The sequence below is a fragment of the Streptopelia decaocto genome, assembly GCF_964273445.1.
Source record: "Streptopelia decaocto genome assembly, chromosome: 5".
In the NCBI taxonomy this organism is placed as follows: Eukaryota; Metazoa; Chordata; class Aves; order Columbiformes; family Columbidae; genus Streptopelia; species Streptopelia decaocto.
The window spans coordinates 7,083,619-7,224,985 of NC_138659.1; the positions used below are offsets into that span (position 1 = coordinate 7,083,619).

The following is a 141,367-nucleotide window of genomic DNA, read 5'->3' on the forward strand; positions in this document are numbered from 1 at the left end:
GACAGCCCATCGTGACTACCCTGTCTCCTCCTGGTCCCTCTGCCACACCATCCCCAGCTCCGTGGCTTGTCCATAACCTAATCTGCTTGGCCACTTAAGCTCTTAATGCTTCTATAGCTGTATTCAAGTGCTCAGCACTTAAATATTAATGCGCTAATTAATAATGAAAACCATAATTGTAGTTGGGTTTAAAACTTTAATTTGGTGAGGAGTTAGCAGAGATGGAGTCCCTAACAATGAAACCGAGCTATTAATATATATATTTAAGTATCTTTCCCTCTAGCAATAACATTGCACAAGAAAAGGATCCTGTGTCTGGATGTCTGTGAAGATGTTCGCTTGCGACACTGGGGAGCTTGGAGCAGGAAGTCATAAAGTACTAGGTGGTAGGATTTATTTTAAAAGGGATTTTAAAACAAGCACCATTAAAAAAAGGTTTTCATTCCTAGGCTTAAAAATGGAGGAGGGGAGGGGAAAATTCCTGGAAAGAAATATATTTATTTTCCACTTCACACAGGCCAGCCTGCAAATGCAGTATTTGTCGCAGTCTTAAAGTATCCAAAGGTGTTGCATTCAACCATGTTTTAAAAAGTTACAGCGAGCCAATGATAATAAAAACAGTGCTGCTAGGATGCAAAGTACCAAAAAAATCCAGGATGATCTTCATGGGAAGGTTAGATCCTTGTGCAAGATGAAAAATGCCCCACCAAATTATCTCCATGAGAAATTGCTTTCCAGCACCGCAGAATGAAACTTTTTTGGCTTAGGAGAGAGCTGGAATGGGACATAACTACAGTGTTTCTCAACAATCTCCCCTCTTTCCTGACAGCCCTTCCCACCGTGCCTGATGGTGAACTGCTTCCCGTGCAGCACACAGGAGAGCTGAGGGACAGAGCTGCCGCTTCCTCTGCCACAACCTCCTGGGGTGGAATCTTGTGCTGCTTCTCATTGCCCTGGTAACTGAGATCGGGTGCTCACCATTTCTGACTTGGCCATCAGACCAACTTCATCCGCATCACACACCCAAGGGTAGGGAGGGTTTTATGTGGGAGGCCATCTTCCAAGTCTGTGTGCAATGGACTTCTCCCTTTCCCCCACCCAAATAAAGAAATAATGATATTTAGTCTTGAGCAACACTTGGTGCAATAAAAAGCAAGATGCAGCTGAGGGAGAACTGGATGGTGAAGAACTACAGGCAGTGCCCTCAGGAGGCCTGAAGAAAGGGATGGAGTCATCTTCCATGGTTTGGTGGACTCGCTCCAGGAGTAAGTGGAAGCAGGGTGGGCAAAAGGGACCAAAAATATTATCAGAAAGAGCAAGTGGAGCAGGAACAATGGAGAAAGTGTTCTGGATAGAGTGGAGCCATGGAGGAATGGAGTGTGTAGCCTGTACTTAAGGAGCACACATGGTGACTTCCCAATCTACTGCTCTGCCGTGTTTCTCACTGTTGTATTTTTCCGATAAGATTTCTGTGCTGTTCAGTGGTGACTCCTGCTGAGACAGGCTGGCATTGCACCAGCTGCGCCTTCCCTGCCAAACTTCCAGTAATGCCTGCTCAATTAAATCAATGCTGGAGCATTATTTTTAATTAGGAATGTGTAAGCATAGAGGCAAACAAATTAATATATGCAACAGCATTTACATAGATAAACAAATTCTATTAATGATATAGGTAAATTTTAAAAGGAGTTATATTATTTAGGACTATAATATAGTCCTAATACATAGTATAAGACTATATAGTATAATAATACTGTATAATATAGGGCTTTTCTTCTAAATTCACAGAAGCCAGATACCCCAAATGTTGTTGTGTGCTGTTGCAGACATTCTGTTCACACCGTATTTTAATATATTTATTAACGTTTCCCTGGATTTCACCCTAAGCTCTTGGATCTCTGTCCCGGAGCGCCAGTCCCGGAGCTGCCCCGCGGAGCCGGGCCGGAGGGGGTTAATCCACGCTCGCAGCCCATTGGCCGCCCGGAGGTGGCTCTCCTTCCGCCACTCCCATTGGAGGCGGTGGCCCGAAGGCGCTAGGAGTCGTCCAATGGAAAGGCGCGCCGCGTCCCCCTGGCGAGGGGCGGGCGGGCGGTGAGTGGAACGGGGCAGGTGGAGCGCCCGCCCATTGGCTGCGGGGCGGGGCCGGGAGCCGGGCGGCACCATGTTGGGGAGCTGGCGGGGGCTGGCGGCGGCGGCGGCGCCGGCCGGGGCCATGGAGCCGGGCAGCGGGCGGGGTGAGTGCGGCGCGGCGCGGCGCGGGGGACGGGCCGGTGAGGGCCGCGGGCTGCTCCGCGGGGTGGCGGAGGCCGCTCCTGCACCTGCCTGCGTGGCGGGGCGGTGGCACCTGAGGGGCGGGCACGCCCCTGCCGCCTCGCCCTGCCCGGGGCGCCGGCCTGAAGCCGGGATCGGGGGGACGGTGGTGAGGCACCCCGTCGCCTCCCTCCGGGGCCGGGTGGCCGGCGGGGGCCGGGCATCTGCCACATGGGTCGGGTCCCGGCTGAGGAGCCCCGCGGAGAGAGGGAGGAGCCGTTAGAACCGTTACGGCCGTTGGCCGGCGCGCGCAGGTGCGCAGCCGCTCGGCCGGGCCTTGCGGGAGCGGCGGCCGCGGCCTCCCGCCCAGCTGCCCCGCGGGAGGAGCCGGCGGGCCGGGCTGCGCCCCGCGGCGGGCCCCGGCCGGGCCTCTCCGCCCTGCTCTGCGCGGGTCCCCGCGGCGGGCGCTGAGCTCCGCACGGCTGGGTCCTCCGGCGCGTAGGGCGCGTTCGGTCTGGCCAGGTCAGCCTCGCTGGAAATGCCTCTGCGGTTTCCGTGTGGGGGGAGAGCAGGTCCCCGAAACACCTCCCCGTTTCATCCGTGGTCAGTTGAGGACTTCACAGACATCGCTGTGGCAGATGTGTGTGTTTATCTGCTCTCTTGCATTTCCTTCCTCTCCTGGATCCTTGCTTTGGGATGGGAGAACAGCCCCGCGCAGCTGGGAAGCCTTTCTAACCATGCACTGGGCTTGTGAATAGACTTGCTCCCAGGGCATCGATTGCAGCCCAGCTCAGGTCATCGTCCAGTTGGGAAAAATAAGATGTGTATTGTTTAGCAGAAATGCTGAGTCTAGTTGTCAAAGCCGTGGGTTTAACCATTTTTAAAGGACATCTGTGTTTAGCTCCTTTCTGGATGCAGATGTGTATAAGCATTGCAGCTGTTTTGGTTCATGCTGGCTGAGGCCCTAGTGCTACAATATACATATGTGCCTTAGGGTCTGAGCAAACAGAGAAAACTGTAAAACGTAGGTTGTAGTCTTGTAGTGAATTCAATATGAATAGATTCCACCTGGTGCTTATTATGGAATAGAGCATTAATACTGCAGTCTTATTTTAATTTGAAAATGATTCCATGCACCTCTTATGTCCTGAAGTCTGACCTACTTAGTTGCAGCAAGATTTGTCTCTATTTGCAATACAAAACCTCAGGAGGGTGAGGTGGATTTTGTTGTCTTGCACGTTAATGAAGTTGGCAGCTCAGTTCCGATACCAAAGTCTTTTGTTCTCTGGTTTGTTGTCTGCTACCTCTCTTCTTAAGAGTTAGGGAAATTGATTGGTGTTGTCTTATAGCAGAGATGGGCTTGTTGATATTGAATGTCAAGTGGGTGTAGAGACCCAGGTTGAGTTTTTGGTGCCTATCTTAGGTATGAATTGAATAAACGTAAGAGCATCAAGTTAAGAAGGAAAGCTACAGGATTTTCTTAACTGTTCTGGCTTCACTTCCAAGTTGGAAAAGTCTCCCTGAAACATTTCCAGCTCGCTTTGTTGACCACAGCGGTCAAGTAGAACCATCAGTAACTGGGATGGGGATGAGGGGAATTATATCCTTTGTAGTGAAACTGTGTTTTCTGACCAGGTCCCGATGCCCTCCACTTTTGTACCCTCAATTCCTGGCTGTGTCCCTTACCATTCCACTTTGCAATACTTTTAGTTCTTTCCTTCTTGTACAGCATTTCCAGCTCCTCTGTGTACCAGCTGTGTGCATGCTGGTTGCCCAGATGGCTGAGGCGAACAGACAACTGTTGAGCTGCTGCTGCAGCCTTTCCCCTTGTGCTCCCCAGCTGCCAATTTCCAATAAACGCATAAACTCTGTCTTCAAAACATCTACTGTTTTCTCAGATGTGTTTGAAATTAGCCAATGGATCCAAAAGCTTACTGCTGAAAAGCGTGATTATATAAACTTTGTTTCCATAGGAAACCCTGCTTGAAGGAAAGTTGTTCTGTGAGGAGAATTGAGGAAGCCTGGTTTCCTGGGCATTTGTTTGCCACATCCTACCATGGTAACTCCTGCCTGTCTCCTACAACCTCAGGCCTCTGGTAGCCTCCTTCCCCCCAGGACTGCACCCAGGTGCCACCTGTGTCCCCATCAGCCCCGTCTCCATGGGCGCTGCCAGCTGTGTCAGATGTCCCTGTGGCTGAGTGGCCAGCCAGCTGTGGGGAGAGGTTGACAGAGAAACTGAGTTGTCCTTGGCTTCTTGAGGCTCCTGTCCTCTGTCTGGCCAGTTGGTTTTGCAAAGCTTGCGGATGTATACACCTCTGACAAATTTGGCTGAAACGTGGGTGATGGATTCTAAAGGCAAGGTGGACAGACAGATGAATAGTTATTTTCTCTCAGAAGCGGTGTGAGAATCTATCAGGCTGTCACTGACTTTTACAGTCGAAGGCATACATAATGCAGTGGTTAAAATGCTTGTGGTCTTTTATATTTTATCTATACTCTGGCTTTCAACCAGGGATGCAGTTGTGCACGTGGACTGAGTTGAGCATAGAGTGTCTCAAAGATTTTGCCTATAGATCGCAGGGCTTTTGGCAGAAAGAGAGATGGAGAAATAGCAGGCAAGTAAATATGTATGAAGCCTTCTGCGCCAGACTGCCAAACTCGTACACAAACCAGCATACAGAGAGTGGAAGTGACAGCATGAGTCTGAAATATCTAAGCAAAGGTCTATGGGAGCCTGCCTGTGAAAACTGAAATAACAAGGCTTAGGCAGAGAGGGAAAGCATGAGCCTACCCAAGGAGTTGGCCAGAGAGGGGAGGATAGGAAGAAAGATCAATCTGGTGAGACTGATGAATGGTTTAGAAAGAGGAGAATGTCACTATTTTATACACTGTTTCATCAAGACATTTTCTAGGATATACTGGAGAACTTTTAAAAACCTTTTTATAGGAGATCCTAGAAGGCATAGTGTATTTGGGAAGAGAAAATGTGCATTTAGACAGGAATTAGAGCATACTTAACTGTGTTTCAGTTGGGCATCTGTTTGAGCTATGATTTTTTTGTGTACTTGTGTTGACAGACCAAACCTTTGCCTGCCCTCAGACCTGATTTGTTATTCAGAGCATAACAAAATCTTAGCAAATTGCATACAAGTATTTTTGAGATAATAGTTTTCTAGCTCTGTGATATAAAAATAAGATGATGATATGTGGCATAGTGTTGACCTTGTGACTAATAAAAACCTTTTTTCGGGATGTGCTGCTCTGCTAACTTTGAAGACTGCTTATGGTAGCTGTGATTTTGCTGCTTTGTGAACTAGGACTACAGTGTTATGCTGTTGGTATTTAATGCCAGTGGGCATGCTTTAGGTCAGGCATTTGTGTGCACAGTGACCCCTCTGTGATATTTAGAAGATGCTGTTATTTGAATATTGAGTTGGAAGACTCGTTACTTGCTGAGAATACAGACCTGGCTGTAATGAGAGACAAAATCGATCAGGAAATAACCTGAAGACATAGTGAAAAACAAGAAGCATTTCTGAAGCAAACTTGCCAGTCAACTACTCTATTAAAAAGCTAGTATGGTTATTTCTGACTGTTTTATTTTCCTCGTTGATCAGGGATATGATAAAAAGGCAGTAGGTTTTTCTCTGCTTCTATGACATAGAGATGGAGTTTGGGTGGTAAAGCAACAACTCTGTCTTCTGTTAAGTAATGGTAGTGGGAGATAATGCTAAGCAGAGGCTTAGGGAAGAAAAAACCAAAACACCCCCCCAAAAAAAAAACCAACCAAACCTTTTAGAGTTACTTGACCTTGGTAAGATATAAGCAACTGCAGGAGGGAACTTATGTTGTTCTGGGACTGTAGGTACTCGGGGATTATTCTGTCATTGTATTGTGTTAGTGCTGGTTGGAGGTTTAAAATGTGTTTGACTTCTGAAAACTTCATTTGTGTTTTTCCTTCTCTGATAGCTTCTGGTTCAAAGAGCATGTAGTATCATTTAGTGCATCCCATATTCCCACAACTTTTACACAGAAGTGGCTACTCTGTCTGTCTGCCCCTTTTTGTCAAACAAGAAAACCTTTGAAAATCCTCTCACCCATCCTAGTTTCTGGAACAATCTCCTTTTTGGGTATCCTCTGAGATGATTTCTGGGTCCTAGACCCTTTTGCCTTTTGTTCCAGAGTTGTGCTGACAGCTCACCCTATTTTTCCCTTTTTAAGATTTTGAGGATTTGTTACGATTCCATTTGTTTCTGTGACCACCTCTCTGATCTCTGTCCTCATTCCAGAACCAGCTTCACCTTCTTGAGCTTTCAAAATTCTATTTTCAAGTGACTTGTCCTTTTCTTCAAATTACTTTCTTGTAAAATTGTTTAAATATTTTCTTACAACACCTTGACGCTGTCACTCATGTCATCTTCAATTTAAAACCATAAAGTCTAAGTTCTCACTTTCCATGGTAAAATTATTCGTGAAGGGATTAATTTTTGCTGGCTTGTACAACCAGGAGCATAATGTTGGCACCTGAGGACTAATGTGCTGATTGCATAGCAACCTCAGGGATGGTTTGTTATTTGCTGGAGAAAAGCAGCTGATAATCGTTTCAGCAGATGTCATTAAAAAGTCAGAGCTGACTCACCTGCTTAAAGCTACAGAGAGCAGAATCAGGGAGTAATTGTATAACTTGAAGAGGAATGTTTGAGGATTGGATGTTCACTTAAGGGAATTACTGAAATGTCTTGTAGCAATTTTTTTTTTTTTTTTTTTGGTAAATTCTATCTACATTGTTGGAGGTTTTCAGGCAAAATTAGTTTTGAAGCTGTCACAAAAGATAAGTAAATGACTTCTAATTGCAGTGGTAGCTCTAGTTATATTCTCCTCTCTATCCCCCTAAAAGAATACTCCTAGAAATAATCAGCATTCCCAAAAATCAGTCTAGGAAAGCGTGTGCCCAGCTTGAGCTCTAAAGATATGAAACATTTCTGTCCAGTGCTTTAGTTGGAATTACAATGAAAGGGTGTGGTGATAGCCTGATCTGCATTGTTTGCTTTCTTAGGTTGAAGAATAATGTTATTATTTAGGGCTCTCTGAGTGACTCTTTCTGTATTTACAAGAACTGGGGCTCTCAGCTCAGGTGTATCTTTCTTATCTGTGCTTCTCACTCTGGTGCTTGCAGTGTGTAATATGCAGATTGACATGCTGTTTGGAGAAATGCCTGCTGTGTGAACAGAACTGAGAGGAACAATAATTAGTTTTAATTTCCATATAAACATGTAACTTGTTTTATGTCACTATTAGCACAAGCACTTATTTTCCAATAGATTAAATTGAGTATTACATAATTGACAGGGGACCATAGTGCTAGTTTGAAGCATCCCTGAGACTTGGTAGCTGCCTTTCACTCTACGTTCCACCCTTCATGGGGTTTTCATGTTGCTGTTAACATTTGACCACCAGTTCACATTTCAGTTTTAATTCACTGTCATTAGGAGACTTTCACTTTCATTCTTGCCTTTCTGCACACAGGTTTTATAGGAAGTATTCAACAAGCAAAATGCGTGACTGGGGAAGGGCTAAGCTGAACTGAGCTGTAATCTGTGGCAGGACAATGATGGCAAAAAAAAAATCAGCTGGTAACCTGGGCTCAAAGCCGTGCTTCTGCGTGGTCAGAGCGTGTCGGCTGTAAGTTGAGCGGGGCCCAGCTTGGTGGCTGTGCCGAAAAAAGTGATTTTGAAAATGGGAATTTCTGACAGTTTGTTACGGAATTTCCTCGTCCCTCTCGGTGGGTCTTTATGACTGTTCCTAAGTGGTTTGGCTGCTTATCCTTTGTTGGGCTGGCCTGGGCCATAGGTTTACCTGCACGTATAGTGCAGGTGCTGCTGCCAGGAGAAACACTTGTTCTTGGCCTCATGGTGTGCCCTCCTTAGATGTTTATATAACTACGTTGGAAGCCAGATATGGTGAAGGAGGACTGAAGCTAAAAATGAATAAATGAACATGTTCAAGCTTTAGCATTGCTCAGATCTTTCATGGAGTGCAGTGCATGAAGGTGGGAGATACATGGAGGGCAGGACCATTCTTTAGGTGACAGTGCTGACATAATTTGGGGTACCCCACTGTAGATCGGTGGGCTTCATAGGCACTTGATGGGCCATCTCTCACTGTTGGAGCTGCTGGGCCCCCTCCCTTGTCTCTCTGATGTGCACTAGTTGTGGTGTTTTGTAGGAAGATGATAAACTGTGCATTGGCTCAAGAACTAACAGCAGAAGGTAGTTTACACACAAACCAAAGAAGGTGGTTTATGTTTGGGTGGGTTGGCAACACTGAACGTTGAACCACCTTGCAGCTGCATTCTGTGAACGCTGACACTGCTACGTGGGAAGGTGGGAGGTAGGGTGGGTCTGCTGTAGACCTGATGTAAATTTATTTAAGGTTATTTGTGGGCTTGCACTTGCTTTTATACTAGTGCTCTTATACTGTGCCAAACCTGATTCTGCACTGATGGCCTGCTCAAAGGGTGCACCATACTGTCGTCTGCTCTTTGCCATGGCCTTAATCTTCAATGGAGGCCACATGGATGCTGAAGATGGCTGTGATCAGTGTTTGGCTCATAAACCATGATCTGGCTGTCCTTGGGTTGCTGCTGGTAAATTAACTTAGCCCGTGCAGCCTGTTTTTCCAGTGACATGATTAATAATGACTGGCTTATACGCTTATTGTTAAATCGCATGAGAAGGCTTTTGTGGATTAGTCCTGCCACTGCTCAGGGTGCCATTTGTGGTTTTTGTGGTTACCGTTGCTTGTGCAGAGAAATCTTTGGGTCCGAGGGTTCCTCAGAGATGTGTCTTAGTATCCATTTCCAGTTGGTTTTTGACTATGTTCAACTAGTATTATGAAGATAATTTCTGTCCTCATAACTGAAACAAAGTTGATTAACTGAGTCTTTTGTGGTCCTTATATGCTAACACTGTACTGGCAAAAGCTTGTTGAGGGGTAAGACATGTCTTGCAGAGCCCATTGTGAATACAGAAACACCGATGTGGCAGTAAGTGTGTTGTAAGAGATGTTTCTGAGAAGAGGCAGTATTGGTGTTTGGGGTTTTTTTTTCCTTGGTAATTTGGTGTTGAGATTACAGATAATTTGCATATTTTTTGTGGTTATTGGTTTTACAGTTGACTGCAGAAGATAAAGATAGGTAGTAAACCGCAAGGAAGTGAAGATGTCCCTTTTTTTTTTGTAGAATGGAAAAAATATGCATAAATTGTAGTGGCAGCAAATGAGAGGCAATAAACAAATTAAGTCTATTCTGTCCTTATGTCTCACACCTCCAGGAAACTAAGCTGTGCAGCTTTTCTCACCAGTTGTCAGATGTCAGAAAATCTACCCGGGAGCTTTCTCTTGAGGGACAGATCTTCAGAAAACCAGAGGTTATGGGTTTTCTTAGTAATGGCAAAGTTTTTGTGAAATTGGAGATCAGCTTAAAAGGCAATTCTCTGCAAAGTCTTGCCCACGGTAGTTGCTGTAATTATGATTTCAGCTGTGTAGGAATGCTATCAGGCGATTTCCCATTTTGTGGAGATCGCTGAAAGGCGACAAGCGGACAGCAAACCCCATGTGTTTTAACAGAAATGTTTGGGCTTTAGGATACAAGTGTACGTAAACGCAGACTTACATTCCAAGAATAAACTTGATTTTGAGTTTGTTGGGATCTGCAGGAGTGTAAATTTCTGGTTTGTTCATTTTTAGGGGTACCAGAAGATGCTTCAGTGGTGATACCTCTTTCACAATGCAAGTTATGAATGAAATGAATTCACTAATATCCCCTTCCTCACCCTGATCTCCGATAGACTTCCTGTAGCGCTTGGAAGAAAGGGTCAGGGGAGAAGGGTTGAAGGTCACCATGAAGCTAAAGCAGCGAGTTGTGCTGTTGGCCATCCTCCTTGTCATCTTCATTTTCACAAAAGTTTTCCTGATTGACAACCTGGACACCTCAGCTGCCAACCGGGAGGACCAGCGCGCCTTTCACCGGATGATGGCGAGCCTCCATGTCGAGCTGGACCCCCGCCTCGACCACACGTTGCAGTCCCCTTGGGAGATTGCAGCCCAATGGGTGGTACCCCGGGAGGTGTATCCCGAGGAGACGCCCGAGCTCGGGGCTGTTATGCACGCCATGACAACCAAGAAAATAATAAAAGCTGATGTGGGATACAAAGGGACCCAACTGAAAGCTTTGCTAATACTTGAAGGAGGACAGAAGGTTGTCTTCAAACCCAAGAGGTAAATATTTCCTTCAGTGATTGAATGAATAACTGCTTTATGTTTTGTTTTGGTTTTTTTTAATCTCCACGTTGCTGCATTGATGCTTAAATTACAAATTTACACATAAATGGAAAGGCCATTCTAATATTTGCGAGACAGACAGCACGGAGCCTTGCTGGTCCTCTAGCAACACTAGGTTGCTGTGCCAACTGTCTCTCAGGCTGTATAGCTTTGATGCTCGAAACAGCCTGTCTTCAGGTTAAAAGAATAATCACTGTGTTCAGTCCTGAGGGAATGTTGTTAAACCTGAAGTTTTCTGAGCAGTACCTTCCCCTGATTGTGGAAATGCAGGTTGTGGCAGTGTAGAGACAAGTCTTGCCTACCGTTTCTGAGTTAGGGTCATGTCAAACTGCCACAAGAGAATGCTGTTCAAGAACAGGGAGTGAAAGTTGGCAGTGGTCTTAAAAGTAGATCTGAGTGTCTGGCATGAAGACTCTCAAAATCACTTGGTAGGTGAGAGTGAAAGCCCCTGAGTTGCCTGTGTACTAATAGTGGGTACTGGAGGAGGAATGTAAGAATGGGCAGGTAGTGATACTTCCTTGGCATGGCCTCTGTTTACGGTGATCCACAGGGAAATTTGCCACGATTGAACATTTATGAAGAGTCTGTGCATGTCTGTGAAGGTTCTTGAACTGTTTGCCTTTGGGGAAAAAGAGAAGAAAGAAAAATGTAAGGAAGAAAGGCAGGTGTGTTTTATGGGACTGCACTGCAAATCTAAGGTGTTGTCATCACAGAATGAGTACATCTCCAAAGGATATTGGATTGAGCAAGCGTGAAATTTTTCTGTCGTGTTAATGAATGATTAGAGAATGAGAATAAAATCTGCCCTCCACTTCTTGAATTCACAGTCCTGTTTCTGTGTGGTCAGTTAACTGGTCTGGCTGGAGCTTCACTGTGGGGCTGGGCTGTGTTTAAATGGCGTGAACCTTTCACACAGAAGTCTTGGTGATATGATAGGCAGCTCATCCAATAAATGCCGTAACAAAACATGGCATTTCTGTAGTGCTTTTTTGTATAAGTGAGTCCTATAAAGCATTTCACTGAGCATTAAATTACATTCCCATAATGGAATGTCTGTGCAGGCGGACACAGTCACTATGCTCCATCAAGGACATGCAGCTGGGAATGTTTATGGGAGTGCTAGACAGTATGGCCTTAGCCATACTGGTAGAGCCGTGTTCTGTTTGTGACTGCTAAATAGATAGGCTTGTAGGTAGAGTCTTGTTCTGTCATTGCAAGGTAGTCTCTTTAACCAGCTTTTGTCCTGAAACATGTTAAGTTACTACTAAAAACCGTTTTGAGAAGACTTACTGGTTAGGGAAGAATGAATTCTCTCGATTTGCCACCATTGCTCTAGACAAGACTAGATGCCTGCTGGGCATGGAAGCAAGAATTTGTTCTGTTTCACCAATAAGTTTTAGCTCTGCAGCTTTAAAAATGAGACCATGTTTTCAAAAGCCCGCTCTAAAAACATAAAAAGACCTGACATTGGGGACATGTTTGAGGGTTAGCCGTCTCATTTCAAAAATAGTTGAAATCCAGCCTAAGTTACTAATGATTAATAGTTTCTCCCACCATGTGCCAGTGGTATGTGTGAAGTAAGATGCTTGTTTGGTGTAAGTTCCAATTTGGAAGGAATTGTCCAATCCTCCCAAAAACTCCATGCCATCCTGTGCTGGTTGATTCACTTTTGAGCTGCCTTGCAGAGAAACTGAAGCGTTTGCTCAGATTGATAAAATGGACTGTTGTGTTGCCCAAGAGATCTTCCCTGGGCAGGATTAAAGCACCGCAGCTTCTCTTACACTGTTGCTGCTACTACTTGAGTGCCAAGTCTGTTAGAAACAATCCAGTTTACACAATTTGATACATAGGTGGAAATGAAAAAATAGGCAATCTAATTTGGCCTTACTTTGTTTGAAAAGGTATTGCATTTCACCCATTTGCACGGCATTGATTGTGGAATTTTATGCTCATCTGAAGCACGCTTCTTAGCAGTAGCTAGACCTGATTCAAATGTCATGAATCTCAGAAATTTGTTTGCCTTGACTATTTAAATAACATCTATTTTAAAAGCAGAAAAAAAAAAGGAAAAAGCCCATCACTTCACCAAAATATGCCATTGTTGTTGTAATGAGTGTCTGATTTCCATTTCTTACTGTTCATTATGTCTTTTTTCCGACAGAATAAAGGGTCTTTTCATATCCAATATTGTCCTCAGGTTCACGCTTGCTGATCTTCTAGCTACTAAAGATTGCATTTGGCATTTCTTCCACAATATCAGATTGTATTTTCATGTTAATCTACAATCCATTCTAATCCCAAAATCATTTGTGGAGTTTTTCTTTCCAGTATAAATAGTCCCCTGTTCTGTAGCTGGGTCTGTGTTCTTTGTTCTTGGATGAGGCTTGGCATACGGTTGAATTAAAACTCATTAGTCTGAATGAGCACCGCTTCCCAAGCTCTTGAGACCACTGCATGTCACTGACCTTTCCTCCTTATTTACTACTTCAGCAGGCTGTACACTATTTAGTCTCATTAATATTTTTTTTCCTCTCCTATTGCCAATCACTTTGAAAGTGACCCAGGGTCTGTTTCACATGGCAGTGTTATTGCATTTGTTACTCTGAATAGCAAAATTGATGGAAATCCTGTATTAATCACTTCGTCTTATTTCATTTACAGATACGCCAGGGATTATGTAGTGGAAGGAGAACCATACGCTGGCTATGACAGACACAATGCAGAAGTGGCGGCGTTTCACTTGGATAGGTACGGAACTATTGGGTTACCTGGTTTTATTGTCTCTGGTAAGTGCTTTGTCAGAGTTGGGGAAATAGGAGTTCCTTGAAGAATACATCTCAGACGTGAGCTACTTCTAACCTGCCAACATACCACATTGAAACCAAAAATGAAAATCAGCTTTTTTGTGAAACTTCATTTCAGAGATCTATGCAAGATTCTAACATTTAAGATTTTTGTTGAGAATTTGAAAAGGAGAATGAGCAGTGAAACCACTGATGCTTCATATTGTATGGAAGAAAGAGCTTAGCCAAATCATGTGGAAGCATCTGAAATGCTGAATTTATGTGATAAATTAATGTCTAGTACACTAAAAGGTCCAGTGTCTAGACTAACAATGTAGACTAAATGTGAATCAGTGCATCCTAGAGGAAAAAACAGCTATTCTTAAATTAATTGTATTCAGGGGTACCCAGGTGGTTTTGTGGACCTGAGCTGGAGCTGCAATTACTAGAAGAAAAAGTTACAGGACATACAAAGAATGGGTCAGAAAATACCAAACACTGAATGTCAGTAGTTATAAAATACAAGCTAGAGGTGCATTTTCATCTAGAAGAAATGAGCGCAGTCTTGGTCTCCTTATTGTAAGAGGACTATGTTGGCACTTTGGAGAAGATTTCCAAAGATAATTCAAGATGTGAAAGGTTCTTACATGAAGAGACTTAAAATCTTGGGAAATGGAACAAGGAGGCACAAATATAATAAAGAGCAGAATGGTTGAACTTAAAGTGAGGTTTCTCACTACATAAATAAGAGGCTTATCACTGTGACTGAAATCATAGACGGTAAAGTTATGTTTGTTAGTCATAGTTCATCTTTGGAACTTTGTATGGAAATCAGTAATTCTAGGAAAGTTTTGTGATAATTAGTTGTGTAATACACATTACTACTGTTGCAGTCTTGAAGTGGTGGGCTAAAATCAGGGTATGTTAAGATCAAAAAAGTTATGTAGCCAGACATCTGTTGTCCATTTGTGCTTTCAAGAAAAATATAGGCTTCAGTTTCCCTAAAAAAGCAGCTATCACACATTGTAAAGCAAGAATTCAAAGCCTCTTTCCAGTCTCCAAACCCCTCTTTCTTAGCTCTTCCTTGCTGCTTGGTTGTGTTGTGCTTATTTCTCGGGCCTTTCTCCTCTCTTTGCAGGTACGCATCTCTATATTCTTCAAGAATACCTAGCAGGAGGTACCTGCCCACATAACATTAGCACATACCTTTGTTTAGAATGGTGTCAGTTACATATTTTGTCTGAGGATGCCCTTGTTTCAAGAAGGATCTTGTATGTTTACCACTAACGGCGGGGCTGTGTTATCCCGGATACTGGACTTTCAGCTGTGGGTCTGAAAATACAGGATCGGGTTTTCTAGATCGAAGCTCTGTGCTTATTTACTTAGAACACCTGCATTTGCTCAAGCTGTACATAACTCTCTGTATCAGCTATGACTTTTGTCTTTATGCATACAATATTTGCTCAGGCAGACATTTGGCGTTGGCCTTTTTAGAGGTATTTATACTTATGGAAGGGACTTCCTCATTGAATAGCTAAAAAGAATACTTTACAGCTGTTGAAATAACTCTCCTAGTATTTCTGTAAAATGTAGATTGTCCCTTTTTGGGAAGGAACAGTCTGTTTTCAGTCTCTTTTTCTGAGATGCAAAGACTACCAAAAGGGTATAAAAAGTAGATTAAGAGAGTTGGGGTAGTTTGTACACCTCCTTGAAGCGCTTTTAAAATTCCATTACAAATACCCGAGTCATTTGTGGTCACAGAGCAAAGGCTGTGGCAGACGTGGGAGTGGAACCTGGATCTTGTGACTGCAAGTTTTATGATTATTTTTCTCACCTCTTCTTTTCCAGACACTTCTCAGTTATTCAGTTTTGTTACACCATTCTCTCTTCCGTTCTCCCTCCTCATGCCAAACAAAATAACTCTAGATTGTTTACTTTCAAATATAATTGAAATGGGCTTAAACCTAACATTTTAATAGATAGTAATTCCCACAGATTATAAATGATGTTTCCAGGTGACCAGCCCAAAGACCACATGGTTACTGCTTTAACTTGCGCATAAGACAGATGATGGGTATTTCTGGTATGAGGTCTGAGTTCTGAGAGCTGGAGCATGATGCATCCTGTGTTGCTCTGCTGCAAATGCTCTAATAAAGGAATGTCACTGATGGCCTATAAAGCAAATTTAGCATCCAGACACTTAGGAAAAAGGAGTTTCCTTACTTTGCCTTGGAGAACAGAAGAGGTTGCTGCAGGGTTCCAACTTTATTCTTTGCTTTCAGCCATCTCAATTTCAGACAATGGCACAGAGACTGTGGGTTTGTTTTAATTTAGTAATGCTGCCCACGTTGCAAATTGTCATGTCATGTTTTTTTTCACCCCAAATTAGAATTCTGGGTTTCCGACGAGCTCCACTGGTGGTTGGCAGGTTTGTGAATCTACGGACAGAGATCAAACCAGTAGCCACAGAGCAGCTCCTGGGTACCTTCATGACTGTGGGTAAGTGGATTCCGTGGGTTGTGCAGCCCAGTAAAGAAAGAACATGTTTAATGAGAAAAAGAGCCATGGGAATCTGACAGTTATAGAACAGTTAACTATGATACAGGAAACTAGTAAGTCTCTTTCTGTGCCAAGAGGGATCATAACTTGTATAACCCCATTTGGTGGGGGAGGCAAACTTGATTTCCTCCAAGTTGTTTTTCCTCTGTAGCTTCTCTGTGTTCCCTCATGCTGCTGTTATAGATGGGATTTTTTTTCGACTAAGAATGTTTTCTCTGCTGTCAGAGGTGGTAAGAAAAGTCTATGATTAGACCTGAAAGGAAAAAATTGGAATTGTATTTAACGCAAACACAGTGGTGATTTGGGATAATTTATAGAGCTGTTGTGTCAGTTGGTATTAGATGTTGTTTGTGCTATATCAGACTCTGCTGAGCATTCATAATTAAATGTGTCAGAACTTCTGTATGTTGTTTACAGTAATAATGCTGTGAAGGACACTTAATGGGAATTATTAATGTGAACTCCTACCAAGTGGTCATTAAGCACCAAGAAATGAATTATGCTGCAGCCTGAACTCCTTCAGGCTTTCATAAAATATCCAATTATTACTCTTCTTTTTTTTTTTTTTCAAATAAGACTCTAGAGGTGATTGTTCATTACAGCTGATAAATATGTGTGCCTGTGTGTGTTTCTATTACAAGCACTGCTGGTAGTCTCACCTACTAAGTTTGCCTAACACTTTCAGTTATAGGGTTTAACTTTCAGATGAGAGTAGCGCTTCCTTGCCAAACTCTTTTTGCATTCACATTGGGTGTCTGCCTCAGGCAGACTTGACTTTTTCTAATTTCAGCCAAGATAACTAATCAGTTTTCTAGCAGAAGTGCTGACTTCAAAAGTGCAGCTCCAGAAGTTTTCATTGCTGTTCTGCAGAGCATGAACCGAAGAAATAGGTGGATAGGGAGAAGGTTGTGATTCCTTGTCAACCCAAATTTGACCAAGTTTCTGAGATTTTGAAGGAAAGATAATTCATGCATACTCAGTGCAGATTTGCTAGAGCTGCAGCTAGAATCTCAAAGAATTCTGTCTCTTGCTGAACCTGCTGCAGGCCATGGATAGGAAGAGAGACTTGCAGGGTTTTCATAAAAATAAGAGAACTAGTCTGCTGCAAGCTCTGTGTTGTAAGTGATCATCTCTGCGATGTTCTCAGGTTGTCTGATTTGCGGAGTGGGAGCACAAGAGCTGGATCTGGATGGAGGACAGCAAAGGAGTGCTGGCTGTTCAAGGAATTATGAGCTGGGGAGGATGTTGGTTGTAGAGCCAAAGAAGAAAGGACAGGGAATAAGTGGAATCACAAGTGAGACATAGTTGAAGAGTATTTTGGTAGAATATCTGTGAATACAGAGCTGGAATTGACTTGGCAAGAGTCAAGTGAAGGCAGGTTAGAAGAGTGAAACAGAAGAGGTTAAGCTAAAAATGTTAATCTAGGCTACGTAGTTTACTGTATGCTAAAGGCTGCGTAGGCCTTAATAGACTACAGACTGCAGGGTTTCATTGTTCTGTCCTGTCAGAAGACACAGATGAAACTTCTGACATTTGCGTTCCTGGGTCACACGGCAGCTCGTTTGTGTTTCTTCCGCTGAGTCAGCTCAAGTGATTGAGCCGTGTGGCGGATCTCGGGTCTCCAAACCCATCTGAGTTCTGCTTAGTCTTTTTTCGCTCATCTCTTTTTCATCAGCTTTTTCAAAAAAGTGAGAAACCTGCCACCTTAAGGGTGAAGTTTAAAAAACAAGGAGGGCTAAGGTTGCAAAGTCAAGGTCCTAAGTACTAGGAAGAGATCACAAAAACTTGTTGATAGTGCAGTGTTGTATTAACTCTCAGTGTGATAAAACCATGAGAAAATACAATTGCTTTCTCCTTTGAATATTGGTCTTCAGTGTTGCTTTGAATGAATAGGTGTCTGTTTAATCTCTTGAGCCTCTCCTTCTCACAAGTGGGAAGCATCAGGTCAAGTGCAGTGAAATCCTATTGCAGGGAAGGTTCTGCTGCAACAATATGCCACTAAATTTCAGTTGGCATCCCTTGGATTATGTTCTGTTCTTTTGATACCTTTTGGGGTTTTTTTTAGGTAATAACACTTGCTTCTATGGGAAGTGCTACTATTGTCGGGAAACAGAACCAGCTTGTGCAGATGGGGACATCATGGAGGGGTCAGTGACCCTGTGGCTACCAGATGTCTGGCCTCTTCAGAAACATCGGCACCCGTGGGGCAGGACATACCGTGAAGGCAAACTTGCCAGGTATGAGAACATGATAGGCTTATTCTTTATACATGATAACTGGTTCAGCTTACATAGGTAGGCACCGACAAGTTCTTATTTGCTTTGAATACTATCAGTATTTGGTGACCATGCTCAGCATCTAAAGGATGTTGGCAGAGAAGGAAAAACATGGGAGACAGCAGTTTGGTACAGTAGATGGAACATGTCCAACTGTTTGGGTTGGAGATGTTTTTGCCATGACTAGAGCAGATGGTTTTGAACTTCATAAATTTTTCCAAGTCTGTGTCCTGGACAAGTGGTTTGAAAGATATTTTTTTAGTCCTCGATCTAAAATATCCAGTGATGTGATTGTTCTCAGAAAGAATCTCATCCAAAGGCTTCATTGAATTGTTTTAGCATATTAAAAATACAGTTTGATTTTTTGAGCAGCAGATGTTGTCTCCTTTTCAACAGGTCAAAATCAGCTGTAAATTGCAGTAATGAATTGACTGAATTTCTTGGAGGTGTTTCTTTTTTGAGAGACTGTTTTTCATCATAAACTGCCTGGTTATACAGGAGCTTACCCTGATACCTATGCTGATGTGATATTTGCTATATTTTAAACTTACCTTTTCCTTGTTCAGGTGGGATTGCATGGTTCTGTTGTCTTGCACCTTGTCACATTGCGCTTTTCACTTTGAGAGGATCAGGAGAATAAAACATTCTAGATGTCGTGCTCTCCTTTTTCTCTGTCTGGTAATTATGGAAAAATAACTCTGTAGGAATTTCTTTCCTGATCTAGCTGCTTCTACTCTGTCCTGAGTTGACCCTTGAATATAATTTCTATAGTCACATTAGTGTACATAATTTTTAATGGACATGTAATAGGTAAAATCCCTGACCTTCAAAGTCCTATGCTAATATAATATGAATGATCAGAAATAAATGCTGGAGAAGGTTCTATCTTGAAAGAGTAAATGAAAAATGAGAAGAGACTGCATAATATAGCTGAAAAAATGTTCAAGGAGATTAAATACTAATCTATAGTAAAAATAAGAGAAAGAGAAACAGTTGAGGGAGAGAGAGGGGTGTAGCATAAAAGAAATGTATCCAGTACAAAGAGGAGTACATTACGAGACAGGAATGTGTGTGACATGTTAACAAAAACATCGAGAAGATAAAATTTTGGCCACTCCGATTTGGGTAACTGGAAGAAAGATGGGATATTGGGAGCTCAGGCTTTCAGAGCTCTAGAAGATGAAGTGGGGTATGTGGCAGTTCTCATAGTTAAATTCTGATCTCCCTGCTTTTCTGACTGCGATTTTGAGCATGTCAGTGAGTTTCTCCAGCTTGTTCCCTCCATTTCTGTTCACAGATGGTTTCAGGCATTTCCAACTTAACTGCTGTTTTGTGAAGGATTGTTTCAGTCCTTACATGGAAGATTTTGTACATATACTTGTTATTTAGGTTGACAGATGGACAGCATACACACCAAAGATTTGGCTGCTTTGGTGGTGGTGTTGAATAGCTTTGAAAACTAAAGAAGAAAATGAGAAAATTTTAAATCCTAGCTTTGGAGAATTGAGACGTGACATCCATGTTACAAGACCACAAGTACGTGCCTAGGTTATCTGTAGAAGGGAAGGAAAGAAAAAAGGAAGCTTGAAATCTTGCCATTGGTGAAGAAGGTGAGAGGATCTGAAAGGACAGTGGGGAGGAAAGAGACAGCTGAGTGATGGAGAATGAACACACGAGGCCCTTCTTCTTGGAACAGAGGAGGTCATAAGTAACCATGACGAGGTTATTTGTATTAGAAAGAACAAATTAAGATGATCACTGGAAAGCAAGACTGATATAGGAGCAGATTGAGGCAATAGAAACAGCTACAGTACTTGAAGTCCTTAGTTAGGAGATTTAAGAGAAGCAAGTCGTGATGGCAGTCGTGCTGTGCGGCAGCCTGACCACCGCTGAATTCTGAGCAAACTCTGGCCTTGTTTTCTGTAGGAAGATGATGTGTAACCTTGCACTGAAACTATAGCTTGCTCCACACACTAGGGTGTTAATATAGGATTTACTTTTTTAATAAAACACTTTTGTCCAGCTCTTCTTTTATATAGCCTTTCCTGCTGAACTCACCTTCTCTTTATGCACTTGTGAGTATAGGGGCAATTATAAACACCGTTGGTGTGCTGTGATGGAGTGTTCCTTGAAGATTTGATTTGTTTTCTCTCAACGGCCCACAGGTGGGAGTATGATGAAAGCTATTGTGATGCTGTGAAGAAGACTTCACCCTACGACTCGGGCCCGCGTCTCCTTGATATCATTGACACCGCCATCTTCGACTATTTGATTGGAAATGCTGACCGGCATCACTATGAGAGCTTCCAGGATGATGAAGGAGCCAGTATGCTTATCCTCTTGGATAATGCCAAAAGGTAAGAGAAGTCCTGGTGGCCAGGCAGTGCTGAGCACAAGGACACACATTTATCTGCTCTGTATCTCACTGTTTTCTCCCACTATTTTGTTCATTAATACCTTTTGTGCTAAAATTTCAAATCTTTCCTACTTATCAGAAATTACTCACCAAATATTGGGGTCCTTCAAAGGCTGTGATGCTTATTCTGTACTCTAAATACTATGGCTGCTTTGGGCAAAGTCTTACCCAAACTACAGAAACGCCCAGATTAGCACAGTATGGCCTTTTTTCCCCAAGCAGCTTCCGAAGTTTGCTTGTTTCACTCCTCCTATTCACAGAAAAGCCCCTCCCTTTTATAATTGAATTAATAGAAGGTTAAAATCTTATGATTTATTATTTAACAGCGAGTATTACTGAGTGCCATAGTAAAAGTAGATGTTTTCAAAACATATCTGAATAATTTGGCATTCCTTGCCTTCTGGATCAGTCTGCTCTGGGTTTAAAAGGTTTAAAATGGAGATAGAACTGATACTGAGAGCAAAATATTATGATGTCATGAGTGTAGATATTAACTGTTATAGAAACAAAAATGAAGCATTTGGTAACTGAGAGGAACTGATGAGAAGTCCTTCTTGAGGACAGACTTTACTATTAAGCATATGTGGTTAAAATTTGAGTTGTTCTGTCTTTGCTATAGATTTTATGTGTCAGCTGGCATAGCTTAAGTTTAAATCATTACAATTTGCTTAATTTTTCTTAAAAACATGATTTAGTCCAGAGGCTCCTGAGTAGTTTTTATTCAGATGGGCACTGCCATCTGCAGCAGCACTGAGTTTCCCCTTCTGCAGATGCACCAACATCTGCTGGTTGGCTCTGGCAGGTCCTGCGCCAGGCTCTGCTCTGCAGGGCTTCATGTACCACTTGTACCAAGTGTACATAGCGTTTGAGACTTCTGATCTGGACAGATTTTTGGAAAGCTCGGAGTTACCGTTTCTTTCCCTAATTGCCTTTCGTATAGTAGATTCCTTCCTTACTTTGTTTCTAATTCGTCTGGAGTGGCAGAGTGTTTTGTCTTTATGCACTAGCCTGTTCAGTAACATGCCTTCAGTTATGTCAGCAGGATGCATTTCACCTTGGGATTGCTTTAATTATTGCTGCTTTCAGGCTGCTTTAGGTGATTTTGGCAAAAAATGTCTTTCTGTAATGCTCTGGCAATGTGCTAGGAGGAAGTTAATGTATTAGTCACTGGAAATTAATATGGTAGTTCAAGGTCATGTCAGACCTTTCATTATTGTACATGTGTATAACATTATGAAAAACATTTCCGGTGGGGCTTTGTAGGCCCAGGATTAAATTGTTTTCTTCAGAGTTTAAGTAATGTTCTTTCAGCTCCTTTGAGATAAGTGATAGGGGGACAGTTTTTCCATAGAATCATAGAATATCTCAACTTGGAAGGGACCTGTAAGGATCATTGAGTCCAAATCCCTGCTCCTCTCCGGAGTACCTAAAACTAAATCATACGACTAAGAGCCTCATCCAGAGCATTATCCAGATGCTCCTTGGTGCTGTGACCACTTCCCTAGGGAGCTTATTCCAGTTCTAAAGCTACTAATAACAGAATTATTTGAGCAGACTAATACCAGACTCCTAGATTAAGTTATCTTTATTGAAGGGAAAGTTCTTTGTTGAAAACAGTGTTATGAAGGGGGTGAAACTAAAATGGAAAAAAGCTCGTGTTTAGGTGAAACCTGAAATACTATGAAATCCTTTTGGCAGGCTTACCTTAGAAAGTGTGATCATGAAATGATGCAGTTGATCAGCTTGTTTGTTGAACTGTTGGTCTAAGCCTGGCCATCTAAACCAACACGTGGCTGCTATTTCCTTCATCCCCTGTCCAGCGGTGTCAGACAGGCAAAGCTTCTGCTCTCGGTGTCCAGAATACCAATGACTCCTTTCCTTTGCTTTGCAAGATGAGCTCAATTTCTAAACTCCTCTGAATTTTGTTTCTAAGGTGGCTTGGTCTGATAAAGAACTAGGTATGCTAGTGTTGCTTCCGTTTACCTGGTACATTAGCTGATGCTGTTGAGAGTGATATCTGTAACTGGTCATGCCCTGATTATATTTTAATTTAAATTATTTGAGCTGTTGGAGCATGAAATTGCCTAGTATTGATTTTTTTGAATTCTTTACAAATCTGTTCATGTTGAGAACAACATTAGGAGTTCAACTGGTTCACTTAGTTTTAATTTTGCTTTTCAGCTTTGGAAACCCTGCCCTGGATGAAAGAAGCATCTTGGCTCCTCTTTATCAGTGCTGCATGTAAGTGAAATGCAGGGATGCTGTTCATTTCATTTATGTAAATGCTGTCCCTAGGGTTGCAATATAATTAAGTTTGAAGCCTTCTGGCAACCTGAAAACGTTCACTTGGGTACATAATGCTTTACTTTTTTGAGGTACTACCTTTGATGCATTTTCTCTGCTCAAGAAGCTGAGAAATACATTTATATTAAGGTAGTAAATCAGACGGTAGACTGTAGGAAGTAGTCTCGCCTCCAGGTCACTGGTTCAAATCTATCCTTAGTCAGTATGACAGGTACTTTGCATCTGCAGCTGCTTCATCCAGCTCCTGCCGAACAAAAGTTCACATCACAGTTTGAGCTCTCTCTGACAGAAGCTAAGGACTCGACGTGTCTGGCAACTTAACTACCTTCATTTCCCAGTGTTCTTTCTAAACAAGGCTGCAGCACTGCTCGGGGTCCTCCTTTCAAAGTGAAGTTTTGAGGTTTCTTGCAGGATTTTTTTTACGCTTTGGCCTTGTGAATTGTTTGTTCATTTCATTTTTAGAGGCTGTGACTTATTGATTTTTGTTTTCTGTCACCTCTCTCTCACCAGGCTATCACTGCTTCTCATTAATAGATGAAAGTATCAGAAAGAAAAATACTGGTATATCCATTTACTGTCTGTTGCTTCAAGATAACATTAACTCCTTTAAGCCTTCCAAATGAAACATTTAGTTGAGAGTTCCCTGAGCCTGTCTTGGAGGGTTCTGTCTCCCAAATTGCTCAGGGCCCATGAAGCCTGGGTGCTCTGCAGAAAGCCTGAGCTCTCAGCCCCTGCTTATGCTAAGGCTTTATGCGCGCTGCATGCTGCAGTACACCTGGCCTGCCTTCTGCAAGGTTCTTCAATTAAAGTAAATGATTTTCAAATTCTTTAGTTGTCCTACATTAATTTTAAATACCTTTTTCACTTCCTGCTTTATGAGGGTCTTTTGAAGTCTTTCTCATCTGGATTCTCCCAAATACAACTAGGACAGAAGCTGATCTATATAAGAGACACTGCAGTTTTCTGCTTTTCAGATATCCTTTCTTTCTGATACCAACCAAATGCCATTTAAGAATTCATATGCATAGTTGTTTTAACTATAGATTTGTTACAACGCTTACTCACACTGCTGTTTTCTTTAGAGGCCATGAAAAGCTGAGAGTTTAGACTGGTGATGCTAAAACACACACATTTGAGGGAGAATCCCAAGAGACTTCACAGAACAAGACAGTTTAGATGAGCTGATGTGAACAAGTTCAGTGGCCAATGAAGCAGAAGGATCACTGCTGAGTTCACCTTCTGTGGAAATTCAGTTGACTGACTTTGGTCCTTTGTGATTAGTTGTTGGTCAGTGATGCTCTTCCTGAGGTGACATGAGTTTTGTTTTTGAATTAACAGCTGCACTGTTAATTTTCTTTCCTTTTCAAACTGTATCTGGGAGGCCTCAGGACTGAAGAACTTCCTTGCTAGCAATTGAACATAGTAACACAAGAATTACATCACATTAGATTCTTCTTCACATTCAGTCTTCTAGTTTCACTTACATATTGCATGTAATGCAGTTATACCTGGACCCTTCCATCTCAAAAATTGCTTTTTTAGTAAGACTCTGTTCTATTTAGACAAAATCATGATATAACAGGCTTCCTTGAGAGGTTGGCTTTGATATTACTGATGGAACTTGAGCTGGACAGGGCCACAATGACATGTTTGTTTCTTTCTTTTTCAGCATCCGGGTTTCTACCTGGAACAGACTCAATTATCTGAAGAACGGAGTACTGAAGTCTGCCTTAAAAACTGCTATGTCGCATGACCCCATCTCACCGGTGCTTTCTGACCCTCATCTGGATGCCCTAGACCAGCGGCTTCTCAGCATTCTGGCTACAGTGAAGCAGTGCACAGACCAGTTTGGGCCAGATATTGTGCTGGTGGAAGACAGGATGACACTGTCTCATTTGTAATTGTAGTGGAACACAGATGAAACTCCTTTTTCTAAAAAACAAACAAGAAAGCGATAGGAAAACAGCACAATCAGTTGGGAAAGGCTGTGGCCAAGGTGAACTGAAATAACCAGGAGAGCTTCTGAGCCAGAGAAACAGAGGTGACACTGGCTTTTACCTTCGGCTGACAGCGGTGAGAGGTGGGAAATTGGAGCCTTGGATGGCTCAGTACCCGTAAGGGCATCTTGGCCATTGTGGTGTGTCCATTGCCGGCAGTGGATGTTGCACTGGATAAAAATGGCTCTTGATGTTGGTGGAAGTGTGTGAAATACAGACACTAGTTTGTGGACTCAATCTAGAGGAGATGAACAGTATGATCCTCTCCCCTTCTCTTCCCCACATACACTTTTGCGAGTTTTTGTCTGATTCAGGGTTGTATATAATCAGCTGTGAGCTGGTTAGGCATTTTACTGCTTCTTTAGAGAATGAGGAAGTGGTGAATAAAATAATTATTAGACCGAAGAGTTGTGCCATCCCCCCGGGGGTGGGATGTTCTTCTGAATGCCATTGGGGTGGGAGAGGGGACCTCTGCTGCTCAATTGTCTTTTCCTCGATAAAAGACTAGGAATGGGCTTTGCCTTGTGTTAATGCTTCAGTGTTTTTGCTGAAGTCCTATCAAAGATTTATCCACAGGGTTGGAGATTTAAGGGAGGACAGGGTGGTTATACAGCACTTGGTAATTAAGAGGTTAAGGTAAGTTTCCATGTGTCCTGTCATTGTTTTCCATTTATAAGGAATATGGCAAGGTCTGAGTAAATATCCTTGCAGTCCTGTGTCCATATTAACCAAATTTTCATTGTATTGTAGCTGAGGAGGAGGATAGAATCTGTCCTTGGAAGCAGGTTCTGTTTAGTGAGGACGTGCTGCTTACTCTGTGTCCTATTTGATATGGGGAGTCGGGGCACGTTGTGCTGGCAAAGGAGAGGTGTATTGCTGGACTTCCTCAGTAACCACCAGCTGTGGGCAAGGCCACGAAGAGTGGAGAAAAACCTGAACTGTGCTCGCTCTTCTTCAGCATCTCATACAGAGGGAGCTTCCTGCTACTTGATGTTGTAATCACAGCTCAGTGCTGCTGCTTTGTGGACACCAGCTGTTTTTCAGTCGCACCATCTACCTGGTCTGGCTTGTGGCTGAGCTGAGAAGCTGTGAGCACTTGCAGTTACATTTTCTGCCTTCCCCAGCTGCTTCCTGCAACCCTCTCTGGGATGTTCTGACTGGGCTGGTCATCCTGGGCTCCTCACTCCTAATGGTTTTGCTCTAGAGAAAGGAGAGTTGGTCTGAGTTGGCTTTTCAGGGTAGACTTGTAGCACTTGTCTTGTGTTAGTCCTGTCATCCTTCAGCACCGCATCAGCCTGTACTGTGGATGAGCTTGTGGCCATAAAACTTGTCATGCTTGCTGAGTCTGTGTCTCCAGAAGGGAAGCAGCTTCATCGTTATGTTTCCAAATTTAGCAGCTTTGCATCTATTTTCAGTTCAGACAGTATGGTCCTTAGAAGTAAGGAAAGAGTTCACTTCCCAAAGTGATTATGTATTATTGGACTTGTGAGCAAGGGCAGCCAAATGACGGTTTAAGACCTTTTCCCTGTCTGTCAAAATTTCCCTAGCTCTACGGTCGTGTGCTGGGCAGATCAAGAGCTGTTTCCTGTTCTTGCACCTGCGGCCGTACCTGATCAAAGAGGTGTTAGTGGAAGAGTTTATTTTTAATATTAAGTTTTATTTTGCTGAAATCTTTGTTGTTTTTCATTGCCTGAGTGCAGTACCTTGATAGTAGAGTGCAACTGTTCACCTGAAATTGAATTTTACGTTCTTCTAGATCTCTTCTGGACTTGGCCACATCACAGACCCATCCCACAGTTAGGATGGGATGTGAAGTTACTCATTGGTGTTACCAGTCAGGTCTGTACCGCACAGCCTGCTTTTAGGACACTGGTGTTGAGCTAGTGCCTGATTATCACTGTACTTGATGAAGTAAGATGTGTTTAGAAGCCATGGTCCCTTTGGTGAGTTGAAACCACTGTCGCAGAGGTGCCTTGTGGGTTCTCTAAGGGATTGCGCTGCTCCCTCCCCGGCTGGGCTGGCCGGTTGCTTGGCTGGCTCACATTTTGGTGGTTGAGCGAGACAGCGTTGGCAAGTACTGCAGACAACAGTTAGGTGGTTAGTGAATGCTTTTATTCTGAAGCAGAACAGATCCATACTGAGGCATTTCGGCATGAACTGTTTCCCAGGGAACTGAAGATGATTTACACGAAGGGGAGACAGTGATGCACATGGTAGTGGCTTATAGCATTTTTAAAAGCACGTTCTTTGAGCTTAATCATAAGCACTTAATATTTTGGGAAGGATCTACCAAAATTTGAAGTTCTGATTTCTGTATGATCATTCTTGATCATTTACATTTGATTTATTAAGGGATTCCAGAAAACCCTCTTTCTATCTTTATGAAATCAAATTAGTTTTCAGGGCTTATGTATTGCTTGTTTATGGGGCTCTGAGCTGAAGCTTTTGCCACCACATGGAACTTGGGGGATCAGTTTTCCCCAGTATGAATGTCAAAGACATAAAGCACTGTATTAGTTTACTTGTAAACAATGGGCATGAAGTCCGGCATCATCAGTAGGAGGAAGCAAGAAACAATTGCTTTTTCCTTTTTTCTGTTGTTCATGTGGATGCTTCTGGTCACTGTAAACACCACAAGAGCTTGGTGTTCTGCAGCAGGAAAGAAGAATAAATTCCTCTCTTACCCAAAAAATCAGGAATATCTGATTTGGCCTCATGACAATCTCTGGCTTTTTGGCAATGATCATTGTCTTGCTTAAATACAAAACCCTGAGTAGTTTTAGAATCAGTTGTAACTATTGCAAAGGGAATCAGAAGCAGCACCCGCATGCAAACAGGATCTGCTTGAATCTCTGAAAACCAGCGTCATTTGTGAGGCAGGTGCTGTGCTCTGTTGATGAGGTTTTCTTGACACCTTCTAATTCTTGTTCGCTGTGCACACTGTCACTTGCTGGCTCCAGATGTTACAAAATGGTTGTGTTGTGGATATTAGTAATATCAGAGCGCTTGAAGCGCAGAAATCCAGAACTAATTAAAGAGAGAGCTTCATCACCCATCTGCTATTTATCTCCTCCTTCCTAAGTCAGCCATCGGGCTGGAGGAGGCTCTGAAGTTGGCTCCTCTTCCAGCAGCTGATGAACTGGAGTATGTCTTGCCAAACAAACTTCAACTGAAAAATACTAATTTATTAAGAAGCTAATTTATTTACTGTGGCAGCTGGAGCAAGATGCTTGAAGCAGAAACCCCTCGTGGAGCTGTGAGGATTGCCTCTGGGAGCAGCTGCACAAACGGAGGTTGCTAATAAGAAAACAGAACACAGTCGTGACTTTCTACTTGTATCCCCCAGGATCAGATTCCGCATAAAGCAACGTTGTGTGAATAAAGATTTTAATAAAGCAACATTGATAGATTGTTTAAGTCTCTCTCTTTCTCTACCCTGTCTCTCTTATTCTAACATGGTGAGCTGAATGTTTAAAGTGTTTTTCTTCTGACATATCATGGTTATTCCTTCACTAATCGTTATCAATTACATTTATTCCAGTCATGTATTTCCAAGAATGGAGTCAAATGTGCAGGTTGCTTGCAAGAGCATTGTTGGTAAGGAAAGATGTGTTTAAGAAGTGTCCCAAAGTGAGACAAAAGTTGAATACAGCTTTAAGTGGTCTTTGGAGAACGAATATTTTTTGCTGTTGAAAGTGCACCACACGGCCCCACATCTGCCAAGCCAGCGAGGCTGATTTCTTGGTTCTGTCCCGATAAGCCGGTGTTGTTTTATGGAGCAAGGGATGTATATTGAGTTGGCAAGAGATGCATATGGAGTTGGCACGTGTTCATGGTTGGCTTCTCTAAGCTTTTATCGAAGCCCTTTTACAAGACGGGTCAAGTAGACGGTCATCAAAATCTGTTCCACGGAATGCTAGGACTTAATCTGCCTGTGTCAGCGCTTTTTGTCTTCTTAACCCACTGCGGTGAGTTTTTCAGAGGCAGGAGGTGATGCTCACAGCTCTGAGTGTTGGGTGTCTGGAAGCCAAGGAAGCCACCGAGAGCTGCTGTGAACTTCTGAGGATGGTCTGAGCTGCTGGGGACAGGACTCGGCAGCCCCACGGTGGCACTGTGCCTCTCCTGGGAACCGGCTGTGACCTGGCCTGGGCCATCAGTGTGATGGTGGGAAGCAACCAAAAGCACCGGCTTTTTTTAAAGCTTAAGTTTCTCAGCTGAAACTTTGGATTTGCTGGTTTTTGGGTTCTATTTTGGGGGTTCTGGGGAGGAGGATGTTCTAGGGTTTTTTTTGTCTCCTAGCATTGTGTGGTGACAATCATTTTTCATATCCTCCATCTCTATTTTTGAGGTGCCAATTTACTCAGGGAGCACGACAGGATTCTGGCTTGTGTATAATCAGTTCAACAACTTGCAGAGACTACAGATGCTTTAAAGTTTTGCAAGGCTGAAATAGCTAGTTTTGAGAGCTGTTTTTACAAGCACTTTGTTGTATTGCTGCTAAGTAATTTTGGAGTGGTTTGCCGTAGTAACAGGGTGAGAATTCATATAACTGGAAGATTTTAAAGTGTTTCTGATTATGTAATGAACATAAGTTTACAGAAGAATGGACAGAAACAACTTTGAACCAATGAAGAACCAAAGGCTTTTGAAAATTAGCACTTCCCCTGAATTTCTTTTGATTTCTTTCCCTACAAATTGTTATTGATTATAAAAATTAGAAATGAAAATGAGTTCTTATTTCATATATCCCAAGTGTGGGACTGGTGCTCTGTTGTTTTTTTCTCTATGGAGTCTCAATATTTTAAGAGACTGGGAATAGGATTTTGTGGGGAAAAAAATAAAGGAAAGAGGGGAGAGGACTCCCCTTATATCCTTTATTCCACATCTTCCTTTTATTTAGGGTTCTAATCCATAGCGGTGTTATACTGAGCTCTGGAGGGAGACTCCACTCCTCCTGCCTTCTGTCAGAGTTCATTTAGGGATGTGCAGAAGGAATAGCTGCCTGGAAACTGGAAAAAACCAGAAAAGGGGGGATGTGTGGCATTTCTCTGTTGGGCAGATACAGCGTGTATGACAAAATCCTGGGTTGCGAGCTTCCCTCTGAGAGTTGGCTTGTACTGAGTGGTGTTGGTGGGGCTGAATGAGCCAGGCATAACTGCATTTTCGTGGTGCTGTTTCTTGTTTCTTTTTAGATGATTCCTGTGCTGTGAGACCTGACTGGACCTGAGATCATGGATTTTTAATCAGGTGGCCGCTGCTCACCAGAACTGCTTTGGAATAACCAGCCGTGAGGTGAAAAGCTGTGCAGCTCATCTCTGGGGTCTTGCAGATCTCTGCAGCTGCCTCTTCTAGCAAAACTGTCAGCTGCAGATTACCAAATACTGCAGTGAGTGAGAGAGATTCAGCACAGGAAGCAAAAAACAAATTGGGGATATAATCCCTGCAAGCTGTACTGGGGCACTTGCTGCTGTGCCTCTGAGCCCCGTCCTTCCCAAAGTCAGGTAGGACCGAGTTCTCCTCGCTGTTGGGCACTAGGATCTCTTCCAGTCTCCTGCAGATCCACTTCTAATCCTTGGGGATAATTTCCTCCCTGAGGCCCTGCAGAGGGAAAGGAATTATTCATGGGGTGGAGTTTTTATTTTTAATTTATTTTTAGTCACACCCCCCGCTACTTTTCCCCTCTAGCTTTTACAGTGTGCCATGTTCGAGTGAAGCTGACATCCCAGGAATGACGCTGTGGTACCCTGGAGCTGGTGTGGTATTGGACAGTCAGTTGTCTTTCAAAATTTGCTTTTTCAGACTTTTTTTCCTTTGGATCATGAGAACATCTATTTTTGTTATTCAGTCTGTCCCTTTTGATAAGCTCTCTTCAGCCAAAGCACTTATCACTGGGAGGGTAGAGTTTGAATGTTATTACAGCTATGAATTTTTTTATAAATGTGTATATTTTATAAATGTTTCAATACTTCCACTAATTTTCAGAAAGACTGATAGCAGTTTGATTTTCTATAGCTACAGTGAGTTCGATTTTAAACTTTTCTAACGTGCACTGGTTGTAGTTGTGGTTAAGTTATTGCAACTGGTGTTAAGCTTTTAGCCTCACTGACAATTTTTGAAGCTGGAGGGGGTGATTCTGTTAATACCAGTGTCTTTAATGCTGATGTGCAGTTTGTGTAGCCACCTGTAGATGGTGATAATGCTCCGCTCCATGGCTTCTGGTTCTGGATCCTGCTGCTCATCCACCTGAACCCGTGAATTGCCAGGCTGGAGGAATTGCATTTAGTGTCCTTCTTATTTTTATTTTTCTGAGCATGTGGGATAACCTTGAAATTCTTTCCATGTGTAAAACATCTTGGTGTTGTCTTGGTTAGGATGCGTCGTGAGTGGACTTGTCCTGATGCTCAGTAACCTGTAGAGGTGTTAGTCTCTTACAGTAAGCAAGCAGTGGGTACAGGTTAAGGGAAAATTCAAGCTCCATGGAGCTTATCCAGTTTTCATCTCCCTCCCACAGCTGGGTTTGTGTGTGTGCCTGTTTCCAAAATCAAAGCCAGGCTTTGCGTGGGATCCTAGAATCTCTTGCTAAAGCACAAGCAGTTCATGTGTATCTCTGCACAGGGGTTTTTACAGCTTGGTTGTTAGTGGTGAGCTCGGTGCTGGTAATGAGTTGTGCCTCAGTTCTCATATGTGATTTCACGGTGATTCTGTGCTGGTCTGGATTTTGTTTTTCCTTCCTGGCTGCTTGAGTGGAGCCCACCCTACCTGTGGTAACATTTGGATGTACCCATGCACAAAGATGCACTGATATCAGAGTAAGCAGCAACACTTCTTGGGGTAGATGAAGAATGACACACACGCAGTGTGGCACAGCAAGCCCAGCCCAGAGCAGCAACAAAACTGCTCTGCGAGAGCTCTGCTCTCCTTGCTCCACTGAACCCCAAGCGCTGCCAGCAGCAGATGCACCATGCACAGCACATCGCGGCTCCCTGTGCTCCTGCTCTGACTCATCCACCGTCTCCTGCTCCCTTGTTTGTGCCTGTTATTTTTGTGTCCCCTCGGAAATGATCCTGACGAACAACAACTTCCATTGTGGGGGGAAGGCTACTTAGAAAACAGATTATTTGCCTTCCCTGGGCATTTGTCACTGGTGCTGCAGCTTTTCCCGCTGTGGTGGCCAGAGCCGGAGGGCTGCGGTGGTGGAGCTCGGCATGAGCGGGCTGGTCGTGGTGTCAGGGACAGCTCTGCAGCCCAGCTGGAAGATGAGCCTCTCGCCTCCCCTCCCTGTGCGGCTTGGCAGGACCTGGGGAGAGGACAGGGTCCAAGTTTTGTGCAGAACAAGAGACCAGAGGGTGCTTGCTGCCTCCTTTCAGGAACAAGGCCAGATTTGGCAGAACGGCTCTGGCCGGATCTGGGTCAAGCCCAGCACTTGGGTGCAGGAGAGGTCGGCGCTGTCTGCCCGTGGGACAGGGGACAGACACGAGGCCGTGGCGGTGACGCCACCGCACAGCTTCCCGCCCATGACTCCAATTGCCGGCAGCCAGGAAGTGAGATCACAGCTCGGGAGGTTTAAGGGAGGCCAGGAGCCTGCGGACATCCAACAGAGCCGGGACCGGCTCCGCTCCCACCCTGCCGGGGATCCCTGACCCAGCGCCATGGGCCGGGTCAGGCTCCCGGCGCCCCTGGGGCTGGTCTGCTGCCTGCTGCTACTGCTGGGGGGCTCGGGCGGCCGGGGGACACCGCAGGGGCCTTGGGAAGAGGAGCAGGGCCCCGGGGCAGAGGGGGGACTGTGGGGCAGGGCAAAGTATGAAGCTGTGAAGAAGCATTTGGGAGCTGTGGGTGCTCTCTCCAAGCAGTATTGGCAGTACGTGGCGTGCAAGGTGTGGCATGAGGGCTGCCAAGAGGAGGAGGAAGAAGAGAAAGAGTCCAGTGCTGGCCCAGGTAAGCACCTTCCTCCTTTTTCTCCCTCTCCCAGGACCCAGTGGGTCCAAACATCCCACGTCCCCCAGTCCCTGGGGATGCTGCCCTTCCCTTCCCAAGGGTCACTGCTCCGGGCATCTCCCTCCTCACTCTGTGTACCCCAAATATGGGGTCTCTGTGCCCACCTGAGTGAGCTGCTGCCCATTGTGCCCTGATTCCCCTCCCCACAGCAGCTGATCCCCTGCACCTGGGAGGAGGGCTGCTGTTGACGGGGCTCAGCTGAGCATCCATACAAAATACAAAGGAAGGACACTTGCTGGCACATTTCTGCTCAGACTGCTGCCTTTTCCAGGCTGGAGCTTGCCTCTGGTGGGTCAGGATTACCTGGAAATCCTTTCTACGTGGTACTGCGCCTTCGGCAAGTGCTGTGAGACAGGAGACTGCAGGATAGTCAACAATATCACAGGTAGGTGCTGTGCTTGGGAGACTCCAAGGAGTGCTTGTCCCTGCTGCCTCTCCCTACTGTCTCTTCTTTTGTTTGTGTTTTTTTTTTTCTTTTGAAGAAAAGTGTATTTTAGCAAGTGATAGAAGTAAAAGGCACCTCTGAGCAGGTTACTGAGCTGGTAGGAGGGTGAGGGGCTGAGCTGAGTCCCATTTCCCGTAAGGCATTTGCAGTTCTGAGACACAAGAGAGTTTGCTCCTCGCTGTGCAGTGTGTGTGCTCCCTTTTGCCACTAGCCCTGCCTTCACACAGTAGTTCCCAGGTAGGTGCAGTGGGACCCAAACTGGCCCAATGTCCAGCCCCAGGTTGGGAGGGCACACTGAGACCTTCATCTAAGCCCTGTGTGGGTGCCTTTGCGTTTTGTTGTCCCTGAGATTTCTATTATCCGTAACCCTCTGCCAGGAGCTCATGGGGGCCCATGGGCTTCAGCGCTCTCCAGTCACCAAATACCTGCTCCTCTTCCCAAAGGAAAAAAGGAGCCAGTGGAAAATCTGTGTCTCTTTGCTGTCAGGGGCTGATGCAAGCAGCACAGGCAGCCTGTTGCATTAACCCTGTGGCTTTAAGGCCACTTCAGACCCCTCTCAGCCAGGCAGCCCCCCAGCAGGGCTGCATGAGCTTAGTGCCTGCCAGGTTATCTCTTCTTCCCCCCTGCAGCAGCAGCTGGGCTTGCAAGTTAAAGCTGAGCTCTTGTCTCCCTTTCCCCCAGGGCTGGAAGCAGACCTCAACGGGCAGCTCCACGGGCAGCACTTGGCCAAAGAAGTCGTTGTCCAGGCAGTACGAGGGTTCCTGCAGAGCCCACAGCCGCAGAAGGCTCTGGTCCTCTCCTTCCACGGCTGGTCCGGCACAGGCAAGAACTTCGTGGCCCGGATGTTGGCCAGTCACCTATACCGGGATGGGCTGAAGAGCGAGTGTGTCAGGCTGTTCATCTCACTCTTCCATTTCCCCCACCACACATACGTGGACTCGTACAAGGTGAGAGCTGACAACGTGGTGTTGCTGTGGGGACGGTCCAGTGTATGGGTCTGGCTGGGGTGGAGTTCATTTCCTTCGCAGCAGCTGTAAGGTTCTGTATTTTGGATTTGTGAGCAGAACATAGTTGCTAACACAGCCTCGCAGTTGCTTGCGCAGCCTCGAGGCTCTCTCCTTCTCCCACTCCATCTTGCAGTCAGTAGGGTGGGGGTACACACACCAGACAGCTGAGCCCAACTGACCAAAAGGGTATTCCATGTTGATTTACTGTTGTGCTCAGCAATAAAAACTGAGGGGAAGGGGGGGTTCTGGATTAGGAAGCCATTACTTAGAGACTGGATGGCTGTCAGTGGCAGGAATTAATGGTTGCCTTTGCATCACTTGCTTTGCTTGCTTGCTTTCTTGTTCTGCTTTCCTTCACCTATTAAACCATCTTTAGCTTGATTTACTCATTTTCTTGCTTTTGCTCTAGATATCATCTGCCCTGTCATACTGGGTGGGAGGGAAGGAGCCAGTGGCTGTGTGGTGCGTAGCTGTTTGCCAGGGTTAACCCATGCAGGCTCAGCCCCTGCATGGTGATCTGGTGGCAGCAACAGCTGCTGGGCTGCTCACAGCCCTCCCTGCTGCTCTGCAGGCTCAGCTGAAGAAGCAGATAAGTGAGACTGTGCAGCTCTGCAAGCAGTCCCTGTTCATCTTCGATGAGGCAGAGAAACTTCACTTCAGCCTCCTGGATGCCATCAAGCCCTTCATGGCTCGGTATGACAACAAGGACCAGCTGGATTACCGGAGGTCCATCTTCCTCTTCCTCAGGTGATTTCTGGGCCCCCAAGGATGTGGGGAGGAACAAAGTGGTGATGGGTGTTATCCTGAGATGTGCAATGAGGGGCTCAGGCTGCAGAGGAGGGGAAAGAGATGCTGGCTCCTCCAAGAGGTGTTTGCCTCCATGGTCAGTTTTGCTTATTGATGCTGAGCATCCTCCCTGGGTTCAAGGCATTTGTAGGAGGAGCTGAGGCCAGCTTAGCTGGGACACCTGGGCCAGTGTCCTGGCTTTGAGACAAGGAACTGGTGAGTTAGAGCTAGCGTGGTGTTCCCTGCACAGCTGAGCAGGGAGATCTCGCTGTTGGTTGCGAATACTGTCCCTGACTCTGGTCTAGGGGGGATGCATCTAGGTGGAGAAGTGGGACATCTCAATATTGATGTGAAGTAAACACGTCTGAAGCAGCTAGTGAGAAATGCTAAGAAGATATTAGTATCTTGGACCCCCTTCAATTTAGGAGTTAGACCCTTTGGCTTGGCTCTGCCCGGTGCTTGAGGAGCTGACCACGTTTCAGTCCTACCTGCGTGGGTCTCCGGCAGGAGCCGTGGTCAAGGGTGCAGATTGTCCCTTGTTGCTCAGGGCAGGGTGGACGTGCTGCCAGCTGTGCGGAGCTGACCTTGTGTCCTACCTGCCAAAGCCATGCAGGGGCCAGGGGTGGCTGACAGTGGGGCACTGGGCCAGTGTCCTGTGTGCCAGCCCCTTCGTGCCACCAAGCAGAGGGGAGCAGGGTGCCTTGAACTGCAGTAGTGTGTAATCATGGAGGGGTTTCATCATACGTGGTGGCAGTGTGACACAGACCTGTTGTGGGGAGGGTTGACTCTGCCCCAGGGCTTTTTGGGACACTGGTCTGGCCCTGCAGCTTTGGCCAGGTTTGAGGGATGGGATGGGACTGGCTGGCTGTCCTCAGGCAGAAGGGGCTGTTCCTCGTGTGCTCTGGGTGGGAGCAGCATCAGCATGAGCTGAGGGACAATAGGGGTGGCTTTGTAATTTTTTCCCTTCCATTTGGGGAACGGGTTCAGAGCCTCTGACACAAGAGGAAAGATGGGTGCAAGATCTGTGTCCCCCAGCGCCTCTCTGTGTCCCCTCCCTGCAGCCAGCTGGTTCCCAGTATTGCCAGCTCACTGGTGGTGGGGCACTTGGGGGGCTGTTGGCTGAGGCTGCTGCAAACCCCACACCAGCACTCAGGGACTGTATGGCCTTGAACTGCTTTCTGAGGTGAGGGGCTGCCCAGGAGCCTTAATGGCTATCGGGACCCATGTCCCCCACCACAGAGCTGCCCCCAAAGTGGGTGTCCAGCAGAGTCCTCACGTGGGACCTGCGCTGCTTTGTCCCTCCTGCAGCAGGTGCTTTGCCAAGTGCTGGGCTGGCACTCGAGTCCCTGCTCCGGACCTTTACTTCTAGTGGGACTCCTGCCCAGTGCTCTGCCCTCCAGCTTGGACTTTCAGGAATGCTGAGAGTTTGGTGTGGAGCCAAGTGTCACCTGCAGGGTCGATGACATCCAGCCAGGAGAGAGGACTGATGGAGGATTCTGATGGGTCCTGGTCCCAGCCTGGGGGAGAAGGCAGCTGCCCCAGGGACTGGGCTGGCGAGATGGGTGATAGCTGTGTGGGAAGGGGATCTTTGGGAAGGAAGCTGGTTTCTCCCTGTGCCAGTATTTCAGATGCTGATCCTACACTGCAAATCCTTTGTTGTCAATAGGATTGCAGAGGCCTGCTGGCAGCTCTCAGCAGTTCATCTTTGATGGCATGGTTCAATAACTTTCCTTCTGTGTCTGCAGCAATCTCGGCGGCAATGCCATCAATGAGGTGGCCCTGGACTTCTGGCGAGCTGGCCGGGCACGGGAGGAAATCTCCATGGAGTTCCTGGAGCAACGGCTGCGGCTGGAGCTGCTGGAGCCTGCAGGTGAGCTGGGCTTACGCAGTCCCACCCACCCTGCGCTGCGCGGGTGTGTGTGCTGCAGAAGGAGCCTTTATTCCAGCCCTGCCCTGGGGTTATTCGCGATGGGAGTCCCTTCATCCTCATTAGCACAGCCCCATGAGCAGTGAGGCACAGGAGGAGGGAGCTGTGGCTCCTTGTCCCCTTCACCCCTGAAAATGGCCAGGGTGCAAGAGGGAGCCCAACACCATAAGGAAGTACCAAGGGCTTTTCTGGGGACTCAGGCTTCTCTTGGCCCAAGATGGCCAAGCTGTAGTGATGTTCTGTGTGCAGACCAAGTGCTGGCCAGCTCTTTGAGTGGGTGTCTCCCACCACATATGGGTGGGCAAGCCAAGACAGCCCCTTCAGAGACAAGCCTTGCCTTGCAGAGACCTGCCAGCTCTCGGATGAAGTTTCTGAAGTTTTTTGTCTCGTGTTTTGCTGCAGAGAACGGTTACGCCCGCAGCCACCTCCTGGAAGAGAACCTCATTGATTTCCTCGTGCCGTTCCTGCCCCTGGAGCACCACCACGTGAAGCTCTGCGCGCGGGATGCTTTCCTGGCCCGTGGGCTTCCATACACTGAGACAGCCCTTGATGAGGTGGCCAGGATGATGGTGTTCGTCCCCAAAGAGGAGAAACTTTTCTCTGCACAGGGCTGCAAATCTGTATCCCAGCGCATCAGTTACTTCCTTCCTTGAACACCAGGTGGGACTGCGCTGGTGGTGAAGGTGGTTCTGTGGTGGTGAAGGTGGTTCTGTCCCCTCACACAAGGTCAGGGAAGCAGGTTACCCAGCCCTGGGCTGGCACAGGGACAGAGACTTAACCCCTTGTGTCCCCGAGGGCTCTTTGTGGGGAAGGAGGTGCACCCAGCCCAGCCTTACTTCTGGGATATGGGGACAGCCTGTGCTTGGCTGCCTTTGAAGTTTGTCCAGTGTTTAAGTCTCTTCTTCTAGCAGGTAGTAGCCTGAAGCAGAGATCTGGTTGTGCTGACAGATGCTTTGACATGATCAGGGATGTCCAAGGCCTTGGTTCGTTACCATGTAATGAAGGCCTTCGATAGACTGGTCCTGTTGAGACAGTCCAGCAGAAGCCACGTCCTCATCCCTGTCCCCGTGTGTCTCTGCCACTTTACAAAATTGCACAGAACTGTTATGCTGGAGCTGAGTGTTTTTTCTCTCCTGCACTCATGCGGTGTCTGCTGCTCGGGGACGCCTGTGCCAGGATTGTGCTTTGTGCACGGAGGTCCCTGTGTAAAGAAAATGACTGAATAATCTCCTCTGGAGATGTCAAATCCAAAGCTGCTCGCTTTGGAGTGTCCCTTTCTCATTGGAGTCTTTCATTGTATGGAAGCAGCTGTGGGCATGAGGTGAACTTCAGCTGAAATTCATCTTCTAAGGTGAAGAGCCTGTTTACTTCACCACAAAATGAAAATGGGGAGACTAATTCCCCTCTCAAGGGCAAAGGACAGTTGAGGATGGTGGCTGAAGGAACAGGCTGCAACTGAATTTGGGTTTTGAAGGATGCAGTAAGCGTTTTCTTTTTTTCAGTATGTTGTGTGGTGTGTTTTTTTGGCTGGTATCAGCTTTACTACACCAAGGGGCTGTTTGCTGTCTGGGTACTTGCCAGCTGATAAGTATGTTGCAGCAGGACCAAAAAAATTTCAACAGTGTTACAGGAATCACTCTGTGACCTTAAGGTCAAAACTCCCTTCCAACGCAGCGGGGCCGGGCGAGGAGGTGACACTGCACATGCCAAGGACGGCGCTCAGCGCCCCGCACGCCCCGTGGCTGGACCTTGGATCTATTTTAGGCTTTGAACCTCGCTGCGGTGCCAGTGATGAGCAGCACGGCCTCTGGAGAAAGATTGACCAGACACAGGTACGAGTCCTGCAGGCTCTGAGTTGGTGCTTCCCTCTGGTTACCTACTGAGGCTTCACAGTCCACAGCAGCTGCTTCCTCACTGCTCAGCTGATGCAGAGTTAGGCTGAACTTACCTTTAGTCTCAGTGCATGGAGTTACCAAGCACTTCTGAGACTCAGGTTATGGTTAATCTCTTAATCACGAATTGTCAAACCTAGAGCTTCAGCCTGGGCAAGAGCAGTGGGAGATGTGCCCGGGGAAGGCGGGGGGTGAAAATCCACAGAAAGATACAATTTGGGTTGCATTTCATAACCTGGGCAATAAGTTTAGAAAGTTGTTAGTTCAAGTTTAGTTGCTTAGAAGGTTGTATAAACCAGGATAACCTGTGATTATATTTTTTTAAATAGTACAGATTGTTCAGCTGTGCGGGCCAGGCTGATGCTGTCTGAGAGGAAGGGCTTTCTCAGCCATTTCACGGGCTGGTATGAAGTTGGCAAGTGAAGCGGTTCTTACTCTGTTACTGATTAAGGACGTGGTGCTGTTACTATTGAGGGCAACTGTCAAACCGCTGATGCAAGACCCTGCGTTCCGCAGGTCACACGTATGTTTGAGAATTGAGTATTTGCTTATGCAACCCCAAAAGCAAGAACCGCTCTCCTCTGGCCACAGCAACATTGTTTGATTTGAGAGTCATAAATAAAGATACTGCTTTTCTTTGCCATCTGGCAGAATTAAATTATTTCTCTTTTTAACAGGTTTATAATCATCTTGTCCTTTCTACTCAAAATAACAAAGTTCAGGTTAGTACTGAGCAGCTTCAAATATTCCTTAAGAACAAAAAAGCAGCATATACTCAAGTGGTTTTTGCCAATAAAATATTGCAACCTTTATTTAAAACAAAATGCAAATTGGCAAAACTTTGTGGAACGACAGGCAAAGAGGCCCTTCAAAGGGCCTTATTTACATCAAGTTTAACACTGTTCGCAGTTCACAGTCAGACGATAGTGAGAGAATTAAATTAGAAAAACAACCAAAATATATTACAATAACAATTAAAAACAAAAAACAGTTGACAACACTGGTAGAGTGATTGGTGATTAATGTGTTTCATTTTAATCCGTTCCTGCCCTCAATGAGTTCACTACTGATACAAACAGCGTGCCGACACACGTAGAAGAACGACCTCCTTTGGTACAGACATTTCTTACCGTGTAGGTATTGTAAGTCAGGTGTCCTGTAACCTCGTATTTCCTACCGCCAGGGAACAGGCTGAAGGTTTGTTCTACACTACAGGCAACTGGAGCACAACCCCGCTCTGAACTGGGAGGTTTCCGAGTGTGCTGTAGTCGCTACCCCTTGGTTTTCCTGCTGGCTACTGATGAGCAGCGGGGCTGGGTTGAGTGTTTTTAAAAAGACAATAGCCTGATATATTTGCAAACCCGATCTTCTGGATTCATTAGTGCTTGTCACAGTGGCTGATGATGCCCAAGAGCACCCACAAGCGCAAGGCCGAGCACCTCAGCTGCTGGGGAAGCTGCCTCAGGTAAGCGGTACAGACACTGGGGTTGGGATTTCTTTGCTCGGTGACTGCACAGCGTGACCCATCCTGCTTGCTCGCACCCGCTGCCTTTCAGGGAGGGGCTGCTCTGTTAACGCAGCAGTTTTGGCGCAGCTGCTGCCCCCCGCTGTGGGGTTTGGTCCCTGCTGCCTGCAGAGCCGTGTGCCGTGGAGCTCCTGCAGCAGCTCGCCTGACGGCGTGCCGACACTGACTGCGTCTCCCTGACACAAGGGGTGCTCAGCAGAAATGTTCTGTGTGAGGAGGACGGGAACAGACAGCTTCCCCCCCGCTTCCCCCATTGCATTCTGCGTCAGCAACGCTGCTCCGTTCAATTCCGCTTTCCCAGCAGCTAAATTTGATGTAGTCCCAAGACCCAGACTCTTAATTCAGCTTCACCCCTGTCTGCACTAATGAAAATAGGATAAAATTGAAGTGCTGCCAGTCAGACAGCGGAGTGTACCACTTTGGGGTTAAAAAGGGCGTACGGCGCAGGAAGAGAGAACTGCACCTGTGAGTCGGCTCATTCCCCACAGTAGCCAGGAAGAGAAAGTGCCCCATGTCGGCTCACACGTGTGAGCGTGTGCTTTGTGCTTGGCGTTACCAGGCCCTGTGTGATGCCGTCCCCTGTTGCAGAGACAACTGCTTTAAATTCCAGCCCATTCTATAGTGCACGTGAGAGAGCCCGGCTGCAATTGCACCGTACCCCATGAGGCTTCAGACAGTAGTGAGGAAACAACAGGAGATTACACTTTGTCCCTGCCCTAAACCCCGGAGTGCGAGGTGCTGCGCTTCACAAATAATGGGGCTCCAGCATCCTCGGGTTACTCTGAAGATACTGTGCAAGGTGGAAAGCAGGGAAGCTGCTAAAGTAGAGACCTTTAAGGCTGAACAGAAAGCCAAGCCTAGCAAAAGGGAGAAGGAACAGTAACAATTTTAGGAGAGTAACTGTGGAAAGAAGAACTGAAGGGTGAGTTAGAGCAGGACCAACTTTCCCAGGTCCCGTCCTTTTGCTCTCCCACCAGAGAGCAGGGGAAAATTCCAGTTTGGGAAGGTTGGAAGCAGAAGCAATCCTGCAGCCTCCTATTTAGGACGAAAAAATACCCCTAGCGTTAAATGAGCTCTACCTCTGCCACTGTCTACCTGCCTGATGTCAGACAATAGGTAAGAGCAGAGAAAACGCTCTCCATAGGAGTGATGACAGACAAATCCCTAATTCCTCTGTTGTGTGTGTTCCCTCCCCCGGAGGGCTCAGACCTGAAGGGGTTTCTGTGTTGCTCACAGCAGTTGTGGAGTCTCCATCCCTGGGGATATTCAGCAGCTGTCTGGACATGGTCCTGGGCAGCTGTTGGACCAGACAACCTCCAAAGGTCCCTTTGCACCTCAGCCTATGTCACTGCTGTCCCACTGCCCACCCCGTCAGGAACAGGGAGAAACCACGCAGCATCTGCAAGGAATTGGGGATGAGCAGCGGGGGGGGGGCCAGTTAGTTCTTCCTTGGGGCACAGTTGGTTTCTTCAGAAAGGGCTGAAAGAGGGGAGTTTGAGCAGTTAGAAAGTCCAGGAATTGGTTGCTGTTCTATCACTTTTGCTGCAGCTTTTCTGGAAGACTGGCATTCAGAAAAAAAAAAAAAAAAAAGCTTTTTCTCAAAATACTCATCAGAACTGGACAAAGATCCTAAGATCCTTGTAATTTTCTGGTTAAAATACCTTTCCCCTGAGAATCACTTCAGTTTCAGTCTTGTTTGTCCTAAGCTTAGTAGTAAAATGATGAAACTACACGATTGTCTGTCTTTCTGCCCCAAGGAAAGCTCCCATGCCTTTCCAATGCTCCCGATTGTTTAAAAAGCCACGTGAAGCAACACCACGAGCCTCTTCCCCTCTGCAGGTCCTGTCTCCAAAGGCAGTCAGTCCAGTGTGTGGGATACACACCTTCCATAAAGATGACTGGAAGAGATAAGGTAAACCACAAAAGCCCTCAGTAAAGTCTACAAGATAAGGGTTTGTCACTCAGCCTCACCTTGCGGACCCCAGGCAAGCTCAAAATCCTCCTGCAGAACCAGACAGCTGGCTTTGTTGGGCCGGCCTGGTGCTGCTAAGTCGGGATGAGTAACCCACGCTGCACTTTCCTTTGTCTCCACTTAGGCACCAGCTCACTGGGAAAAAGCCTGACTTGTAGGAATAATTAATTCACTTTAATGCCTGTCAGTTGGGGTGGAGGGATTGCTTTTTGTTTTCTTTTTCTCACCATCTCACTTACTTGGGACAGTGAAGTTCACGTGGTCCATTTTGCTTTGCATGCTGCTCCACCGGTGCACATTCATGCATTGTGACACAACTTTGTTTACCACAGACCAGTAATAAAATGAGGATTCTCAGACACCAGCCCATTTCTAAAGATTTTTCAGGCCACTGTCTCACTGTGCTCCATGGGAAGAACAGGGACGCTCAGTGAGACAGCCCAGCTGAGTTCAAGCATCAACAGGGTGATGTGTCTAGAGAAACATAAGTGCCCATCTAAATTCACACCTGTGCCCCAGCTCAACTCTAAATGCTCAAACTAAAAGCAGCACAGTCACACTTTAAAAACGAGTTTTTTAAAAAAAAAGCATTTTAGCCAAAAATAGGAGATTTAAGGTGCAAAGCAAGCCAGATCCTCTAGCATCACCAACAGTGTGAAGTGAGCAGCAGCATGCAGGGTAATGTGTATTTGGAACCAGGTATCAGGCCTGTTTTCTTCCTCTCTCAAACTAACAGTGAGTTGAGCTCTTCCTACTCGCCAGTCTATGTACATCTCGGGGAGCTGTGCGTATACACAGAAAATCAGATTTTTGAGTTCATGACAGCTACAAAGAGCACTAGGACCAAGGAAGACAACTTCAAGCACATGACAGCTTTCATCCCGGGATTGTCAGTAGGCAGCAGACATCAGCGACTGTAACCCTGTGGGAGCTCACTGGGTAGAGCCTTAACGTGAGATTCTGATCTAACCTTTAAACTGCAGCAATAAATTAAAAAAAGATGGCTGTGATTTCCCCACATGCTGACATACATAGTCACCTTCACATGCAGGCAGAACACCTGTGAGACGGGTAAGCACTAGAACAAACCCCAGGACACTGTCAGCGTGAAGTGTTTGTGTTACATCAGGAGTAGGGACAGGCCCCGGCAACCCTGCAGCAGTGAGGGTGCGCGGTGGGCGGGTGGCTCTCCGGCTGCTAAAGGAATGTGGAGAGCAGCCAGGAGCGGCAGAGGCTCCGCCTGACCTACCATGGGTCCTCAAGGTGATGGAACTGAACTGGGGAGTCAACCTGGTAACAAGGTAAAAAACAAACTAGAGCTTAAAGAAAAAAAAACAAAACCAAACCCACCCACCCTCAATAACAACACTGGCAAGTTGTGCAAGAGCCCCAAACTACTCACAAAAGACCAACAAGCAGCACCCGTGCTAGACCACTAGAAACAGGTAAGAGCTGAGCAAAGGCTGTGTGGTGGGGAGGGGGTATTCCAGTGGTAAGTCTGCCCAGCATCCCTGACGCTTCTGATACAACGAAGATGAGAACATGAGGTGGACAGGAGGGAAAAGGGAGAGTTTCATATATTAACTTAATTTTGCAGTTCTCATTACAGCAGCAGCAGCAGCGCTGTGGAAGTAAGCCATCATCCAGGCTAGTGCATCCACCTCCAGCAGCTCTGAACACTGTCAGTGCATTAGACCTTTCCCCCAGCCGCACGCAACCTCCCCCTGCAGAGCTGCTCCAGCTCCGGCTGCTCGGTGGTTGGTACCATGGCAGCCCCAGGGCCTTTCCTGCCCCTTGTCGGGAGGCCAAAGCGTGTGTTTGTGCAGGCGGGGAGGATCTGTACAGCCGCGCAGCCTGCAGCCACTCCAGTACTCCAGCTATCACACATCAAACTGTCCTTCCCAGAGCAAGAACCTGCCATCGATTCTCCTGCCTCTCCGAGGGAAGAGCAAAGACTTCCCTCGCCACACTGAGCAGATCAGAGTGACAAGGTAGGGACAGACACTTGATGTTCTGCCCCTTTACAGCTTTAATCTACCCCTTCCATCCCCCTTTTCTCTTTTTTTTTTTTTTTGAGATGAACCTGTAAACGTGAGGAGAACTCAGTGATCTGAGGTACTTCACATACTCAAGTATCAGTCTTTCCTTTTGAAAGCATCAGTACAGAAAAAAAGTCCCCCCCCTCCCCGCCTGTATTTCTCTTACCCAGATTGACAGTAGCTACCTTTGCACCACATCGCTGATTTCTTGGACGCATGACAATAAGTTATTAAGGACGGGGTTTGCCCCAGGGACCCCAGCAGCTGTTGAGGACACCTGCAGTTCCTGCAGGCTGAGTTCCAGTTTGCTCACAGCTTCCCGGAAGGCAAATTTGTTGCGTGTATGCGGGATGCAGTCCACGTAGCCTGAGCAGTAATCCAGGAGCTGGTGCCCCGTGTCCACCAGCTGGCTGTTTGGTGTTGGCTCGGCGATGGCACTTGAGAGAAGATCTGCGCACTCCAGCAGCGCTTCCTTGCTGATTTTGTCTGCGGAGATTTTCTCGGCTGCCTGTTTGGTCTTTCTTAGCGCTACTTTTGCACCAGCCGTGCCGTTGGCCATTTTTACTGGGGAGGTGGAAGACGATGACAGAGGCACTTGAGGTGGAGGCATCACGGGCCTCCCAGATTTTCCACCAACAGGTGCTGCTGCTGCTGCCTTCTTACTCCCATCGCTCGAATCCAGTCCGTGCTGCGCTCCCGCCGCGTTGCTCAGCTCTTCTGCTGCATCTGAGCAGGCAGCTGGCTGTTGTAGGAGCCTCATCACTGGTGGTGGAGGTGGAGCACACTTTGGTTTTACCCGTCTGGGCCGGTCCCTGTCGCCAGAAGAAGTGACCTGATGCTCGGATAAGAGCTTAAATTTGTTACCCTGAGAGTCTGTGCCAATGAGCTGCACGTCTGCTGGAGTGTGTTTTAGAGTGGGTGAGATTAGGACTGGCACTTTGTGGTTATGAGTGGTTGGAAGTATTGCTGCAGCCTTTCCTGGAGATGACCACCCCGGTCTCTCGCCATCCTCAAGGGCCCCTTGCCGTGGGCCACTGTTTTTTTCTTTGCCCTTAGGAGCTGCTGCTAGCCCTGGGCTCTCCTTCTCTTCCGATCCGGATGGGGTTCGGAAGGGGAGCACTGTGGCACCCCGCGGCAAGAGTTTTGCTTTTGGTCTCTCTCTGGTCAAAGCAGGGCCTTCTTCAAACCTTTTGGGAAGCAGGTCACTGGCCCTCCCTGTGCTCTCATCGGGCTGAGAAGAGGTGGACACTGTCCGTTCCAGCTGGATTTTTGACCTCTGGGAATTTCTGGGAAGGGTCATTGCCATCCTATCCTGCTCTGGGAGCCCTGAGGACATGGAAGATGTAGAGTTTGACCTTGGAAAAGGCTTTGAAGCTTCTTCACTGCCAGTGGGTTTTCCTGGTCGTAAACCCAGTGTCTTTTTAATCAAGCGCGGTGTAAAGAAGCCAGTGATGCCCGACCACCCACCACCGGTGCTTACGCCCCCACCGCTGCCGGTACCAGTGCCGTCATCATTGTAGAAGGTCCTCTGCACAAAGCCCCCACCATAGCACTTGGGTGGTGCCAGGCTTGCGTCCTGCTGCGCGGGAGCAAAAGAGAACCCGTCCACGTGCTGCAAGGAAGCAACAGATGAAAAGTTACCCGTCAGCTCGTATTTCTTATGGGGCTGATTCTCCATTTCCCGGAAGGAACTGCTGCGCTTGGGAGGCGTGGGAGCATTCCTCTTCTTCATAAAGGAGCTGAAGAAGCCACCTTTCCTGTCCCTGGTGAAAGTGGTCTCTTTGGCATCTTCCAACAGGCTGCTGGGCGACTTGTCCCTCTGCTTGCGAGGCAGCGCGGGAGACCCGCTGCTTGGCTGCGTGCTTCTGATAAAACCTGGACAGAAGAAACAAGTGTGAATCTGCAAAATCAGTTTCTACTTCTGCCTCCCTGTCCTGCCGTGGGCTTTACGGGCCTGGTGTATTTAGCTGCCCACGTTCTGCAGAAAGAGACTGAGAGAAGAAATCAGCACTTACATTTTTGTGCGTGGCTGGTGTGCTTTTGAGTTTGTTTCTCTGTTATCTGTACTGGGGAGGCTACTTAGAAGAGAGTTCAGGGGAAAGTGAAATTGTTCTTTTCTTACAGTTTCTTATTCCCTTCCTGTAGCGTTTCTCCTCCTTTCCCACATACAGTAAGTATAAAAGAAAATCTCTTGTTACACTGTCAAATTTAGTTTTGAAGCTATAGTTTTTAAAAGAAGCAGCAAAACTAAATTTAAAAGAAAAAATACAATGGGATTTACTGAAAGAACATTAAACAAGCTGTATTGTTTTCTAGTTGTTCATAAGTAATTGGGCTGCCGGGGTGGCCAACAGCCCTAATGACAGAGCAGCACAGAGCACCTACCCACGTCACATTGGTCGGTTTCCTTCTGTTTCTCTGGCCATTTACACCAGCAGCAAGCCTGTCCCAGAGCAGGTGGCCTCATTGCCACTGTCCCAGTGCCCATACCTGGTGCTGAGCTGGAAGCCGAGTGCTCCGCTGGATCTTGTGTTCCCTCAATGTTCTCCTTGTTCTCTGCCTGTTTCTTCAGCGTTCTGGTCTTGGAGGGAAGCATGGGTAACCGGGGCAAGTAAGGAACTATGGATGAGGAGGAGGCTGTTCTTCCAAGCTCCTCTGCTACCTCTGCAAGGGGAATAAAAAAAAAGAAAATTATAAAAGGAAAATTAGGAACAGAGACCGGCAGAGGAAAAGAAAACCTGGGTCTTCACTGCAAATCCAGACTGACAAGAAGAGATACATGACTGAGAAATGCATAGTTTATGGATTTAGTTTGTCCTCAAATCCAGAGGTAATCAGCGTAAGTAATATGTTTTTTGTAATGCTTTCAAACTCATCCACATCTTCATAAATTCATCAAAAAAGCCCAGTGGTAGGATGTGTACAAGAGGTCTAGTATGAACCCAGCTCTCTCTGGGGTTAAGGGCTGCTCAAGAGCCAAAGCCAGCACTGAATGCATTTGCCTCTGTTTTTAATTAAGGTGCCTCCTGTTGATGCTCCTGAGTTCCCCCAAAAGTTGCGTCCTCTCTCAATCTGGATCTAAGCCGTTTTGCTGGAGGCAAAATACCGCACCTCCCTATTGGAAATGAAGGCTGCACGTTTCCGTCTCACCAACAACGCAAGGTAAGTGGTTAAAAAAAAAAAAAATCACCACGCCAGAAGAACTCCCACAACCTCCTGTTCACATGCAGGTTGGCATTTGTGTGGGTCACTCCATGTGCCTATTCTAGATCCTCCCTGGTAGAATTCAATCGGATGTGTTTTTTCTGTAGTAGGGAAATGGATGGGTCAGTTAATATTTAATTTAAAAATTCAGAAAGATGCTTAGACATTTCTGCTTCTCTGCTCTCTAATATCACACTGCTCACTAGTATTTACCTATTAGTTTATTATATTTGAGGCCTCATTTGCACAGATTAGGTCCTAGAAGTACCTAGGTAGAAAATCCAGAGATTAAGGCACGCCTTTTGAAAATGAAGGCTGGGGAATAATGTTTCATGACCTAACTGCTGCCATCAGCGAAGGACTGTGATACCCATACATCGTTCTCTCTCAGTATCACTCGCTATTCCTTACTCTTCAGTCTGGGAAACAAGTGACTTCCTCTAACAGAGAGGACAATATTCTTTAAATTAACTCTTTGGCATCTTAGGGCTCAAAGGAAACTATACTGACCCCTGCACTGGTGTATCTCTAAAATTTATTCAGTATTTGTGCAGCGACTAAGAGAATGTATTTACCCACTTATGGTTAAGAAATTAAGAAAGGGATAAAGCTTCATCACAACCTCCACTGCCAGCAGATGAGCCTTGAAGGCCCATCCACAGGACACAGCACTTGAGGGATGACCTGCAGAAATAAAGCAACACAGACTCTCACCCTCTGAGATGCTCGAGTCATGGAACATGGTTTCAAAAGCCTGGTGGGTCTCAGCAAAGGATGGTCGGTCTGGCGGGTTCCATTTCCAACCTGTAACGTGAGAAAGCAGAGGAAGTCTCAGTGCCTGAAGATAACTTTTTACTCTGTCCAAAGAGACAGAAAGCACCTAAGCTTCCTCAACTGTAGTCAGGTGCAATGTCCTACTACTGAACAGGCTTTAGAGTCATTTGCAGATATTAATTCACAGCAGCAGTGAGTCACCTTACTGTATCCTAACAAACAGATCTTGAGAAGAAGGAACCAATTCTAAAAATCCCCGTTCTCTGCCAACTCCACAGCTTTTTCTCATCTACCTGTTCCTCTCTCTGAATTTCTTGGGCAAAGAATTCCATGTTTGCTACCCTGGCTGTTTGGACTGAACACATCTAGCCCAGTCACAGATAACTGTGTGCGCAGAGTTCCAGGCAACAAACATTCTGCTCACATGCTCTTAATACTGAAATTCAGGCAGAGCCTTCCAAAAGAAGAATGTGTTCACCCTGTGGGAGAAAGATGAGGAGAGTGCATTGGTCTGTGATGGAGCTTGGAAAGTTACAGAAGGGTATCGTGACAAAAAATGTGATTTCTGTAGTTAGAAATCTGCACTAAGGGCATGTGTTCTGGAAGCACTTTCAGTTCATATCACCATAGTGTCTGGAAAGTGACTGGCATTCTGCTCATTTTAGGTGGCATTAATATTATATGAATTTCCTGCTTTTGTCAGCTTTCTGAAGGTTGGTTTTGTTTTGGCTTTTTTTTTTGAAGCAATATCCTTCATTGTTACCCAGCTTCTTTGTTTCATAACTGAAGTTCCACCCTGACTTTCCTTGACACGCTGGGGATCAGGCATCGCTAGAGACAGGCTGCCGAATGGCCTCGTACACCCCAGTTTGTCTGTGTTGTCCCTTGAGGGCCACACAGATGCCTGAGTTAGCATCAAGGAGGCTCTTCCCACCCTGGCCACACTGACAGGGTCTCTCTGCTCAGAGCTGTTTACCTTACCCAGCAGCACGGCCTGGTTTGCTTCCTGGGATCTTCAGCCTTTTGCCCAGGATATTCTCTGCTCTTGTGGGATGGAAGGAGATCGGCAATGCTCTTAAACACTGTTGCTCTCTTCCTGTATCTTTTATTTTTAGATTAGTGGTTTTTCAGTCTGTTATGAAGCACTAGGGAGCTTTTCATGGTGTGCTTGGAGAATGTGTTTTGTGCAACACCTTGTCAACTAAGTGCTATCTAGCTGTACTCAGAGATGACAGTTCTTGTTCCCTAGAGACCAGACTCATTTTGCATCAGTAACCAGGTACCATCTCAGGTGACAGGGCCACATTAGCTAACAAAGTGGCACATAAGAAGCAAGGACTTCAAAGTTAACTACAGATTTCTCCCACCCCTCCCACGCTTTGTCCCCCAAACTGGAAGAAGATACTCACATGCCCTCATCAGTTCGTAAACCTTTGGAGGGCACCCCTCGGGTTGTTCCATCCGATAGCCCTTTTCCAGCAGATCATACACCTGAGAGAGGTCAATGCCTGGGTATGGTGACATCCCATAGGTGGCAATTTCCCACAACAGCACCCCAAAGGCTGGAATTAGAAAAAGGAGAATTCCTGGTCATACATCTGCCCTCTTCTTGTGTTGCTCGTGACATTGTGGCCTGTACTGCAGCTTGAGGCAGCATCTCTTTCTTGCAGATATTTCAGGCCAGTCTAGATGAAGACACGACATGATAAAAATGCTGTTGATTCATGAAGCTGTGGCCTGGCATGTGACTGTCTCCTCCCCACATGTTTCTGCCCAAGCCAGAAAGCAAGTTACTGTCTAGGCTGGCAAAGAAAAACAAAACAAAACAGAACAGACCAGTGAAGTGGAATTTTCTTACCCCACACGTCTGATTTGATTGAAAAGGTGTTATAGGCCAGGCTCTCGGGAGCAGTCCATTTGATCGGGAACTTGGCTCCAGCATGAGCTGTGTAGGTATCTCCAGTCATAAGCCGACTTAAGCCAAAGTCAGCCACCTTCACCACGTGATTTTCTCCAACTAAGCAGTTCCGCGCTGCCAGGTCCCTGTGTATAGGAAAACAAGCAAACTCCTTTACTGGAGCAAGAGCTGGGCTTCTGAATATAGTCTTCTGGTTGCATAGCCTGTCCATCCCTTCTGAATTGAAAAGCACCCTCTTTATGCAGCAACGGCCACATGAGCTTTGCTCCCAACAGTGTCAGGCACTGAGTGGACTTTTAGGATCAATCAGTAAGTCAAGATTAGGGTTCATTTTCTATTAAATTTCCAGTAATGATAGCATTTATGATGAGAAGTTTATGTTTCCTAATAATAGGATGAGATCAGCATCTCGTCACACACTGGTAACAGCTTTACGGCACGGCTTTATCTGACTGGATTAAAATAGAACATAGTGACTGACAATGCCCTACACAAAGAGGGTGCATTGGAACAGGACACCACCAACTTCCATAGCTGTCAGGCAGTTAGGCACAAGACTGTAAGTCTGCTATGAAAGTCATGGGCAGAAGGAATTGCAAGACACTATTGAAACCAAAACAGCCAATGGATACCCCAGTGTGAAACCTAAATCTGGAAGAAACATCCCCAAATAGAATTCCTGGGCTATCATGCTAGTGGCCTGTTCATCATTACAATCTGAGATTGTACCAGCTCAGTGTGATTTTACTCACCTGTGAATGAAGTTCTTCTTCTCCAGGTACTCCATAGCGGAGGAGATCTGGGTGGCCATGTAGAGTAGCACCACAGCACTCACTTCCTCCCGGTTGCATTCCCGTAAATAGTCCAGCAGGTTCCCGTAGGGCATGTATTCTGTCACGATGTAGAAGGGAGGCTCCAGGGTACACACACCTAGCAGGGAGGAGGGGGAGCATATGAATAAAGCTTCCCATTCTTCCCTAGCTTAGCACTACTCCTGATTTAATAGCCATTTGTTGCATTTTGTAACCAGGAGCATTTCTCCAAAACATGGAGACTTCCATCTACAAGACCCAGATCAATGCAGCCCAACTTAAAATTCAGTGCTTCTGTCTGTTTATCTGTCCATCCACTTTATGGATAAAGAGAAACATGTCTATCGTTGCTATTTCTATGCAATATACATAAAGAATATCTGTTCTTTGGAGGGCTGCAGAATGAAATTTTAATGCATGCGATTTGCTTTTCTTGCCCTCTCCTCCTTCATAAAGCTAAAGAGCGGCCAACTGGCCGTAGGTACCTGTCAACTGACAAGATTTCCAGACTGCCATGTCACTACAGAGCAATGTGGAGCACTCCCATGTGTGCAGGGGAAGGGATCGGCATGGTGGGACCTGCTCCCAAAGCAGCATTCTCACACATTCCGCAGATGACTACTCGCTACAGTCACCGCAATTATCTGCAAAGTGGAGGAGGAGGGCAACAGGATACTCATGTCAAATCTCTGCCAGCTCCCACCGCAGCACTGCTGAATGTCTCTTTATACCATTACACACATACAGGAGTGAAACACAACTACACTGCACATCAGAAGGAGCAAAAATGCGTCTCTTTGATGAGAAATATTTTAGTTTCTGCTCATGTAACCAGACAGGGTTGGGCAGCCACTTCATCTGTGCCCATTTCTTAAATGAGAATAGTTGCCATTATTAAAAGCCTTCACATTCTTCACATTTCTCCTTTCATTCTAGGCTTGGCTTGACAGCTTTGCTCCTGAAAACAGCAAAAGTCTAGAGGCAACTAAGCACTAGTAAAGGTTTAGGGTGTCTCCATAAGAATCTTTGTACGTGTAGAATTAACAGCTATGCAGACCATTTAATAGCAATCCTCATACCACGCACGTGCCAGCTCAACAAACGGGGCACAGCCACGCTGTAAGGCCTGCAGATTTCTTCCATCCATGTGCTGTTTGATCCAACCTGCATCTCCACTGCCTTGACCTCATGCACTTATTTGGTGATAAACAGAGTCCCTTATAGCAGCAGTGATCTGTCTGTCTTCTGCTTAATTTCAGACCAATTTGTTCTATTCAGCGCAGCTTTTCTATAAACATCTCTGATTTAAGGAGTATAGAGAACGGTATTTGTTGTGCTTCGAATATATTTTTTCTTTCACTTATAATTTTCTTATAATTTTGTTCTGTTCTATCAGAAAAATAAGTAATGGAAAATAATTTTGTAAATCTGATTGAACACAGCAGAAAAGGAATCTGGCCCTGATAACTGAACCCTGGAATATATCTAAGGCACAAACTAACTAGGCGCAAACTTTATATAACGCATAGTCATGCATCAACAGCAAAGTTGTCTACTAATGTAAGTGACTATATTTGATGATTTATTTAAAATTAGTGTCTGTTAGCTCCAATATTACATAAGGGAATAAGCTGTCAAAAATACTACCCCATAACCTGACCTGATTAAAAAGGTTATGTAAATACAGAAAATCTGCCACTGTTTTCAAACAAGATAGATTTCATTTTGGCAGAAACTCAAGTGAAAAAGGAAAGAGTAAGGAATTCCACTAACCTAACAACTGCACTAGATTCGGGTGCTTGATCTCTTTCATCACAGCAGCTTCTTTCAAGAACTCTTCCACCTCCATGGTGTCTTCCTAGATAAACAGAAAGGCAAAAGAAAGGACAATTCATTATCATGTCTGCTGAACACCATGTATCTGAGCTGAATATCAGTGATGGAATCCTTAACTCCATTCTGCTGGTTTGGCTTTTACCAAAGCAAAATACAACACCCCCGAAAAGCTGCCTGGCTGGCCTGCAGCGTGGCCAAGCCACAGATCCGCAGTACCCAGAAAGTGCTGGGCTTTCTTGTTCCATAGCTGTTGTGGCTGGTCAGAGGAAGATTGTCAGGGCCACTGACTTAGTTCCCCTAACAAGTTATAAAAATTACGCTTGAAAGGTCCCTTACTTAGTGGGTATGTAGAATCACAGAATCACAGAATGTTAGGGTTGGAAGGGACCTCAAAAGCTCATCTAGTCCAATCCCCCTGAACTGTAGCTGTTAATGTTAAACAGAAAGCTTTGAAAAGAAAGATAAATGGAGAAGCTGATTTTTTCCAGGAGTAGGGGAGAGGTTGTAGAAGCTATTTCAAACACCTTTGATTTCTTAAAGCTTCCATGGCTCTTCTGAGAGAAGAGGACTTGGTAAGTAAATGGTACAGATCTAACTTGGATATGCAGTTCCTGCAGGTGCTTGCTGGGCAAATTCGAATTTGTTTCTAAGCCACATGCGCTGGTGCAAGTTTGATAAGCTTTGCTCTGCAAAGTTACTCTCAAGCATGGATTTTATGCATATCAGCACAGTCCATTTGCTGATATTCATATCATTAGGAGGTATAACCGAGAATGTTACAATTTCCTTACCCTTATCATAAATGGCAACTAAACAAACAACGCAAAACAATCTGAAAACTCACCTTTAATGTTTTCACAGCAACTGTGAGATTGTATTTCTTCCAGACACCAACGTACACCTCGCCATACTGCCCTCCCCCAAGTTTGTGCTTCATGGTGATGTCAGTCCGCTCCATCTCCCACTTGTCGTGGATGGGGGACACTCCATAGACAGTGGGCTTATTGCACTTGGGTGCTGGGTAATGCAAAGTTGTCACCAGTCCATCTGCTACTGTCGAGTGATGGTGCACTAGCTCTGCTAGCGTGCTGAAACGGCTTTCTGCTGTCACATATACCTGTGAAGAACAAGCCAGGAATCTACTTAAATGAAGGCAGCTGGAAGCTCTCAGAAACACTGGGAAACAGGTAAAAACATTCTAGCAAGTTTAAAAGGGAAAAAAGGTAAGGGATCCAGACTTTGGAATATTTGTTGTGTTGCTGGGCAAATGAATGTTAATCTTTGGGATTCTTACCTGTGGAAGGCAGCCAGATCTAAGCTATCACTTGAGAGCAGTGCTGTCTGCTGCCTCACGCTTTACAGGACTAGAAACTGCAATTCTTGCAGCCAACTGCAAGGCCAATGTCTGCATCACTCAACACATGGTACTGCTATTTGATCAAGGCTTCAAAAATGCTGATCAAAACTGCTGACTTATCAAAGCTCTGCTTGTTCTAAGTGGTGTCGCATCAAACTACAACTGCTTTGCTCCCTAGCTGCCTTCCGCCAGGAAAAGTAGCATCTGCGCTTCTTCCAAAGTGCTGTTCAATGAGTTACCACCAAACTCTCAGCATACGTGTTCTTTTTTTATACTAATCAACCAGTGGACCTGTTTTCTCTCACATACACCCCTCTCTTAACAGTCTGCAACCTGAGATTCTGCACCACCTCTTAATTAATATCCTTATTTCCTCTCCCCACAGCATTATCCAGAGATCCTCACCTTTCCATCTGAGGTGGTATTGATCCTGTAGTGGTAAACACGTCCTTCGTACCTGAGCGAGATGGACAGCTGCCCTGGGCTGCTCTCGCTTTCACGAACCAGGAAGCTGCCGTTGATGAGGCTGCTCAACAGATACTCCGCTGCGCTGCGGGACACTGGCCCGTGGTACCACGAATGCTTTTCCAGGCTGTTCACTGGCGTGATGTAGTTGCTTGGTACCCAGCCCTGCCCGTTCTTCGAACGTACCTCACTCCATTCACCATTCTGGTTGTAACCCAGGACTCGCAACTTCTCACCTATGACCAGAAAGAAAATAAGCACAGTGCAATCTATCAGGTGTCAGTAAGAGATACACTCACCATCAGCTGACTAAGCCTGGGTTTAACAATAAACATCTGTAGCAGTGATCTTATAACTACACTGCTTTATATAAAGTATTTACAAAGTAAAGTTTCAGATGGAATACTTAGGATACTTTTCCCTAATTTTCTGCAGTGTGAGTGACTGAACTCAAAAAGCTTCCCGTAGTCCAGCTTTTTAGACTAGAAGGACTTTTTATCTTGGAGGGATGAGGTTTGTATCCTTCTTGAAGCCTCTGATGGCATGTGATTTAACACAGTTCTACAGCAGGTCGTATCTTGATACACGTACTGAGCAGAAACAGAAAATCTCTGTGCATTTCATAATTCTGGATTTTGTCCCAGCTGAAAGTGCTGAATTTTGTTATCATCAATAATGCAAAGGTTTTCCTCTCTGCAGCCAGTGATTTGGGGAGCAAAGAGCAACAACTGTTACACAAACCCGTATCTGTACCAGGAGAACTGCCCGGCAGGTGTCTCTCCAACACAAGTGAGAGAGAGACCATCTGCTTATAATCATAGGTTTAGAGAATAATATTCTCTAACTGCACTCATTCCTGTTCCTATCTGGGGAAGGATTCTGTTCCCTGTTGCTAATTTTTCAACCTAGTAGCTGCTCTGCATTCACAGCCTCACCTTTGGTGATGCTGAGCGTGTTGTCGCCGCTTGCTACAAAATCGTAAAGTGCAACAAAGAGATTGGGGTCGCTCTCAGTGGCTCCGAGCAGGTTCTCCTTGGAGCTCCATCTGATGGCTTCATTCAGTGCCTGGGGCTCGACATCGCAACCATAGGGGCGGTGCAGGGCCTCTGGAGAAAGAACAGAAGAGGAAATTACTTTGTGTACAGTTGTGAATAGACCAAAACCCAGTGCACAGCAGAGCTCTTTATGGAGAGGGAACACCACACTGGCACATCTTAGATCGGTGGTTTTCAATACCCACTTTGCTGACTCTTGATCCTACAAGTTACTTCTAACAGGCTCGAGAAGGTGATTAACTGCCTATAAACCAAGTAGCAAACTATGTATATAAAATTTCTATTTAATATTTATTACATGATATATATTACTATTTGAAAGTATTTAAGCATTCACAGATAAAAAATGGATAAGAAAATAAAAAGCACTTTTTTAAATGACGTGAAGTAGTGAAGGAAACATTTAACACTGAAATACTGTGTTTTATGTCTTCTTCATTTCTGCAGCTGAAGCATACAGCTTGCATCTGAAACCAACATTGCAAATACAGGTAAGACGGACTAAATTATGGTACACGTGATCTATAGGTTGGGACAGCAACTGATTCAGTATTAGCAGCAATTATGGTGATTTGTGATACATTTCAAGGCTGTGTAAAGAAGAGGTGGAAAACTGACAGGGACAGAAAGTAGCACGGATGGTGCCAGGTATTTAGTACCTGTGTTTCTGAATAGCCAGGCAGTTCTGTTTGGCTGTTTAAAACAGCCAACTGATGCAAACTGGACAACTGATGCAAATTTGATAGTACAAGGGAGTGGAGGGAAAGAATCAGACCTCTTTTATAGACAAAAGTCTCCACAGTCTCTGTGACCACAAAAAATAATCTAAATACACAGGGTTTTGGGAAAAAATGTAGTAAAAAGCAAAACTGTCTGAACACTTCATTGGTCCACGCCAAGACTATCATTGGCTTTCTAACCTGTAGAGAGGTTTTCCAGGAACATGTAGCAGAATAAATTTCAATATTAAGACAAAAGAAAGAGCAAGTGATGCAGTTTCATACATGTGGGCTGCTCAAGGGGGCAAAAAATATGAAGGGGTAAAGATATAAATATTTTTCTCTGATGGTACAACTGACACAAGTTCCTGTCTCAATATGTATTTCCAAATTCTCTTGTTGAACTTACTTATGGAAATTCACTGTAAAAATATTTAAGTAAATGCACTAAACATAAAAAAGTCCTCTTTAAAGAACTGGATGCTTTCTTCACTTTACAATCATTGCCTTGGCGCATTTCTGAGGGGCTGAGAAGTCAGGCTGAGGATATTTTTAAGCAGACCACAGCATGAGACTGTGTGTATATAATGTCCCCCCCGTTCCTGCACTCCTGTGAGATTTACATTCATAAGCAAGAGCCCATCTATAAAGCACTTTAAAAGAGAACAAAGAGCTCCAATGCAATACAGGGCAGGAAAACTGAGAAGTCAGTGAGACACAAAACAGGAAGAGGCCTGTGCCAAGTAACAGGCAAACAGATGCCAAATCTGTGTCACAGGACAGAGCTCAGGCCTGGAAAATGAGGACACGGGGGTTCCCGGCAGCTATATGCAATCTTTCTACTGTATTGTAGGTACGTGACAAAGTAAATGGTTGAGCTTTTTTCTGCTTTGTTTTTAAACACATAACTAAGTGGCTTTTCACTGCATTTCTCATGATCATTCAGAGTTATATTGCTCGTATAACCTGCTCACCTCATAACTAATTAATAACCTACCTCCCAAGCCTCGCTGAAGTAGCACCCTAGTTCTCTTAGCAAGGACAGAAGTGACTAGAGACATTAAGGTTCCAAAATGTCACTTCTTTGATGGCATTGTCTGTGGATACAATATTCACATACGCTTCTTGCTCCTAACCATCAAACACAACTAGTTTTACAATATACTAACCCATCAGGCCGCGTGCTATCCTGGGAAAGAGAGGAAATCCCAACTACCTGCATTACTATATTATAGCAATGTCCCGCTGTTATTTTTTTAGGGTTTGGTACGTGCATATGCATGTCCAGTTGTGAAGTGCCAGGAAAGAACACCCGTTCCTAAATCCAGCTCTCTTTATGGAGTAGAAATACATATTTAATTAAATAATGCATTCTTTATATTCCTACAGTGAATTGTGTTAGAGTGTTTCAGTGCCTTAAGCAAAGTCACTCAGCAGATGTGCTATACAAGAAATCTGACTCATGCATCTCTGCTAAGGAGCAAATGCAAAAGTAGGCAGTGTTTCCAAAAAATATCCCACCTTTCACCTCCCAAATACCTTAAAGGTGTTTCAATAACTTCTTACTTCCAGTTATACATCTGCCAAAATGTGAAAGACTTTAAACAAAAATATGTGATTTAAATCAAAGTCTACTTTCAGTTTCTTTCTCAAGCCAGAAACGCTCATGAACTGAGCCCCCAACCCCTGCCTACCAGTCAGCACAGAGCTCAGCATTTAACTGTGCACTCACAGGTAAAGCCTGAACCAGCCAAATCTCAGCTCAGCTTCAGAGCTGCTGCAGCAAAGCCCAGGACCAGCTAAGCCTGCCCACTTCAGCCAAGGCAAAACCAGCAGAGATGTCACCTGCTGCTTAGTGCTGAGCAGCTCTGCCCACATGAAACCGCTTGTGGTGGCTGTGCTGGGTTGCCAGCCAGGATTCAAACAGATGTCAGGCTACCATGGCTTCCTCGGGAATGCCTGGGAGGCTGGCACATGTTCTTAACACCTATTTTATGTACAAAAAAAAAAAGCCAGCAGAAATTAATGTTTGATGAGGAGCTTCAATCACTTAGCTACAGTGCTTACCTAAAAATCGCATCACCTAAGAATCAAACGCTTTTAAGAGTTCATGTCTCACTAACTTCCTTCACTTTCATTTTTAGAGTGACTTGGATGCGTAAGTAACTGTAAAGGTTATCCAATATCTACTAAAGGAGAGTTTACCAGGACACCAGAGTACCTACTGCAGGTTATTATTACCTAATAACCTATGCGACTCAATACGGTGTGGGATCTATACCATCCAATATGTAAGGATATGGAAGGTCAGAGAAACATGATAATCACATAGACCTCATTAAGGAAAAGAAGATAACCAAAGCGGATTGCAAATGATACTAATCCAACTGAACAGTCTGCAAGTTCTATTCACACCAACAGTAAGGACATGAGCTGGGAAGTTCTGTTTTATACCAGCTCCTTTTAAAGGCTAACTACAAATCATATAGTACCACTTTCATTTCCTATACAGTGGAAAACCTACATCATCATTTAGTGTACAAGTAGTTCATGGTCATGCTTCACCCATCTCCTTCCTTTCCTTTATTCCCACAATACAATTGGCCTCTCTCCGGATATGAATTCTTTTCCTATTCAGTCCACATGTAATGGGTGTTTTGTCCCCCACCCTGTGCTGCCAAATTACCAATCTCTTTGGTCCAAGAGCAGGAGGCAGTATATACTCAATCTTAAATTTTAGAGTCACATCAAGTGCTGAAGTGGTGTCTACTTCTGAAATACTGTTCATAAAAATGAAGCATTTCAACAGTCCTAAAACCTGCATAAAATCAGGTAATCTCAGTCCTGCCCATGGCTGATCTCATCCTACAAGATAAAGAGAGACTTGGGAGGACCCACATCCTCCTCGAAGCACTTAGAGAGATACGGGAAAGGAACAGCACAGCATTACAACCCTGAGCATCATACCTGTGAAACTCACACCAGGCTCAGAGGCTTCCTCGCCAAGGCAGCAGAGCAGCTTGCCCTCTTTGCCGTAGCTGCTCGACTGGAAGAGGACGGTCCCCACAATCATGCTGCGCTTCGCAACAAGCAGAAGAGGCTGCTCGACCTGAGACGTCCTGGGCAAACTGCAAACACCACCACACGGAGACGATCACCACTCGCAAGGCTGGAGGCCAAAGAAAAAGCGAGCGCTGCCGAGAGGGCAAAGGAGTAACTGGGAAAACGAAGCTGCGGGTTAACTTGGTTATTAGCTGGAAGTGAGGGTGGAGCTTCCCAGGGAACGCAGGACAAACAGAGGATGTGGGGACTGCAAGTTGAAACAGTTTTGAGATGAGCTATAAAGACAGGGTTTTGTGCCGCTAAGAGTTAGGCAACAAAGTGTTTGGGAAGAAAGCAAACAGTTTCCTTGGAGAAATTCCTCTGTACGAATTACAAAACAGATCACCCATTAAGGGGACCGCCCAGATTGATTCATTTTTCCACTCCACATGCCATTGCTAGAGCACTACTTACATGAATCAACAGGAAACGATGCGAGTGAATGAAAATACACGTCTAAGAGGTGTACAAGCACTGAGCAAGTAAACACTCTTGAACATTTCAGAAAGAAACAGAGAGCAAGAGCAGTACAGTACACCCACTCTGAGCTGTGTATTTGCTGATTTAGTAAGATTCAGGACAGCTCTCCAAAAGGAGACCACCAAATTACCTCTCAAAAAAACATATGATTTGCTGGATGAATTCTCTAAAAGCCCTAGTTTCCTAGCAAATGCTGTATGGCTTGTAGCAGGACAGGTTCCTCCTAACACATGGACAAGGAAGGGTTAAAGAACAAACCAATCTCATACCTGGTAGGGTGGTGGGCCTACAGAGGGGTATAAAAGGGAGCAGGGAAAGGGAAGTCAGTGCTTTGGCCTTTTGCAGGGGGAGAGGAACTGCTGCAGCCACCAAGGCAAAAAAAAAAGCAGCGTTCTATAATCCATGAACCCCACTGTGCTGTGAGAAAGGCAGCTGCACCACGTGATGAGGACTCGCATCAGGCTAAAGGTAAGAAACAAGTAACTTGGCTTGTTCCAAATGTTTGTGTTTTGTAAGGCTATGGATGTAGACAAACACTATATAAGACTGTGGATATGCTGTGCTGACAAGGTGGTGTTTTTCCCTTTATGGCCTGTGACATGAGTTGTTTCTCCCACCACCATGACCTAATGTATTGTGGAAAAAATAACCAGACAAAGAAAATGCTGTAGGATACTCACATACTGTTGTCTTGCTAAAGTTCTGACAGGTGGGCAACTCTGTTCCTCCTCCTCCAAACCCAAGCTTAGTAAATCCTGCAGTGTGCTACCCAGCAGTTACAGGTTGAGACTCCTTTATTTATGAGCTCCTAGGCTTTACCTCTTTTACCCTTTGTTTCTGCCTCTTGCAATTTATTTTTCCCCTCTTATTGGCTCCAAGCACTCTTAATTACACTGGCATTTGTATTAACTTTAGTTTATCTGTTAATGCACAAAGAATAAGCAGAATTTGTAGGGAAAAGCAGCATAGCCTCAGAAACAGGTGGATGAGCTTTGTGACAAACACACTTTTCAGGTGCATCTGAAACGGTTCCAGGAAATAACAAGCTACATATGGATTTGTGACTAAATCAGTCTTAGCTGTGATAGTTAACAACCTTAGCTGAAATAACAAATTTACTTGTTAGTTAAGATACAACAGGTAAGTAACAGGTATGTGGAACAAAGAAGAGGTAGCAGAAAGTTAGGTTGGGTTAATAATGTAAATATATCTGTTGAACCCATCAATTTTAGTGTCTGCCAGAAGAATATCATTAGCCAAAGCTTAATGACTGGCTGGTCTGTTAATGAGCTCCTGGTGGGAAACAAGTCATGGCCAGCACTGGCATTATGGGCAAGTAACATTTTACCTGCAAGTTTACTAAAACAGGGCAGTTCTGTCCCTGCACCCTTCCAGCCACCACCCTTCTGAAGGCGCTTCTCAGAGGGAGGGATATGGGGTGTCCCTGTACAGCGTGGCACTGGTCGTAAGGTCCTGTCAAATGCTCCCAGGCTGAATAAAATCAGGCATCTTTCTACCTTCTAGATGAGCCTTATTTCTTTCACAAGCGATTTTCCTAGATAGTTGTTTTACACTGTAGGCCATCACCTTGATATCTGCATCCACCACATCTACATCCTGTTCCTATTCCCTTCACAGTAAGTGCACAATATAAAATCTTAATTCTGGTATTTTCAACTTCCTCGGTGGAAGAATCCATGTTTCAGGCAAAGCAGCTCTTCCCAGCTCTTTAAGTTATTCCCTGTGGTGCCCTTCAAAGCCATTTCCTGAGAGTGGTTACCCTTCCTGTGCAACTCATCCATTTAAAAGTATTTCTCTAGTTCTTCTAGCAGTAGGAAAAAGTTGAATGTAAGGAAATCTTGCTGACTATGCTACTTTGAAATGTGGAGTTCAGGAAGTGTCCAAAAATTTTCTATACTCTGAACTTATGAACCAACTGTCCATGTTTCTTAATCAAACAAAATAATGTGTAAATGGAAATACAGCTCTGAAAAGGATTCGGTTGTGCTGACAGCAGGCCAAAGTGACTGGTTTGTCAATGGAAGGGAGACAAAGGGTTATAGGGTAAACACTGGTTGTTGCATAGAGTCTCAATCTGGTATGTTAGCATTTTAAATCAAAAACCATAGGGTGTACACACATATGAGGGTGTATATATGTACACACATTGTGTTCTATCTTCTGGCTTCTCAAATGCGCCTTTTTCAGAAAGGGGTGCTTTAATACAAGGACACCAAGATCCCCCCATATGCCACATCTTTCACTTTCTTTTCACTTTGAGTTTTCAAACTACTGATACAAATATCCGTGATGCTATTTTGCACACAGAATCATTTTATTTGCTTTTAAGACTACCAAAGAATAGGCACTGGTCACTTTAGAGCACAGAAAATAAACCATCAAGTAACTAATGACTGCCAGTATAACTGCTATTTTCTACCATCTTCAAAACATACATCACTTTACATCACTAGACTTCAAGATCTTTACCCAGCTTGTTAGTGGGAGGATTTCTGCCTTAGTGAATACAAGGAAACAAAGTTGATAACACAGCAGCAAGTGGGTTTCCTATTTTGCTGACACGATTGGAACAGTATCAAATTCTACAGTAGCTCTGTTTCTGAAGCCAAGTCTCAGCACTTCCTACTAACCAAAAATACTCAAGGCAAACCAGTGCTGAGCAGGCCAAGTTCCTGCTGTCTAATAATGTGGTAGCACAGAAGCAGACCTATGAACTTTCTTTACCCTTTAACAGATTTAAGCCCTTACCTAAACCGACCACCTAGAATTTCTGCTGACTTACATGTGGCCGTGATAAACACCAGTTTAAAAGGGTCAGACAGCTTGCATATGGCTTTGGTAAAATGCAGACAACCTAAGTAAATGCCATTCCTAGGTGTTCCTCTCCCAGAAGTGATCAGACTCCTAATAACATGGTTTGCTTGACCTGAGCACAGATCCATAGTTAGTCCTTGGGCCTCCCACAGAGCGGTGCAAGGTTTAAGTACTGTAAACAACCCACTAATTAAACCCAAGAAATACAGCTCCAAGCCAAGAACTTGGGATGGGCAAGGAAGAGGCTTCTATTTATGGTCCCAGGCTGGGAGAGACAGAATGGGAGGAGACTTCAGAGTCAGTGACAGAATTGCATCATGAACAGCTCACATCATATAAAAAGAAATGTTTCAAGCCAAGTCAGTAGCACTGTATTGCCTTAATTATGAAAATATCACTTTTATTAACCTTTTCTATTTCAGAGATCTTTGGTATTAGAGAGAGAAGCACATGGAGAAACCTAATAAGTTCTCCTACAGTTCACCTCTTAAACGCACATTTATTTTGCAACATGACAAACAGCTGCATTTATTCATGGTTAAAGTGGTAGCTCTTCACCTAGAAGACATGCTTTTTGGCTAGCTTGATTATAAAAATTCAAGGTAAACAGGGTTTGGGTTTCTGCTGTCAATGAATTTTAATTGGTAGAAGGAGAGAGACAGACTGATCTCAACTAGTTACAGCAGTGTATGAATTCATGACATTGTCTACTTGAACATGACAAGAGGTTAGCTGTGTTAAAACTAAAACTGACGTTGATAGAAGGAATTACCTTTATTCTGTTCACTGGTTCCAGTCACCCTCTTCCTTTGTTATTAACACTACCAAACATTCCAAGCTGTCCCTTAGCCCCTTTCCTCAGATGTCAGTGGTACATAGGTGTGTACCATTTCTCCCAATATCAGCCTAATGCAGCACTTCCCTACTTTTTCTCTGCTTTCTCCTGGTAAAGTAGTATATTTTTAGTACAGAACCCAGAATGAAATAAATAAAGCTTAAGGTCCAAAGTATTCATTTGAAAATCTTCCATTCAATGCAAGATGCATAAATCTGTTCATAAATCAGCAACTGTATAGGCTGTAAGTGACCAAACCTTCTACTGCAGCCTTTGGTAGCATTTCTATTTTAAGAGAGAATTTCAAAGTAGATAAGTATTGATCATCTTCCGTACAAATGCTGCTAACCCAATAGAGTGGCTCTCATTACCTCCAAGCTTTTCTGTCCTCACAGAACTCTGGCAGGATGGTCACCCTGGGATAAAGGCAGATAGCAAAGTGACGCAGGTTTTTACATGCATTTAAAGAACAGTTTAGGGTGAGGAACTCATGAGCACAGGAGAGCTGGACCTAACAATTATTAAAAGGCACAATGGATGTTTCCTGTCACAGTACTGGCAATGGTAGGAAGCACCAGAATCCACTCAAAGTACCAATCTAACTTCTTTGAATGTGCCTCTGGGTGAGGAACCAAAACACAATGGCACAACAGATAATAAGAAAAAGACTCTCCTGATGTGAGACATTTCAATGTAAAGTGATATACAAAAAAAAAGCTACAAATGTAACCTCTTCTCAAAATCCTGAATACTGTATCAAAATGTTTGCTACCTTATTTACTAAGGATTTATTCAGCTGCTATAAATCTAGACAGCTTTGCAATTGCTGGTAGCTAGAAACAAAGACACCCACCGATTTAAAATGCTCTATTACATACCCATTTCCATTGAGTACTGAGGTGATGAAGTTCCAGTCTTTGTTCCTCTGAATCCTGCCTACACTGGACAGTAACTACTCCCACAATAACAGTTGTAGGGAAAGCAGTGCTATGATTTCAAAGATAACTGGGAAACTGCGTACATGCAGATCAAAAGTCTGTCTGGCATTCTTCCTCTGGGGTGCTAAGTTCCAGTAAAACTCTCCAGGATGAAGGTAAGGAGGATTAGGTCACCCAGTCCTTCTCCAGGAAAGGTGGGATGGCCAAACATTATGACAGCTTACAGCAAGTCATTTAGCACTTCGGTTTCATTGGTACTTTGGGACAGAAGTTGCTTAATGTGGATTACACTTCAACAGAATTCCTGAGGGGTGATCCTTGTGGGTCCCTTTCATTCAGGACATTCTATGATTTATACTGGCAAGATTAAAGTCAAGATATCATCTAATTCTAAGCAAATCAAACACTCACAGTGTTAAGACAAACATTAAGTAAGAGTGCTTCTGCAAAAAGACTACTTGCAAAATCGTGGCTCAACCAAGCCCTAAGCAAGCCACAAATACCTATACTCAAAGTCTAACTGGTGGGAGGTTTATTTTGCAGATGTAAAGCACTAAGTGATCAGACCTTCCAGTTAACATGACATAAACATCCAAGCTGTTTTCCCAGTGACATAATTAGATGTTATCAGAAGTTCTACAGTATTAGGCCCTCTCCTTAGACTCAGCACCTGGAACAATGACCACATTAATCTGTTTCTCAGCTGGCTCTTTGAAATTTATTTTTAGCCTTCCTAGTTAGAGGGAAAACTTGGAAGGAGAGGGTACAACCTAACTCACTGACCGGTAATCCCACAGGAGTGAAAGAAAACATCTAACAGCCCAAATTTCAGCTGATGTCACAACTTGAGGCCCAAGTAATTATTTTTACAAGTGCCTTGGACGGGCAGCATTGCTTACCTTTCGGAGGATATTCAGAGGGCAGAGCTCCCCAGGTGAGCTGATACAGCTTCAGTTTCCAGTACATGAGTTTAATTTTTTAATGGAATCCCAAAACGCTTGCTAGCACAGATGCGACTTCTCAGTTCCATCCACCCACACTGAATATGCAGCAACTGCCAAAGCTAGAGTACTTCTGTTTAAAAAAAAAAAAATTCTCTAGCTAAAAATAAATCACAACACTGTCACCCTCATTTGTCAGCAAGCAATATGCTGTTCCAGCCATTGTCCACAGCCATTTTCTTCTCGTGAACAAAAAGGGCTTTCCTTTTATAAAATATTTACTTCATTAGACTAAAATACTCTTGTGATCTTGCCTCCTTTGAAATCTATTTGTCTTAGAAAATAAACCAGCGTTTTCTTTTCTCCAAGAAAAGCCGAGCTTTAGCATGAATACTTGCCCAAAAATCACATGCTGTCTTGTTAACAACAGAACCAGGGAAAGCTCTTAATGAGGGTCCTTGTCAGGAGATCCCCAGAGTCCAACATTCAGCTGAGGGACTTTTAGTTGTCTTGCTGCTCCTCAGCCCTATGGGCTGATTCACTTGTAGGGGGAGGCAGCATGAACATGCACGTATGAGGTCAGAGAAACACGTCCAACACACTAAACTTAGCTCCTGGCTGCTGCGCCGCTTCCCGGTGGCAAAACCCAGACTTGTCACTTGTCACTGGCTCTGCGGAGCAGACAAGGGGCTCCATTCACCAGCCCCACGTCCAACAGCTGCCAAATAACCAAGTAACACAAACCCTGGGCTCGGCAGGAAGAGAATTCCAAGCTCAACCCCGACAGCTTCGCAGTTTCAGGCTGTGTCGCTACATTTGCTGTCTCAAGTCCACCAACAGTGGTGTTTAGCCCTCGTGCGTGTGAGTTCAGTATTAAGACAATAATGTACTCATAGAAATAACTTTTTTTTTTAGAAAAGCCTTTCTAGGTTAACGCAGAACTAATAGAGCTTTGAAGAAAAAAAAATGATAGTGAGACTGCGCAAGTTCAATAATCTATTCTAAAAGTCATCAAACCTACAAAAAAACCAATTGTTTGAGTTGCTGGTGTAGTAATAAAGTCAGTTTTATTACAAAGAAGGATAACTGTAAATTAATAGACAAAGATTATTATGAGTTGAGTGGATGTGGATTGAAAATGCTAATTCAATTAAGTGGGTTTCTGACTGATATTATTCAGTAGAGATCTGGGGGTTTTGACATAATAAAAGAAAACCAATGTTTTAAAAATAACTGAAGAGGAACGAGGCTAGTTGATATATTCAACTTGAAGGAATTTTATGCAGCTAAAATACAAACATATTTTATACGTATCTGCCTCTGTAGCGGCAACACTACTGTAAAGTTAGGCACTGAGATTATTTTTTCTTTTTAGGAAATACAAGTACTTCTTGATGGTTAACATCAAAACTACAGAGCATCTAAAGGAAGCGTGATAAGGAAAACAAGTCCCCCGCCTCAGGTTTAGCAGAACGCTTTATGTCAATAGCAAGTCAGTAGCTGACAGCTGGGATTCTTCAGTCATGTAACAACCGCCATTCTGGGTCACAGCCCAGTGTCCTGCTGCTACCATTGCCAACAGAAGCTGCCTGGGCAAAGGGTAATAGTATTATTCCAGAATACTTCTCAAACCTCCAAGAGGTTGTATCTCAAGGTCTTTCTGAGCCAAACCTGGCATTGTTGTAATTAAATTTCCCAACAACATGCTGCTTGTATTTTTTTACCCAGTTGCTGTTTGAAGTAATGCAAACTAAACATTCTGGGAGGATATTTTTTATGTGATAAGTTATCAACAACTCAACTGCTCTTATTTCTTTTGAAGTTCTTCAGTCTGTATAGTGGCCAATGGCAAATGATCGCTACCTGTTGGTGCTTTCCCCACCACTTGTGATCTTCACAGGCCTTTACCTTATTCTGCCTCCACCATCGCTCCTCCAAGCTGAAGCATTTGTCTTGGGCACTCTGATGTTGTTATTGCCTTTGGTCACCTTTAAACAGTCCTCCTTTGACATTTTTCTAGCTCTACCATACATCTCTCTAGAAACCCAGATCAGAATTGCATGCCATATTGAAATCATAGCTTTGTACAGTAGCAGAATTCTATTTTTCTATTCCTATTGCTCTGCTTTTTGGACTATAATTCTAAATATGGTAATGATACTGTCTTATCACAGCTCAAAGATTTGTTTCTACTGTTGTAGTAGTTGGCTCGGAGCTAAATACCTCATATGAAAAGCTAGAACCATTTTCTTCCATATACTTCCACTGAATTTTGTATCACTTCTTCAACTTGCAAGATCCTCCTGCAGTTCTTCAGTCTACTTCTGTATCTCCTGTCTTTAACAAATTGATATTATCAGCAACTTTACCTTGCTATTCACTTTCTTCCTCTTCACATCATCTCTCATAGTCTATTAGCAGCTTTCAAGCAAAAAACAGGCAAGTTGAAGAAAAGTTAGAAAGTTGAGTACAAGACATTTTCTTCATTCCTGTTTGATTGCTTTTTCATTTCTAGCACCTTTTCACTGAACAAAAACATTATGCCTTCCAGCAAGTTATATACTATAATCAGTGTTTGGTACAGTGTATGATCTGGCTATATCATCAGATACTGCTATCCTATGGTGAGGAGCACTTTAAAAAAATAAAATAACTTTGTAAGGAAACTATTGAACTAGAAGACTGGTTAAAGAAGGTGTATTGCAGATTTATCTCAATTTGTCAAAAGACAAATCCCCACAAGAGCCAAGATCTGTTGCTAATTCACAATGTTAATCTGAACACTAGCAGTTTGTTTTTCTACAACACTGCAAAGATTTCCTCCTTGTGCTGGGGAAATATCGAAGAGGAAAACAGCTGTATGGATTCATCTAGGATTGTAAAGGGGTTTGAGGAAATCCTAAGTAAATGAAATCTTATTTTATTGAATTGATACCACAAAGCCTTCTATTCACCCAGAGTAAGAGGAGACAGACAATGGAAACTATATTGTAAGAGCAAGGCAGGCTTTTCAAGACTGGACTTTATGCAAAGTAACTTAAAAGCATGTTACTATTAACAGTGGGAGGGGAAGGGACTAATGCTGCCTTAGCCCCCCACCAAAATGCAGCTGCTCTAAAAACAAATATAGCCAAGTATTCGTTTGGACTGCTTCAGTGACGAAGTTCAATTGAGTTCTACTCCCCCAATTTTAACCAAATTCTTCTATTGTTCTATTGAACCATTCTTCTTCTGTTCTGATTTTCATCATGTTGCTTATAGATTTTTGCACAGAAACACAAAATAACAAGGACAGTATTCACTCCCTTCTAAAACAGATCCAGCAACTAGAAAAAGCAAAAAATTATTTCATTTTGTCACCTGCTAGCCACATAAGTACCTGACTAATTTTTCCTGTTCAGAGGGTGAAACAACAACTCAATGTTGACACAGTCAAGTAAAGAGACCCACTGGTAGTTATTTAAAGAGCCTTCCTCCCACTTAATACTGGCATAGCTGTATGAGACATCTCTCCTGCTGCCAGAACTTGTGGTGGTACGACAGGGATGCTCAGAGGATTGGTTGGAATATTATCAGCTGCTTTTAACTGAAGGCTACTCCAGCCTTTATTATTGCTTCTGCCTTTGGGTGCCACTTCCCCCAGTGCTTCGTTTACTCTGCTTACTATATATATATTCAGAAAAAAGAAGGAAGAGAGAAAGGGCTGGAAATACCCAGTGGGAGGTCTAACATTGCGGCTCACTCAGCAGTTTGTTTCCTCTCGCTCTGTAAAGTACTGGTTAGTTCCTAAATTGCATCCATTTACAACCTCAGTTTTTGTGGATGTTACTGTGGGTAGTAATATGCTTTTCTGGAGAGCTAAGGAGTATAGCACATCATAAACTGAGAGGATGGATCAATATTACCTTGCCTCTTGTGGTACTGGTAAGAGTTTTTACACCTGCAGCAGTGGCAGCAACAAGTAGAAATGCACAGAAACTGCCATTCAAGTTGATACAAGTTATTGCTGATACTGTGATATGCGCGAACAAGACAAAAATGTGACTTTAGGGCATACAAATCAGAGAAATCAAGCCATTCATACAGCTCAGAGGAGTACTTGCAGCCCACAGAAGGAATGGTGTCTGCACTCTACTATCACCATCAATTAAAGGATGGGAAAATTAATGAAGTGCAAGATGACTTAACCAAACTCCAAAATAAGACCTCTGACTAAAGAACATCAGCTGCACTCAGTTTCATGACAAGATTTTTGACCAGTTGTGCCATACTGCTCGCTTTGAGGGAGGTACATAAAACTGCTCCTCAATTTAGGAGTGTGGTTTTATGAAACGTAAATTTTGAACTGAGATTGAGACTGAAGTCTAACTGTACCATCCAGCAGGGAACTTACTTACAGCGTCTCCAAATCTTCTGGTCTGAAAGGCCAAGAAAGGTCCCTTTATCTTGTTAATTTAAGATTTTTTTTTTTCTAATTTGACAGTTCTACCTCACTCCTTCTTCCTTCCACTCCACAGCAAAACATTCCCAGTTGTTGCTGGCCTATATAGGTTGTCAGGACAGCTGACTGCTTGGATTACACAGACTGTATTGTATCCCTTCACAAACCAGCCCCACACTAAGTGCTTCCTTTGGGACCAGGGCTCACTACTGGGCTGTACCAGCACACCAGGTGCTGTCTTGAAGTTGGAAATTCCAAGACAACAGGCAATCCTGCAAATGCTCCTCTCAAAATCATTCTCCCTCTTAAGGCTCTTCAGTACAAACCTCCTCCAAATCAGATATTTGAGTAACCAGAAGCATGGTGAACTTGTATTCAGTTCTGACTTAGAGACAGAATTCTGACTTTGGCCTTTTGTCCAGGTACTGGAAACTAAAGCAGCTCTGGGTTTTAGTAGCTAGGGAGAAGATTTTTCAGTTTCATTTCTACTTTTACAGCAGTTACCTATAGAAATCCTGTATTCAAGTGTTTTTGGAATAACTGTAGCTCTTATCTGTGCAATAGTTAGAAAGCAGAACATTTCCCATCCCACGTAGATACAGCTTCCAGCCAAGGGCTTCTCTTTTTTCATCCTTACAGAGACTTTTTATTTAGCACTAGCACAAGACAGTAAATCACAGAATCACACAGAATCACAGAATCGACTGGGTTGGAAAAGACCTCAGAGATCATAGAGTCCAACCCTTGGTCCAACTCTAGTCCGTTTATTAGATCATGGCACTAAGTGCCATGTCCAATCTCAGTTTAAAAACCTCCAGGGACGGCGAGTCCACCACCTCCCTGGGCAGCCATTCCAATGCCTGACCACTCTCTCTGTAAAGAATTTCTTTCTAATATCCAGCCTAAATTTCCCCTGGCAGAGTTGAAGCCCATGCCCCCTTGTCCTATTGCTGACTGCCTGGGAGAAGAGACCAATCCCCACCTGGCTATAACTTCCCTTCAGGTAGTTATAGAGAGTGATGAGGTCACCTCTAAGCCTCCTCTTCTCTAGACTAAACAACCCCAGCTCCCTCAGCCTCTCCCCATAGGTCTTATGCTCAAGTCCCTTCACTAGTCTTGTTGCTCTTCTCTGGACTCGCTCCAGCACTTCAATGTCTTTCCTGAACTGAGGGAGCTGCCAGCTTCTTGAGATGGTACTAAAACTCTGCCTTTTGGGGCACTTCTCTATTGGAATTCCATGCTATTGTGACATGTTACTTGACTTGAATTTCTTTGAAAAAGTACCCTTGATGTAAACTATAATATAAGACACACCTCAGCTAAAGAATTGCTATTTACCAAGCAACAGAGCATCCCAAAGCAGGTCTGATTAACTTTGGACTGGAAGCTGCCCTCTTCAAATGAGTCTTTCAGCTTAGAAAGACTTTATAGAATCAGAAGCTAATTAATATTTGAAAGTTATTTGAAGGATCTTTAGAATTAATGACTTGTTTCCTGTTCATCTACATCATTGCCAGAAACAGTCCTTGCATTGCTTTCAAGCTACTTTAAGCACTTAAAGCCAATATATCTGTGTTCCTCAGAAGTAACAACTTCCTGGACAGGTTATAGAACTGAGCGGATGCCAAAACTGTCAAAATCAGTGAGGGAAGTGAGGCAAGGAAAGATGTTTATATGGACATATTATTGCTTTGAGAACTAAGTATCTTACAATCTAAAATAAACCATACAAGCATAACAGTGTTAATTTTTTATAAAGCCTGCGTGGTCAGTCCCTGACAAACTGAGAGAAGAGCTGAAATTTAGAAACCTGGAAGTACCCAGCACATCTAAGCTCCTTCAGGAAGGATGCTGAAGCTGCTTCATAAAGCATCAGCAGAGATTCTGGGGCAAACACCCCTTAAGGTCATGCTTTCATCATGAATAGTAGATTGCCTGTGCCCCCAGAACAGGAAATCCCCTGAAGCACCCACAAAGATCAAGTGAGGCACACATGGAGACAAGCAGCACACAAACCAATGACTGAAATACAAAAGATAAGCCTAGAGAATGTCTAGCAGAGACCTGCATAAAGTATGATTTTTTTTTTTTTCTCTAAAAAGAATAGTAAATTAAACATGCAGGGTCACACCTCAGGTTCTGAAGCTGGAAAAGCTGAGTAATGGCAAACATCAAATCGTCATGATCAAACAGACCAAGCAAAATCAGCCCACAAAAGGACTGATTAATCTAGGTTGGCATGTTCTCTTATTAGTAACGTCAAATATGACTGTTTAGTAAAACTTCTGTATCAAGAATTGCGTCTAGTTAAAGTGTGCCAGAATATTATCAGTGTAATAGCTTCATTCCTAATTACTAGAGAAACTAGATTAACAGATTTATTCATAGAGCTGTGACTCCTTTGGCAGAAATATTCGTCAGACAATCCATGTGGTCATCCAACTTCAAGTTCACATCTACTTCAGTGTGAAGGACAGCCAGCCTTTACTTTAGCTGTCAGTGTCACCAACTCAATGACAGCAACAAGGAGCTGCTGTTCATGGGCACTGGGTTATAATCAAGTTTTCATTCATTCCACTAAGGCCAAGAACTCAACGAGCACTGAAGTAAAATACATGTTGAAAAATCCCACCCTTAAAGCAGATAAGAGGCGATCCTGTTCTTAGAAACTTGGGGAAGTGATCTCTTATGAAGAAATACTGCCTTTGGCTCTTTAAGCATCTGAGTTAACTCACTTCTGAATTTCAAAGGTGGTGGTGGTGGGGACAAACTTCTCTTTTGCCAAGTTTTCACCAATTCAGTCTTATATTGCAATTCAGATGACCAAGATTGAAGCTGTCTGTACCCTATACAGGGTACAGGGTACCCTATTCAGGGTTAGGTATTTTCTAGATAAACTTACAATCCTCTCCATCTTAGCCAAAATTAATGTAAGTCTTCTTACTTTGAAAATCTCTGGTAAATATTTTGAAAATTATGTGTTGTTAATGTTGTAGACAGCTTACTTGTAACAGACTTCATACTATGGGTACTGCTACTGTTGGCCCCATTAAGGGGAAATTACATTAGACACAATAGGTGCATGCTCTAGAAGCAGGAGTGAACCTAAATTACTCACCCAATTAAAATATATGGAATCTAATGACCATACTTCTGAAGAAAGGGCAGGGCTTCCTATGTAATGACAGGTACAATATAATTACAGGGAAATGGACAGTCTTGGCTTTGTTCTTGAAACATGAAGGTGGCTGCTGTAATCTAAGACAAATACACAAAATGCAGGGGTTTTTTGTTGTTTTGGGTTTTTTTTTAATAATTTTTAGACACTGGAAGGGACCTCAAAAGATCATCTAGTCCAATCCCCTGCCGGAGCAGGAACACTTAGATGAGGCTACACAGTTTGAACTGGGGAGGAAAAATACTCAGGTCTGGGTGTGGAGGTCTCAAACCAGTTTTATTGGGCACTTTGCCCGTGTTATGGAAGCAGTATATCACATAACGGTGGTAGCCTGCTCTCAAGGAAAAATTACAACTTGAAAAATTGGGACGAGGGAAAAAAAAAAGGGGTAACCTGGGCAGGGGAAAAGAGGAAGAACTGAAAGCACATTGGTAGAGCACAGAGAAACACTATGGTCTATATGAGCGTTATTCATGTTTAGAGGGATGTGGAACCCTGTCCAGGCTTAGACCAGCCACACTCAACCTCTATAAAGAGTTTAGCATTATCTTGACAACTTGAATGGAGATACATAGCCCTTACAACCATCATTAGACACTTATGAAAAGAAACACTTCAAATAACTCCTTACTCTAATTAAGATCCCCAAACCGAGCCTTCTGCAGCTGTTGAGATTCATCTCCCATTTGTGCCTGGAGATGCGGGGTGGGGATCACTGGGGAGAGTGCAGACCCGAGCGGTAACCACACAGCTGTCTTTGGAGGCACACTGCTGAAAGGACTCGGCATTCCTCCTCACAGACCAGGCCAGAGATGCACTGTCGTAATTTTTTTCAGATTTAAAATTGCATGAGTGCTAACATAAAAAGCTGAGCACGAACATGTTATCCAGTGATATGTCTGTTCTTTTACACAACAGGCAGTCAGGAAACAGCAGCATAAGCATCTCATCCCCAACAGTGAAGTTTTTCTAAATCTAGAAAACTGCTTTCTGGAAGTCGAATTGTTCTCCAGACTTGTGACAAGATGCATTAAAATTCTTCCAATGAGGATATGAATTCTAGTAAGATTTATTTCCAAACCCTCTAAGAAGTTAACCATCTAGCCTACTCAGATGTCTACAACTAAACAATAAGATCCACAATTTTTGCTGAAACACTTTGTTAGTAAAGTTACCAGTTTTGTGGGTGACTACCCTCAGTAGTGCTAACCATGCTGTACCCTTCACTACCAGTAAATGCTTATTCTCACACGTGTTAAATTCACAGCCTACAGAACATTCTCAGTCAGGGCATGCTAATATTGTGACTTGATACTACAGGGGATATTTTTGTAGCACTTGATATACAGAGTGCCTCACAGTTTTGATATTTTATTCTCTTGACAATCCTACAGAGTAGGGTAAAATTTGTACTATGCAGAAGAAGGTCTAAAGCAAAGCAAGAGTCATTTGTTAAATATCAGACTGGAAGCTGTGGCAGAGCAGGACTCAAACTGGTGTTAATCAGCCATCCTTCCTAAAGTGCAATACTTGGAGCTTTTGTTACAAAATCCTTACAGCATCTCCCTGAGTACCCATTTCAATACAAAGACATAAAACACTTTGAAAACAGCTACTGTCTCAACTACTGATGCTCTCTGAACAAAAACTCCTATGCTTCCTCACACTAATGAAGTAGGATTAAAACAGCTTTAAGTTCAAGCATCAAAAAAAGGAAGAAAATCTGACATAGGGCAAAGCACAACAGAAAGCCTCTACAGTCAAAATTGGAAGAGAAAGCACAGATGTGCCGTTAGTTCTGCTAGAGACATGTTGCATGAACCATCTTGTGTACTCATGCCTCTCACTTATCTGTATGATAAGAGTCTTCCTTTTCTAAACTTACCACCCTACCAGTGGAAAAAAAAATGGCTAACTAAATAGGATTAGCTATTAGAAGACAGTTTTCTTAACTGCAGGGATTTTTACTCATGTCAAGATCTCAGTTTTTTAATAATTAAACATGGTAACTTCATGCATGTCTGCATTCCTGGTTTTAGAGCTGGCATCCTTTGTCTGTCAGCAAAGGCAAGGAACTGGGGAACAAACTATTTCACCAAGAGCACAGTCAGATAGGAAGATACTGTGCCAACAGGGCAAGAAGGAAGAGGGCTGTAAGGAACATTTGACAAAGAACAGTTGTTTTTACATAACTGAGGACCTGTCGTCTGACCCCAGCAAGGGGGAAGGACCGAGAGACATCGGACTAGGAATTCGTAATGTAGAACACAGTCTTTTCCCGGAATGTGTACTGACACCTGTATATATACCGATACCTGTATTTACAAACTGATTTAGGGGGGAAGGACTGAGAGACATTGGACTATGAATTCTTAATGGAATATACAGTCTCTTCCCAGAATATGTACTGACACCTGTACACATACCGATACCTGTATTTACAAGTTAATTTAGGGGGAAGTGTAGCCAAAGTACCAGGAATCCATAAGGGGAAGGGTATTGTATGCGTCAGGATAGTCTGTAAACCCTGAGGTACCCAACCAATAGGGAACAGGGGAGGGAAATTGCGGCCAGGATTTTGGGGGATAGAAGCAGGGGCTTTTTGCCCTATTCGGTGTGCCTACCTTTAGGTAGAACACCCACCCAGTCTTGCAAAATTGTTATTAAAATATGCTTTGCTGAGAGATCCTGCCTGGGTCTATAATATTTGCAAAATTATTGTTTTCTACAGGGCCTACTCAAGAAAGCAATAAGGAAAAAAAAATAGGTACATTAAGTTATGCAAAAACAGGAACGACAAAAAGTACAGAAGAAACAGAAGGTTCTGTATATTGAACAACACAAAGGAACCGCAGGGGCAGAAAGTAGACTTAAAGCAAGGAAAAGTAGAACAGCAGCATACAATAGAAAATCCCCACAGTATAGGGTTGAATGTTATACACCAAAGGAAAATAATAACAGAAGGACCAGACTAAGCTTGCTATGATTTTACCTGTCTCATTTTCAGATTGCATATGGCTGAAAAATAAAGATACAGGCAGCTGACTAAGAACACTAAATGCTCACAGGAAAGGAAATGGTGGTTCTTCCTCATTTATCACCAACACCAATTCCTGGACATTAAATTCTGTTTCACTTTAAGCTTCAGACAGCCACACTTCACAGGGTATTCACCATAACACTGCTCAGAACACAGGGTCATTACCTAATTTCCAAAAACACAAGAGCATTCCCTGGAAGGGTAACCTTCAGTTTGGTGATATGAAGCGCTGCTGCACCAGAGCAGTTTATACTATAGACTAAAGCCCACTTCTCCATTAACAAATCAAGATGTTGTTTCTATAATAGCTTTTATGGTTTCAAAAATTACAAGCCCACCTCCCTGTAGGCTCAGGGGGTGGAGCACAGGGGTAACTGTGTGATGAAGAGTGTTTTAAGCTTTTGGTAGGAGGAAATAATGGATGGGTGGATGTAACAAAGCCAGACGCCAAGACCTGAAATGCATGTAAGATCTCAAATCATAACAACTTAGTAAAGTGCAGGGGAAAAGGACAGTTACAGCATACCTAAAGTCATGCCTCTGCTTTAACATGATAATATGCAAGCTGGGAAGTCTGTCTTGGTTGTATTTTAAACAGATTTTCCTATATCCTTTCTAATAGTCTGTTTTAGGACTGAACAATGTGTTTCTCTCAATGTGGCCTTTCACTGACCAGTATTAATGGGAATTATAAGTGACACTTAGCAAACAACCCATAAATGCATCCTAATTTAGGGTAACTACGCCACAGCTAAGCAGCCAATGAGGAACACCACAGTAGTGCCAGGTGATCTTATTTTTTGTAATTACATGCCTAAACACCAGGTTTAGGACCTCTGCAAAGAGTCTGTCTCCCAGCCAACAACCCCACTGCAGGAATGCTTACTGCAATTCACTCTTTTGTTTGTATTGCTCTACTGCTAAACAACCAAAACAATATTCTAAGTTCTCTATCTCTTGCTAATTCACTGTAGCTTCAGCCTCTTTAGGGAAGTTTGATAGATAACATTCAGCACAGCACAGTGCTTTGAGCTTCCCATTTCAAGGCAAGTCAAACAATTAACACAAAGACTAACCTTCTATCAGACCTATTATGCCACAATTGTTTTGAAATACAGGCTAGAACCACAACAAACTCATTTCTTTAACAGATGAGACAACATTTAGCCTGCAGACAGCTTTTCTGTGTCTGTTTATGCAAAGTTCAGTCTAAACATCTCCATAAAACAAGCAAGCATTACTGCCATTTTACAAATGAGACATGCACAGAAGCATTAGGAAGTGACTCTTAATTTGAGAGCTCAGATTTCCCAGCAGAAGTATCAGATTTAATGTCTTTTCATGCCCAAGAAGTTGCCTGCATCCTTTCACATAAACAAGTCGCAAAACCTCTCTTACCGGCAGATGAATTTATCTAGGATAAAGCCCAATAGAAACAAAACAACTAAAAGGGGAGCAGTTGATCTCTTAAAAGCAAAAGCAACATGTACTCCCTTAAATTTTGACACAGATGCATCTGCCTTTTGATACATGGATCTTGCCTGCTTTCATAAACCCACAATTACTTAAAACACTATTCACTGCAACATAGTAATGTTGAAAAAAAACAACAAAAACACACACACACACAAAAACAAAACAACAAACCCTCCAATTTTCCATGGATAAATTAAGTCAAAGCATCGCAGCACCCTCTCGTGGTAGGCTGAAAAATCATGATCTCCATAAGCAACCTGTAATTGATCCTTTTATATTCTTTCTTTAAAATTCCAGCATCCTCCTGTGTGCTATCCAGATAACATGGTAGCACTGCCCAGCATGGGGCTGTGTTCTTTCATACTCACCTGCCTTCTGCTGACAATGCTGTGTTTCTAATCCCACTTCCCTGCTCAAACGTAACAAGGTGAGCTTTGTGTGCAGAGGAAAAGGGTAAAGAAAGCAGAAAGTTGTCTAGGAGGTTCCTCGTAGTCAAGGGCTGTGCTTGCTCAGGAACAAAATGCTTACTGGCAATGCCTCCCATGAATCAGCTGCAGTGTAGTTCTGAGACAGCTGATGTACAACAGAAAACACACTAACGATCAGCACCTGGGGATGGTTACCATTCCCCCAGCCTATAGCAAGAAAACAGCACAGCTCAGCTGAGTCTAAACAGCCTGTAATTCTGCTGCCTTAAGGGATGCCAGTTCCATAGCCCACAGCATGAGTGAGTGCAACACCAGGGCTAAACCCACCCACCTGTGGCTGAGCAGGTACTGAGGGGCCAGCTGAGTGTTATTCTGGAGCCAGGCTGCACCCAGAAGCAGTTACATGCTTTGCTACCAACCCACAAAACAAGAAAAAACAAGAAAATTTAGCAGAAACATTAACAAGGCACACAGAAAAAGTCATTGCATCTTTACCATCATGGTGCAAGCTTCTGTGTTGATGGAAAGGAACATAGCAAGTGTCCTCAGCAAACTTAGCTTAACCATTTGACAAAAAATAGATAGAAGCTATATAGACTTATTCACATCAAAATAAGAAAGAATTAGAACTTCTGTAGAAGACAACAGACAAGTTCAGCTTTAACAGAGTTAAGCATGTGGCTTATTTCAACTTCTCAAAGCACACTGTACTTCTAACTAGGTGCTGAAGTGGAGGAATTATCACACAATTGAATTACTTTGATTTAAGAGGACAGTGCCCTCTTTAAACATTTTAGCCCTTAAAAAAGCTAAATGTATTTAATTATGGTGACCTAAAAACAGAAAATAAAACATTTTCTGACCAGACAGATTTAGTGCTTTTATGACAAAAGCAAGAATTAGATCTGCTGGACTCCTGTTTCACAGGACAGCTATGGCAGGCTACTCAAGTTATCATTTGAGCACTTACTGATTTTGCACATCAATCCTAAACCATCTAATGCACCCCTGCAAGAAAAAAAACATTTTCCTTGTTGGGAGAAAGAGCAAGAATTCTCCAGGGCCTTCAGAGAGCTGGTTCTCAGTATTTATATTACTTCCACAAATGACAAAGCTCATCGTGGCTTGCTCGATGTTAATCCAGTCAGTAAAAAAGCAAGTTTGAAAACAAATCAGAAATGAGTGATATCACCACAAAATGATCAAAGAAACAACTTTCAGAGCATCTGTTTATGGTCTTGCCTATACCACAGCCTTTATGCTTTGATTAAGGTGCCATTTGAAAATTAATTTTACCGAGACTCTTAATAAATATCAACAATATTCTAAAGAGCACATGTAGGACATTCAGCAATTTAAAGCTCAACTTAGAAGAACTTGCTATTTTACCTTTATCTTAAATCTGAGCCTGAGAGCTGCCAACTGTTAGATTGCTTTTTTTTCCCCAGCTTATAGATGAAAAGACATATAAAATTAATTTACAGGAGACAAGGAACCACAAATGAGCTCTCAGACAAAGGATGCTGTTTGTCTTTCAGTTGTACTCAAGTGAAAGGTGGACATAAAGAAAGCTGTACAATTAAAACCTGTGCTTTCAGAAAAAACTGCATTAAACACAAGCAGTAACTCTATACTTACGGAACCCAGTTCAGGCCAGTATAAGCTTGAGTTCTGCTGCACCCAGTGACTTAAGAGGAGCTACGCCACTGTTTCAAAAGATCTTCAAGGTTATTCAGATCTCTTTTCTTGGATGACATAGCTTGATTAATTTCAAAAAAGTTTGCGTAAACAGATTTTTTTTTTTATTGTGGAACAGTCACCATAGTTTCATTAATTAGCAAGTTCTGACATACTACATTGCTTTAAAGGAAATAACACTTAAATAATTTCTTTTTAAATCCCTTCAAGGCTAATCTAAATATTTTTCCAGTCCTCTTCTATTATTAAGTAAATTTTCAGAGATACTAGTGTAGCTACTTCTTCTGGTGTTGGCTTTTCTAAGCAGCAACACAAAATTGATATTCTCATCAGTTGCACAGCCTCCCACAGGTTTCTGAATAGCAGCAGTAAAACTGAACAGTCTAGTTAATTGTGTGACACTGCTGGTTAGCGAAACGAACCCTGAGCAGTAAAGGCTTTGAAATAATCTTGAGAAACTGAGCCGACCCTGTAAGCTAAGGAAGGGCTTGTTATATTAATTTACACTCCAGATTGAGTTTGAAGGGTTATTTTCACAATCAAGGGACTACAAAATTAGAATGTACAAACCTTTTCATTTTTTGTCTACATAATAGATCTGTGCTCTGTAAACACGTTTTAGACCTCTGATGTTTAGGGTAAATGTAGGAGGTAATACTAATCTACTTGGATATGACAGTATTTAAACAAGCTTCTAGGCCAGGCCATCTGTTGGAATGCACATAGATTCATGATGAGGAAGTGCTTCTTCCCTTTGCAATTCCTTTATGTTTTGGTGTGTCTACTGTACAGCCAACTTTTCCAAAAACTGTGGGTCTAATTGAACATGGAATATGACAAACAAGAACACTTCATGAACTATGCTCCATACTACCACCATACTAGACAATATTAATATAATTTCTTTCAGCCAGAAGCAAGCTTGACACTTGTTTCAAAATTAGCCACAGTGCTGAGCACACTTAACCTGCAACAAAAGCGATTATTGGTATCTTACAGCAACTCACTGTAAATCCCACACGTGAACTGTAAAGTGTGTATACATGTATTCACTATTCAATTGTACTTGATTCTACCTCTGGTAGGAACGGAATAGGGGGAAGAGATTCTTGTTGGGGGGGTTTTCCTTGCCAAAATGAACAGTCCCGCAAATTAACATTCAGTTGTGCTCCAGGAGCGTGGAAATCCTCATCTTTTTGTGGCCATGATCAGTCACCAGCTTTGTGGGGAAATCCCTCAAGCGGAATGCTGCCCACTGGCAGAGACCTGGGTCAGTAATCTACTTCCAGCTTACTATAGATCAGTTTAGAAGGCCCACCTGGCTCATTCAACAAGTATTAAGTGTACCCACGACTGCATTTTAACAGCTTTATCTCTGAAGTTGAACAGTTGCAATAAAATCTCCAGTGTACTTGAATGCACTATTAAGTAGAAGGTGCAAGACCATCTTTTCTCTTTTTCCAGTCTTTCCTCATTCTTGTTCTTTCCTCAGCAGCATTACTTTTTATGGAGATATTCTTTTCCATAATTGTTCATTCTACATATTCTAGTTGAGATGTCGGCAAACACAAACAACAGAGACACACCTGATGCTTTGTTGTTGGGATTATTATAGGAGAAAGGAAGGAGAAATAGGAGGTGCATAGGGTCACAAATCCAGAATGTTCTCATCCTCCTATTCTCTAATTTGATTCCTAAATTCACCCAAGAGCAGCAGGAGATGGTTCTTTTGCCTTATATAGCTTAAAACAAGAAGAAGTTGCTTCAGTTTCATGTTAGTATTAAACAACAAAAAAGCCCCAAACTATCAACAGAAAATAGAGCAAGATCCAAACCAGTTACACTATCAAATTAAAGGATGAGGGGATGCGTAACTGTCCTACAGAAAATGAGGCTGCTTTTCTTACATAATTGTAGTCCAAATTTTCACATCACTATTGCCATAGAATACTTTCAAATCAACCTAAGTGAAGCTCCAAGTTGATTAACACAGGTAATTATTTTTAATGGAAGTATCATAGCAAGATTAAGATGCTAAGGACAACGTCTGGGAGGAAAGGACAGGAGAAGAGGAAAGGAATTTCTTGAAGCAGTTCAGTCTTAAATAGGTTTAAATGGCCTTTCAAGAGCACTAGAAATAAAACCAATTCAATTCTTAGTGAAGTATTTCTGTGCATCTCTGTCGCCCCCTCAAAAAAGGCGAAGTTATTTTTGGACTGTTTCCTGTGCTGAGTTAGCTGATACTGAAAGCCACCTATTGAAAAGTTAATTTATACACAATTGCACATAAGCAATCATATTAGGAGATGCGCATGTCTTTATAGAAAGACCACAAAGCACATGAAACTTCCTGAGCAGATACGGGTAATATAACTAAGCTTTGTTGTTGTGGTTTACAGTGTTACCAACAGGAAGCCTCAATGGTTTTGTAACAGTCACTTATTCTAGAGAGAATAATCTCTATGGATAACACCAAGACCGGCCTTTAAAATAAAGTATTTCATAACCACAAAACCAGAGAAATGTCAGGGATGAGGCAGTGACGGTGAGAGAACCATTACTTCAGACCCAACAAGTCCACTGTGTTACCCCCCTTGGCGCAACCTTTTGTCTCTTTCTTGCTCTGTTGAGGGAAAGAGAAACTGCTGGTGGTCCAAACAACTACGAGAAATATTTATTTACTGGTAAATACTCTTCTGAATGCTATTAAGAACAAACCTGTGTGCCTACTTTGCAGATTCACCTGCAAAGCCAGTCAAGGGGCCATTTGCACCACAGCTACCCAGCTTTGTGTCACTTGTAATTACACACCGTTGAAAGAGCTACTGCCTGATCGGCACACAGTGATTTAGGATATCAGATTCTGAAACAATTATAATATAGGTGAGGCTTTAGTCTGTGGTCATCCATCCTCAGCTTTTTGAAATACAACCAGCTGAAAATCAACTTGGCAAGCCACTAAACAAAACCTAACTGTATTACTTTTAATAACTTTCACACGCATCCCTACTGGAATAAGTATAAACTGCTGTTTCTTGGTTTGTATGAGTTGGGTTTTAAAATAGTTTCTTATGAGTGTGAACTAGTCAGCTGTCAGCAGTATTTACAAGACAGTTTATGGCTAAAAAGTACACTGGAACCATTAAGTTGTGACAACTAAGAGAAATGGGCTAGAATAAATCACGCTAATGATCATCTGGCTTCATCTATAAAACAAAGATCTAAACAGTATGATTAGACTTCAGCAAGGGCTGGCCTGCCCTAAGAACAAACAAACACAACATATGCTGAAGTAAGTGGGTCAGAGAACAGGTCACTTCTCCTGAACACCAGTGAAAACATGATTTCAAGGCTACTGTCCCAGAATCTGTAATTAGTACCAGCCAGAAAATATTCCTGAAGCCAACCCTGCTACAGCATCTCTAGGAGATAGTCCAACTACCTTCCAACTCTAATTATGTGAGCTGTCAGTCCCGCTAGATTAAAAACTATGATTTAAGCCACTTGTGACAATTCGCTTTTGTGTCCAAGAGCTTACACGTTCACTTTCCATCAACTTGTTCACTTGGCCATGTCCCTATTTCCCAAAAAAAACACCCACATTTTTTTTTCTTTTTGCAAAACATTGCACTTGCAAGCAATATCAAGTTTGTGAAATATTGCTAGAACAACTTGTACCACACCATCTGCTACATGTGGAGAACCGAGAAATCAGAGATCTGTCTGGGCTTTGAAATTTGATTTTTAAGTTAGACTAACATCTTTTGAAATAACTTCATTTCAGTCTTACCTTCTTCAGACTACGTTCCTCTGTCTATGCGAAAAGTACATAGGAGATATACATATTCCAAGAATTATAACTGATTGGCAGTCTGTATTATATTGTCCCTTCCGTTGAGTTGGTAGAGTCCTCTCATTTGCGAAAGACTACGCAAAAAACTCCAACTGGAGACAAGGTATAAAAATGGGTATTGAATGCAACTGAATCTGCAAGAATAATTTAGATATCATGGAGAACGATGCAATATAGAACATGCCTATAATTTCACATTCTACAAGAGATGTTCCTCTAGACACTTAGCTGAACTATCCTTTATTCCCCAAATAACTAGTTATGAGTTATTTATACATTATGGTCCCACAAGATTTCTGATTTACAGCACAAAGAGTCAGGCACTGAATACAGTGATTATATTCCATCTGCACAGGGCATTTACTGACAGGAAAGTCTGCCGGCAAGTAGCTCTGGCCCGAGCTTGCTGCGTTTCACTGGGATGAAAAATAAAGAAAACTTCAGGAGGCCCACAAATTGCGGTTTTAACATATGACCCTATTTTCTCTCCTTCTTTCCATTTTCCTGCATCCAGCCCTTCTGTTTCACTGAATTTCAAAGGGATGGTGTTATTTATGCTTCTTCCTATTTTAGAATGTTTTTATCACGTGGCATAGCACTCTAACTGCCTTCGGGGAGCTTTAATGATAATTTTATTTTTAAAAGTATAGGCTTATCTTGCCTGACCTTGATGCACATAGTAAAAGGTTGCTAAACTCCTCCTCTAGAAAACAAAACAGGGAACAAATGTCCCGTGCCTGCTGGATCAAAAGCTCAAGTGCAGCAGAGCCTTCCGCTACCCCAAAATATATCACCAAGGCAACTGCAGCAGTATTGCAAACAGGTATTGCACAAGCTTCCCAGTCAGGATTTAAACACTCTGATTTTCCTGCAGTACATTTTCTACAACACTCAGCAAGTCTTTTCAGAGATGAAAAGCAGGCTAACACCATTCCAAAGAATATCTTGGTACAGCAGGCAGTTATCACTGCTCTTCAGAAAGAAAATTAGAGCATGGCACTGTTCAAAGGTCATATGAGGAGCCGAGCAGGGCCCATGCAACTTGGAAGATGTTGGTTGTCATCAGCTGGACCCCTTCCCACAAACAAACTAATGAAAGGATCAAAAGTGAACCAACTACCCTGTTCTCTCCCCTTTTCCTTCTCTGAAAGCAAATTCATCCTGTAACGGCACCAAGTACTTTTCTTCTGGTTGCACTGAACTGTAAGAATTTGATCATAAGAGAATGTTCGCTACAGCTTCTCCCTCTTGAATTGTCCCTGCGGTACTAGTTAATTCTGATGCAGTGTACATGGGAACACTAGCATCTGAATAATCCTTCTGTTTACACTCTTCCTTTCTAGTACATTACTAGCAACCAATATGCTTGATGATCCATTGCTTGCTTTTATAAGTCACAGATTATGTACCAGGAATGCTCGCAAAGGAGAACTTTGAAGGGCTCATTGCAAAAGGCTGCAAAATCTGTGACTTTCTGTTGCATCTTAGAGAACTCTGCTCCACAGCTAATAAATCACAGCAGCATCTCAGATTGCATAGGACTTTTCTGCTCAACTTCACAGCAGTTCTCACAGAATTCAATACTGTGGTAAGCTAAAGCCCCCAAGAATCTAGGTTGTCCTACCGATAGAAGAGTGGGGTGCCACAATACAGATTTCCTTGTTCTTCCCATAAAACAGAAAAAACATCTTCAAATTCCTTGCTTATTTCAAAAAAACACCCTGAAGTAGGTAGTGCCTGTATAGCTGCAGTGCTTCTCCTACACATCTGTAACATAGCAAACACACTCGGGACAAGGTTTTTGGTAGCCTAGCATAAGAGATTTTACACTATTGATGTGACACAAGCTGGTCTTCAAAATCCTGTAGCAAAATGGGTCTGATGCTGGAAACATTGTTTACTTCTATCCTTTTTCATAAACAATTCAAAAGAAGCAAGCCCTCAAAATGAATTTTGGCAAGAGTACTTAGTTCACGTCGCTCCTGGCACAGTATAGTATGAAATCTGCCAACGTGAGCTGAGGGAAGGATTTATACCTGTAAGGGTCCAACAGGTTCTCTTCTTCACATCAAGGACCGTATCACAGAAAGCCAAGGAAGGTAGATAATTCAGGTTCATCCTCTGACTGGCTGGTTAGTCTCTGGTCCAGGAGCGCTAACCAGTAATCCTGTGCTTTTTCCATCACTTTTCATACCCTGTGAATACATGTCCTAGTGACAAGATGGAAGGTCAGGCTCAGAAAGAAATTACTAGAAAAGAGGAATCTAGATCAAGTAACATCGCCAGCAACCACAGCATCTCAGCAAAAGAAGTGTAACACCTAAAGAAGCCAGCAGAAAGCCAGGTTAAGTAAAACAGGAGGAGGAGGTTGGTAAATGAAAAATAACAAGTTGAGAGAAAAAAAAATAATCCCTGAGACAAAGGGAGTCAGGATCACAAGAAAACAAATCATTTCAGAAAGGCAGTGAACTCCAGATTCAGTTTTCTGAATCTTTAGTTATTGCCTAAGACAAGTATTTAAATAGGTACCCAACTTCGACTAGCTTTTGGTATCGGTTATTAATAGTGAGTTGTTCGCTCATTTCTAGTAAAATGTGCATGGAATCGGGGAACAATTAAACATGGCTGAGGTATTCACCAAGATGGGATAGGAGTTTTAAGTCTGCCCTGAAACTCTCAAAAACTGGATTGCCAAAAATCCCCACCTCTTTTACATAATTTAACAGAATGAAAAGCTGTATCTTATTTTCAGTAGACATGTCTTCCTTTACAGTCTCCAAAGAAAATAATAGAAGCAACAAAAACCTAAGTAAAATTATATCCATTACCTTACTGCTGAAGCAGATACCCTAAGCAATATAAATAGTAGAGAAATTATTTTAAAATATACAATCACTGTTATCACAGAGAAACGTTCTTTACATATGCCACTGAACAGTTTTATTCAGAGCACGATGGCTTTCCAGGCTCATTCTTGTCTCTAATTCTATGGAAGACAGAGCAGAAGGGGTGGCAAAGGACATATTTTGTCTTCTTGGTGTGCATGTATGCTTAAGAAAGCTTTTTCTCTCCTTTCCCTTGCCTCTACATGTAAATAATTCTATCTTTAAAATTTAGTAGGGTGGAGAGAGGTACTAGAAAGATTTGTGCAGGATGCTGAACTAAACTGCCACTAAAACACACAGCAATAAATGAAAAGATGCACTCGAGTCAATCTCAACTGTGCTATTCTGAAGTAACTACATGTCCTCACATGTTGTACCGTACTTCCCACAAATGTCCTTTCTGTCCTTGCCTTGTATGACTGAGAACCAAAGAGTCACCTTGATACCAAAACACCAAAAGACAAGACACTTTGTCATTAGCAGGAGTGCTCTTGCTCCATCCAGCAGTTTTACGCTGCCAGTAAAGACTTAAACTTCAGGATACTGAAAGAAGCTGGGTACGTGCATAACTTCTGAGGTCTGCTCCTAACATTGTGAATTTACAGTATTAGTCTATTATGAGTAATGTTTTTGCCAAAGTGCCTTTTATAGTACAAAAATACAAAGACAACAGAGTAAAACATGAAGATTATGACACTATGCTTGAAAGATGCAACAAAACAGTAATCCTTAGTTTTAATTGCAGCAGTAGCAGGTCAGGCGTTTCAGCAAGCAGAGAGTTCTGTTTTGGTTTTAAAGTTGATACTGTTCCCTGAACTCAAAAGCTGTGATAACACTGAGATTTTAAGAACCAGATTTAGTGCTGCGCTCTTGTTTTGATAGATACTTACGTGTCAGCAGTCACAGCAGATGATATTTACATTTAGACTGCTGGTTGCATGTTCCTTAATCTTTTTGCCTATGCTCATTCCACTGAGCAAAAGAAAACATGTATTGTCAGAAGCAGCCCTGCTCTACAAACATTGACATCTCTCTCCACCTAAAGCCAAGCCAGCCAAGCCCTCCATAGCAGATTCATTTTAGGATCAGAGATCCATCCGTGCTTCTATTCTCAATATGCTTGTCAAGGTAGACAGGTTTCAGTTGATCATACCTTCCAAAGCTTTGTGCATTAAGATGTTGCCAAATAGATATAATAATTTAAAAAAAACCAAACACAGTTACAAAGGGGGATTTGAAGTTGCAGGATCCTCCTAAGAGAGATTACAGAAACTATTAATAATAATGTTGGATTAAACATTTCCAGTATCAGTCTACAGCAATAAGAATAGCAGTGGACAAGCAAAAACTTCAACTGAGAATCAGACGGCAGCTATAATACCACAGCCAAAACAAAACCGTTTGCTCTGTCAGGAGCTATATAGCAACAGAGACTTACAGATCTAGAAGGGCAAGTCACAAGCGCCTCAGTAAACAGAAAGACAAAGCACATGTAACATTTACCTTTGTAAACAAAACCAGAGCAGGGAACCGCTGTAGTGACAGCTACCAAGCGCTGCGAGTTGTGATTCCCGGCGGTGCCCCCGAGCTCCTGCCCTGGGTGGCGGAAAGGCCCCGTCCCCAGCCCTGGGGGAGGCTCCTCCGGCCCCGAGCTCCCTGCCCGGCTCCGGGCTGGGCCGACACCAGCACCCCCGAAACGTGGCACAGCGGCGGGGGCAACTCTCCCCTCCGCCAGTTAAACCACCAACAACAAAAGAGGCAGAGGAGGGACGGCGATCTCGGCCCTTTCCCCCCAGCCCCGGCCCCTCCCGCCCGGCGGCCCCTCACCGTGCTGGGTGAAGATATTGAAGCCTCCCTCGGCGCTGCGCCCGGCCGCCTCTCGCCGGCGGCCCGCGGGCCTGGCCGCGCTGCTCCCCCGCAGTCCCCGCGGCTGCTGGTGCTGAGGCGGCGGCTGGTGCTGGAGCCCGGCGCCCGGCTCCCCGACGCGGCCCACCTGCTGCCCCATCGCCGCGCTCCCGGCCGCGGCCCGCGCTCACATGCCGCCGCCGACGCCGCTTCCCCGGCCCGGCAGGCGGCCTCCCCGCTCCTCCCCCCGGCGCGGCCCGGCGGCTCCCGCCCGCCTCGCCGCCCCCGCCGGCCCCGCGGCGCTCCGGCCTGGGACTCACGGACTCGCCCCCTCAGCCCCCGCCGCCATCTTAAACCACAGAGCGCCAGGAGAGCGGGGACAGAGCGGCTCCCGCAGCCACCTCCGGTCCGCCGAGGGAGGCCGCTCAGCCCGCCCCCGCCGCAGCCAGTCGCACGCAGAGTGACAGAGGGTGACACGGGCAGCGCGGTGTGGCCTAGGCCCTCGGAAGTATTAATATTTCACTCCCCGTGCTGGCTACTACTGCAGCAACGCCTTGGCAGTGTTGCTGCGTAGTGGACAAGCTGCAATGCCACTTGTCTCAGATGCCATCGCCACATCACTGAAAAGTGACAGTGACAATTGGCTTGGTCACACTCCCGAGGAGCCACAGCAGCCTGGGGCTGGGCCCACCTTTGTGTGGCTGTCCTGGGGTGGGAAGGTGAGGCAAAGCTCCTCTTGCAGCTCCATGAAAGATTCTTAGAAACAGGAATTCTCAGGTCATGTTCCACCTTCCCAGGGTCACGAGGTGCCACAGAAATGCCATCTGTGCTGTCACACTCAACCTGCATCCTGCTGCAATACAAATTCTGCCTAAAATTGGGGTGGCTCATCCAGCTGGGCTGGCGTGTGCTCTGACGCAGGCTGGAGTAAGTGGGAGCACGTGGAGCCAGAAATGCACTAACTCACTAAATTAATAGACTAAGAACATGGGGGAGATCAGGAATTACAGACAGGCTTGCTAATAACACACAACAAAACAGTTCTTACAGTAGTGCGGGGAACATCTGGGGTGTAGCATGGGGTGCGTGTTGCCAAATCTGTGACTCTGTATGGACACGGTTGTGTGTGTATCTCTGCAGGATGGACAGTCTCGGGCAGAACTGGCCCACATGGGTACGCTCTGCGGTGGAGATATTTCCTGGGCTCATTCCAGTGAGAATTTGCAGTGTTTGGCATTTATAAATGGTTTGCCTTGTAAACAAAATATATATGTTCTCTGGAGACTGTAGAGAGACAACAAACATAGAGCTCCCTCGTGCCATTTGCAGTTGCCATGTGGGATAGAACCACTCTTTGCAAATCAACAGAAATTGTATTTTTCTTCCCTAATGCCTTTTACTCACTGATCCCAAAGAACTATCCGGAGGAAGGCCATTAGCATTTTGAAATAAGATGCCAGTGTCAAGAGACTATTATACATAAGAGCACTAAGCAGAATTGTGTTGAAACACTGTTCTTCTTCCTCAGATCTCATGAAATCCCTCATCCTCTGTACCAGCAGCTTGTGCACATCAACCAGCTTGCTGTGGGTTATGTTAATATCCAAATGCATAGACCTTGTCTGACATACAGCAACACCTTAACTGATGATGGAGTCAAGCAGGGACTTTCTAGGGCGGCCTGTTGCAAAGGGAAGAGGGCTGCAGCATGGTCACCATTTGCTATCATATAAGAGTATTTTAGGATTATGCTGTACCCTGTTAAAAGAGCTTCAAAGCCAGTGCTGGTTGTGTGCTAAACAAGACATCCCCTCAGACTGTACCCCTGCTTGGTCCTCTCAGCAACATATTTTATAGGGTATCATATAAACAGGGGATGCCAAGCCCTGGCTGCTGACCACTCTTCTCGAGTGCCTGCTAGAAAAGCAATGCAGTTACAAACAAGAAACTCCCCAAAATGAAAGTAACTCTGTGCTACTAAGTCACCAACGACACCAAGCAACTTTGTTTCTTACTGTTAAAGCAGGGGCTAATAAGTATTTACAGAGCGTCATGGTTATTAACGATGCAAAGATTACAAAGTGCTTTGAAGAGGTAAAAATCTGTATCAGTTATACCTATTATTATCAGCTGTGATGTTATCCATCTCATGTAGTATCAGGAATAGGTTGTTTCTCAGAAGGTAATTTCTTTTGAAGAGGTCTGGCACAGTGCATTAATGAGGCACCAGTAACAGTTACTGTCCTCCCAGTGATTTTCGGCTTCCAGTCAATTTGCTGTCTCAGGAGCTGTTTGAGTAAGGGATAAAAAGGACCAAGGAACAAAGGCAGCATTGAGGTTACAGTAATGTGCCTGATGAGAAACATGGTATTTCTAGAAATGCTTCTGAACTGACTTTAAATATTCACCATATATCCATTTCTTAAAGCTGCTTCTAAGCACTAACAATGCCTTGCTTCACATCCACACTATGCTCCAAAAATCACACAATCATTTAAATAATTGCTAGCTGAGCAGTCTTATGTGCTCAGCATTACATGTCACAAGTGTGGTGCTGTCATCTGCCTGAAGTACAGGTTCTGTGCCAGAAGAAGCCTGTGGACAAACTGGAGACTCCTGATCCTCAGTTTTGAGTCAACTGGGCAGCTTCTGTTTGTAACCTAGGAAAAATTAACTAGCAGTACTCTGTTGGTGGCTTGAAAGTTAATTCTAGGAGTAATCTTTGCTATTCTTCCAGCTCATATACCTTCTGTGTATCAAAGCTACACAGAGAAACAGATTTTTGTTAAACATTTGGCTGGTATTTAGGACATGGATGGTATTATTTGAGGTATTCGTTAAGTGCTTAGAACAACAGAGGCAAGATTGAGGCATTTGGAGGTTTCTCAAGAGTAAGGGATACATGTCCATAAAATGTCAGGGTTTTTATGGTTTTATTGCAATACCAGAACAAGTTGTGGCTCTCAGGACAGCTGTAACTCCCCTGGGATGTCTGCAAAGGCAGTGTGTAATGTCCACTAGATGGCCCGTGGCATTGCTGCTCAGTGTCCCTGGAACACCCTGGACTCCAACAGGCTGAAAAACAGGCAGGTACCTTAATGGAGGTGTTATGGAGAAAGACATTTAAAGAAAGAAAAATAAAATCTGATCCAGGCTTTGTGACACAAGGTTAGTTACCCTGCAATAAACATTGACAGCTTGTAAGTGCTGAGCCATTTCAAAGGAGAATGTTGTTTCTTGGTGCAACATGTACAAGTACTCATCCTTTCATCTCTGATTGACAGCTCTTGAAATGTACTGTCTGCATGGATCTTTCATGGCACAATAGGTAGTGTTTCAGCATTGTCTTAAAAGTTATTTTTAATCATTCCTAGGATTTAAATTTTAATTTATGTACAGTGCATGCAAGATAGCTTGGGGTATTCAGATGCCTGTTCAGTGAGAGTCCATGAAGAGCTTTCTGGGCAGTATGGTTTTTGGTGTAACTAACCACCCTCACAGATCATAACAGGGTGGCCAGTCCTTACGTACGTCTCTATTAACTGCGAACAGCAACACATTAACTGTGCTGAGCTTTCACAAGAGCTATACCCACCATGGTATAACCCATAACCTTTTCACAGCAGAGGTTTGAATAACCAGATTATAGGACTTCTTCAGTAATTGTTTTCCTGTCTGATGTGTTTCTGTAAGTACTACAGCTGCACTGCCCCTCCCAAGCATCTGTTCAAGGCACAAAAGGTTGTAGAAGGGTATGCTAATAAGAACATTAAGAACGTTGTTTGTTTGCCTTTTGCTGTGGAAAATGTTGCCTCTACCAAACAAAAATGATGACAAGTCTCTGCATCTGCTGGGAATTGCAAATTAGTACTCAGCTTGCACAGTGTGATCACTGATGAAGTACATTTGCTGAGGTAATATGAGGTCCCTCGACAGCACTGGCGATGATTCAGGCTTTTAGGCATTTGTCTTGCAGGTGGGTCAATAGAACTGTTTTGCCACCAGAGTTCCAGGGTTGCTTTAATTCAAGTTTAGTAGCATAAATTTTTGGTTCCTAATTTGAAATCTTCCTAGCTCATTTGCAGATGGAAACTTTTCTTCCTGTGTTTTCTGTTTTTTCTCCCTGAGAGGTTTGTAGTCAGAGAGCAGACATTTAGATAAGAGACAGCAAACACTTCAGAGCGGACTAGACAGCAGTGCCTCTATCAATGCCTCCGAGACCAACCTCATCCCACCTTAGATTCTTCTGATGACTAGAGAACTGTATGCGAATTAAAATAACCACCATGAGAGTCCAAGACAGAATAAGGGCTACATTAGCCAGAAAAAAAACCCCAAACAAACAAACAAACAAAAAAAAAAAACCAACAAAAAAAACCCTAAACCTTCTCTTGTTTTTCTAAGACGTGCAGTTAGAATAATACAGAATTATAATAGTAGAATCATTTGGGTTGGAGAGCACCATTAATACTCCAGACTTAGCAGTGCTTCCTCTTCATTCTCTTTGCTTCATGTGCTAGTTTCCCCTTACGCCTCCTCCACCTCTATCTTCTTGCTCCTCACACCGCCCCTTACGCTCAGAATACTTTGCCAACCAGTGAGTTCCCAGCACCTTCACTTGCCTTTTCTAAATCATACTGAAAATTGTGTCTTCCAAAGTTGCCCTTGTTACAACAATTAATCTCTCTGTGATTTCACTCCTGGTCTCATTTTGACTTTGTATAGAACTCTGAATTTAGTTTTTGATCTTGTAAGGAAGCCTGAGGGTACAACATTTTGCAGGATTGGTGTCCTGCATTATAAATTTAGGATGGCAGGGATCCAGCCTTGCTCTGGATCACTTTTATAAATGCCCATGAGCTCTGGCCATGAATGGCCATACCATATGCAATGGTCCTGAATAATTAGATTACTTTTTAAAGTCCAAGTTTGATCTAAAATATTGTTATTTTTCATTCTATGAAGTTTGGATAGATTCTTCCTTGGCAGGTTTTTTTATTTAATTATGCAAGAATTGTAACTGATTACTTTATCTTTCAAATGACATTGTGTTCCCACCTCACACAGTTATATAGTATTAAATATCCATGCTTTTCAGCTTCTAGCTTTAATGTTATTTCTTCAAAAAATGCTCAGTAGCGTGAAACTGCTCTAAAGAGAAATGTAATTGCACAACTGAAGCAGAAGAAAGCATCAGGGTTTTATAAGATGTCTCTGAATGCGTAGGTATGTGTGTGTGCCCAGAATAGGCTGGTACCCAAGAGAGAAGCATATACATTTGTAGTCAAATCTCACTTAAATTTAAAACTTGTTCCTTCTGTTAAACATGCAAATATTTCCGTTTTCTTTGCAAATTCTGCCTCTCTGCTCATTACCAAACCTTTCAGAAAAGACATAAGCCCAAATCTTCCTCTGATCAGGCTCTCAATGTGTTTTGTGTGGTCTTTATTTAGACTGTAAACTTGCTGAAGTAGGAAATGTCTTATAAAGAAACAACTACACTGTCTCATTTCACATCCAAATTCTTCTCCCATACCAGCTGTGTGTGTTTGCCTAGCAGCAAGTCTTCTGTTAATGAATGACTTGTTCTCATTAGCTTGTCAGGCTGGATATTTAGCCTGTAGTTCCCACTCATACAGAGCAGCGCTCCTTTCCTTGTAGCTTCTGGTAAATCAAACAATGAGATACACAAAGCCTTGTGTCTCTGAGTCTGACCTTTGTACTTTTAATCATTAACTAACACAAAAGGCCAAAATAAAGTAACTAGCTGGTGGTTAAATATATTTTACATAAGCAGAGTCCTATGGACTGCCTGGCATGGGGATTGTTGCAAGCTTTACCATTGGCTGCCACTTCTAAGCCTTCTTTAAAAGAGGGGAGAATTAATTCCCTGATCAGCAGAGCCAAAGCAGTTGCACTTGATATGTTTGCTTTGTGAAGCTGAGGTTCAGAGTGGATTCTCTAACAGCTCAGAGGTTTTCAAAATGAGGGGCCTAAGCTGCCTCATCTAACTTTGAAGCTGGCTGTGCGTTGAGCAGGAGACTGGACTAGATGGGCTCCACTGATCCCTGCCAACTTAAATTCTTGTTCTAATAAAAGCTGAGTTCATCTGCAGGTTTTCTCCATTCAGATCGTTAATACTCTGTCCACTAACCAGGCTGATTTTTTCACAAAACTCATAGGAACTGAATATTTCTGGGACCTCTGGCTCTTCCATCTGATTTGCATAAAATTGGCCAGCAGGTTCAAAAGTTGCTGGAGGTAAAAGGCAGCTGGGCAGACAGACAGGCACTCCCTTCCCCACACACGTAGGACAACTGTATAAACCTGGCTTTCTTAAGAAAACCTTTCTTCCCTTTATGTTTGTGCAGAAAACTTGTCAAGTGTGCATCTAATGAGGCCTGAAGTCATTCTACGTACTCCCAGCTGCAGCCAACCTGAAATAATCCCTCCCGAGAGCCAACAGCACATTTCATACAGCTGAGGTATTCACTCTGCAATCCCAACTATGCAGAGAAGTTGAGACATTTAGAAGTGAAACCCGGGCATCCTCTTTCTGATGGTCAGAGATTATATCGTTGCACTTACATGAGCGTATGTTTAAGTCAGCCTGGTGCCTTGTTGGCCCTGCCAGCAGACACGGGAGTGTGTCTGTTACCTCACTGAGTCGTCCTCAGCTTTCTCATAACCCGAGAGTGACAGCAAGGGGAATTTGACCTCGGCATGCGAGAGACCGCCTGGCTGTCTGCCTTTCCCTTTTTGTCTGCTCTTTCTTAGGATGCAGTCACACTACAAAATTACCTTGAGTCATCTGTCTTGGGAGCTTTCCCCATGGGCTGCTTGTGATAAAGGGCAGACATATGAGGCACATTAATCTGCGCTGCTAGGGGCGACACTGATATGAATCTACGGTGGATTGTGCGTGCTTCTGAGGTTTCCATCTACCTGAGCCAACTTCACACCCCTCCCCAATGTCTCTTCTGCAAGGGACCAGTTCTATAGCTGCAGTCCACAAGATCTCTTGCCTGATCAGCCAAGAGGTCTTTCAGCAGCCACGGCAGCAGACGATTCTGTTTCCCTTTCTCCAGTTTGCAGAGAACACATCTATGTTCCTCTGCTTTTGATGGCCCTGGAAAACATTACTTCTGTGTTCCTAAGAAAGCTTCAGAGCACTTCTATTTTCTGCCTCACAGGGAAGCAGAAACTGTGAAATTATCAGCATCCTCTGTTTGTATGTTCCCTGGAGCTGTTATACTGCGCAGTCAGAAATAGAGATCCGGCCTCAGGGATTTGCTAGTGATGCTTTCAGTCTCAGCATGGCACATGCTCATTCCTGGGGAGCTACCGAGTTAGCATTTGTAGTTCTACACTTTTCTTCCAAGTAGTTGAAAACCTCTGATTTTTCCCTCAGCGCTGAGGTCTTGCGCTTTGGATTCTCTTCTCATGACAGCTTACTTGGAATGCCACCAGAAAGCTTTCAGCCTGGATCCTTTCTCCTAAAATCACAGGCTACAGTAACATCATGCCAGTGATTCTCCCATAACTTGGTGCCTGATCAGCAGGGAACAGGAAAATGAGGTCTTGTTAGATGCATTTTCAAAATTATAAAACAAAGACTTTTGTGCTGAAGAAGGGTAATGGTTGTTGTGGGCACTGGGAGCCACTGGGTGAATAAGCTCATGATTAGGAAGCAAGGAGCCTGCAGTTGGTGAGGAAAGCATAACTGGAAAAACTGTGGGGAGTAAGCACTGCTGTTTGTTTTGATGGTGCTAACTTGGGTTGCTACTGCAGAGAAATGGCAGTGGTAAAGGATGAAGTGAATTCACTCAAGGTTTACCCTGTTTTCTGGTTGGTTTGTCAATTCATATTTCTCCAGCCACTTTATGCAATGAGGGATTTTTTGTGTGTGTGGGCAAGGGTTGAACTAACAGGAACACTTTTACTGTATTTCGTATTAACTTGCTAGTGAAGACAAGACCTCTCTTGCATGACCTACATGTCTGAACTCAGAATCCCTCTCCTGGGCCTGCCATCTTCAGATTCAAATCCTTTAAACAAGCTCAAGTTTTCATCTCCTCATCCATATTTCCGAAGCATGTAAGCCTCAAGGCACTAGGCCAGCAACGGAATAGTGCTGAGCACAAAGATCTTTTTGTAACCACATCAACTCAGCCCAATACAGATCAACTGCAGCAAACCCTGCAGATTGCTTCACCTCCCAGTGTAGTTCCATTATAACCTCCCATTTTTGCCTCAGCTGACAGCAAAGGCTCCTCTTTCAGCTTTGTAACTCTGATTTTTATTTTTTTCACTTTCAGGGAAATGCTGTCGAGAGCTGCCAGAGACTCAGCTGTGACAAAGATCTATCTGAATTCAGGCTTTTGGAAGTGTTCCTTCATGCCTGTCATCTCCTTCAATAAGCACGGCATTGTACCAAGTCTGTACTTTCTTTACTGCTCTACTTGTTGCTAAGGCCAGAGGTGCCAAGTTTCAGTCCGATTCTTTTGGGAGACTAGACAGAAATCTTGATTTTCTTTCTTTCTGCTTTGTTTATGCTCCTGGCCCCTACAGTGCTCTCCCTTACCATCATCTAAAACATCTTTCCAAGGCAGGAAGGTTGGAAACCACTGCCCTCTCCAGACATAACTTGCATAACCATCAGCGGTCCCTCCTTGCCTGAATCAGTGCAGAGGAGAACACATGGATGGATTCCCTCTCTGGCAAGGTGTTTCCAAAATCAGGGAGAAGCAGAAAGCAGCATATTGAAATGGCCTTGAGCAGAAAAGAGGGAAGCTTTTGGCAGGGGAGCAACAAACGCATGGTGTTGTTGGTCCATATAAAGCTTGGGAAAGGCTCTGGCAGAAGGGAGAGCAGCAGGATGCGCTGCCTCATTGCCATGGAAACAGCCAAAGAACTGCCTGGGCAGGTTTAAAAATGTCTCCTGCTTGGGACTGCTTTCAGTAGATGTCATCTATCTTTGCAGAGATTACAACAAGGTGGAAAACAGGAAATGTCTGACACTGAGAGCTGAAAATGTTTTCTTTCTTAGTTCACAACAAAGTCAGCCTTCCATGGCTTTATGAAGACATTTGTTCTCCTCTGAGAAATGTGTCCTGCTCCTGCTGGGGATTGTTTTTCCCCATGTCCTCGTATTTTTCAGGGTGTTTCAATATAAGGATGAGCCACTTCTGGCACTATGATTCTAGCTGCCATTTTGATGTTCCTTGACTTCTCCATGGTGTTCCCCATGTGTCTTGCAAGCACACTGGCTACCTACATTACATTTCTCTGTAAGATCTCTCTTTGATGACCCTAAGGATCTCATACTCCCCCAAAGAGGCTGGTCTGTTCTCAGCATAGCACCTCAATGTTTTTTTCCCCACACCTTTCAAGTCCAATACCTATCCCACAGCCTCATAATGTTATTTTTGAAGACAGTCTAAAAGATTACAAATATATATATATATATATGTATATTGCAGCTTGTGTATGGAAGCCCTGCCATAAAAACATGCTTCTGTTTCTACAAGTGGGGAGTGGAGCAAGCTGTGGAAATCTCCTGATTAGAAAAGTGAAAAAGTTGATGGGTAGGACTGTACAATTACCTGCAAACGACTGTATTGGGAATCATCCTGGACCAGTCATTCCGTAAGCACAAATTCTCTTGCATGTCCATCAGCAGTCAGACTGTTTATGCTGTAACAAATAAATGAGAGACAATAAAATAGTAGAAAATACAGGCTTATGCTGTTTTGTCCACCTAGGCACCTTAGCAGCTATGGGGAGAGCAATAGCAAAGTATTTTGTGTTTACTTGGGAAAAAGAGGAGGGATGCACATTTTTATGAAATATAGAGAGGAAGAGATCGCTACTACAGAGTAGTAAGCAGTCATTAAACTAGGTGTAAAATGTCAGCTCTTCCACCTGCTGTGTGTTACCTTCCCAATGAAGGGCCCCAGCTGTGCAGCACAGCTGGCAGTCTGTGCACTCACAAGGAGCACATACAGCTGCTACTGCAGGAAAGGGAAGGAGGTGCTGGCCAAGTTCAGTGCTGCGTTTCCACAAAAATATTTAGAAAGGCCTTATAATCTGGAGAGTCAATACTAGTAACTAGGCCTGTTTGTTCTGGAACTAACCTCTCTGAAGTCACTCACTCTTCCAGGGCTGACTGTAGATTTAATGCAGTGTTTTCCTGCTGAAGTGACTTCAGAGACCCTCTCATTGAGGTAGATCAATATTTTCATGCAATTTTAATAAGCAGCAGAATATGCCGCAAAATAAATCTGATATTGGTTTGAGCTGGTGTCATGAGAATTATGATAATATATAACATATAGTATACCATGTGGTTGAGACCCAGGTGAAATTCTTTCTGAGCCTAACAGAAATAGAAAGCTGGTGTATCACAGAAGGTAAAGAACAGTTTCAGAAAACACAGTTCAGCTTACTAGGGTTAGACAATAGTTATACCTATACGGATTCAATACTTTTCATGATTTTATGTTTAGCCAGATTAGAAGTATCTTCTCCTTTTAAAATATACTGAGGAAATAACCTCCTCAATTTAAACAAACAAAACCCCAGCTGGCAAGATTAATTCTATTCCTTCAAAATGGTAGGGAAAGGAAAAAATATTTGCTCCTCAAAAAATAGTGCAAGTTTCCCTTTTCAGCAACGGAATTGCAGCAATTCAGTTGGCTGTTGCACCTCCTGCTTGGTAGTGGCAAGACACTCAACACTGGAATTTCTGAGCTTGGAGAGCAAGCCAGTAACCTGCTGGCTGGCAGCAGGGCTTCGCTTTTTTCTTTTTTTATTTTTTTTTTAAAGCATGATTTAACTTCAGTAGCAAAAAGTGATGTGATGTTTGAGTAGGAATACCACTGCCCTCTGCTGAGAGAAATGTGATTGTTTCTTTCCGACCGTTTCATCTGCCAGCAAAACCAGCAACTTCATTGATGGGAGAGTAACTGCACGAGGACTTGCTGGCTGAAGTCAGAGTTTAATTCTTGCTGCTTCTGTCTTTCCTCCAAAGTTTACTGATCTGAATCTCTTTCAGCAAATATTTTGAAAACTCTACACCTCATACAAAGTAAAGAGGAGCAAGGGTAATTACATGCAAAATCTTGACATGATGATAGCAGAAACTGTGAAAAATTGAAGCAGAGTTTTTCAAAAGTAATATTTATGAGTTACAAACACTTCAGGCATCCTCAACAATGTGATATCTGCTGGAGCTAGTTTTCGGTTTTCCTGCCAAAATTCAATCATGCATTATCAGATCAGGCTGAAGTCCTCTACAGTTTCTTAAATTTGTTTTTTTAACAGCAGTACTTGCCTGACTGAGTTTTGGCCTCAGTCATCTTACATCCACACCGTTTTTATGGTTATGCGAAAATGGAATCTCATTCACTGCTACATTTATAACTGGTTTTACATTACAGATCAAACATCACTGTCGTTTTGTTTTGTTTTGTTTTTTAAAGGAAAATAGTGAAAAATGTAACAATGTTTTTAACCACTTGAGGGAGCTCTTTCATTGATAGATTAGAAAGTTGCTATTGTGCATACGTATTGGGAACTCATGAACCATATTTTTAAACAGCTTATTATAGGACATACTACACTTTACTGAAATATGTGGAAGTATTGAGGCTCTCGGGTGACTGACTTTAAAGCCCAGATAGAAGTTTTAAAGGAAATAATCATTCTGGTCAATAAATGTAGGCATCAGAAACAGCCATAGCTACTTCATCCCTGGGTTGACTGACATCAAAAATCTTAAAACAGAAAATAAATTAGAGTTCCACAGAATTAAAAGCAGGCAACATCAATCACACCTATTTTGCGGCAGTGCCAAAAATGACAGGAAGGAACAGGATCGGGCACAGATTTACAGGGCGATTGTGAAAGTCTCAACCCTCTGCCTTGTCCCCTTTTGCCATTCCCACCTCTCCACACCCATCAGCCAGTACAGACCTTGCTGCTGCCTCTCCTGGGCCAGATATGTGGTGGATGGACTTGTCCACGTATTAAACATGCTGGGCAGCACATATGCATTAACAGTAAAGGCTTTTCTTTATGGTCCCCCTGAGCTTACAGGCATAAAGCAGACCCAGTCACCAAAGTGCTGATACATAATATGCATGTGAGAGCTGTAAATTGTTGCGTGCACTGGCTTGGTGGTGGGGAAATAGAGAAAGGAACGGAAAGGAATGGAAAAGAAAGGAACGGAATGGAATGGAAAGGAAAAGAAAGGAAAGGGAAAAATAAGAAAAGGAAAGAAAAGAAAGGAAAGGAGAGGAGAGGAGAGGAGAGGAGAGGAGAGGAGAGGAGAGGAGAGGAGAGGAGAGGAGAGGAGAGGAGAGGAGAGGAGAGGAGAGGAGAGGAGAGGAGAGGAGAGGAGGAGGAAAGGGAGAGGAGAAGGAAAGGGAGAGGAGAAGGAAAGGGAGAGAAGGGAAGAAGCGGGGGATACAAACAGTGCTGCAGAAATCAAGTTGCTGCCTGGCACTGGGCAGGTGAGAGCAAGTGAAGCTGACGCAAAAGGTTGGGGTGTCAGGTCCAGAGGTTCCCACATCAAGAAATGGGAAGGACCACACAGTGATTCAGCCAGGAGTGCTGAGGAACAGCTGTAATTAGGCAATCACTGAGCAATGCAACCCATAGGATTAATGTAAAACACTCCAGAAAATCAAGATTGCAACTACGTAGCGACAAGTGGAGTAAATAATGTAGCTGATGAAAGAGTGCAGCAATTTGGAGCGGTGAAGACAAGAGCAGATGATGGGCGCGAGTGGCAGAAGCAGAAGTGGTGATGCCTTCTGCCAATTTCTTGTGTAAAGGATGGGAAGAAAAGTAACAAGAGTGACTGCTTTGCTCTTCACCCTCAGTGAGCTGCAGGTGAACAACCTCCAAAGAGTAGGGAAAGAGGCTATGAAGGCTCTGCTAGGGAGAAACCAGGGAGGGAGCTCAGTGCCCGTCACACCGCGCTTTGGCCTGGGAGATGTGTCAAGAGGTGCTAAAAATATTTGGTGGCACATATCAACCACCTCTTTAAGGCAAAATAGGAAAAGCAAATCAACTAGCTCCGAAGGTTAGGTGCATTTTTATTTCTATTAAAGGCATATAATTTTCTTACCACCCAGGGTTTTACCCATTTCATTAAACAATTCCATGAACAATTTGTTGAACTTTAGGAAATTTTTGGACATAGTATGTTTGTGGTTTTTTGCTTTTCCACTTGCTCACCCAGCTGATGCTGGCACCACAAGACACTTCAGTGTAAACAGCTAGAACAGCATGTTCAGCATGAGGGCATCAGCGATCATGTACAGCCTGACTTGAAAGGATCTCTAAGCAGCATTGTGTTAAAATTGACTTCTTAAGAACAGGGGCAAAGTTATGTGAAAATTCCCAGTGCAGCTATTTGCATTTCAGTAATGACAGGATTTTTTTTTTCCTTCTAATTTTTACCACAGTTTTCCTATTAAGCAGCATGAAAGACTGGTGGTGGAATAACAGTGTGAGCACACATTGCACACTGAATCTGTTTCAGACTTTTTCACTCAGCGACTCTGCTCCAAGTCCCCATGGATTATTTAGAACAACTTCTGAATAGTTCCAGCAGAGTTACACATTTGAAAGAGTGTGTCTTTGGTATGCGTTGGTCAAAACAAGTTTGTTTTATTAATGGGTCTTCGTACCTTGGTTTGGGACAACTTTTCAAGGTGTGTTTGGGTACACGTGCATAGCACAGCCCTGAGGTCACGAGGAGAAGGAAAGACACGTACTTGGCAGTAGGAAATTAGTGGCTTAGTTCTCCTGACTTGGGGTAAACTTTCCCGTGCACACAGTGAAATGCAGCTACCGAGAGGTTACTGGAGTTTATTTGCTGGTGACGTGTTCCTGTGACTCATAGTCCGTCATGAGCCTGTGTCTGCCTGGGGAAAGAGAAAAGCAAGGGTGCAAACCTCAGCCTTTCACCCAGTTTCTGACCCTCTGAACCACAGGCTGGGACCTCTCCAGCCAGGCCCCCTTTTTGGCTCCCCCCTTAACGGTGAGCTGGAGCTCACGCTCCCCAGAGTAAGACATGACTCTGAACAGCCCTTTGCCACAAAAGCCCTGCTTCTTGGGGGACAGTAGGGGCTACTCAAGTCAGCAGGTGCTCCACTTTTACTTCCCTTAAAAAATATTTGCCCTTGCTCCTGTAAGGCCCTTCGGAAGAACCTCACTGGAGGGGATGCGCATTTGTACTGAACCCCCAAAGCGGGAGGAAGCGTTTGTTGAGCAACCCTAGCGTTCCTTCTGAAGGACGAGAACAGATAAAGCCGCGGGGTCCTCCAGGCCTCCCAGCCTTGACTTCTGTGTCCCCACAGTTCCTTGACATAAAGTTTTCCCTGTGCCGGCGGGTGTGTGGAGGAGGGGGGGTCCTCATGAGGAGGGTTCTGCCCGTGGGTGCTGAATGAGCGCCCCGTGCCGCGTCCCCGGGGATGAGGTGCCGTTCTCCCTCCGCTTTACCTTCTCAAGAGGACCGGGAGAAGGTGTCGGCCCCGTTCCTGACAGGAAAGCCGGGGTGGGGGAGAGAAGGCGCGAAACCGCGGTGAGGGGGCTGCGGTGGGAGGGGCGAAGGGGGGGGCGGGGGCCCCACGTGCGCCTCACGTGCCACCTCCCACCGCCCACCCCCGCGGAACGCCTCCCAGCCAATAGGCGGCGGGGCGCCTTCCCCCCCCCCCTCCTTTTTCGTTCTGCGCGCTGACGTCCGCGAGCCCTGGGAAGAGGCCGTGGCGCGCGGGCGCGCGGCGGAGGCGGGAAGCGGTCGCGGGGCAGCCGGCGCGCGGAGGGGCAGTGGCTCGGCAGCCACCAGGTGACGCCCCCGCGGGGGGAGCGCGGCCGGTCCCCAAACCCCGGCCCGGCGGCGGGAGCGGGGCCGGCACACCCGCCCCTGCCTGCCGACCGGGCCCGGCACCGGCGTCCCTCCGGCGCGGTGCGGTTGGGGCGGGAGGAGCTGTGTCCGGAGCCCTTGCGCAGGGCCCTGCGGCTCGGGGGAGGGGGCAGCGCTCCGCGGGCCTCCGGGCGCCTCCGGGGCTTGGGGAGGGGGAGCTGGGGGTGGGTCTCATTGCTAGCGGCAGACACCGCCGGACGACACTTCCGCGGTTGTTTGCAGCGAGTTAGTGTAGAAGGGAACCGACTTGATGGTCTCGGTGTGTGCTCGGAGCCTCGGCAGCGCTTTGAGGGCTTTCCATTGTTATCTGCAGCCTTCAGGATTTTTTATTTTATTTATTGATTTATTTATTTTCTGCTGAGTTTTTTGCGTGTTGCGGGTGAGCTGTGCCACGACCTGAACTTTGTTTTGCTATCTTTTGATGCCGGGGGTGTCGCACACCGGTTGTGCTGGTTGTGCCCAAGGGCCAAAGGAAAGCCTTGGAGACCTAGAAGGTGTTTGAGATAAGCTTATTATTTAGCATAAGCGGTATTGGAGGTACAAGTGCCCTCACTGTGCTACCGAGCCTTGTGAAATGCAGAGATTTAGGTGTAGGGTGTTGCTTTCCTCCTAATTGCCAATGTTTCGAAAGGGAAGATGGAGAAACTCGGTTTCTGAGACCTTTTACGAGTACCATAAGACAATCATGCCTATAAAACCAGGGAGTTTCTGCTGGGAAATCAGTTAATGGGCTGTATTTGTGGTTCTAGATGTCCTGCAAGCACCTGGAGTAGGATGAATGGAGTGAGTTTATTGATTGTGAGGAGCAGTTTCCTTTAGTGAAGAGGATGGTGAACGTTTTGGAGTTCTCCAGGCATTGTGTGCTGATTGGTTTAGTTCTTGCCGAGATTGGAGGGAAGGCCTGATGCCCTCTTTACACACTGATGTGCTGATAGCTGCTTAAATACAGTAATGCTATGCCTCTGTTCATATGGAAACTAGACTAGGAAAATGTTTGTTTTCATAGACTTCCCCAGGCACAGTTCCTGTTTTAGTGTGAAAAAGGCTTTGTGTCCATCACTTAGCCTATGTGAATTCAATAAGTTTTTAGGTTAATTGCTTTAATTGCTTTAGCTTTTTATTTTTTCTTCCCCACATGATTTTTTTCCTTCCCCCACCCTGAATCTCATTATTTTTAATTCCTTTCTGTCACACACTAACCACTCTGCACTGTTTTTTTTCCCCCTCCATCACTCTGTAGACCATATTGTGTGATCAGAGCAGCCCATTCTTATCCTGTCGTAGAGTTTTGGGCATGTGTAAGAGCAGAAAGATTGAAGTGTTTGCCTGTCCAGGTTCTCCACGTAGCTGTAAGCCCTGGGTGGGCAAAATGATCCTTTCCTCCAAGATGATCCAGCTGTATCTGTACCTGAAGCCTTGTGGGGAGGTGGATGATGGTGACTAATTTGGTTTAAAGGCAAGAGGGTCACAGCAAAAACTGTGCATAGAGCTGGTAGGATGTGGATGGGTTCTGCCCGCTACCCTTCTGTGCTGGTGGGCATAGTTACTGTAGGAAGATTGACCATATTCTTGCCTGGTTCTTCCTGTTCTGCATGTAAATGCGTTTTGCATTATGTAAATTACGATAATATGAGCTATCAGGTGTTGTACAAAGCCAGCTGGGCAGTTTGTCATTTTTATGGTCTTTGTTTTGTAGCTTGCAGACCCAACTGTGGTCTGAGACAGAGCTGCAAGAAATGGTGTTGGTGATTGAATGAGTCATTTGTTGTTTGGGGTTTTTTTCCCCTGTATGCTGTGGTGTCCAAAAGGAGAATGGGAGGCTGTTGTACTAGAGGGACAAACACAGGAAGCTGAGGCATGAAAATGTCTGATCAGAAGTCTTATTTCCCTTCTGCAGCCTCGGTGTTATGAGGAAATCCATCCTTAAATAATTATGATCTTCCTTCTAAGATCTTCTATAAGTATGTGAATTTTTCTTGTCTGTCTCTAGTGGCTCATCTGTGCTCATTCACATGTTCTGTTCGCTAGCAACAAAACACGTGTCTATTTAAGAGTTTGTGCCAAGGTGAAAAAATACATTGAAAAGGAGAAGCGTTAGTTTAAAAATGCGGTTACATAGATGTCTGTGTGCTTTTCTGGAAGTCCAGTTCTGAAAATTGTCCCTGCTTGTAGCCTCATCGCTGAGAGCTTCTTGAGCTGAATTTCTTGGAGAGCGTGCAGGAATGTCACTTCAGGACCTTTCCGTGGACTGGGAATTCTTTGTGTTCAGCCTGGCTGTGGTGCTGCAGGTGTTCCCTACTAGCAGCTCTGTCCCCAGCAGTGGGTGACCTTTGTCATTGAATCTGATGTAGTTCAAACCTGATCCTCTCTTTCCTGTTTTCCCATGGTTTGCAATGCAGCCATTGTCTGGCCAGGCAGAGCACAAGGATCCATTGAGGAAGCTGCTTGTTTGGGGAGAAATGAAGACTTGACAGGATGGGGCTTGGCTCCATGGCGATTCTGCAGAGCAAACCTGCCAGATATCTCAGAAGACAGATTTTGCTGTCAGACTCACTATCAGAAAGCATTTTCAAGGTCTATTTGGACTTGTAAAGATTTCACAAAGGCTTAAGTAATTTTAAATACTTAAAAGGTCTTTAGGGGAAAGAAGGGAGCAATGAAGAGAAGTTTTGGCAGTAATAAGGGAACTTGCTGGGTTACTTTATTCCTTTACGGCTTGTAGTAAGGGAGAGGAAGTGTGGTCCGTGGTAAATGACTAACACAAGTGTTTTTGATTTCCTGTACCCTTGTTCTGAGTTCATAACGGAGGGAAGAATGTCTAACTTAATGTAAAGAAGGTAATGTAAATCGATCCTTGAACAATGTAAAGAGTAAATGAGTTTCTTCTGTCATTAATTATCTGCTGTCCTTTTTCTGGTCTAACTAGGCGACAATGGCAGGTGAAGACTGTGTAAGAAAACGCCAGTCCGGCTCCACTTGCAAGACCTCTGAAAATGAAGAAACGCAGAGGAGACCTGAGAACGAGAGGTCATTTCAAAACACAAGCAATGGTGAGATTCTTTCACTTGGGATTAGTTGCATCTCTGGCACATGGTCTCCTCTAAGGTGTCCTTTCTAGCTCATGGCTCTTGCGTCTTTGCTCTTTAGTTTCAGTTTTTCTTTTTGCTTGTAGAAAGGCTCCCAAGGTGGAGCTCTGTGTGCGAGCTGCACTTCTCCAGCAGGTTTAGGTTACTTGGAGTGTTGTCCTGCACAACTTTCCTTCAGGGGCTCTGTGCTGCAGTGCTTGCATAGTTCTAGAGTAAAGAAAGTTATTAATTGTCACAGGAGAAATGTGTTGATGAGGAGGAGAGGCTTTAACGCTGTAAATGGTGCAAATGCATCTTGACAACAATTTTGAGTAACCCTGTAAACACTCTTTTTGGGGACATCATCTTGCTTACTTTACAAGCTTTAAGTATGTGGCTTCTGCAAGACTGAACAAAGTGTTAAACTGGTGTATCCATCCTGACAGACGGCTGGAGGTAGGATGGCACAGAGAATGATTCTCTGCTCCCGTTAATGCCAGAACAGGTCCCTTTTATCCAGTCTCAACCGTGGCTGCCATAAACTAGAACAATAAACAGTTGGGTTTCTATGCATTTATATTGTGGTCATCCTAAAAGTTATATGGCTTATAGCTGGTTCTGTGGAAGGGTCGCTGCTGCCCTTGGTTTGCAGGGACAGTTGCGTGACAGTGTGAGCTGTTTAGCCCATGGACGCTGTGACTGTCTCAGACTCCTGGGTTATGCTGTACCACATTCCAGCCAGGTGATCAGGAGGTTAGCGATGAAATCGCAGCTTGTTTCCTTTCTCTTTGGGAGATGGAACAAACAGAAAGCCCAATTAGTTTGTCACAATGTGGCATGTGAGTGCAGCTTTCAAAACTCTGGTGCCAGTGACGCAGTGAGATAATTCTTAGTGGTATGTGTCTGAATGTTGTCACTTTCAACTGAAACAGGAATTAGAGCAAGTTTAAGTTTAGGACAAGTCAGATTTCTTCTTGCAAAAAATACAGTGGAGGGAAAGCCATCTCACAAACTGCTTGGAGAAATGGGATTTTAAGCTCTTGGTAGTACCAGTATTTTAATTGAATCAAATAGGACTGTTCCATTAATTCAATTTTCAGAAAACTGCAAGGAGTTAGTGGCTACTGGAAAACAGTTATGATGGGTTTAGAAGCAGACTTCTACCTTTTATCTATGGAAACACCTTAACTGCTGTGCATGGATTTTGAGTTCTTGCAGGCTTGAGAATAAACAATAAATATAGCTCTGATAACTAGCACTTGATAGGTGGGTGTGCCTGCCTTTAAAAGCTTTTGATTTTATTACCTCTGAGATGTGCCATAATGTCACTGCAGGTGCGATACTGTGGGTGTGTAGCAAGTAAACATTATGGGGTAGATTTCTTCCAAGTTTACTGAGCTTTCATGTGTGTCTGTGTACCGTGGTGGGTTGGCTTAGAACAATGAGGTGTGTTTTAATACAATACAAACAGGACAGCAAGCTGGGAAGGATCCTGGTTAGTTAAGATTAGGTGCCTCTTCCCTTCCAGCGTTGCTGCCAATTTGGCAGAAGTGTCACAGGGACTTCAGTGTTACCAGTTTTTGCAGATTCTTTGCTCAGTACAGCAATGGGGACACCAGGGATGCCACAGGGAGGTAGGAGGTGAGTCTGCCTGACCACTTTATATGCATCCCTCTGATCAGAAATTCTGCTGTACGGTGGAGTTTGATCAGCATCTCTGCAGCACAAAGGTTGAAGCTTTACAAGGTTCACGTATTCTAGATAGCAACCTCTTCACAGAATCCAGTATGCTTGCGTAAGTAGCTGGAGCTTTCTGTGAAAGCACAGCTGAGTTGGAAGAATTTCTGGGAAGGAGTAGCCATGGACTTTTTTCTGTCTGTCTTTTGTCCTGGCCTTTCACTTCTGAAAAGCTGTTTCTAAGGCAGCGTGACTCCAATGATCTGAAGTGTCTGGCAACACCATCATTATACTGTAGCATCTTAACAGTCACCGCGTGTTGTGCAGGGTTTTGAACAAGATGCGTGCTGATTGCGGTCAAGGGATTCTAGCCAGGTCAAGACAGTATCTTCTATTCAAGTAAATATGTTGTGTCTTTGTACCAATTATTTCTGTAGAAAATCTTAAACGATAATGTGATTTCCCACCCTTGATCCACCCTGATTAGCAAACACAATCTGCTTTTTAACTTGAGAGTTAATGTGTCAAGGGCCAATTGACTTGTTTCCAGAAGTGTGTGAACTTTCTATAGAAATGTCTAGGCCGTTAATCCTTTCTTTATTAAAACTCAAATGCATTGGCTGATCTGAGCTTGACTAGAGGAATAATTTTAATCCATATATTTACTTTAGAGCTACATGAGGTCTGACTCTTCTTTTTATTTAGTTTAGGTTATTTTTTTTTTCTTGCCTCACCACTGCTGCTGAAAACTGTCTCTGTTTTCTGAGTTCTGACACTGAAAAGTTTGTACTTGGGTAACCCCAAATTTATGGTTAGTTGTAAATGTTTGTAGCTTTGAGATTGCCAGAACAATTCTTCTGTCCCTTGATGTGTTTGTATCTTGTAATCATTCAGCCTGTAATTTCAGTTTGACAGAGTAGCTGAACTTCAATCTCATTATCGCTTCTCCTTGAATTGGCTCCAGTGTTGTAATTAAACTACTAATTTGATCCTGGTGTAGAGTCAACAGGTGATCTAGGCAGCAATAAACTCCTGTCAAAAGACCGGCTTCCTTAATAATAGTCTTACATGTTTTCAGCTGGAGATACATAAATAAATACAAACTTGTTCTGCTTAATGAGATATTGATATCAGGCAGTACCAGTTGCGACCATGGGTGTAACAAGTGGGATGGGCAGATCTTAAAAGGCTAGAGAGGACATGGCTCTTCAGTGTGTATCTGAATGCCTCTAAAATGCCGAGATTTGGCCATTCAGAACAGTAAACTCGTGGTTGTGGAGTCTGCCCTTGTTTACTCTGGAATCAGAAGATGCTGCAAATCAGAAGTATCTGTGGAGACTGGTCTGCAAACAATGTGATGGATCTTTGTTTGGTGTGACTAAGCCTGTTTGGCAATGCTGTCCTCAGAAAGAGGTTGTTATCTTCCAGTGAAGAGGTTACTATTGATCATTGTCCATGCAAAAGTTTATGAAGGTGCGTGAAGGTGTGTGCCTACTGATAAGTGTAGGAGGAGGGAGCTCTAAATCAGGGAGCAATTTGGAAAGCTTTAGGGTTTGCTGTATGACTCACAGTAATTAGTCTTCATTGTAACACCAGGGTGTTTTTTGCAGATTAATGAATTTGGGATTAGGCTGCCTGAGATTCTGGAGTGTGTTTCAGGAAGATGGATCCAACAGAATTGTCTTGTCTGAGACTAGGTGGGTTTTGGTAGTTCTAGGCATGCTCATGTTTTGGAGCCTGTGGGTTTGGTGAGGGCTGAGCAGTTTCTTATGGATGTGCTCAGGCTAGTGAAGAGACTCTTTGGGTCCCAAGTCTCTACAGAAATGACTTTTAAACTTAATTCTTTGCTCAGCTGCAGTGCAGAGACCTATGGGCTCTGCATTCTTTAAGCACATCAGCAGTCTCATCATAACTTGCTTCTGTCTGCTGAGTTGCCAAATAAATTACCATAACTCAGAGTAAGGCTTATTAGCGTCAAATTATTAACATATGTTGTATTGTGGCAAATATGGAAGACTTCCCCTCTTTACCTAAGCCTTGCACTAGGTTTGCTTTAACATTGCTCTCCCTCAGATAACATGTTCAGTGTTTCTACAGACAAAACCTTTGAATTGAGGTATCCAACAGTAACAGGAAATCCTTCTGCCCATGTTGTTTTAACCTCTTGAGTGGTAAGTTGTCTGACCAAGAAATAATAAAGATAATATTTTTTAACTCTTTAGGGAAGGGCAGTATTGGGTACAGTTTGTATCTGACTTTTTGTAAGGACCCTGAAGCTAAACAGATCCTGACATCATTATGGGAGAATGCTTCTAAACCGTGAGTGGTGTGCTTGGCGGTTCTGAGAAGTGATGTTTAGGATTGGGGTTTTTTTAAGTACATGTGGCAATAAGCTGAAGTTGGTGTGGTTTTTTTCTAGCTTTCCTGCAAAGAGGCATTTTTGTCTTGAATGCTGTGCTGGGGTTTAGACAGCAGTAGTTTCTCTGAGTGCTTTTAACTGCTCAATAGTGAAGTGATGGCTATGATGCAGGAACAGCGGGGTGGCAATGGCTCAGAGTGCCGGGCTGCTGTTGAAGTCATTGCAGGCTGGAACTGTGACACTGCACACAAGCCACAGCTTTAATCAGATTACTTATTCCCACTTGTGCCCTTGGTGGTAATTGCAGACTGTAGCGGTTAAATAAGTGAATGCTTCTTAACACCGTTAATTTTTCAGAGCTTGCTTAGTAGCTGCCTGGTGTCTTAGGTAGAAGCTGTTTTTGTTGGATCCCAAGCTGTAACAGTCAGAGGTCATATGAGTGGGATGCTTCTCTGGTCATCTCCAATGTCACCTCCCTGTAACATGTACAAGAGTAGGTTGACAAATGGACAATGAGATCCTTTGAGATTAGTTTGTGAATCTTCTGTGCAACAAGTTGTTGAAGTTTTCAATAGTAAGAAGCTTTCTCAATCTTCAGGTGATCTTTTATTAGCCTGGTTTCCAATGGAAAGAAAGCTTACATTTAAATTGCTCTGTTTTTTCCTTATGACTTTTGAGCCTGCTTTGAGTTTGGGCTGTGTGGAGGTGTCCCATCCTACAGGGATCTGTTTCTACAAGCCCAAGGCAATAAAGATCTTATCCAATGACCTTGCTGATGGGAGGGGAACACAAGGCGCATGGAGTTAAAACTTCTCCCTATGAGTAGAGCTCTTTCAAAGCAAACCATGCTTCAGTCTCCTGTGAAATTTGCTGATGTTTCATACTAGTCTTCAAATAAGATTTTCTTCCTTATGACTTTAAATACATTTCCTGTTTTCTGAAGGTATAATGCATCTTGTTTTAAATGGGAAGATGTGCTTGCTTGTCTTCATTCCATTTTTGTAAGGATGTTGCAATGCCAAAGTGATACAGAGGGTTCTAGTCTTCCTTTTCAGTGTCAAAGGAAAATGAAGATTTGGACTTGTTAGGAGTGCAGCATTACTTTTAGACTCAAAAATCATATGATTCCCTTCTCAAATGACCTCATAGGACATAAGTAGCAGCTTGCACAACAGAAGCTGAATGATTCAAGAAGATGAGTTGCGTGTTTTCTGGTATCTGCCTTGTGACACTGATTGAGTTTCTGGGATGATGCAACACAGCAGAATGAGTTGTTTTGGTGGGTTTTCTTCTACAGGAGATTCTTTGGTCTGGAAAAGAAGCTACAAGCTTACAGGTGGCTGTACTTTGGTTTATGAGATGTGTATACTGAAGATATGGAGATCTTGATTTTGAAGCCTTTTAAAAGATGCTGTGTTTCTCATCTAGTCTGTGCGTGCACACTGGTGTGTGGGTGGATAAAGTGATAGGAGGGACACCACATACAATTTAGCAATTACAATGTCAGCAGGTCAGAGACTGGCCTCGTTTCCCATGCAACCATTAAAGCTGTACATTAGGTGTCTGTAAAACTATATCCATCTTTAAGGCCTTGCAAGTCGAAAAGAGAGTTTTATTTCTAAAGTGAGCTGCTCCTGGGTAGTTAATAATAACAACTAAGGCTTGAAATGTGAGATCTGGCAAGAAATATATGGCCAAAGAAATGGCTATTTATTTTTAGTTTGCCTCGCAAAGAAAATAGTGAAATCCCTTAAGTCTCATGTGCCCTGTCCTCTTTGATATTGGATGGCTTCAAGCAAACTTGATAGTCTTGAAGACTGTCAGCCTGATAAGAGACACAAATTCTTCCCTTTCTACAGCAAAAGGTTGATTGTGCTTTGGGCTCAAAAGCTCTGTCTGGTCTGCTTGCTAGCAGGTGAGCACAAGGTGGTTCTTTAGTAGTAATGGGGTGAGTAGGCTATTAATACAATTGTGGCGTGGCACAGTGAAGGAGTAGAGCCATTGAGATGATATGAAGGGGATATAGTTCTGCTGCTTGTGGAACAGCTTAACTGTTATTATTATTTATTGGAAGAGAGGTGGGGGGAATCCATTTGAGACCAGCAAAGCACAGAGGCTGAGGTGGACAAGGGACTCTCTTGTGGTATCTTGTACTCTTCTCTGGAGTTATTTTCCAAACTGCTGCTGTTTGGCAATGGTAACAGTATAATGAGCTTAAATGCTGAGGGATTTTCTTTGTCTTGTAGGTGAGATGCTTAGCAACCAGGAATTCTATTTTTGTAAAAATGGATCTTTGCAGTCAGCCAAAAATTCATGGTGTTAACCAGTTTCCTTGTTTGTTGTTACATTACATGGCTGCTAAGTAATAGCCTGTTGTTGCTGGTCTGTTTGTAAGTCTACAGCTTGTGTAGCAATTTTTATAGACAAAAAAAAAAAGTCTTCCTGCTTGATGGGGGTGGGGACAGAGAAATAATGCTGACAACTGAGTATAGTTTCATTGCAGATGGAGTTTCACCTTTCATTTAACTCTTCTCCAGTATTGGAATTGAAATAATCTCTGAAGCAGGTCTATCTAAGCTTCTTAGAAGTGGCTGATCATAAGAGCACCTTCAGACTAATGTGTGCATCACAGAAGCACTTGCTTCTATTTAAAATGACACGCTGTGTATCTTGTGTGCATGGGCTGCGCACATATGAGGAGGACCAGACCGGGAGGCTGCGTGATGAGCTGTGATACTGCTGCGAATCTGTCTCCTCGTCACACAGCAGCGCAGCACTGACACCTCTGCTGCAAATCTGTGAGCTCATGCTTCACTGGAAGTGTTAGTAGAGAATCAGCTCAGTATCCACTTTTTCTGGAAGTTGTAGTGTTGTCTTAGGTACTGAACATCAAAGTTGTAACACTAACCATGTGTTAGTGTGTAAGGTACTGTTGTAGCTGTAATTGCAAAAGGACATGTACAAGGCAAGGTTTGTTGCCCTCTTTTCACCCTGGCTGGTATTTTAGAGGGTGGATATTGCTGCTCTAATATTGCTTTTCCTTCATGTGCAAGACTCTCTGTTTTAAGTAACTTTATCTTCTGTGTTGTTTGTTCCTATTGGAGAAGTAAAACACCAGCTGGATTGCCAGCTCTGTGCAACTGCTGCAGGCAAACCATGTCTTAAAACCCAACTGGCCTGAAGTGTCTGATCCACTTGATGTAATAGGGGCATCTCAGATGTGTGCAGTGCTTTATGCAAAAGAAGGGTGATATTTGAGGCTTTATATATGAGCCCATACTGAGGAATATGGTCAGACTGATGTCTAACACTTCTTCTGGGGGATGAAAGGAGTAGGGGTAGCCAGGTTTGAACACAGAGTAACTTTCTGACTTGTTTTCAAAAGCTGGTTACTGTATTTTACAGATAGTTGTGACTCGCCTGCCTTGTCTATTGGCAGTGTAGAAACCTCCAGACAAACTAATCTTACGTCTAGTTTGCTGTGCATAAGATAAAGCTCTGATAAAAGACCAATGTGCTTGAATATGACCTTTTAAAGGTTGTTCTAATGGTTGCTTCAAGGCTGAATATGTTTAGGGACCTTGTGGAGATTCACAGAATTGCTGATGAAAAATAAAGCTTTTTAAAATCCAGCATGTTATCAGCTGTTGACTGTCTTATGGTGCTGTAATCCTAAATGGCTGTTTAAACTACTTGGTTGTCGCTTATGAATTTCCTCCAGCTTAGTTTTGAATTTACTGGGACCTTATTAGAATTAAGAAGCACTGATGAAAAGTCAGTGACTGAGCTACTGTATGTTGTGCTGTGTTTTCAGACATGTGACTCACATCACTGAAAATGCAAGTGTTTAATATTAATATTTGCTTTCCTTCCTTAGGCCGGGTTGATGTCGACCATGCGATAACACGGAAAATGCAGCTAATAGCAGAAGCTGAGGTAAATATACTGTAATGCTTGCTTATGGGGAGGAGCGGGATTATTGACCCTGAATGTCTTTTGGAGAATCACTAGTCCTGAAACACAAATATCCCTCTTCAGTCATAGCTCGGGTGCAGTTGCTTTTATACAACCCTATTTGTTTCCTCCTCTCTTCTGACTTTGCACGAGAGGTAGTGTTGTGAAATGTGGTTCTGTCCTTCTTGACCCCAATCGGTTGAAGTCCAAAGATAAGAATAAACTTTGAGGTCTGTAAATAATATGGAAGTTCCCTCACCACTAATGTTTGGCAGTATGATTATCATCTAGGCTCTTTAAAATGCTCTGTGTCCTGTTATCCATTAAATAAAGGGTAGCGTGTAGCCTGTATCCCACTACTCCTGTTGCCCTGGCTCTGGAGATGACCTTCCTGAGCCTTGGTCCCACTTTTTTGTCAGTGAGTAATATCCCCAAAGAAAATAGCACTGGGTGTTTCTAACATAATCTGCATTTTTGTGAACTGCCATTGTCTTAGCTTATGTCAAGGTGATTTATGCCCAAATTAAATGAAGTTAGCTAACAATGAACTCTTGTTAACCATTGTTTTTTAGCATGCATGTTCCTCAGGGCAAATCGTCCTGTACTTTTGCTTCATTTTGTTGCAGAGATTTCCATGGTAAAGATGAAGTAATCTAATTGTGCCACTCTTATGTGAATATTAGGGTTTGGAGACTTTATAAGATAGAGAAAAATATCTTGCATCTTTAAAATGTTTTCCTGTTTAAAAGTATTTTTTTTTCTACCCATGTAGGTGATGTGTAATTTATAACAGCTGTAACTAAAGTGTATTTAAATGTCTTCTGCAAGGGGTGTGCTGCTTTTTGTGCAGGCACTCCTAAAATTCAGCACGTTAGAGGCGTAGTCAGCTCTGAATTTTATTTTGTATGTTGCCTTCTCTGAATGATTCTTACTGAGGACATGATAGAGCAAGCCTCTTATCCTTTCTCTGCAGGCAAAACAACCACTGCAAATCACTGTGTTGGCAACAGATGGTTGCAAGAGAAAGCTTTGATTGTTAAACACATGTAGCTTTGTAAGTTCTGGGTTCCAGGGAACATGAACTGGTTGTAGAGGACAACTTGATCTTGGATTTGCTTTCTTCAGGAATGTCTCATTTCTACTCTTTTTTTCTGGCCACCAGCTTTGAGAGACACTAGTTTGTAGGCAAGGTGATTTCTTATCCACAAAGAGAATTGACGAAAACCAGCAATGGCACTTTAATTACTGAATTTTCTCCCAAAGCAGGGGTAGTTGAAGTTTTAAACACTGAGTTAGACAGCTTGCAAATTTGTAGCTCTCTTAAGGCAAATTAAACAATGATAGCTACAAGGCTAGGTAAAAACCTCCATCTACTGCAAAATTCCTGAGAATTCTGGAGTGCCCGGCCCTTTTGTTGTGTGAACCAGTGCACAAAGGCTTGGACTGCAGTTCACCCTTCAGGTGATGGGTGTCTGAGGTCTAGACAGGTGCTTGACTTCTGGAAAGTGCTGGTACCTGACAGCTCCCACTGGTTTCAATGGGCTTTGTAGGTGTTATTCATGCATAGGATGCCTTCAGGCATCTGTAGTCCAGTCTGAAAATCTAGTCCTTTGTTCATTCTAAACTGAGTTGTGAATGGTGTGTTCTGTCGCTTGGTCAGAGCTGGATGTTGTCATGTTTCAGTGACTGATATTACTACATCTGTTAGAATGAGTAAAATGCTGGGAAATTCTTGCAGCTTTTTCTTTGTAAGTGAGCCAGGGGTTACTTCCCTCAACTTTCTCTGACCTCTCGTCCAGCTTCTGCTTTTTATGGCATAGCATTTTTTTTTTTTTTTGTACTTGCCCCCCTTTTGTAATGATCTGATTTGTTGGAAACTTAATGGTGACAGCTGAGTGGATCTGCCCAGTTCCTTGTTCCAGACTTCAAGCACACTTGAGGGAGCTCTTGGTTGCGTGTTCTCCATCAGGGAAGCGATGGATCTGTGTGTCCCTACCCTGTCACATTGAAGGCTGGTAGGAGGTGCATTCTCTTACATTTAATTTCTTTGGTGACTAAGAGGAATGCACTTTGCTGGTTGACCACCAAACAGTTACTCTGGCAATTGCTCAAGTCGCTTGCCCTTTGAATGGTAGTAGTAAGAGGTGATGAGACAGCATGATATGTTGTGCAGTTTCATTGTACAGAGTTACAAGTACTGTCGGGTATATGCTCTGGTTGTATTTAATCTAATGAGAACTCAAGACCTGCTCTTCCAACCAAACATATGCAGATGTTGGTGTCAGCCATGGAGGGTTAGATTAAGAGAAGACAATCTCAGCAGAGCACTAACTCACAGGAAGAGATGGTTTAAGGAAATAATTTCTGTTGAACTCTTGCTGAAAGGAGATTCGGCTGAAAAAAGGGGAGAGAGTTTAAAAAAAAAAAAAAGACAGGGTTTTGTTAGGAATGAACAGTGCTTTGTTTGACATGGAAATCTGAGCACTGCAAGAGGAGCAGGAATTTCTGTTTGACTTTTTTGGCAGGGTTATGTGCACGCATGCTGTAGAAGCAGGCTGTGCCAGAGAGCACCGGTGTCATCTGTTACGGCTCTTGTTCCAAAGTACTCAAGGTTTTGGGTTGGTTTTGTTAGTGATTTTTGTTTATTTGTTTTGCGGGTTCTGTTTGTTTGTTTTTCCCCTCCTGTTTTTAAAGGAACAAATCCACATCTCTTGCAGAGACAGTTGTCTTCTCTGCCTCCCAGAAAAGCAGTAACCAGCTCCTAAGAGCTTCTGTTTCATTAAGCACTGGTGAATCTTGTTTATTCTATACTGACAGCTGGGGAAAATGTTTTTATTAAGTTAAATATTAATCTGCTCCTTCTCCTAAGGCAGCTTCTGATTCAAGAGATCTCTGCATCTGACCACCATGAAACAGGAGGAGTGTAGAATTCTGATAAATCTTGACTTCAGGGTCTTCTGGTTTTATGTGGTCTCACTTCAGATTTATCTTGTATTTCCTGCCAGAGAGTTAAACTTGCGTACTTCGCTATTGTTACATTAGAATTTTGTACGAATATGTCATCTATTAATATATTTTGTTAGCCTACAAGTTTTACTTCTAGAGAGGGTTTTTTAGCTTAGTTTTTTTGGTGATCTACAACATAAAATCAATCCAAGTGTGCCTAGAAAAAGAAGGATGTATCATGGATGACAAGTGTCCATCAGTGGAAATAGACTCCTTAAAACCTAACTGTGGAAAGAGGTCTGTGTAAGAGGCAAACATATCAGCGCTCCAGCTTAGAGCTGACAGACCCTGTTTTAGTTATCTGTTTTTTTTTCTTAGACCTCGTGCCTCTTCCTTTTTAGCAAAAACAATGCTGCCACAACTTTCTCTAACATAATATTTAGGCACTGAAACAGAAATGCCTACTGACAAATGAGCTCAAGTGTCACAAATGCCCTTTTGAGGTAGTGTCATTTTTGTGCACAACCTCCAGGCTCTTTCTTTCCCTCCTTGATAACTGATTTATTGGTTTTGTTACTTTTTTGCCTTAAGAATTAGAAAGTAGGTGGCAGCTGGGAATTCTGGAGGTGATCAGGGTAACGTGTTTCTTATGCAGCTGATTAGTAGGAGGATTAGATGAAATAATATGTAGTTATCATGTGGGAAGACTTGGACCTTGAATCTGGTGGCAAACTTGAAAAATCCTATCTTCTGAAGTTCCAGAGATCTTAGGAGCTTTAGACTCCCAAAGTTCTCACTGAAATATAGTGAATGCATGTTGCTTTATTGGGGGAATTAATTTGGCTTGCTTTTTTCTAGTCATGAGAATAACACAGCACTGTGCCAAACTTGGGATCATCTGTGCATGTAAAGAGTAAGAGAATTTGCACCTCAACAAAAAATATTCAATGCTCAGTGTAGCACTTTCTGTGGAAATACAATAACTTTGAACATTTTATCATTTAAGTTTCCTCTAAATGCATCTGGTTTTAAAAACTCTGCCTGGCGTGTGGGAAAGGAGGTCTTTGAAGGTTCATGTGATGAGACTGAATAGCAGATCCATCCATATTGCAGACAGGAAAACAGAGAATTAATTACACATTCTACAGGCAAGACAAAAGGGGTATGAAAACATCTTAGATTTTACAGTCTGCTTTATGAAGATGAATTCTAACCCTTGTTTGGATAATTTATTGTTGGGATGGTTAAGTAATCTTTTCCTTTCTACAAAAGAAATTCTCTTATCAGGTGAAGCAAGCAGTCTTTGACCAGGGTGGCCTGTGCTTTATCCGCCTCTGATTATCTCCTTTTTTATTTCCACGCTATCAGTGCATTTTTCCAAAAAGGTGGCAGAGAGGGGGACACTCACCTACGATTTTTCATGTACCCATAGAAGTCAAGATTTCTGGTAAACCAGATGCTTCAGAAATCGCCTTTCTCTATTAGGATGAGAGAAGAAAAACATGAATAGGCTAAAAATCTTGCAACTTTACCACAGCTCTGCTTAGAATTGAGAAATGTTTTCTCAATTTCTCAAAAGTTTAGCTCAACCTTCTTGGCACCATAAAATATGTCTGGAGCGGCAGGTTATTTTACATATAGATACAAAAAGCAGTATGTTTACTTTCTAACTCTGTGTTGGTTCTGATAAAGAAGATAAGCGTTATTCAAAGTCATCTGGCCTGAGGTGTGTAAACAGGCCAGAATAAGCCCCTGATCTTGTCCAAGTTGGCTCCAGCTGTTGGCAGATGGTACAAGGGTGTTTTCCTGATGCCTTGCTCCAGGATAAAGAGGAATATGAATATTTTTATATAACTGTATCTGGTGAGTTTAAAAACAGAGCAGATAATTTTTTCTTCTCTGTCAGCAATTGAAGCCAGTTTTCATGAAGGAAGTGGACAGTCACTTCACAGAGTTTGTGAACAGTTTGGTGGCAAAATCAGCACTCCTGGACTCCTCATCTCCAGCCTCCCTCTTCCCAGCTTCTTGCTCAGAGAAGGAACTGCACAGAGCCAAGTAAGTCAGTTTTAAGCTGTTCCTATAACAAGGTTATGTTTCCTGGAAGGTTTATTTCCTCTCTTGTCTGAAATATTCTCTTCTCTGCAGGACCTTGAGGGCCCCTCCAGAACATGGGAAGATCTTTACTGCCAGGAGATCCCTTTTGGAGTGAGTAAGCTCACATTTTCCATTAAATTGACTGATAATACCCTTGAGCAAACTAAATAGCCTTTGCTTTGAGATACTCTCCCCACTGCCATCTGTGGTCTTACATTCAAACCCATGTGGACTAATCTGTTTAAGCTTTTCCATCTCTTTATAAACGATCTCTACTACAGCTTTCAGGCTTCCCCAAATGTAAACCTTAATTACAGCCACTATCTCTGTATCACTGAGATAGTGGCTAATTTTCCTTTTCTGACAAACTGAGGAAGTGTCTGTACGGACTGGCACCCAAATTGTACATTAACTTCAGTCTCTTTAATTGGGATGGTGTTGATGTCATCTTACCTTACTGTGAAACACTCTGAAAGGGAACATACGGGAGGTGTGATGTAATACGCTGTGTGAATGGCCTGATAGCATTTTAATCTCTCCCTTAGTGAGCTGTTTGAAGTGAGTCACATCAGGACGATCTACCACATGTTCATCGCTCTTCTCATTGTCTTCATCCTCAGCACACTTTTAGTAGACTTCATTGATGAAGGAAGGTAAGAAGAAAGACAGGGACCGGGGCTGGGAAATGCTTTTCCAAAGTACCAGCGGTACATGAAACTACAGGATGGTGCAAAAAAGGCAAAAATCTTTTCTTGGGGTCTTGTTGGAACGGGAGTTTTCAACTTGACATACTTAAAATATATACTGGATTTCCTTTTGAGGGGATATGGTCATTTCAAATCAGATAGCTGGATTTTATTAAAATCCTGCAGATTGGTGTATTCTCCGCGAATTATGGCCAGCACTGTCTAGCCTGACATAGCAAGGCTGGCAAAAGGGAGGGCTCATCACTGAATGTGGGCTATTTTAGTTGAATAATAAAATGGTAGCTTTCAGCTCCTTGTGTTGCCTGAAGGAGGACTGTGGTTAGAAAAACTTTAAATACTTCAGCAGCCCTTCCTCTGTTTAAAAATGACAGTTCTGGAACACTGTACTTGTGCTTAAATAAAAATAGAACTTTTTGTTGGGAAAAGTCTCAAGGATATTGGCACAGCCTCTGTTAAGATTGTGCTTTGCAGGTAACCAGTTGTGAATGAGATTATGAAAGACTGCTTTCCTCACACTTGCTTGTTGCTTTAAATAGTACCTTTTTGGCAAGCTGTATGCCACGTACACAAGTAGGATTATGAGTCTATCTTGCTGCTTATCTAATCTTCGGTGTACAAAACTAGAGCTGTATTTTGATTATAATCATTGTCCCTCTTGTGAAAGTGTAAGAACAGGCTTGTGCACTATTGAGTATTGTGTAGCTGATCCTAACTTAATAGTAGGTATTTACCTGTAATCTCAACTAATAGAGCTGGATTCTCTGATTACTTTAAAAGTAATTAAAATAAGATAATTGCTGTGTCCTCAGCTAGATCTGATAATTTGGATCCAGTTTGCAATTGAGCCTCCCCATGAGAGTAAATAGATGGTGTTGGTGTACTCTGTACTACCTTCTTCTCTGACCCTAGTTTAGAAGAGCTGCTTGTGCATAGGAGTAAGCTCTGGTGACTTTGATTGCCAGTAAGGCTGAACATCCTTTTGTTTATGTCTTTACATTTTAAGCTTCATTAATGAACTAAAGAACCTGTTGTGTACCAGTTGGACATATTTGGACTGACCGTCTAATGGTCCTAAGCCTTTTTGGGCGAGTTCTAAACTGAATGCATGTGGAATGCCTACAGATTTCACAAAGCAGAATTAAATTACGTTTGAGCGCTAGATCTTAAACTACCTTGTGTCTGTAGAGGTGGGGAAAAAGCCACTTTAGGTGTTAAAATCCTGGGAAGAACTGATTCTTAATGTAATAGTGATGGTGTCCTGGGAGTGTTCCCCAAAAGCTCTTTTGGACCCTGGCTGAGCAGTGGATGGTTTAGTCACATGCTTGTTCTTAGCAGGGATGAGCTTGAGCATGCTCTTAAAGCTCATGCTGATCTTAAAGATGTGCTTAAGCCCTGTGGGATTTGAAGGTAAGCTGTGCCTTGACAGCATCGATGGCATGAGTCCTTCATCTCTTATTTTCTGGTGTGCTTGCGGGTGGTTGCTTTTAAACCTGCCACAGACAGCCCTCTGTTTCCGAACTGGAAATTGCTACAGTCACCTCTGTCTAGACTGGAATTGTGACCTGGAAGCTGTGTGTTTTGTAGCTGCTTAGTGAAACGGTAGTATTTCCAATGAAACAATGGACACTGAATATTGTAACTTTCTTTGTGCCTTCTAGGCTGGTCCTAGGATTTGATCTCTTGGTCTTTGTTTTTGGAAAGTTCCCAGTCGTCTTCTGTACTTGGCTGTGCATGTTCAGTGCCACAGTGATCATTCCATACAAGCTCTTTGTCTGGTGGGCCCAAGGCTATTGCAGTTCCTCCCACCGCAGAATCCGCTCTTTCTTCTACGTGATGTTGTTCACACTCTTCCAAACAGCGGGGCTTGGATTTGGACCAACCTACATTGCTGTATCATATGCCCTGCCTCCAGCTTCCCGTTTTATTGTAATACTGGAACAGGTAGGTCCCTACCCAGTATCTTTGGATATATTGAATCTTGTTTTCAAAATGGAAAGGGTCCTTTTTTGTAAGGAGTCAACTGTTGCTTTTATTCATTAAATTGAGCCTGGGCTGTGAATGGAGTTTATCTTTGACTTGAAGACAGACTTAACATGCAGCAAGTCTAATGAAAAAAAAGTAGATAGTAAACTTTTTCTTGACCTAGAAACCACTTCTTTTATTTACCCTGTATTTAAGATTTTACTGTGGGTTTTTTTCTGAACATACTTCAAGGCTGAAATTCCATTTATATCTAGTTGTCTTGTGGCTGCTAAATGCTTAAAACCGATTTGAAGAGCCTGTTGTGCCATAGCTCACAAAGAAGCTGTAACATTCCTCTTAAAAAACAAACAAAAACCCAACAAGAAAACAAACCAAACAAAAGTCACCCATAGTGGTCCCTGTTTCCCTTTCTGTTCTCAAGAAGCAACTGTCTCTGTTCTGTAGTCAGAACTTTATTGAAAGTGGAGTTTTCTTTTCTGAGGGAATGGGGGAGGAGTGCAAGAGTGTGGAGGACTGGTCAGATCTCTGATTAAAACAAGGTTAGTCAGAGATGAGTGCAGGCTTGAAGATTAACTTTGAACTAAACCCTCCTTTTGGTCCTTCCATGGCTACTTATATGTGCAGCATCTAAGGTCATGGAGTCAGTTTTAAGACTTTGAAGCACACTGGCCTATTAAAATGGATAGGGGTTTTTTTGCTTCAATTTTAAGTTAGTGTTAACTGGTTAGTGACTCACTGGTGTGAGTTGGAGTCCTTGTGTATGCTGTGGTCTTAACAGTGTAAATGAGAAACATTTTGACTTGGAGTCATGATTGTTACTGCATGTTTCACCTGGCAGTGTTGTACATTCATGTCAGTTACACTGGCTTGTGGGCAGAGGAAGCAGCTCTTCCCTTGTAAAAGGGATAAATTGGAGAGAAAGCAAGATATTGAAGGTGTTGCCTTAAAATGCTTGATCCCACTCTTCATTGGAAAGTTGAGAAAGTACAAATATTAAACTGATACTCTCTTGGTATTGCAGGTGCGTCTTGTTATGAAGGCTCATTCATTTGTGCGGGAGAATGTACCCAGAGTGCTATCTTCTGTAAAGGACAAGTCCAGTGAGTAACTTGCCATAGTGTTTTTATTTGGCAGCAGTGCATAACCAGCTCTTGGTTTTGCTCTATTGTTTTGAGTTGGAGAGATAGGATTTGAGTACATGACTTTGGATGGGCAGGTCATGAGGCTCTAGACAGACCTGCATCATAATTTCAGCCTGAACCTTTTAATTCTGTATTAAGGAATGAGCTAGACTGTTGTTCAGATCCAGGTCACTTCTGCACCTTAAGTCTTGCCTCAACAAGACTCCTTATTTCTGCTTTTAGGAGAAAAAATGTAGAAGTTGCCTGCGCAACCCCCAGTTCAGTGCTCTGATTGATATGACAGCAGTTGTAGACAGGGGCAGCTCCGTATTATATGTCTAGTTTGCTTTAGTCTGTGCAAATCTCAGACCTTTAGTTCCAGACTGAGGATTTTTGAGGTGGTAAGGGTTCTGTGTTGTGAAAGGGTTCTGGGGAAACTAAACTGTCAGTAAGCAGAAAGATTATAAAGTGTCCTTTTTTTTATCTCCCCCTCCTCTCCCAGGTACAGTACCTATTCCCAGAATTTCTCAATACCTGTACTTCCTCTTTGCTCCCACCCTCATCTACAGAGACAACTATCCCAGGTAATGTGAGCAACACCAACAGAACATTAAAATAGTCTAAAAACTGAAACCAACACCAAGCATCCCTGGATGCCATATGTTCAATTTATTAGAGCTTTCTTATAGATGTGGTTAAGTCAGTAACCTGGCAAGGGCAGGACTTGGTCATGAAAACTCATTCTAATGCTAAAGGTATTTTGACATTACATTATTTATTTAAGTAGTATTAATACACTTGAAGTGAACAAATTGAGAACTTGCTACTGAACATCTAGTTCCTGCAGTAGGGTTGTGTGTTGTTTTGTGTGGTGCTAATGAGCAGCCCTGCCTCTGGAGTTTGAGGAGATAGGCTGAAGCCTTCAAAACTGGGAACTGTGCAAACTTTTCTGTACTTTGCTGGGTTGCACTTTGACAGTGTCAAGTCAGCAGTCCTTTACGTGACTATTGGGCAGATCACCGCCTACGTAATGGTATATTGCTGCTCTCAAGACACTGCCATTTATGGAATTGCTATAGTTGTCCTGATGAAAGCTGAAGAACCAGCAGTTTGGGCAGACATCTCTTGCTGGATGTCAATGTCAGGAGATTAAGAACATTGAAATTCATAAAACAGGGTGTTTTTTTTTTCAGAGTACAGTTCAGTAAAGTCAATAATTGAGGAGAGGTTTTTGCTGCTTTGAGGTCCTATTTAGATATGATATCATGTTCTTTTTTTTCCTAGGAATCCTGTGATAAGATGGGGCTATGTAGCTACCAAGTTTGCACAGGTGAGTAGTGCAGCTTTCTGAAGAGTGTGCTTTCAGAGATCACCAAAACTATTGCTAAACAGTTATCCCTTTGGCACTAAGTCACTGTTTACCTGGTGTGAGCTTACTAGAAAATAATACCTTTTAGCTACATTTACTTTGGCATTGGCATAAATCCTTTGTTTTGTAACTTCTGAGTTGTTAGAACTATGAGAAACAGCTTCTCTAGTAAAAAAGACAAGTTGATTTTACTGCTGGCTATCAATGTGGTACAGAGATGGCCGTCACTTTCTGCCTGGACCCTTTGGGAAGTTTATTAGCAGCAATGTAAAATAAATTATTTTGACTTGTGCTAACAGCTACGGTTCCTAGAGCTGTCAAGTGATGATGTGTTAATTGTGTGTTTCTCTTATGGAATCAGACTTGTTTTTGTTCCAGGTGCTTGGTTCCCTTTTCTATGCTTACTACATCTTTGTGAGACTCTGCATTCCTCAGTTTCTCAACAGTGGTCAAGAAACCTTCAATCTTCGTGGGTTGGTCCTCCGCATCTTCAATTCCATTCTGCCAGGTAAGACTCAGATTTATGAGTGATTATATCTTTATGGAAGAGGAGGTAGGGAAGGAAAGTGCTTCGTACGAGATACATTCACGACAGGCAAAGATCTGCAAAGGAGGTCTCGTGGGCAGACTTCAGTGTTATGGTATTAAACTTTGGACTCAGCAGCACAAAATAAAAGCTGGGGTTTGAATATAATGGTCTTCAAAGCCAAGTTTTAGGCTCTATAGCAACCTTGCTGTTGCCCTCTGGGGTAAGCATGATGTGACCATGAGCCACATCTGGAATATTGTGTCCAGTTCTGGACCCCTCAGCTCCAGCAGGACAGGGAACTGCTGGAGAGAGTCCAGCGCAGGGCAGTGAAGATAATGGAGTGGAGCATCTCCCATATGAGGAAAGGCTGAGGGAGCTGGGGCTCTTTAGCTTGGAGAAGAAGAGACTGAGGGGTGACCTCATTAATGTTTACAGATATATAAAGGGTGAGTGTCATGAGGTTGGAGCCAGGCTCTTCTCGGTGACAACCAATGGTAGGACAAGGGGTAATGGGTTCAAACTGGAACACAAGAGGTTCCACTTTGAGAAGAAACTTCTTCTCAGTGAGGGTGACAGACACTGGCCCAGGCTGCCCAGGGAGGTTGTGGAGTCTCCTACTCTGCAGACATTCAAACCCGCCTGGACACCTTCCTGTGTAACCTCATCTGGGTGTTCCTGCTCTGGCTGGGGGATTGGACTGGATGAGCTTTTGAGGTCCCTTCCAATCCCTGACATTCTGTGATTCTGTCATTCCATGGTGTGATAAACTGAAATGCTTTTACTTTTTGTGTAAGTAGTACAAAGCTCATTTATATCAGTGCCTGTAAGAACAGTCTTGACTGCATTCCATGTTCTTGATTATTGCTGAGAGAAAACACTGCAAAACTGGTCTGAATCTACCTTGTTTCTAGGTGTGCTGATTCTCTTCCTGGTTTTCTTTGCATTCCTTCATTGTTGGCTTAATGCGTTTGCTGAGATGCTGCGCTTTGCAGATAGGATGTTCTACAAGGTAAGAAGCAGCAGTTCTAGTTTCTAAAGCAAGCTTTCTAAGGCTTCTAAAATTCATTTTTCTAATGAAAAGAGGAGGAAACTGAAGATTGTTTTACAAAACAAAGCATCGACAGAGTTTTGCTTGTTTGTGCTCTTTATGGCTTAAGTTTGTTGCTGTGCTGTAGAACAGATCCGATTTCTACTTGGCAGTCTGAATTGTTTTTAAGGCGCACAAACAGAACCAGCCACCAGACCTACCCAACAGCTCTTTTAGCACTCTTTTTATTCTTATCTCATCTGAGCCACTGCAGTTTGGAGTAACACCAAACTTTGTTAGACAGAGTAGAATGTTGAGAGTGCAATGGAATGCATTATTTCATTGTGCAACTTAATATATTAGCTTGGTATTATCCTGATTAATATTTTTCAACTTGTTATCCCAAAAAAGACCTGTAGAATGTTTTATGCTTCATTAGGTTTGTATTTTTTCAACTATGCTTTCAGGACTGGTGGAACTCCACTTCCTATGCAAACTACTACCGAACCTGGAACGTGGTAGTACATGACTGGCTATATTACTATGCCTACAGGGACTTCCTTTGGGTGAGTAACAAGCAGATGTGTTCCTTTTGTTAGTTGTATGCTTAACCACCAAGCAAGACAGTACATTTGTCAAGGTTCAGCATTACTGTCCATTGACAAACACAAAAGTGTCTTGCCTCAGCTGTTGTGGGTAGCTATGGTGCTTTTTAGAGATCTGTTGCTCATTTCCAAGTCCTTACTGTTTGCAAAATGGGTGTCTGGGGTGTAGGAGTGTAAGGATTGAGTCAGCGCTCTGAACTCATGTTGCACTATTTTCCTGAGCTAGGGTAGATATTTCATGAGTGGGCTCAACCTGAGTACTTATGCTGGAGAGCAGAATTATGCCTGAAGAAAAACACCTAGAATCTGAGATACTCTGTAAAGCACTTAGCATTTCATGTATGCCTCTTGTTTGGAGCAGGCACTTCTTAGCTCAGGTTTAAAATAAAAAGTTGAAACAAACAAACTGAAAACAGAATATCTTATAATACTTGGTATTCTTCTCTTTTCCAGTTTTTTGGTAAGAAGTTCAAAGCAGCAGCTATGCTGTCTGTCTTCACAGTATCAGCTGCTGTGCACGAGTATGTTCTGAGCATCTGCTTTGGCTTCTTCTACCCAGTTCTCTTTTGCCTGTTTATGTGCTTTGGAAGTAAGTTCCCAGGAGAGCATATGTGAGTGGGTTGTGGGTTTTGTGGCTGTTGTTTGGTTTTTTTAAACAAGCGTACTTTGCTCTTCTGATGCCAGTTATCCTTTAGGCACACGGAACTGTTTCTTGTCCAGGAGTTGCAATTGTGGGTCCAAACTTTGTGAATGGATTTTTGCAGCCAAGCGGCTCAATAGATATATGTATACACACAGTGGGTTTGCAAGCTTGGAACTTAAATGAGCAAGATAAAAATGGGGAGGAACAGAGAAACTGCTGTTCATGTGACACTGTATATATTTTAATAGCACTCCTTCCTCTTTGTCAAGCCTTAGTTGAATCACTGCATGTCAGCAAGCTGGAGGTTTTCCTTTTAAAGTCATGGTGTAAGACCAGTATGACTTTGCTGTTGCAGGGAGGAAAAGAGCCCATTTAGAAGATAAAGGTCTCGCATTTAGTTTTGGGTTTTGAGCTAAAACGAGTTAGAGGGCTCTAATAAACTCTAGGCCATCTCCGCCAGCATGTCTTGGTCACCAGCATGACACAAATGATATTGATCCCCAGAGACATACAGCTAGGCCAGCTCGTTGGAAAACTTAGTGAAAGTGTCAGAATCAACTCATAGTATTTACTCTGCCGCCAAGCATAATCAGATTTTCTTCCACTATACTGACATCGTGGAGCAGCCTTGTTGCTTCAGAGATGAAGTGAAAGATTCAGTGAAATCACTTGGTCTTTGATTCTTTAATCCCAAGTTTGTTTCTGAATGGTGCTTTTTGTTTCACCTCTTCCCAGTGGTCTTCAACTTCATCCTTAACGACCGTCGAAAAGGGCCCATCTGGAACGTGATCATGTGGACATCCCTTTTCCTGGGCCAAGGTGTCATCATTTGTCTCTACAGCCAGGAGTGGTACGCCCGCTGCCACTGCCCTATGGAAAACGTGAGTGACTGACCTTTCCTTTGGGATAACTGGCCTTGAGAGTGACTTGTCCTTTCTTGCTGCGGGGACAGGGCAGAAGTTAAATGGCACAAGCCTTTCTGGCAGTGTGCTCCATCAGTTCGTTAGGAGTTTTTTAGTCTAGAAACTATAGACAATCTACGAAAGCTTAAGAAAAATGCTTTCATTAGTGCTCTTTCTATGCTGAGTGTGTTTCACTACTTGAAACCCAGGGTGTGTTTCCCACATTCTGAGGACCCAAGCCACTACATGAGAGTATACAAGGCCATTCAGGATGTGTAAATGGAACTGCAGCATTTGGCCAATGAGGTCAAGAGAAGCTTTTCTAGGAGGCCCACAAAAAATGAGCCTATTGTGCCTCTCCCAGGCTAGAGTGGGTGGCAATGAGAATGGTTGCCTATAAATGGTCAGTTTGGGGTTTTGTTGGTGTTACTTCTCTGACTTACAACTTAATTTCTTGGTACCAGATTCTGTTCTACATAAAACTTCTTGCTGTCCTAGCTGGTATCAGTTTTAACCAAAGGTGTATCCTCAGACAAACTCTATTTTGTTTGATTTTCCCCAGTTAAGATTTTGCCATCATAAATGACTGGCTTCTTGACACAATATGCCGCTAGATGCAGCATTTACCTGGTGTATCAGAACTGGGGTGAGGTGGGTGGCAGGCAAACAGCTTGTGGCTGCAGCTACGTTTCCACGCGCTGTTTAGCGAGGATAAGAATAGTGTTGCAGGATGTGAAAATGCCGTTTGATCTTTGCTGTTAGGGAAGTTTGAGTTCAGACCACACCCCAGCTGGAGCGATTTTCCTGTGACTAACTTGCTGCCTCTCCATCTTTTGCAGCCCACGTTCCTGTACTACTTAAAACCACGTTCATGGTCCTGTCCTATGAAGATGTAGAAATGGTACACTCGGGCTGTGTCATCACAGAGTATCAGAGTTGTCCTCCAAGTATTTGTACCAATGACCTAACTCACTATGGACTTTTTCTAAAGGAAGTTGTGCCTCCTGATTATTGGGGAGAAACTGTAATTTTTACTGAGGCAAACCAGTTGACCTGGGTTGCAACAGGCTTCATAGACAGCATGTGCTACATGCTGTCCCACTTTGAGCCATTCCCATGCCAGTTAAACATTGAGCTGAAGGTGGAGTCTACTGGAATCCTGCTCATCCAGGGGTCCCCCCAAGTTGCTGCTCTTCTGGACAGTAGCTCCTCTAATCAGATTTGCTTGTAGCTCATTGTTGGCGTCCGTCCATCTTCCTTAGCCATCCCTTTGCAATTTTTTTCTCCCTTTTGGTAGTGGGATGTCTACAAAACTTCTTTGTGATCCTGTCTGCTGCTATGATGTGGACAAGTGGCAGAGCAACAGGATATTTGCCTCCTTGCTCTGAAAATAGCCAAAGTATTCCTGGGTGGCTCTGAACCGTGTTCTGTGTACATTGGCTGCCTACAGATTTAAAATGGGCAGAGGAGGAGGGGATTGTCAGTTTGTGGCTGCATTGGAGAACCAGGTTCAGAAGCAGGGCACAGTGTGTGTAGTCTTTATATGACTTTTTACACTGAAAATTTGTTCTTTCTGTTTTCATTAAGTTCCCAACTGACAGCGTTTTTGTTCTCTTGAAGGCCTTTGTGACTAGAGGAACTGTTTTTCTTCTAGCTACTACCTTTCTATTGCTCCAGATAATCAATTCTTTTAACACAATTAACTTGTAAAAGAGCTTTTGCTTTAATATGGCAGGTGCTTTAAGGTATACAAGTCATTAAACCTTCCTTTAGTATGGAAGATTTTGAAATACTATGACCCAACTGTAAGAAAACGCAAATGACTTTACAGGTACATAGCATGTTCTCATCTGAAATGGCTCTGTCCAGTTCCATATGCCAGCACATCTTGGTGCCTCTTGCCAACCTGTATCATAGCAGCTTCTAACGCTGTCAGTGGAAAATGAGGGTTTGACCCAGTGTCTGGAGTCAGAGCTGCTTTTTATCTGCCTGAATCTGCTCTTGTGTCAGTGGGGCCTTCAGGTGAAGATCCGTTCCACAGGTAGTGCCTGGGTAGGACACGCTCCCGTACACACAGATAAAGGCAGAAGCATTATGTTAATTTGGTCCCTCCCATACATACATACAAAGGCAGAAGCATTATGTTAATTTGGTCCCTCCCATACACACAGATAAAGGCAGAAGCAGTATGTGAATTTGGTGTTTCAGTATCTATTAATTAGGCATTAGTTAGGCATTCAGTTTCCTTGTTCTGTCAGATGCTAAGCGCAAAAGGGAACTTGCATAGTATCCGAGTATGTATCTCTCCGGTTTTACTGGAACTGCAGCTCCCATTATTGGAGAGGGAGGGTAACCTGATGGAGGTACCTTAACTTTGGTCACAGGGATTTCTGAATTACTCAAATGTTCTTTATTGGCCATTTTTGGTAACAGCTTTTCCTTACTGACCTACGGCCCAGGTATTTGATACCAGCAGTCTTGGGACTGCTGATGGGCTCGTCTTCCCATCCATGTAAGACTCTTTTGGGCTTTTGTTTTTTTATTCACCTGAGTTAAAAGTAATGTCATGAAAGCTAGATGATACTTAAACTCTTCCAGGTTTTCACTTTTCTTAAAGCAAGAATCTCACCCTTCAGAAAGGACGTTTTGTCAGGTCAAATTTGCCAAATCCAGTGTTTGCGTATGTCACTCTCCTCTGAAAATATCTCCTACTAGAACTACTTTGTTAAAACAGTTGGGTTAATTTCAGAGGAAGGGGTTCATGTATATACTCAAACTTGGCCGTATTAGTTTATAAAATCATGAGTGTGAAATAAATTACTTTAACCACATTCAGTTGATTAATCCTTAATTTTTCACTGTACCTTTTGTGGGAGGAAGGGATAGAAGTGCTGGAGCAACTAAGTTTCCTTTTTCTAAAGAAACAAACAAAAAACCTCAGCCTTTGGCCAAACAGCTTTGTCACCTCCTTAATGTAGGATGAAATTCAGTCCAGTACATTTTAGTTCTGGTGCTCAAAACATTTATATACAGCTGTAATTGCACTCAAATAGGGTGTGATGGATTAGGGACTTGATTTATCTTCTTGATGCCTGTGTCAGGTCTTGCTACTGTCTCAGCGTTCTCAAAAGGAGATCAAATCATGGCACTTTGTGCCAAGTTTTGGTGTTTCCTCCACAGCTAGCACTGTCATTCCTCATAAAGAATATCAGCATTTGCTGTGTCAGCGTCCTCAGTGTTTAAAGCCTCTGAGGGCTTGAGCATCTGGCAAGCAAAAGGCAACCAGAAAGGGATGCTCAGCTGTTGGAACTAGTCTTAATTTTTGACAGATTGAGGTTTTTAGCCTTGTAGACCAAGGCATCTGGCAACTGTGCTGTCAGGGCATTAACAATTGGGATAACTTTCTGTTTCCTGGGGGTTTGTTGAAATTGCGTTTGAATGTGGACTTATTTTCCTTTTTCTCAAGAGTACTGGTGGGGAAATACTCTTTTGCACATTGTTTAATTGGAGTCAATTATACCATGTTTGTTTCAGTTTTCTTAGGCTCTGAGTGCCAGAGCCAGCAATATTGTATTCTGGTTGGTAATGAGGATGCTAAGGTTCACAACCTGCCCTTTACAAATTCTTAATAATAGTATATACTGTTTTCTGTGGTTCTTTCCAACACAAGAACCGTGCAGCTTGCTTCCATGGTAACTCTCTCAGTTTTGAGGTGGAAAGCTCCCAGCTCCTTCCTCAGAAACATCACAAAAATCAGTATTAATATAGCAAAATGTGTCCTGGTTTTCGCACAGACGATTTTGTTCTCAGGAGGCACCGAGTCTTCACGCCTAGAATGTCTTTTCTGTTGGTGTGTTTGGCTTCCAGCCTGCCGAGGTGAAGCAGATCTGCGTCTGAGCTGTGAACTCTCTGCTACCCTGTGGCAAGGCCTGTGTGGGTGGTGGCAGAGAGAGGGGAAATCCTGATGTTTGGATTTTAATACGAAATGGCACAGATTACTTTAATCAGTCCACATGCTGAAGGAAAACCAGGGGAGAGATGTGTGGGCAGGGGATGGCCGGGCAGCCACCGGACGCTGCTCTGGGCCCGGGCACTGGCTGTTCCCTGTGTGCAACCTGTACTGTGTTCTGTCACGTGGAAGAGCTGTTTATAAACTACTGTATTACAGCAGTTAAAATATATTTTGCTATTAAGGGATGAAAAAAAAAATTGCCTTGGCCTGTTTGTTCTCTGAGGCTTCTGTTTTGGGGAGGGGGGAGTGGGGTTGGGGGTGTAGGGTAAGATACGTGGGGTTGCTGCTGTGGGGAGAAGATGGGGGGGCCATGAGCCTTGTGGGGCTGGGGAGGGAGAGAAACTTCCAGAACATGGTGGGGGGAGCTCAGCGTTTCCATGGTGATGGAGCCGGAGAGGAGCTGCCAGCAGGTATGGGGGTGCCCTTCTGCTGTTCCCCAGTTGAGGAGGGGGCAGCTGGCCTAACTTTGGGGTTTGGGGGGGTTGAGGAGCACCAGTGGGGGCTGTGGGGCGGCCAGAGGCTGAGCGGGATGGAGATGACCCTGCTGGGGCAGAGCCAGGCCCGGGGGCACCAGGAGGTTGGGAGGGTTGGGAGATCTCCTTGACTGGGTGCATAGGAAGAAACTTTTACAAAAGCCTGTCTTCAGGCCTTAAAAAGCAGCAGGGAATGTCAAGGCTAAACCCCAGCTGAGAAGGACAGTTGGGGTTTTATACGCTGCATGTCAGCCATCGTTTCTCTGCTAGAGGGGATGCCCTTGGAAGTGCTGGAGAGGAGCACAGGGAAGGAGCTGATAGCTCTTGGAACAGGCCAGAGCTTCTAGCCTCTCCCTACTTAAATATTAAACTGGAGCAACTGCCAAACTTACATCATGTTTGTGATTTCTGCCTTTATTTTGGGCCTGAAAAGGGTTTGTGTGCCAAGAACTTTATGTGATATTTTCCAGCTGCGTACCACATGCTCTAAAGTCTTGTCTCTGTCCTTAAACTGTAGCTGCTACAGAACAGTGTCATTAATCTCATTCTTTCTGGTGGGGATGTAATGTACTGCCAAACAGAGTTCTTAAAGGGGGAAAAAAAGTTTGTCAGCCATTTCTAACAAACTTCTGTATTTTCTTTCAAATAAACCATTTATGCAGCAAGACAAGAAACTACCTGGCAAGATTACTCCTAGATTATACCTACACTCTCAAACATGTATCTGAAGGCAAAGAAATGTAGTTAAGCTAATTAGAAACCACAGTACACAAGGATACAGCTGATAAAAAGGTCAAAAAGTTAATACTAAGAGCATTTATAAAGAACAAAATACATACTGGCAAGGCTAGCGAGAGGAAAAGGCTTCAGAAGAGAATTCATGGAGATGATGAAACTGGTGGAAATATGTTTGTTTTTTTCATTGCTAAGATATTACTAAGGAGAAAAAGTGGTAATATTAGTAATTTGAGACAAAGATAATTAAATCTCTGGCCCAGATACATGTAGAAAAGAAGCAGTTATTATTAACACCATTTGTAGATGGAGGATATAGCAAAGCATTGGGGGCTCCTTCTGAACTGATGAGTGTTGTATCAGGTGTTTAAGGGGTTTTTCCCACAATAAATAACAAGAAAAAAAAACACGTTAACCCTGTGAAGTATAATTATGGGTTTAATTCTGTTTCTAGATCACCTATTACTGCAAATTTCCTTGGCTAAGCATTAACATAAAATAAACCTTCACCATGCCTGCAACTGGAGCGCCGGTTTCTGGACCAAAACCCGATGGAAGGAAGGCGAGCGGTGCCTTGTGGGTGGGCTCGGTCTGCACAAACCTCTCAGGTAGGGCTGGACTGGAGGCCATGGAGGCTGTATGTCTGACCTTCATCCTTCCAGCTTCCCTTTAACAGCAGGATGCTCCTCTGCATTAAGTTTTGCCTTTATTTAGGCAGTTTCAGGGTGTTAATAGCTTTGGAGAAAGCTGGCTGCTAGCAATCTGCAAGGAGGAAAATGGCCTTAAAGAAATATGTGAACTTCAGCGGCCTAGAACATCTCTTAGGGTCTGTGTACCTGACAGCTTGGCGCAGTCCTGTGGCCAGTGCTTTATCTAAAAATGGGGTTCACTGCCTGTGATTTAGATCCCGATTTGGGGTAAGAGAACAGACACCTTGTCACCATTTTTCTCGGCCCTGTATTTTATCATTGGTTTTGCTTTCTCTTTCATCAGCAGTAGGATGAAAGGAAACAGCTTCAAGTTGCACCATGGGAGATTTAGATTGGATATTAGGAAAAATTTCTTCTTGGGGAGGGCTGTTGGGCATTGGAACAGGCTGCCCAGGGCAGTGGTGGAGTCACCATCCCCGGAGGGGTTTAAAAGACATATAGATGAGGTTCTTAGGGACATGGGTTAGTGCCTGTGTTGCGTTAATGGTTGGACTTGATGATCTTGAGGATCTTTTTCAATCAAAATGATTCTATGGATCAACGCTGTTAAAATGGTTCTGACATGCTGTTTTCCAGAGATCTCCAAACTGAGGGGTACCTCAAGGATGCTTGACCCCATCAGGCCAGTTTCTTCCTCCCTGGAGCATAGTTTTGTTCCAGAGGAGGTTTTCCGAAGCCTGACTTGTGCCAGCAGTTCTCTCTACAGCCCAGAGTACTTACAGTCCCCACAAACCACCAAAACCCCAATGGGCTTCAAGGTGAGCAGGTTTCCATCTCTTGCCTTTTTCTGTACCAAATCACCTCTTCATTGGGTGTGTGTTCATTCCCTGGGCAAAATGAAAAGTTTGCCAACCTCGTAGGACAAATCTATCTTATGTTGCTTTACTTTTCTGACTATGCTATTTGATGCAGATCTAAAGAGCTGCCTGCCAGTCTCCGCAAAACATGCTTGCACCCTGGTGCTGCCACGAAACCCTTGCCAAGGCTATTTTGTCTACACCAGTTTCTTTAGCTCCAAGACAAAAATAATAATGCAGAGCTTGTTTAGACAGCCACCCTTCCCTCTCCCCGCTCCTTGGCACATTTCTCACTAAGAAGTAACAGCCACATGTGCCTTGTCTGCAGGGCTGCCTGCAAACCCCAGATCGGATTTGGCATTATCCTAATCGTCGAGGCAAGTTGAGACACCTGACAGACCACCCTGTCAGTTTGACGGGTGCTGGAAGGTAAGCAAAGAAGGGATAAGGAGCCCAGGGCGATGGAAAGACACTTGAGCTTGGAATGCAGACCCTTGGTCTTTTCCTCGGGTAGGTGACTGTGTTGCTTGATGTGGCTGGATGAATGGACCAGCTGTTACATCTGAGTTTGGGCTGGAGAGATTTGAGGGAAAGATGTTTCGGGAATAACGAGTTGCTAAATGAGCAAGCCTTGGAACCATCCTTCCAAAGGATGCCAGGCTCACAAGGATGCTCTGTGATCCACGATTAAGAAAAGAAGCTCTTCTGGCTTTAATGGACTTAGCAGGGAGTAGCTTTACACTTCTTAAATAAGCAATGCTTAATGGTGCGAGGAAGTGAAAAGCTTTGCTCTATCAGACATTGGACATGTATGCAATAGGACATTGGCAGCAGATGTGAAAATCAATAGACATTGCAAGGTTAATCTGCCTAAAAACCATGATCTTGTCTGTATTTTTGACCCAGGGGAGGGAGTCTTGGGCTGAGCAGAACAAACCCACATGTGGCTCAGGCTGGCAGTAAGGGACTGGTGGGTTGCCTGCGGGGTGGGTCGGTGAATAAGCTCTTCCTCTCCATTTCAGGGATGTCTCTTACCTGTGTGACGTTGCAACTGGCCAAGAAGCCAAGAAAGCAATGGCCAGCAGAAGCGCTTTTGCTGGGAGTCGCTGGCACCGGCGAGGGAGCCTTGATACAGTCCCATGTCCTCCTGTGAGTGTTCCTCTGTCCCCTCTTCGGGAAGGAACCAGGAACGTGTCTATGTCATTTATGCTGATTTTTTTGTGCACTCTCTCTTTTCCATCCCCAGCAAGCAACCCTAGCAGATAGTCTGGTTCCCAAGGAATTTCACATTGTGAAGAATAGGGGAGTTTTGCCCCTGAAGTACTTCGATGGGTGAGTGCTTTGTGCATTACAAGGGCTGGTCCTCAGCTGTTCACTGTGGGGGGATAAACTGACGAGAGGCTGAGGATGCTGCCCAAACACACTTCTCACCATCAGGAAAGGGAAAGTATAAAAGGGAGGTTATGCAAATCCTATGCTAATGACCAGGCTGTAGTGGACCCTGCAGAGCAACATCTCCCTCCATCTCTTTGTCCCCACTGCTTTGGGGTGTCCAACAGAGAGTTTGCTGCACACAAGTGTTGCTGCTTGGGGGAGTTCTGGTAGTTGGACATGAATGGAGAAGCTGAAGTACGATTTGATCCCTGGAGGCAACTTTTGGAAGTTGCTACTGTTTGATTGGGTTTTTTTTCCTTTATTTGTTTTTGAGGGGAGTGGTGGTAGTTGGTTTTTGTTTGTCTGGGTTTTTTTAAAAAGTTTTGTTAGTTTCTCTGTTTTTCTCTTAGAATTGCTTTCTGCTGCAACGCTGGGTGGGCTCTGGGTAGTTCTTATTCTGACTTTATTCTCGTGTAGGCCTGTTAGTATCTTGAGTTTAACCACTCTGGGGTTTTTATTTTGTGTGTTTGGGATTTTTTTTTCCCAGGCTGTGAGTTTTGAATTGAGCTTACCAAGCCATGTCTAAAAAATGCCACTAAGAGCCCCCTTGGTTTCTCTGGACAACTTACTACATTTAGAGGAGGTTCTTTCTCATTGTTCAAGGATTAAAATACTCAGATTAGGAGTGAAATCTGCACAAATGTTTGCCAACATGACATAAAAGAACATTATCTTTTTATTTCAATGGTTTCCTGTAATCAGTCTCTGGGTGTGGGTGATGTGGATACATGGTGCTTTTCTGGCCCTACCAGTAACTTTTAAACCCATTGGTCACTTCTTAACGAAGTACCAGGAGAGAGTGGGATCCTGTAGCTAGCACTGGGAGGATCGCTTTGTGATCAAGTTCTAATATTTGTGTTTGTTTCAGTAAATACACAACACTGCTCAAAGACCGTGAAAAGAAACTGCGGCTGTTCCCATCCATGTAAGCACTACCCTGCGTGAAGTTGTTGGGAACAAAAACCCAGCTGTTTGTATTTCAGTTCCTGGGGAAGCATCGTAATACGCTATGCAGAATAATGATGTCTCTCTCTCCGGTCTGTCAGAAAACCTTCTGGGAGGCTAGAGGTGATCCAGCTGATGGAGGCAATGGACAGCATGTTGGAAAAAGCTGGAGTAGACAAGCTAATCAGAGTAACAGGACCTTCACAGGTGGATAACTTGCTTGTACCTGAAAAACTTTCTTGTTTCCAGAAAAAGAACATCCTGTTTTCCCCAGAATTTATCCCTGCTGCGCTTAAGGTTCCTGCTAGCAGCCAGTTTCTGCCCAAGCCTGCTGTCTGTAGGTCCTGTCATAACCAGGGGTTTCCTTGGTTGAGCTTCTGTTCATCATCATCTGACCCACAAAGAACAGTTAGCTTGCTGGTGTAGGAAGTTACATTTCTTGCAAAAATGCCAGAAAGAAATACATTAGGCATTATTACTATGGTAGAACAAAGGTAATAGCTGTCTTATATCTTCATTGGGAGGCAGGCTGCTGTGTTACAAAATGGGCCATCGGAAACCTTTATACACCTAAAAAGCAGGTGTCAAAGAACATCTGTACTTTGCTTCATCTCATTTTTTGTTATTCTTGCACAGTGATGGGGAAGGATTTTTGAAAAATATAGAGCGTTGCCATAGCTGGAATTAGCAGAGAACCTTCCATGGTTGTTGACAGGAGGGTAGTCAGGATAGTGCATAACACGTTTGAATACAAACCTGTGAACACATGCAGGATGGCTCTTTCCTTCCCCTTTATACATTTAGTAGTGCTTTGTCCTCAAAGGGAAACTTTCTTCGGAAGAAATGAGAGATCTGTGCTAACTTCTGTTGTTAAAGGCTGGCCAAGCTTTGTAAGGCTGTGATTTTTCTCGTGTGTTTTTCCAGCTGCATGAAATGCTGGAACTGATAAAAGCAGAGCAGAACATCTACAACATCGTTTTCCATGAGCTGATTCGTCAGGTCAGCGTGGACTGTGTGGAGAGAGGACAACTGCTTTCGAAGCTCAGGTCATCATCAGCCAACCCTTCATCCCCCTCTTGATTTATGGCAGAGCCCTGTCAGGAGCAGCATTAATTATTGCAGATTGTTCCTTATGTCCTTGTCCAGCAAAGCCAGCCTGTCACCATGTAATTGGTGTGGGGTCTGATGCCAGGAGTGACATAGGATTTCCTTGCCTAGTAAACAACCAGGACTAACGAGCCTCTGTTAATAACCTGGAATTTGAAGTCGGTGGCACTGTCACCACCCTTGAGAGTGTGGCCACCGTATTGGTGTGACATTCAGTGATCACATATAGAATAGCTGCTACTTCCCTCACAGCCGGTGTTCCCATGCTCAGATTACCACTATTTGTAGCAATGGGATTGTTCCAGAGTGTTTGAATTCCCCAGTTCAAACATTCAAGAGATTGCCCCCTGTGCACTGAGAGGGAAGGGTCTTCAGATGGCATAAGAGAGCTCTGCACTCTCGGGTAAATACCCTTTTCTACTCGTTTTACTGCAGGCAGAGGTATGTGGATCTCATGGAAAGGATTCCTGAACAGATCAAAACCCTCTACAACAAAATGATGGCACAGCGGTTGGTCGACACGCATATTACAGAAGAACTTCTCTATTTTAAGGAATCTGTTGGACAGCTGGCCAGGTTTGAATCCTGCTTGATCCTAAGAAATTATCTCTATGCCCTAGGCTTAGTCCATTGATTTTTGTCCAATTTTTCTAATCTTTCTCCCATAGAAGCGTGAAGAGAGTGTTAGGATTTGGAGAAGAACTACAGGGACCACACTTGAGCCTCCCCTCACACTCTCTCTATACCCTCTTAGTGCCAAATAATGACAAAGCCACCTCTTTTCCTTAGCACACTGGAGGCTTGTTGGTGGGGACTGCAGAAAGGGGTTGTTGGAGCAACATGCATGTGAAAAGGTGCTCAAGACGCCTTTCACCCCTACACTGAGATGATGGTGTTGGAGGAAGAGACCCCTGCATTATAGCATATGGCCCACCAGGCTGTGTCTGCAAGAGACCTTAGGCTTGGGCTAAGTTGCATTAGGACTGTTTCCTGCTGTTTCAGTGAGCTGTGCGAGATACAAGAGCATGACCGTGAGATGAGCAAAGAAGCAGAAGAAACTCAGGAGGAGCTGGCTGTGGCCATGGAGGAAGCTGAAGAGAGTGCAAAGTAAGTTGCTTTCTAAGTTGAGGTTGGGAGATTTCTGCAGTGTGTTGGTATCACTCTCTTGGGGTTGTTGGGAAGGAGAGGTGAGGATTGATTTCCTTCTGGGGAAGAGAACTCGGCTGTTTATGACATTCCATTATTTTGTGATACGTCCTAAACTCCCCAAAGGGATAGAAAGCTCTTCAAAACTTTTTAAAACATGAAAGTTGCATTTGTTGCCCAGATGCTGACATTCTCTTTTCTTCACCCCATATTCACAGCTGGTGAGCTCTTCATAGTCTAGCAGAGCCTGCAGCTCTGAACTTCTCAGGGCCTGTAGATGTCCTCAGGTACCTAAGAAATGGAGGATTTAGGTGGCTGATATCAGAGCTGTGGTGAGTGCTTAGGCAGATGGATTCACTTATTGTATTCATTCTGATCAGAAACTTACAATGGAAATAACAGAAAGGTGTTGTAGGGGCTCAGGTAAAAGGAGCTGTGAATTTACAGGCTGTGTGGAAAGTAACTGAGGAAGGAAGGGAGAAGAGGTGGTGACTTAGAAAAGCTTTAGTAATTGGGAGAAAGATACTAAACATGAATGAGAAACACGTGTGCACATACTTCCTTGTCTTTCCCATCTTCTAGCCTTTTGGAAGAGTATCGGGAGTTATACGAGTTACAGAGACGACGACTGGAACAGCAAATTCTGCTGCTAGCCCAAGAGAGAGACATCTGGATCTCAGCTGCCTGTGACCTGGCTATGAAGGTAGGTGCAGGACCTCTGTCACACCTTGCAAGATATAAGCCATTGTTGCTAGCCGTCTTGTTCCAAGGGCAGATTTCATCCCAAAGAACATTTTCATTCAGTGTGATTGGGTAGTAACACATCTCATACCTACCCTGACATAATTTCCTGAGGTCTCTTGTATTTCATGGGTACATTTTTTGAACAGAAACAGTTAATTCACACAGCACTTTTGGTATGGATCTCCAGACTCTGTGCAGGAAGAAATTCTATGAAATTAGTATTTCCATTCAGAGATGGGTTTGACTAAGAAGTTTCCTATTCCTTGTAATTTACAGTATCATAGCCAGATTACTTATACTTCCTCACAAAATATTATTCTTGGTTCATTCTGTGGTTCCTTGTTTGTGTGTCCCCATTGTTTGTGATCTCCTACTTTATCCCATTTAAATTTGAAATTTATTAGCAGAACTTCTGGGCCTGTCTGGGAGATCAGAGATTTAATTATGAGGAGAGGGGACTCAACCACTTCATGTTCAGTTCATTTATGCTAAAGGTCCCCTGCTACTGTCAGATGCCTTTCCTCTCGGAAGAAAACAAGGCAGATAATGTTTCTTTCAGATAATAGACAGAAACCAGTTCACGTTGGTTCGCAGGCTCCATGTTAGTGGAAGAACACTGACCAACATTCTCAAGCATTTCTTGGTCCTCTTGGCCTCAAAGGTAGGGCCTGTCTGTGATGGGTACCTGTTTAAATTGTGTCTCTGTGGGGGTATATG

General features: G+C 43.7%; 5 protein-coding genes and 1 long non-coding RNA gene across 19 annotated transcripts in view; 5 read left to right on the forward strand and 1 right to left on the reverse strand.

The window, feature by feature from the left end:
* The first annotated feature begins 2,133 nt into the window (after positions 1 to 2,133).
* FAM20B (FAM20B glycosaminoglycan xylosylkinase) lies at positions 2,134 to 28,335 on the forward strand. 2 transcript variants are annotated; one of them, XM_082053751.1, is made up of 8 exons: positions 2,134 to 2,234; positions 9,997 to 10,527; positions 13,252 to 13,338; positions 15,763 to 15,872; positions 17,998 to 18,169; positions 20,374 to 20,565; positions 22,806 to 22,865; positions 24,598 to 28,335. In XM_082053751.1, exons 2-8 carry the CDS (start codon positions 10,151 to 10,153, stop codon positions 24,827 to 24,829), a joined length of 1,230 nt encoding a protein of 409 aa, XP_081909877.1. In that variant the 5' UTR covers positions 2,134 to 2,234; positions 9,997 to 10,150; the 3' UTR covers positions 24,830 to 28,335. The 2 variants fall into 2 exon arrangements, with proteins under 2 accessions (XP_081909877.1, XP_081909878.1); XM_082053752.1 differs by lacking the exon at positions 2,134 to 2,234 and adding an exon at positions 4,293 to 4,309.
* A 4,184-nt stretch (positions 28,336 to 32,519) lies between these two features.
* On the forward strand, positions 32,520 to 39,620 carry TOR3A (torsin family 3 member A). 3 transcript variants are annotated; one of them, XM_082054467.1, is made up of 7 exons: positions 32,520 to 32,860; positions 33,192 to 33,305; positions 34,047 to 34,312; positions 34,944 to 35,119; positions 36,904 to 37,028; positions 37,488 to 37,745; positions 39,307 to 39,620. In XM_082054467.1, exons 1-6 carry the CDS (start codon positions 32,575 to 32,577, stop codon positions 37,736 to 37,738), a joined length of 1,218 nt encoding a protein of 405 aa, XP_081910593.1. In that variant the 5' UTR covers positions 32,520 to 32,574; the 3' UTR covers positions 37,739 to 37,745; positions 39,307 to 39,620. The 3 variants fall into 3 exon arrangements, 2 of the variants coding, with proteins under 2 accessions (XP_081910593.1, XP_081910592.1); XR_014184227.1 differs by having other exon boundaries at positions 32,522 to 32,860; positions 37,488 to 38,917; XM_082054466.1 differs by having other exon boundaries at positions 32,522 to 32,860; positions 37,488 to 39,620.
* A 137-nt stretch (positions 39,621 to 39,757) lies between these two features.
* On the reverse strand, positions 39,758 to 88,850 carry ABL2 (ABL proto-oncogene 2, non-receptor tyrosine kinase). 8 transcript variants are annotated; one of them, XM_082054457.1, is made up of 12 exons: positions 88,611 to 88,850; positions 55,815 to 55,985; positions 54,820 to 55,115; positions 53,902 to 54,174; positions 52,995 to 53,079; positions 51,162 to 51,339; positions 50,350 to 50,534; positions 49,901 to 50,053; positions 48,432 to 48,521; positions 47,004 to 47,177; positions 46,155 to 46,388; positions 39,758 to 45,839 (listed from the first exon to the last, which is right to left on the reverse strand). In XM_082054457.1, exons 1-12 carry the CDS (start codon positions 88,786 to 88,788, stop codon positions 44,695 to 44,697), a joined length of 3,162 nt encoding a protein of 1,053 aa, XP_081910583.1. In that variant the 5' UTR covers positions 88,789 to 88,850; the 3' UTR covers positions 39,758 to 44,694. The 8 variants fall into 8 exon arrangements, with proteins under 8 accessions (XP_081910583.1, XP_081910579.1, XP_081910580.1 ...); XM_082054453.1 differs by adding an exon at positions 59,621 to 59,822 and having other exon boundaries at positions 39,758 to 46,388; positions 88,611 to 88,695; XM_082054454.1 differs by adding an exon at positions 85,935 to 86,108 and having other exon boundaries at positions 39,758 to 46,388; positions 88,611 to 88,638.
* On the forward strand, positions 47,198 to 54,036 carry LOC309440610. Of its 2 annotated transcripts, none has more exons than XR_014184228.1 (3): positions 47,198 to 47,352; positions 47,533 to 47,675; positions 53,945 to 54,036. It is a non-coding gene; the product is annotated as an uncharacterized lncRNA (long non-coding RNA). The 2 variants fall into 2 exon arrangements; XR_014184229.1 differs by having other exon boundaries at positions 53,919 to 53,955.
* Positions 88,851 to 106,498: 17,648 nt separating the features above from the next.
* SOAT1 (sterol O-acyltransferase 1) lies at positions 106,499 to 128,538 on the forward strand (the record flags this gene model as incomplete). The annotated part of the gene is made up of 13 exons (XM_082053137.1): positions 106,499 to 106,616; positions 114,545 to 114,603; positions 119,474 to 119,622; positions 120,207 to 120,314; positions 122,027 to 122,309; positions 123,373 to 123,451; positions 123,975 to 124,056; positions 124,757 to 124,802; positions 125,220 to 125,349; positions 126,282 to 126,379; positions 126,865 to 126,963; positions 127,456 to 127,591; positions 128,381 to 128,538. 13 exons carry the CDS (start codon positions 106,499 to 106,501, stop codon positions 128,536 to 128,538), a joined length of 1,545 nt encoding a protein of 514 aa, XP_081909263.1.
* The window catches only part of AXDND1 (axonemal dynein light chain domain containing 1), a 25,618-nt gene continuing 12,717 nt past the window's right edge, over positions 128,467 to 141,367 (forward strand). For all 3 annotated transcript variants that reach the window (XR_014184201.1, XM_082054122.1, XM_082054123.1), the window contains exons 1-14: positions 128,467 to 128,526; positions 129,387 to 129,448; positions 134,222 to 134,375; positions 135,054 to 135,235; positions 135,603 to 135,703; positions 136,297 to 136,423; positions 136,521 to 136,606; positions 137,577 to 137,633; positions 137,755 to 137,860; positions 138,578 to 138,699; positions 139,196 to 139,336; positions 139,763 to 139,867; positions 140,489 to 140,609; positions 141,210 to 141,311. Coding sequence is in view for 2 of the 3 variants with exons in the window: in XM_082054122.1 (XP_081910248.1) it covers positions 134,279 to 134,375; positions 135,054 to 135,235; positions 135,603 to 135,703; positions 136,297 to 136,423; positions 136,521 to 136,606; positions 137,577 to 137,633; positions 137,755 to 137,860; positions 138,578 to 138,699; positions 139,196 to 139,336; positions 139,763 to 139,867; positions 140,489 to 140,609; positions 141,210 to 141,311 (1,347 nt within the window). In the remaining variant the exon portion in view is untranslated. The remainder of the gene's footprint in view (positions 128,527 to 129,386; positions 129,449 to 134,221; positions 134,376 to 135,053; positions 135,236 to 135,602; positions 135,704 to 136,296; positions 136,424 to 136,520; positions 136,607 to 137,576; positions 137,634 to 137,754; positions 137,861 to 138,577; positions 138,700 to 139,195; positions 139,337 to 139,762; positions 139,868 to 140,488; positions 140,610 to 141,209; positions 141,312 to 141,367) is intronic.

Bases quoted from the DNA above. Each gene is read 5' to 3' on its own strand.
- FAM20B (XM_082053751.1), top strand. From the start codon at position 10,151: ATGAAGCTAAAGCAGCGAGTTGTGCTGTTGGCCATCCTCCTTGTCATC. The intron at 13,339-15,762 runs GTACGGAACTAT...ACCCCAAATTAG, and splicing joins GCGGCGTTTCACTTGGATAG to AATTCTGGGTTTCCGACGAG. The intron at 15,873-17,997 runs GTAAGTGGATTC...GGTTTTTTTTAG, and splicing joins GGGTACCTTCATGACTGTGG to GTAATAACACTTGCTTCTAT.
- TOR3A (XM_082054467.1), top strand. From the start codon at position 32,575: ATGGGCCGGGTCAGGCTCCCGGCGCCCCTGGGGCTGGTCTGCTGCCTG. The intron at 33,306-34,046 runs GTAGGTGCTGTG...CCTTTCCCCCAG, and splicing joins GATAGTCAACAATATCACAG to GGCTGGAAGCAGACCTCAAC. The intron at 35,120-36,903 runs GTGATTTCTGGG...CTGTGTCTGCAG, and splicing joins TCCATCTTCCTCTTCCTCAG to CAATCTCGGCGGCAATGCCA.
- ABL2 (XM_082054450.1), bottom strand. From the start codon at position 88,788: ATGGGGCAGCAGGTGGGCCGCGTCGGGGAGCCGGGCGCCGGGCTCCAG. The intron at 54,175-54,819 runs GTGAGGATCTCT...TGTTCTTCACAG, and splicing joins ATACCACCTCAGATGGAAAG to GTATATGTGACAGCAGAAAG. The intron at 50,054-50,349 runs GTAAGAAAATTC...TTCTAATTCCAG, and splicing joins AATCAAATCAGACGTGTGGG to CCTTTGGGGTGCTGTTGTGG.